The sequence below is a fragment of the Melospiza melodia genome, chromosome 1 (genome assembly GCF_035770615.1).
Source record: "Melospiza melodia melodia isolate bMelMel2 chromosome 1, bMelMel2.pri, whole genome shotgun sequence".
Taxonomy (NCBI): Eukaryota; Metazoa; Chordata; class Aves; order Passeriformes; family Passerellidae; genus Melospiza; species Melospiza melodia.
In genome coordinates, this window is record NC_086194.1 from 12,030,095 (window position 1) to 12,174,273 (window position 144,179).

The window sequence follows — 144,179 nt, forward strand, 5'->3', positions numbered from 1 at the left end:
CTTATTATCTGCAGCCATAAGCATTAGAAGGTATATCTTCTTCCTTTTAAGTGAGGATGAAAGTTGTGAGACTTGCATTATCTTGTGAATCTGAAAGTATATCCTTAAGAAGTCATCAAAATAACTGCAAGGCAAGCAGTGAAGTGACATTAGCAGAAGGAGTCTTCTTAAATCATTTATACAGTAAAGCTTCTGAGATATCTTTCTTAGAATAAAAACAGCTAAAATTCTGTGTGAATTGATGTCTCCATCCATCCATTCATTCGTTACCTGAAGCTCTTTCCAAAATTCATAATTTTTTGTCCCCTCTCACCCCTACTTTTTTGGCCCACAGACTAATTATTAGAAGAAAACATAGAAACATAATTTTTGGTAATATAATTTAAATTCACTCCTGATTTAAAAGTCACTCTAATCCATATCTCCCTAGCTAGAACACTCCCTTAAAAGTCCATTAATCCCTCTGTGGGAAAATGATTTCACCGGAGACATCTTTCCTATTTGATCCCATGATTTGATCTTTTCAGTTTAAATGATTTTGAGCAGAGGCATCACACCCAAATACCTGGAATGACCTGTGCCTGGTAATTTAGGTCACCAGCCTGTTTTTTCCATATGTTCAATTACTTTCAGGCATTTTGGACTTGCTACAAAAGATCAATCTGTCTGGCAACTGTTATAGTGATATTACACTTACCATGCACGTATAAAACATTGCTTGTATTTCAACACTACATTTGCTGCTCATAATCACTTATTTGCACAGGACTGCAATGAACATCATAGAAGCAATCATGAAGAAAAAAAGGTAAAAAGGAAGTCCAAAGAGTGCTTTAATAAAAACTAATATTGAGACTAAATCCTGAAATATTTTTCAGTCAGGTATTCAGAATTTAAAAATACAAATTAATTTTCTGCCTAATAAGAAAAAAATGGAAGGAAAATAGAGAGAAATAAACTCTTTCTTTTCCCTAGCTCTATAAATGTTGTATTTTTTGTTTTGTAAATAAGTGTAATTTTTGAAAGAAAATAAAGTAGCTGAAAAGGATGCACAGTGGTTTGCTAAATTATTCATTCAAGCATTATTGATCTCAGATGAATTAGCAAATGGCATGCTCTAGCTGAGCACAAAGTTATTCATCTTTGATTTTGATTTTAGGGAAAGCCGAGTTACATAGGATTAATGAAAACCACAACAGAACACAATAGCCAATTTCCTCACAAAATGTTTAACAACATAAATTAAGAAACTGGTTACGTTCACACAGTTCAATAGCAAAAATCAGAATTGTGACATTTGTGCTCCAATCCAATCAAAAGGATTTAGAAAAGTACAACATGGTAAAAGCACTTTAAAGAGAAGGTGCAGCCCTATGATTGTAACTTTACCAGGAGCATGGAGGGTTTATTTCTATTAGAGATTAGGCATCAGAGCCAAGGAACTCAGACTTTCATGTTTTTTTTCTAAAAGAAGGTAACAATTTCACTTCCAGCACAGTGAGGGTTTTGTTTGTTTTGTCCAATGATCCCTGAATCACAGGTAAAAATTGCATTATCAAAACTTTGTGTTAGATTTGCATTTTGAGTGCCTCTGAGTATTTCACTGAGCAGATATTTGAAAGAATATGGGTGGCAGAAGCAGGGAAACAAAACAAACCCAAACAAACCCAAAAAAACCCCAAAAAACAAGCAGATAAGGAGACTTGCTGGATATTAGGTATACCAACAAATTCAGTCCAATAACAAGGCAGAGCCATCTTGGTAGATGTACACAGAACTTTGGAGCAGACCATGTGGAGGAATCAATGAGGAAGATGAATGTTTTTATTTTAACAGTAGCTGGCCCACAGATAGGAGAGGATTATTGTCCACCCCAGTGTTGTACCTAACCTCCAGGTGCTAACCCAGGGAGTTACACATCTACAGTACAGACTGTGTGATATTCAATTATCCTTTCAGAGGGTCTTCAGGTATCCTGAAATACCACCAAAAAAAATTAACTTTATGGATAGAAAATTAAAACTCACTGTCCAGGTTCATTTTTCCTTAAGCTTGAGAAATTCAAAATATGAACAGCCAAATGTCCAAAATTTTCTGATCACTTGGCTACAGCTGAGCACAAGCGTCACCCAATCTTTGAATGTTCTGCAGCACAAGATTTATATAGTCATGAAAAAAAAAAAAAACAGAATTGGACTTCTGAAGAGTTTATTTTTGTGTGGTGTTTAGTTAACTCTGCTAATATAGATGTATAGATGAATTTTTGGATATGATCTTTATAGGAAGAAGTTCTGATTTCTACATTAAATAATCTTAAAACTTATGACAAGAATAATTTTTCAAAAGTAATTTATCTTAGATGAATTCCCTGATTCTTATGCTACTGCATCTGTCTTATTCTTTCACAAGACAGAAAAGGAATTTGTTCTTCCTTTTCCACATTTTAATAATTTTAATTCATTTTAATCCATAAATCATAAGAATTTTGGTTCAATCAAGACATGAAGAAATTTTCAAGTGCAAGGTATTTTCTAGATATTTCCTATATAGGCTAGAAATGTAGTGGTCTTTTAATTTATTCATTTATTGAACTTTAACACCAAGACACCAAAACGTTTGTAAAACTTTTGCCCAAACAGTAGATAATTTGCCTCATTTAGCACAAGTTTTACATATGCTAGAGTGGGTAGCATAATGATACATAGATATCTGGTTTTTTGCCTTTTCTCATAGCACTCATCTACTATAGGAGATGATAAAAGGTTTTCTGTAGACTTACATCCAAAAATTAGAACCTGGCAGAGAAAATGGTAATGGAACAAAAAATGAATGAAATTCTTGAGAAAGAGCTCTAACAAAAATTCAATATCACAACCCTTGCTCTAAGACCTGAGAGATGCAGTGGAAGTCAATCAATAAGGAAGACACCAGGAAACTGCAGCAAGTCTCTGTTTAATAAGACTTTCACAGCTTCTCTGCATATGAAATCAAAACTCTTGTTACTCCAGTGGCTGCAATATATGTTGGTTGTATTATATTAGGTTATATATACTACAGAGTGGATTTTGTGTAGCTGAAGTTTTTGTGCAAAGCTTCATATCATTGGGCCATCTTCCTGCATATTTGGAATTTGTTTGTAAATTGATGAGCAGAATTAATTCAGAGCAGTTACAGAAAAATAATAGCTGGAGAAATCAAGTCCCTGCTACTGGGAGTGGCTGTTGGACTAACAGAAGAAAATTGCTCAGTGTGAAAACCAACTGACAATTTGAAGGAATTTAAACCAAAATGATTTCTTCCTTATTAGTGGGTTGGTATTTCCACATAGTATATACCCACTTATTCCAGTACTAAGGGAAATTTACTGCATTAATAATGTTTGCTCTCTTCAGCGATGGACTGCTGGGCCAGAGCACCAGTGACTTGAACCATTTGCTGACCTTTTCTGCATGGATAGATTGACTGCATTGGCATGGATAGATTGACTGGTCTCCATGTGCCCTAACAAAACTCTTCCTCCTGGATGGGAAGCTTTCAAGTGGTTGTGAAGCATGGCTGGGAAATAAATGTGAACAAAACTCAGTCTTATCACCTGATAAGAAGAATGCTGGAGAAGTCCACAGGGAAAATTAAATTTGAAAAATTGCTGCACTGTAAATGCATAATATTATTTTCATGACTCAAAATAAATGTCAGAGGCGACTCAGTCACTCCATATCTCCCTATCTCTGCTGCTGCAGCTACATGGTTTGAGAGAGGCTGGATGCTGAAATGTCAGGGGGAATATCAGGTAAGAAGCCTGTGCCCTCTGTTTTGTTCAGCAGTTCTCCTGCCTTTTTATTTCAAAGTTTCTGGTAAAGCACGTTCAGTTAGGATTAATGGACTTTTAAGTACTAATATATGGAATCCAAGATAAGCTGCATAAGGCCAGAGAAAGGTCTTTACCTCTAAAACTCAAAGGTCTGTTGAACACTAACTGCTCCCTTTGCTGCTGATCAGAGGAAAATGAAATTTGCCTTAAATGGGAAAAGCCTTTTTTTTTAATTCTGTATCAGCCTGTGCCTGTGTTGAGAGTTAGGCTGAGATGACACTGCTGTGCACTAGAGATGTAACAGCTGCCTGGTCACCTGTCAAGGACACTGGAAGACATTGATGTCTGGGCAGCTGTTCCTGAAATGTTTCTCTAATAATCTGCATGAGTGAATGATCCATTCCCTGGAAGGGCCCTGTTCTGTTCGCTCACTTACTCCCACATATTGGCACATAAATATTACTCTGAGATTTTCATCCTGCTTCAGTGTTTCTCTTCCCAACAGATAGATATTGACTGACATTGGAAGATATGCAAATGCATTACTGCAAGAAACTATAAGATTAGTTCATTACTAGTGTTAACGTTCTCTCCTGGAATAAAAATCCAAGTTCTTTTTCCAACTTTAGCAAAATCAGGTGTCTTTCACACCATGCATCAAATACTATGAAAGGCAATGTTGAAATATATTTCTCTGGTAATACTTCACAGTTCCATTCCAAGTTCACTGACAATGTTCAATACATTGTAAAATAACTTTATGAGAGGAGAAGTAGTTGTGACTAAAGTAGTTGTCACATGAAGATGAAATTTTGCTGTGTTGCAAGATTTTGCCCTTCTACTGGACCTTATAATAAGAATAGAAAACACGTTAAAAAAAAGAAAAAAAGCAATAAGTTAAGATAATACAACTTTACAGGGTTTGCTTCCAAGAACATCAGCAGTTCCCATTAATTTTAGTAGGCATTAATACCTCTCAGATCTTCAGTCTTTTTGAGAGGGCAGATTTCCCAAGTGATATGAGTTGAATTTTTTCCAGCAAAATCAATTATTGGATTCTATCTACTTCAGTTAGTATAAAATATTTCAGATATATGTTAATTTAAGTTTTAGAAGCTATAGATTTCATGCTTTTGACTTTGAGATTAAATTTAAATTGGCCTTAGACCAATTAAGTTGTCTACACAACCCCATATTGCCACATATTAGTTTTGACTTTTGTTATTACAAAGACTATACACATGCAAGAATTGCTAGCTTAACACCTTTGACTTTTAGACAGCTCTTGATAAGGGCAATCTATACCTATGCCTATACTGAGTCTCCAACCCACAGCACTGAAGAACAGCAGAATGATCCTCTGCATGACAGTGTTTTACCTGAGTGGAACTTGTATAAGCATGAGCTTTAGGTTGTACAAGCTGCTGCCACCTGTCCTGGGTTGCAAGATGCAGGTGGAGGCGAGTGCTCTATTATCAGCTGTTAGTGGTGGGGCAGTTATCTTCTGTTAACTGGGAAGTTTATCACTTCCAGGACCCATCCTCCCACCGGGGAGATATCTTCTGTTAATGCACTGAGTGTCCCTGCATGGTTGATAAAGTTACATCATCCCATTGGAGATGCTCTGCCCAAGGGGAGGAGCCAAGAATTCCTACCTGGATATAATCTGAGGTTGGGAACACCACAATCGGCCTATTTTGCTGGATTCTCAAAGGAGCAGCTTTCTTCTCCACTGCGTTCCCAGAAGAAGACCAGGCCCATCTACACCACCACTGGACCTTCAGAGGAAAACTCCACCCTACTACAGGTTCACTGCTTCAACAGAATCACACCTGTCGCTGCACGAGGGCTGCAGCCACCATTTAATGGGACTGCTACCAACACCCTGACCAGCAGGGTGTCAGGTCGTGTTTTGACTCTGTCAGTGGTTTTTTATCTTTTCTTTGTACTATTGCATTTGTGTTTTTAATTTTCCTAGTAAAGAACTGTTATTCCTATTCCCATATCTTTGACTGAGATAATTAAATTATCTCTTAATTAAAAAATTATAATAATTCAGATGGAGGGGGTTTACGTTTTCTATTTCAAGGGAGGCTCCTGCCCTCTTTAGCAGACACCTTTCTTTTCAATCCAAGACACCACCATAAATTGAACTGAAAACTAATGTAAACAAGACAATGAGAAATAAATCATCAGAGAAAACTCATGGCTACACCAAAGTCAAGTCAAAATGTGTATTTAACAATGTTCATAACAAGGAGATCAGATGCAGCAGCCCTAAGCGTGGCATTTTTTAGTTATGACAGAAAGATGTTTTCTCCGCAGTGTAAGCACATAAGTGCAAAGTAGAGTGAGGAGTGGATCTAAATTCCATTGAGCTTCATGCATAAAAAATGGTCTTAGTTTATAAACATCATGTGTTTATATTCTATTCTCTGCCTGTGTTCATCTACTCCTGGGAATTCCCTCAAAGGATAACATGGTTACATCCAGGCAGGTAAAGTGTGTGTAAACACTGTGTCAGTCGACTTTTGTGCAGAAGATTTCTCTCCACCTTGTGGAATAGTTTGGCAGTGTTTCATGCCAAAAGGTCAGAAGAAAAAAATAAACCACTCAGGAAATTGAGTCCAAAATCAAGACAATTAAATTAACAAAGAAAATATAAGAAGTTTTCCAGTAGGAAGGAGAAACAAAACGTATCAACACGAAAAAGACTATAAAACAGAGAAAAGAAGGGATCTGGATCTTAAAGCAGATAGGTGGCAAAATAGCAGTTAATGTTAGAATGCTGTTGCCAAAAGGGAAAAGCCTCATTCTAGCTGAATAAAAATCTGGTATTGGGGTAGATTGTGAAAGAGGCAACATAAATTCCTTAGAAAGAGATTAGACAACTGTCATAATAAGTGTCTAACTCTGGCAAGTTTGAAAAATATGTAAATTAATGATGCATCCTATAGTAAACAAATACATAAAAGTTATAGAATAGATTTATTTCTATAAAAATATAAAGATTTAAAAAGAAAAAAAAAACAGGGAAAACAGTTGGAAGAAGGAATAGTAACCTAGAATGTAAAATGCAGGTGACAGTCATTCTTTTAAAATTCTAGGGAAGAAATTGATCTAAGTTCAATAATGGTTTTACTTAGGTTTAATAAAGATTTAATCTAGGAATTAGGAAAGTTTTTGATTCAGTTCCTAAGACTGAGGATCAAGCTACCTGGAGTTACCTTCCCCAGACCATTTAAACACCAGGCTTTGTCCTGGAAAGGTATATATAAATATATAAACATTTTTAGCAAGTTTGTAGCATTTCTGATATGCATAGCAATTTTAATTATCAGGTGTTTTAAGCTCTTTTTTAGCCATACAAGATGCATAAATTATTGTGTAAATTTTTATGTAGTCTAAAGTCAATTTATAATTTAAAGTATATACACTTCTTCACTAAAAGAAAGAGAAAAAGCATACCAGGTGGGTAAAATGGGAATAGCAGCCAATTGTACATGAGTTAACACTTCTTTTGCCTCTTATGGAGTGCATCAGGCATAAATCCATTGTAGTTTAGAGGCTATAGATCCAAATTAATGACTGGAAAAATTTAAGACTTCATTGAAGTGGGTTTGGTAACAAGTAAACACTTAGGTTAAAGCACAGGACTTTACCTGTCTTCCATTCTATAGTTGTTTCCTTATTTCTAGTTCTGAGTGCATATTATGAGATATGCATGTAGAAAAACAGTATGTAGGGATGAAAGATAAAATGACACCAGCAAGAAAGACATGGCAAAATAATAAAATGTTCTGCCCTTGGTGCTACTGCTGTGAAATGTCTGAATTGTATGATTCAAAATCAGAACCATTATCAGATGTGAATAGGAGGCATAATTTCAGCCAATAAGACAGAAATAATGTCTTTGTGATGAGTGAACATTGCAATTATGGAAGCCATACACAGGGTAGAATTCTCAGAGGATTAGCTAAAGAGAGCAGCAGAGCTGTTAGAAAGGTGATAGCTTTGCATCTCAAAATCTGTTCCTTTCTTTAATAGCATTTTGGTTTTGGGGTAGTTTAACCTGACAAACTTCAAATGAAAACCATAGCCAGACAACCTCAAAAAAACCCAAACCAAACCCAAAAAACAAAGAATCCAAGACAAAACCCAAACCACCCTACAAAAACAAGAATATGAAACTGAAATATTCCTGTTGCTTATACTTGATGTCCATTCCACACCAAGAGAATCCACTGGTTTGAGTTTTGTTGTTTTTCTGCAGCTGAATGCAAATAAACTTAAAATAGCATCACTAACCAAAATGATGACAACATATGCATTCATGTGTGCCAATATCAAAACTACATCTAAAACTACTTAAGGCTCTCTTGCAAATTTTCTTATGAATGCAGCCTACATTTCTCAGCATGATGGGCTTTTCCTCCTGCTCCTTCTGCTGAGTGCAGAATGTTACTGATATGAGCAAAGGTGAACTTTGCTGGGCCCCCTCGTGACCCATCAAGACTGAAAACTCTTTTCAGAATATGATTGAAAGGCTTGTTGATCCTGCACAGTTGCTCATGTTGAACGCTTGTTGTGGGGGAGATGAACTGAATAAAATACTGTATGAATTTGAATACTGGGATTTTCTTAAGACCTTTTAAGCTTATAGTTTTTACCTTTTTTGATTATTTCACACACAGATTTTCCAAAGCAACATTCACTCAAGCTTTCATGCTCCATTTCTGGGAAAACTGGGCAGAGTTTGTGACAGCTATGTGCCACGAAGTTTTCCAGATTTTTTTTTCACATTTTACATTTTAAAGCTTGCTTTACTCAATTTGAACACTCTGTTTGTAGATGTGCAACGTATCTGAACTGGTGGTTCTTGCTTCATGTCCAGTATTAGCCATGATTCAGTGTCGGTGACTTCTTTTGGTTCCAGATCTTGCCAAAATTCCCAACCGATCTGTACCTGTTGCAGGTAGCAGACAGCAGGATTATGCTTGGGAGTTAAAACATTCTGTTTCAGTCATTCACACATAAACATAATTATATGAAACAATTATCAGCACTCACAATCGAAAGTATTTCTCACCTACTCCAATCCTCCTGATTGCCTTCTCCTTTTGAGGCTTTGGGACCTTTCAATATCTTGAGTTGCATTTACTTAGGGCAATGCAGAGGTGGAGTGGTGTTCCTGGTCTCACCCCAGAACTGAGCCTGGGGGAAGTCACCACATCCCTTAATACAGGACATTGTTTATTCCTAATAATGGTCCAGAAAAATTTTCTTTTCCATGGACTATGTAGAATGACTGGGGAAATGAGATAGGCTGAATTTAGATTTTGTGAATACCCTTTCCTATGTCACTTACACTAATGACCTCAATGAAACGGTTCTGACAAAAACTATTATCTTTTAGGCATCTATGCATTTTTTTTCTAAATTTAAGTTTGTTTCCTATCTAAGAGTCCTGTACTGCCTAAGCCCTTTTGAAAATGCTACAAGTCAAAACAATTTATAAAGAACTGCACAGAAACAGTCTCATTTAAATATGTCCAGGGAAATCAAGGCTTAAAAAAATCCAAATATTAAACACTTGCAAATATAGCTTTAACTATTATATGGTCCAACTTCTTCCCTGTGTAAGTGGTATTTAATTTTCTACTTGTATGATCCTCTCGCAAGCAGCAATCCTAAGAAATTCTTGATGTGGTTGTACTTCCAGGCTATCTGATATGATTTACTATTCATCCCTGAAAAAAAAAATATATATACATCTTAATCTACAAACTTAATGGCAGGTGTGCATGAAGCTGAATTTATGCAAGAACATTTGCCTGAAGAGGACATTAGAGGTAAATTTTGGGTGTGATCTGTCTGGGATTTTCTCATGTTTTAGTGTGCCTTGACCTGCTCATCTCTTTTAATGTCTGCAGACACCCCTGGGAAACTGCAAAGAACTCTGACAGGCTGCTCTTCTCTGATAAAAGCAGCAAGAGAACATTCAATTTCAAAGGTTTGTTTCTAAAGGACAGTGCTTGTTGCAAGGTGGCTACAATAAAAAATAAAACTATTTTTGTTGGACCAGATTTTGCTGTCAGTTAAAGAGTCTGCAATTTCAGGAACAGCTGAGATTTGCACCTCTGCAACTGATAGGAAAGCAGCTTTTTATGTATTAAGGCAGAAGAAGCAATTTCCATTTCAGGTTTTTTCACTCTATATATTTTTTCCCTTTTCAAACTCTTTTCCTTTAGTTTCTTGGAGGAACTTGAAGCTGTTACTTTTCAAGCTGAAAATTCCACACTTCAGAGGCCAAGATGCCCAATATTGTACCTCTTGAGCCTGCATTATCTCTGTGTATCAGAGTGCATCAAGTGTTTATCTCTGCTGTTCTGGTTTGAGAAGATTGGTGCTTTCCTGTCCCTTCATAAATTGTTTCTCAAGTATGATAAAAAGTGAGAGTCTCTCCAAAGTAGATTTAAACAAATTAATTTATTTTTGTGGAAAGCTAAGAAAAATATTTGGAAACTACTTCAATATTTCAAAATATTAAGTAATGTTTTAGATAACATTTTAAGCACTTTAACCAATCAGCTACTGAAGCCCACTGCACTGTATGTTGCTTTTACAGGTATCAAACAGCCCAAAAGACATAGAAATAACTGCTATGAAAATAATGCTTCTTAAAAGTAATGGCTGTGTTGCAGGTGTGCTGTCACTGCACCTGAGGACACAGGGCAGTCAATCCAATGTCCAGAGCTGTTCCTCTCTGCTTCTTGTATCCACATATTCTCTTTAGCCTCAGACCTCTTTGGGGAGCAATTTTTTAATGGATGTAATCTTAATGTGCCAACTGGAGAAAAACTACTTAGCTAGTAACCCTCAGACACTGCTACAAATGAAGAAAATTGAGATGTTAAAACAGCAATAGCAGGAAGCTACTCCCAGGTGTGCTCTGCATGTGAGATGGACATCACAGGGTGGTGATGCCCTCTGTGCCAAGACTCTGAGGTCCTGTGGCTCATGTGTGTGTGTAAGAAAGTTTCACTGCACTCTGAATGTGCTCTGCAGGTAGTCAATTGCCTCCTTCCTGAATTGCACCTAGAAGCTTTCTGGAAAGGAGCTACACTGGACTCCACTAAATTCCCAATCTGAGCACAGCTCTTGTAAGGGCTTTTAAATGAATGAAGTGCAAAACTCTTGAGTTTATTTTTAGAGCATCTATGAAGTGGAATGGGTTTGGAATAGCTCCAGGCATTTGCAGTCTAGGACAATTTGAACATGTTCAGACGAGGTCCCCATATCCAGAGGGACACAATTACAGCCCCAGCCACGTATAGGTGTTACTATTAGCATATTATGCTATTAAATCATGAATTCTCCCATTGAGCCTTGCTGCCACTAAGGAGACGTGCATTCTGAAGTGCTATAAATACAAATGAGTTTTTGTGCTTGCTAAGGTCATAAATGGAAGCACAGTTTTCTTTAAGTACACTAATGCACACAAAGTTTCTTCCAGCTCCTGTATTATTTTCATATTCATATTTGCAATTTTAGGCTATACTGCTGTAAGCTTTCTAGGATTCCAGTCAAGGACTTTTGAAAACAGCTGACTGTAGGATATAATAAGAATGCAAAAGGTATTGTACTCTTTAAAGTGCCTTGAGTTTCCTGTATTTATCATTCTTATGTTATTTTGGCACTGTTTTTCAATTATTAGCCTGAAACAAATCATTATTTGTTTGCCACTATTAATAAAATCTAAAGGTGTTTTTATTAATGAAATAAAGTCAATATTATTAAGAATTTACAATGTAAAATGTAGCTTCAGTAAGCTTAAAAAACCTATTATAAAAACATTGAAACACTTTTCTAATTTATTTCAGTGAAGTGCCTAAACTTGATTGATAAAACCAGAAGCTTCGCTGAAAATGTATATATCTGTAATGAATTGTTCAGAAATATCTAAGCCACTCCTCAAAAAGGAAAAGGACTTTCTTCTCTGGATGTGATCCTGTGTACTGCAAGGTCATTTAAGCTGGCTCAGATCTTCCCATAAATGTGTCGAGAACCACATACAACAAGTAATAATCATAATAAGGCCACTTGACAAAAATGATTGCCTGTGTGTTGCAAATTAAAGTCTTTCCTGGGAGCTATACAAAATATATAGTGACAGCAAATAGATGTAATTCTTCAGTTCCTTGCTTGGAACCAGCCAGTGCTTATGTTCACACAGAGAGAAAAAAATACCCATAGCAGCTATTCAGTGTTGAAGCTTATAAAGTGGACTGTCACTCTCACAGGTGCACAGGGATATCAGTGAGGCTCTGCTCCTCCCCACGGCTCCAGAAGTAATTGGTCATTTTTCTCCTTTCTGTGTCCAGCAACTCTGAAGTAACTAGATCTGTGCCTGAAAGAGGAAGGGTTTTTCAGAGATAACCCTGAACTGGGTGGAGGACAGCTGAGCAGAGACTGGACCGACATTCTGCATCCTCGTGGGTGTCCTGAGCACTTGCTCTCCTGCTGTCCCAGGCTGAATCCAGCAAAGGCACCATCCTCTTCTCTGCAGCCATCAATGTTCTTATGGGAGCAGTCTACTTTCTATAGATTTGTGCTTAAAACCACTGTAATATCTTCTTCAGCTGACAGTCTAAAAATCTGGGCCATATCTGACAAATCTTACCTGCCCTGCATCTACCCTTCCAACCTGATGAAGTGGAATGAGCTTGGAATAGCTCCAGGCATTTGCAGTCTAGGACAATTTGAATGTGTTCAGATGAGGTCCCCATATCCAGTGGGGATTCTGTGATTCTGAATCCCAAAGAATAACTGCATACACATAAACTGTGTGAACCTTTTCAAAATTTTCTGCTTATTTCCACAGACAGTCTACACAATGGCATCTGGAATCTTGGTTTTTAGAATTTTTCCTACAGCCTGTCTTGGAGAACTCTAACTTAGGACTTCCACAGAAGTTGAAGATTGCTGAATTTAAATATTTTGCTATCCTTGTGTCTCTGTGTACTAACCACCAAGTCGTTCAGTCAAGTGGTGGATTTGGAAGTACATGCTCACTCCTTTAACTTGGGCATTGAATAAATGATCCCCAGAGGTGCCTTCTGACCCAACTATACTGTGATCAAACCTGGTATTTGTTGAAGAGAGCTTGTGCAGCTTAAATAAGGCATTTTTGTTAATTTTTTTTTCACAAATAAGTTTTAATTATTTTTCTTAATTTTTTTCCACAAATAAGTTTTTTTTTTCTTCTAGATTAGGACTATTTTTATTTATGCCTATTATTTTAGTTGTCAAAAAAAAACCAGTATGAAAAAGTTAATTTCATGACTGTGTTTTGATGGTGTCTAAGGCACAAGAATAAATATATTCTTACATGTACACTAGAGTAGGAAGATGATGTAGCTAGTTTAATGAGTTATTCATGGTTTTGAGGTATTCTCTCAAATATTGAAATTAATGTGACTTTAATGAGCCAAATGCAATCGGTAGCTTTTGCTTTGTTGAATATTTCCCTCAGGGTAAGCTGAGTCATTAATAGTAATTGGGAATTAAGTAGCCAGTTGCAGGGTTTAGTAGGAAGTGAGGTAAAAACCATGCAGCTTGGAAGCAAAATATCTGCACAAACACAGTGAGGGAGTTTGAGGTCATTAAAAACTGTGGGCTGGGATTAAGTGGGCTCCACCACGTGCATTATTAATGAATCTACCTAGCTCATGCAATTGAAATTTCTGATTAATCATAAATGAAGTATCTGTAAATAGAATAATTCAGCATGAGGTAAACAACCGGATTTTAATTTCCAGTGGATGGAAATTGTAGCAGTGGATGGTAGATGGATTTAAATTTAGATTATATACAGAATTAGATAAGGATAAATATAAATCAATAGGAAGACTGATTGCATTTCCCTTTTTTTAAATCTGCCTGCCACTTGGTTCAGTCACTGAGAAGCTTTTTGTTAAGGGAATATCTTCATGCACTTCACCATTTCAAGATTTTTCTACTTTTACGGATTTCACTATGAAAACTGAAAATTTTTGCACTCCCTTTTCTTTGCCTTGGGAAACAACCCCTGTCACTAGACCCGGCTGCTCAAAGCCCTATCCAACCTGGCCTTGAACACTTACTGGGATGGGGCACCCACAATTTCTCTAGGCAAAGTGTTCCACTACCCTCACAGTAAAGAATTGTTTCCCAAGATCTAATCTAAATCTACTCTTTTTCAGTTTGAAGCTTTTCCTCCTGGTCCTACCTTTATAGTTCCTTACAGAGTCCCTCTCCAACTTCCTTGCAGGTCCTTTCAGGTACTGGAAGGTTGGTATGAAGTCTCCACACCACCTTCTCTTCTCCAGGTTGAACAACTTTCTCAGTTTGACTTCACAGGAGAGGTGCTCCCTTACCAGCCTGGTGGCCTCCTCTGGATTTGCCCCAACAGTTCCATGTCCTTATTGTCTTGGTGGCACCAGAGCTGGATTCAGTACTCCAGGTGGGGCAGAATTCCCTCCCTTGCCCTTCTGACTGGGTTCCTGTTGATGCAGCCCAGATTCTGTTGCTTTTCTGTGCACAGTGCTGGCTCTTTTGAATTTTTCATCACCCTCGAGCTCTTTTCCACAGGGCTGCTCTCAATCAATTCTCCACCCAACCTGCAGGTGTGTCTGCAATTGTCCCAAACCAGGTGCATGGTCATGTAAAATTGAAAGTAACGTAGTGGTTCCTTTCCAGAGATTTCTTCTTCTCAAGACCATCTTTAAGTAGGCAGGGCGTTAAAAACCTGACCAGATTGTGCCAAACCCTACGTCTGTAAAACATTCAGGTCCTTCTTGGGAGAGTGAGAGACCATGAAAAAATTAATTATTCTGCTTTTTGAGCAGATTTAACTTTCCCATAGTAAATAAATCCTTCAGCCAAAGAGGGGAAAAAAACCCTTGAGTAGCTGCTCATTAAGTAATCATCATCCATTCCATCCACTAAATGATATGAGAGTGTGAGGGAAAATTGTGCAAATTCATAGAATTTCATATAATATGTAATACATATCCACCAGAGGGCAAATTATGGTAACATTTGAATTATTCTGTTCAGCAATTTTATATTTCTCTTTCTGTTTCTTGAAACATTATATCTGATAGCTATTAATGGGTAGTGTTTTCCTCAGCAGTTTTGCTGATGTTTATTTATAATAAACTACTATCATATTTTGCCTGGTTGCTTGATTTGTTAGCTTGGATTTCATGTAATTTGTGTACTGGTGCTTAGGCATCTTGGGGCTGCATAAGGAGATAGGTAAGGCCCAAATCCAATCTGTTTCATTGCTTAATTGCTGGGTTCTCATAGAACACAGCATTTAGAAGCTGGACTGTGATTGAACCTGAGCAACCATAGCATGAGTCAAGAGTGTGTCAGCCTCTGAGGTGCAGTGAAGGAAAATAACCCAAGCTGGCTAGCGAGATCCACAGGTTAAATAACATACATATAACTTTTATAGTCTCTGCTTTAACTCAATGGCTTTGAAAAGTTCCTGCAGCCACAGGAGTAATTAGGGATCCTCCATTCCTCTGCATCACCTTTCTTCTTGTGCTAGACAACCACTGGAGTTCAAATGCCTTGATGCACCCACTGCTCTGAGACAGATGAAAACCACTGCAGCTTATCTCTAACTGCCTGACTTTTCTGTTTAGTAAATACCTAATAATCTCTCTAGTGAGCTCTTAATGGTGGCCTAGACGACAAAACTGATATTTCTAGTGGCGAGAATTTGAGTATACCTCATTTAAACTGATTATTTCAGAATGAAAACCAATGAAGAATGTGATTTGCCAAACATAAAGAGAACAATTTCAGCAGTGGTAGTTAATTGCTACTGCATGGCATGTTTCAGCTAAGGATCTCCACGGAAATTATAAAAATTAATTCCTAAAATTAAACTGAAGCAAATAGTACCAGACAGGCAGAAGACATACAACATTTTTATCACTTTCATTCAAAGTATACAACTTTCACAGCACCTAAAATGCAAGGTTCTTTTCTAATTTGAAGCTACAATGTAAATTAATTGTCTCAAAGGAATGAGATCTGCATTATTTATTTGTCCAATTTTGATATTTTGACATGAACATACTCCTTATAAACTTGCATAAGACTTTTGAAAGCTATAAAACAAGGCATTGTTCTACGTATCATCTGAAAAAGAGCTGATTCAGTGCATCATTAACATGGTTTACTTTTTCATTTATGTGACAGTCTAGTTGTAAGTTTATGTTATCAGAAAACAAACATAAGACTATTTACATCAGTGATACAACTTTTAGTTAGAACTAGAATTGATGCTTGCTCATTTTCTAATTATATGCATTTTATTGGAGTATCAAAAGCGACAGTTCTTATTCTCAAAGATCAGAGATTTTTTTTCACATAGGTCATGTGTAGAACAGCTGCCACCCCAGAATCTATGTTTACTTCGGAAACTCATCATGTCCTCTGTCCTAGGTGCTGGATTTTGCATCAGCTCCATGCCTAATCGCAACTTTAGTTTTGCAAGATAAAAAAAGATATATTAAAATAACTAAATGCAATTTAATACCTTTGTTTTTTCAAGGTGAGACAATACCCTCTTTGCCAGATCTCCAGGAGCACCAGTGGAGTGCAGAGCCTGGAAAGGCTCCCTGGCTCCTTCCCAGTGCTCTTCCCAGCACCAGGCACCAGCCCTGCCAGCCTGGAGCACAAGGGCAGGAGGGTAGCCCCACATTTGTCTTCACAGAGAGAAATGCAAGGCACAATTCTTCCCAAGAATATTCTTATCTCCTTTGCTGGGCCTGTGTTTGTGCCAAAGTAGAATGCAATATGGAGATTGTTTACCCAAAGTGATGGGGTTTTGTTTCCTTGGCCTATCAGAGCCCAGTGTGTGTGTTTGTGTGTCAGGACTGTCACTGACAGTCACGAGATTCTGTGCAGTATGTGCAGTTGAGTGCTTGGCAGATTCAGTTTAGATGTAATGTAATATAGTGTAATATAGTATAGAATAATATAGTATAAATAAGTAATTAATTAGCCTTCTGATAAGATGGAGTCAGATCCATCATTCCTCTCCCCTCATCGGGGTTGCCTGCGAATTTGACACAGGAGGGAACCACAGAGACCTTCCCAGTGCCCTGTGCAATCCTCCACCTCCAGGACAGCCAGCAGGAGGCAATGGATACAGGAAGAGACAGGCAAGAAACCACAGCATGGTTTTATCTGTTTTACAGCTCAAACCAGAAATGAACACATCTTGGTGAGATTTTCTTTTCAGGCGCAAGCCTAACAATTTTTCCTAGTTGAAGAGTCTCTGTGCAGTAATATTTTATGAAAGGTTAAATTTTTACATGGAATAAAAAAAAGTAGCAGCTATGAAAAGGAAAAATAAGTCATCAAGTGTCTTGTTAAAATAGTTGGGTTGTCATTTTATGAACCACCCATTGTCCAAATTACCATGTATTAAGAATAGGCTTACATTAAAGAATCTGCTGAAAAGCTGGCATTTTCTTTCCCCTGAACTGAGGTCTTAGGTAATAAACCTAGCAGAGAACTCTGCTCTTTATGTCCCTTTAAATGGCTGTATACATAATATGGGTGTATCTGAAAACAAAAGCTTTCCTTTGTGTAATAAAGGTAAATTTTCCCTGGCATCACATTATTTTGAATATACCAATAAGCAAGTCCACTATTCTGAAACACACATAACTAAATACATGATATTTAAATCAGTCTACATAAGATAGAAAACAAAATTTTCTAAATTTTTAAAAAGATTGCTTATAAAATGTTTCCATTTGAAACTTACTGCCCTATCTTAGCAAATTCTTCACTACCTTTGTAAAACACAAAAGGTCCTTCAACAGTGTCATGCCTTAAAGCATTTTCTTTCACAATGGCATTAAGGAGTGATATTTGTAAGTGAATTGATGTGGTTTCTAATTAATTTACTTCAGTCAGGGCTGAGCCTCTTTTCTGTCAGCTCTTGTAAATACATGCACAAATTCTCTTTCTGTCCTGAAGCATATTTAAAAAATGTAGTATTCAATAGTTATCATTTAAAGTTTTAGAGTCCATTCCAGTGTACCCTAGTGCCTCATTAAAAGGCTCTAAATTTTTGTTGATGTCTTTGCTGATGGCCTTTGTGACAGGCTATTCAGACAACATTTGAGAAATACTACTGAAAAGTGCATGGAGCAAGAGGTTATGTTTGGAATGATAGCTTGTGGATATAGTGAATAAAAAGAAAAACATCTTTCAGTCACTTTAGATGTGTATTAGTATAAAAGTGCTCATATACTGCTGCAAGGTATAGGCTGATAAAAAAGAAAGCTAACAAAAATCTATGAAAAATAAATAAATAACAGTAGTTGCAAAAATTATTTCTCTGACTACTGGAAGACTACAGTGCTAACTATTAAACCTCATGAATGCAAGTAAACAATAGAATTTAGATTACTTCCAGCAAGTAGAAGACAGTTTTCAAAAACATTACAGCCACTGCAAACTCAAAAGCAACAGGTAATTAGGGAAAAGAGCTGAAAGCTCCTGCTTTGAATCATACTTTTAACTTCAAAGCATCACAGAGTCAGCTTTTACACACAGAGACAGAACTCATTGCAGTGTTAGCTTAGGGAACGATGTTGTAAATAATTTTGTTGGAAAACACACTTTTAAGTGCTTTGAGGTTGAGTAACTTTTACCTTTTGGTATGAGTTACAATTCTTGCACACTGTACTTTGTAAGGATGCCAGTTTTTCCCCTTACATTTTTCCCCTTACATAAAAAAGAAATGCAGCACTTAGTGAATAAAAAAAAAAAAAAAATCACAGAATTGAAAAAAAAATCTAAATATATTTTTTCCATATTTTAACTTGTGCCCATACTCCCTGCCCATACTGTTCCAGGGCACCAATAAGAGTCTGGCTGTGGAATCTTTCTTACCCTGGTATTTACACGCATCGGGAAGATCCACCAAACCCCCTGAGTCCTTTTTGAGCTGAGAAGCCACAGTTTGCTCAGCATCTCTTCATGTGTCACAATCTCTGAATCACCTAATCACTCTCATGGCCCTTCACTGAACTCACTCCGAGTCCCTGTCCCTCCCAGCCCCTGGGAGTCGGGACTGATGATTCATCTTCCCTTGGTCTCTGAGCCACTGATCACAACACTACCTACATTCTTCCACAATACAGTGTAAAATTCACACATCTGCTTATAAATGTCTATAGCAATTACTAACTCTTGTTTTCAATTTAAAGTGGCCTCATTGTTCTGTGCTGCAGCACAGCCCCCTTCTCTCTGCTCTCTGAATTATGTGTTTCATATATGAACAAATGAAAACATAAATCTCATTTTTAATTTTCCTTGGACATGTTCCTAAACATATTTTTATTTTATTTAATGACAAATGGCACTTGGGAATTTTCTCTCCTAGGGTGTTTGTCCAAGAATTTATTTATTTCAGATGAGGCATGGACTTTTAAGTAGAATTTCTAATTCTCCTCAAATCTTTTCACATCACAGAGTAATCTGGGCATACAACATGGGTTTTTCATGCATGAAACAAGACTGGTAGATGTTTTCCAGTAGCATATCAATTGTGCTTCAGTTGCTAAACATTGAGTTAAAGACATTTGATCACATGCAGCCTGAAATAAAACACCACAAAACACATAGGTTCCATGTTATGTTGATATCAAATAACATCAAAGTGAATAAGGCCTAATCAAAAATAATATTTGATGCTCCCTGAAAAAAAAACAACATAATCTTTATGGAGAGCTTAAATACAATACAAAGAAATTGCTTGTGCACATAATGTAGGAGGATGGAATTCTGTAGTTCCCAGTTTAAATCTAAAATTAACACAAAAATGCTGGAAAATTTTATTAAGTGACAATGGATGACTTCAAGTAACTTGTAACTAAATCTGTTGATTATTGGAATTAAGACAAATAATGTGATAACTTATCAGTTATATTTAGGGAAAAATATCAGATTAGGAAATATGCTTGAAAAATAATTTTTAAAATGAGAAGAAGTTTTAGGACAGAACATTTTGCTAAAGTTCTCTGGAATTCTCCAAAACCCTTTGCGGGAAGCTTTGGGGTCTTTGTGGCTTGCCACTACAATTAAGAAGGTTTTTGGAAATGTGAGTCCTTTCCAAACTGGCATTAAGGCAATTACTTTGGACTAACTTAATACATTTTGGAGATGGAATTAAGCTGGTCTCTGTATATCTGAGATCCCAAAGAAAGAGGAGGATGAACTGCACACACCCTGTGCCTTACAGCAGAACTCTTACACTGTTTGTGTGGCATTGGGTTCTCAAACGTACTTAAAGCAATGAAGTTCTTTTGAAACTCAGTGGGATATGATCATTACACTTGCAAAATCCTTTTAAAATCCTGTAGCCTCCAGTCCCTCTTTCACTTGTTTCATATTCATTCATCATATAAATGATTACCTGAAGTGATCCTCAGGCCAAATGGTACCATTCACGTTTTGAGTGAGTAGTCCTATTCTCTTTCGCTTGACACACTCACCTCAAATGAACTGCTTGAGACTTGTAAGGTACCAAAGGAAGCTTCACAAAACCTGACCAAAGTATGAATTTTTGGATTGTCTTCAGTGGGCATTAGGTGAAACTGGCTGAAAGTAGGAATCACAACCAAGTTCTGTGAAACAATTTTGATTACCTGCTTGGGAAACAGGGCATGGTTTTGAGCACGAGTCATGAGCCTGCCCATGTCTTTCACAGATGTGCCAAAGTCCATCTTAAAGATTTTCAACACCATGGCTCTGCTTGAAAAGGTATGTCAAACTTTACTGTAAAATATCCTTTTTCTATTCCATTAATAAACAGTTCTGGAAAGCACTTTAACAACATTAATGTCCCAAGAGGAAAAATATTTTTCTCACTCTTAAAAATATCTATTTAAATAATTAAAATCTTAGCATTTTGGAGACTTTAAAAGTGATCTATTTCAGTAAGTGTAGGATATTTTTCTCAATTCTTAACCTCAACTTCAGTCTTGGCTACATTAAGTAAAATGATTTTCCATCTCTGTATAAATGAAGAAATTTTATTCTTTTTCTGTATTTTATATGAATCTTTTCTATAATATTACATATAGTCTTTATCTTCTTTTCTTTAGCCTAAGTAATCCTGGTTTTCTCAATTTTTTCTTGTAGCATTCCATTTCTTTTAGACAACCTGAGCATCCTTATTGCTTCCATCTCATCTATTCTCATCTGATCACATAATTTGTAAAATATAGTGATCAAAACTAAGAAAAGTATTCCGGTTTAGGATCCTTGAGTACAAAATCAGATTATTTATTTCTTTTAACTTCAAGTGTTCTGCTGAAACATTCTAATAATGTGTTTGAATGTTTGCAACAGTCAGACTCAATTGGCTTAAGTTCAGTTTCTGGTCACAATATAAGCCTCAAATTCTCTTGGTGGCATTGTAAGCTGTTGGTTCATTCTCCATCCCATATGGAAGTAATTTTCTTGTCTCTAGGTAGAATTTCACATTTTCATATTAAATGGGAATTTCACATTTCCCTTTTAAATGGTCTAGTGAAAAGTGTCCCTGTTCACAGCAGAGGACTTGAAACTGGATTACTTCTAAGGCCTCTTCCAACCCAAGGCATTCTATGAGTCTATGATAAATTGCAACGTACATTATCTCAGTGCATTTAAATTTTTCTAGATAATTTTAATATGACATATGAAACAACTATTTATGTCATCTGAGCAATTAATTAAACTACCCTAACTTACATCAGCTGAAGTGTAGATGAACATTTGAGATGCACTCACATGCCAAAGCAGATATTTGTACGCAGCCACTCAGAAAGCTTTTCAGTATGGTTGTGCACACATCTGGTAAGTTTTGTCTAGACTTTGTGGTCTTAACAAAGAGAGTTTAAAATCTTATTAGCATTATCTGCATGTCTATGAGTTGTTCATTTACCTGTTCTTAACGCTAATTTTAGAAGCAGATCAGATTGTCTTTCTGTGACTTTTTCCTGACAAATACATGCTGGCAGTTAATCATCTCCTGTTATAATCTCCATCAAGGTTGATCCTTCCCCTGGGGGTAATGGTGTCCATCCCCACCAGAACTGTATAACACTTGGTGAAAACTTTCTGAGCCTTACTTCTCTCGTGCTTAGTGCAGAAGGTGCGCCTGGAGGGTAGCTCAGCTGCACACAGGCTGTGCTTGTGCTGTAGCCCCACTGGGAATTTCCCTGGCTAGCTCTGAGGTACCCCCTCAGACATGGGACTGAACGCCCAGACTGATGGACACCCTGCTGTACCCAGTTTCTTTTTCAGTTGAGTGCTCCTGGTTCCAGGGAGATTAAACGAGGCAGATTTTCTGAGCTGATAAATAAAACCAACAGCTGCTCCATGGCACTCTTTTCTGCCTTGTTCTTGCACAGTGTCCATCAATGGACATTTTGCTGGCTTACTCCCAAACTCAACAGACAGGCATATATGGCAACCTGAGAACTTAAACAAGAGAGAGCATTGCCAAGATGTTTTAAAAGATAGTGACCTTTTTTTAAAGTATAATAAATTAATAGTCTTGCCTTGGGGAGGTTACCTAGACAGAAATCTTCACTGTCTTGTTTCCTTTGCTACTGTCCCCTTAGATCTCTGCTGCCTTACCTGCACAGACACTCTCAGCACACACAATCACACAAACACATCTGCTACAATATTTTCTGTTGCACTCCCCACCAGGTGCAAATATTAGCTCTGTCACTGGTCTAGGTGATGCTAACAGCCTGTAATTTTCTGTAACACTTCCTATTCCCAGGAGCTGAAAGTAAGCCAGTCAAACCCACAGCCTTGGTTTTCCAGGTTTCCTTTCTCACGACCACCCCTACTTTTAAATACAATCAGATTGGTTGGATTTGGAAACTCAGCCACATACCTAAGTTATTAGAGAAAATTTCCCTATATAAGTGGCCCTTGTAAATTTTATCAAATCTGGGCATTTAAAAAATAACCAAATATTCTGATGTTTTTCCTTCTTCATTTCAGCCAGGAGCCGTATGTTTTTGATGATGATGATGATAAACATGTTAGCCAGCTGACTGCAACTCCCCTTTTCGATGGCCAAAATAAGGCATTAAAATATTTAAAAGAAAAACAAAACCAAAGATCTCAGCATGATAGTTTGACAGATTTTTCTTGCGACAGCAAAGTAACTGTTTTCTTTGTTTAACATTTTTATAGTAATTTAAGACTTTCCTCTTATGTTTTATGTCAAATGCTAAATAGATGCATTTTTGAGCTCCGACTCCCTGACTGGTCTTGTATTTTTAGTCTAAATGTATTCACAACCATGATTCTCTATATCCTTTTGCTTGAAGATCTTCCTCCCAGAGCTTAAACCTCTCTCTGGAAGGTTTTGTAGACAGCAATATTATCCTCTCTCAGCCTTTGTTTCACTAGACTAAATAGGTCACACGCTACTAGCTCACACTTTGATGACAGATATTGCATTCCCTCATTCATTTAAGTACCTTGTCTCAGCATCTGTTCCACTTGGAGCTTGCCTTTCTCTTTGGTCCCTGGCAAACTCAGTTTCCAGACCCACTGCTGCAGCTCAGACAGGAGCCCTCTTGACTTTCTCCTAAGACAGCTGATTATCTTCTACATTTGCTTTTAGGCATGAATTATATCCATGCTCTTTGAATGTAATCCCTTTCATTTTTTCCAGTGAGGCTGTTTTAATGAGGAGGATGAGGAATATATCCACTTAGCAATCAGGATAAAAATCAGATAGCATTAAAAATTGATACAGTACAGATATATTTTTCTGACTGTTATATACTGAGGTGCTTTGACCTTGTTTCATTTAATTTTCCTGCATAAATCATTTTGAGATGGCTGGTTAAAGCCAGTCCACATTCAGATGACTGTCTGTATCTTGAAAAGGAAACAGAACATCAGAAAATATCAGATATTTTTTTTTTTGAAGCACAATCTCCTGAATTTTTCAAATGTTCAGACCCACCTCTATCAGACTGCTCAAAAAAACCCATACTCTAATCTTGATTTTTTCAGCTGAATACTGATGAATCTTATTTAGTTTTCAGTCACGTATTCAGTGTCATTTGATGTTTAAGTAATAACTTCACATTTAGACGCATTGTAATTTACATCCTTACATCACAATATTTTAATGGGTTTACTTCTAAGAGTAATGGTTGACCTTTAAATAAACAAGTATGATGTGATTGCAAGAATCAAAGTTCAATTTTATCGTAATGTTATGTATGGATAAATTGCACAAGAATATGATATGGTAAGCAACATTGGAAAGGGTCTGTATTTCATTTTGCTTCTTCAAAAGTTTAAAGATTCAAGTCCTGGCTCATATAATGGAAAATGTATCATTTTTACTTGCACCCATATGTATCATTTTTACTTACACCCATATATGTAAAGTGCAAATTTCATTTATCTTCAGGAATGTTTATATACTGCGTAAAAAAACCAGGTTATAAAAATATACTTATTAATGAGGATGAGAAATGAACTGCATCATCTAGTTTAATCATGCTTACTCTTTTCCCACAGTAGATTTTTTTTTAATGGATGCATTAACTGGATATTTAGAAGGATAATTCCAGAGTTTTTGGCAGCCCATGAATTCATTTCATTTTCCAATAAAAAGAATTTCAGAATTGGAGATAGTGAGGGCTTTTGAGCTTGAAATCTGTTATATTACTTGCTAATTTTTTTTCTTTTTTTTTTTTTTTTGTCTTCATGGGCTGAAAATATTTAGTAGAGTGCCTAATAGAATGATGAATAAAATAAAATAAATATATTATTCCATATTATCCTCTACACTCAACTGTTGACTCAGATTGCATTGGATTTCTTTTTTGACCAAATCCATTCTCACAAATTCACAGAGCATAAGAAATCCCTGCTCAATTTTGCTTCCTCTTCTTGGAGCCTGTGAGATTCCTGCGCTCAGGATGTGCACAGATGCGTGGTCAGCTCTTCATGCTTCATCTTGTGATGCACTGAACCAAAGGGATGTGAGCTGCTCAGCCAGGCCCTGTACACATGTAACTCCCAGGGTGTGCTCCTAATAAAAATAATGAACAAAAGAGAAGGAAATCATTTGTATTTGGAAAAATCTTATAATTTTGAAGCAGCTCAGTATTTTATCTCATGGAAACTGGACAGTGATGCCACTCATGTAAAGATACAGAAAATCATTACATCCTTCCCATGACTCTCATGCTTGGAGCCTTCTACTCCTGACTGAGGTATGGTGCTCACATTCCACATCTACAGGAGCTACAATGGAGTTCCATTAGTTAGAAGTGTCCAATATGTGCTCAATACACATAGGGAGTAAATCTGTCAGCTAAAGTATGAACAGGAAGGAACACCTTATCTCTGATAAAAACTGACTTCTGGCTGCAACAGCACTTGAAAAGGCTCACAACAGATTAAACTGCAACTTTTTTTTTTTTTTTTTTTTTTTCAAAAAAAGAAGAAAAAACTTTTTTCCACTCTCCCTTTCTCACAGAAAATTTCTTCAAATCAGGCTGAACAACTGGAATTTAGGGGAAAAAAATCTCTAAGCGTATAAAGAAAGCTTTGGTGAAGTGTCAGATACTGTAATTCATCTAAGCTCTCAGAGAGGAACTGTGATGATACTCCCTGTCAAGTTCACATGAAGATCTCTTACCCAAAGAGATAAACTGTCTCTGCTTTCATTTGAAAACGCCTGTCATGGTTTGATGAATCAAGAGAAGTTGGATGGACTGTTTCTTAGGAATCTTGCAGCTTCTCCAGCTAATCAATCAGTTCATGAAAAAATGGAAACATAAGCTCTTTTCACTTTTATTCATCTTGAAAGAGGTTAATGGTGATGCAACGTGACCCTTGCTTTATACTGGCCCATCTCTAAAAGAGGAAAAACATCCAGTTTATATTACATTTCTGCTGGTTAACAGTAGTCAAAGTGTCATTGACCCCACCACTTTGTCTGTCACTGTGAGAAGGCATGGCAATCCAGATAAATTATAACTATTAGACTAGTAGAAAAAATTTTGTGCTGAAGGCAAAAATATTACAAACAAGAATTCAAGGAGATCCACATCAATGCTAGTGAAATTTAAGTAATAACTACATCAATTAACAAAGGAAAGTGTTTGACACAAAAGTATCTGTTCTCAAAAAACAATTTCTCATAATAACTGTGAAAATCTAACAGTCTAAATATGTCAGATTTTTCATTTTATATCAGTGAATTGGATTTAGAGTTTATTATTAAAACACTATTATATATGCAAATTCCTGAGAAAATAAAGAATTAAATATTAGTGCACAGTCAATATAAAAAATCCTAAAGAGTCAAGTTCAGTGGCTTAAAACACTCTTAACTGAAAATAAAGACTTCTTAAAGTTGGGCCCATCTTTACATCACAGTTCATTACATAAATGCTTTTCAATTGGCACTGTTAGAGAAAATTATAGATATTTTGATTCTGGATCTAGCATTCTTCTGTTAGTATTTTTCTGCTATTCTGGGTATTTTTAACATTAAAGATAAATTCATGCTTTTTGGCTTTCTTGTAGCATCTGGTTTATGGAAGCAACACACAGTGTGTGTCATGTATTATAGCCAAGGAACATATGCTGCAAATAAACTAGAAATGTATGAATTTGTATTTAACACTAGGAATCTAGATGTTCTCCCATCAGAGATAATCCACTAGAAATAAAAATGCTGCATGGTTCCTGGAGAAATTATATGAGCAATATTGAGAGTAGGACAATATATTCCTGTATTTTCAAGGTTAGCCTTCAGAAATCCCTGCCTAACTGTGTGTTGCCAAGCTTTACTGCTGAAACCAGCAATTAGGATTTTTTCCTCTGGCACTTTGGCCGATGCATTGTGCCTAGTAAAGTGGATAGTGTATGTGTACAAAGTCTTTTGTCCCTACTGTGCTGATTCATATAAGGATCAAGACAGCTGGATTTGTGATTAAAAATTCTCACCTTGCTTGCCCTTATGTGCCCATTCCCGAGGCTGTCCATAGGGCCAGCCAGAAGAGCAGCTGTGGGGTGTGGCTGTTTGGTTTGCCATGCCAAATCATCCCACCAGGTGAGCCAAACACCTGGGATAGGAAAAGAAACTGATCACAGAGATGACCCCATTTCCTTCCTTTTACTGTGCAAAGGGTTTTGTGCCTTCATCTTTAACCCCAAACCCCAAAAAGCAGGCATTTAAGGAGGAGAGTCTGCTACCCAAGTGAAGTGAGTGGAGCACCAAAGGAAGGTAAATTAGTTATAAACAAATCAGCTCTGCTCACATTGTAAAATTAGAGATAGCTCCCAATAACAGCTTTTTACCCCAAGGAACCTCATGGGCATGATGCAGAGAAGAGACTGGATTCCTTCCTGGGAAGTTGTTCATCTGTCCATGATGAAAGTCTTCACATATGTGAGATCCAGACTGCCAACCTAAAAGGCAGTATGTGAGGTTATAGTTGAGAACAGGTTCATTTGGATTTGGGAATAGGAGACGTAGTTTTTTTCTCCTTTTAATATTCAAAGCAATTAAATTATTAATATTTACTGGGTATTTAATGGGTATACACATCACTGTACCTAGTAAATTCTTAAATATCAGTTTATGACCGAGACTCAGCATTACAGATTTTTCTTAATTTTTTTCTTTGTTCTGGTTCTTTTTTACTTGATCTCCTATACCTTCTCTCTGTAAGCACAAACAGTCCCAGAAAGACACACAGTTAATTTATAAACTGATTCCTAGAAGGATTCCACTTTTCAAACAAAGAAACACACAACTACGCCAAAGCTGTGAGTTGTGATGTGGGCAGGGAAGAGGATTTTTTTTAATTTGAGGTTTGAAGGTAGAATGAATCTTAATTTGAAACAATGTGCCTACAATGCTAAGCATACCATTACATACTTTTAATATCCAGCATATTCATCTGAAAGGAAAACAACCTTACACTTCACAGAGATTATGGACCATCAGACATCTCAGGTCAGTTTTTCAGCTCCCCTGAAAAATGTATGTATAACATGCAACTTTCACATTTTATCGATACTTGAGAAAAAGCTCAGTGAATTATGTGAGTCAATAGTTAACCAGTCCACAATTGCTATTAATTTTCACAACCCAGGAGCAAGTTAGATTCACATCTGTGTCTCTACCTGGCTTAAAGGTTTTTCCCGTGTGGTTTGACTCCTAGCTACATTTTATATGTAGATTCAACAATGAATTTAATTATAGTAAGCTCATTAGGAATGGAGCCATTGCTTATCTTAAGTTTTGTAACATTGTGTATATTTACAGCAATGTATAAGCAGTACTTAATCATTAATTCTCTGTACTCTGTTATATTAATGTGAAAGCATAAAAGGATTATAAGAGGTAGGGAGGGCTTTATACTTCTGTGAAGAATACAGAGATGAGTCTTTGAAAATGAGAATGGAAAATTAAAGCCTGATGAAATGTGACCTTTTAGTGTTTCTTTCCAACAGCTTAGAGCTGCATATTTTATTTTAAGACTAGATTTTTAGTTCTTTATCAAGTTTAACTTCCCTTGGAATAGTGGCTGACAATGATGGAAGAATAAGCAAATTGTTCCAGAAATACTTATTAAAATATCAGATATCTCTAATATTTTATTACTGTACACTTGATCAAACACCTCAGTGGCCAAAAATAAGATAAACAGGAATAGCTTGTGTGATTATATAGACTGATGAGAAAACAGACTTCAAAAGCAGGGAATTGTTGATGCAGCTTGCAAAGAGCACAGAAAAGAGATTTTCCCTCATACTCTTCCTTCCTTCCTTCCTTCCTTCCTTCCTTCCTTCCTTCCTTCCTTCCTTCCTTCCTTCCTTCCTTCCTTCCTTCCTTCCTTCCTTCCTTCCTTCCTTCCTTCCTTCCTTCCTTCCTTCCTTCCTTCCTTCCTTCCTTCCTTCCTTCCTTCCTCCTTTTCTTCATTGTATCTTCTATCAAAATTTATTCAATGGCAAATGATACTCTCAAAAATATAAAATCTTTAAAGCTTTCATAATACTCTATGAGAGGTCAGTGTTTAATTTACACTGTGATAAGTGATGTAGCTAGAAGTGATGTAGCTAGAAGAGGAATTTTTTTTTAGGTTGGAAATTGGTTAAAAAGCAAAAAAAAAAAAAAAAAAAAAAAAGTTGAAAATGACATATTCATGAGCATGAATTGATGCAATGTGTTCAGGTCAGAAGAAACGTGCATCACTGTATGTTTCCAGCAGGAAGCTGACATTTCTGTCATGCTGCAAAGAAATTTAAAGTGACATTCCTTTATTTTCCACAGAGACAGCTGCTATAGTTCCCAGCTGAAAATTGGCCTCAGCTGGCATGTAATAAATGGGAAAACATGTAGATAATAGTCATGAACTACTGAGCACTGCTGGCTGACCAGTTATCAAATTTCTGATAAGCTGTACTTTCAGCTGTACCTCAAGATGACACATATGCTCTTTTCTCCTTTTGTCTCTCATCATTAACATTTGCAATAAAATTATGATTTAGTGCACATTAAGACCCAGTTGTCCACAATTATACTTTTGATGTAAGAGGGCTGATAAATAAACTTTTAAAAGAAAAAATTACGTTCCTGGAAGATGTTTTTTTTTCTAGTAAGTATCCGGAAAATGTCAAAATGTAAATTCCCTTACAATAACCAGATGCAAACACAAATATCTGCTCTTATAGAGCTCAGTCTTCTGCAAAAAACTGTCAGGAATTTTGCAGCTTACTTCTACATGGAGAATGATGCTTTGTCAAAACTGCAGCATTGCATGGAAATAGATTCATTTTGATGGAAATAGAATGTTTTTGGTGCACTTTCACCAGAGCAGAGTTTGGCTGGGAGTTCAGATTTCAAAGAAATATCTTTTCAGGCAACTTATGACCTGTAGATCAGATATAGAAAACCTTTCTACTGCCTGCAGCTGAGCCCCATCATTCACCTGCAACTCCTGGGGATGCTGCTCATGTGCAGTGGGGAATCGCTCAGGGAGCAGCAAGATGTTGAATTTCATTTCCATTCAACCGAGTCGAAATATTTGTTTTCCTGAATTATTTTGTTAATTTTCCTTTACATGGAAAGTGTGGAGATAACTTATTTTCTTTCAGAATGAAAGAAAATGCAAATTTTTCCTACTGTAGAAAACTGTATACACTTATTAGTCCTAATTCCAAAGCCGAAAAGTTGGTGAGGGTTGAATGAATGGTTGAATAAATAATGCAGAAATTATTCAGCAGCAAACATTGATTTTAGTGACAGATATAAGAATGTCTGGTGTTAGAAATTATTTAAGTGGTGATGAAGTGTGCATACTACCTGTGATATTTCTGCTGAAGTAATTCAAATAATACTGAGGATGTAATTAGACTTTAAGGTGGCAATGCCCTTCTTGGGCTGACCCTGTCTTTGGCTGTGTTGGGTTTGACTTTCTCTCCTTCTCAGCCTTCTGCAGCTCTGCTCACTGTGTTTGTCTCCTTCTTGGCTCCACAGTGTCTCCTGCTCTCTCCTCTGTTCTTGTGCTCACTGAGCCACGTGTCACAGTAAAATCTCAGTCTTTTCCCTGATCCTGACCCTTTTGCTGCAACTCTGTCAGGTGTGATAATTCTTCCTCTGCATCTTTACTCAGAACTTCACTTGGTTTTCTTTTCTATAGGCAACAATGACTGAAAATAGCATGCAACAATTGGCAGATTAATCAATGGGTCTATGTGTGTATATATATATGTATGTGTGTGTGCATACATGTAATTTTAATGCAAAAAGTGGATTTAAAATATTATCCTTATTTAACAGCAGATCCCTTCTCCCTCCCCTCAGCCACTCTTGTCTCTCAGTGTGGATGGCTGGGAGGAAGGTTACCCTGCAGCATCCAGCACCCATGTCCACATGCCCAAATTCCACATGAGCCCTTGAGTCCAGTGTTTCATATCAATTTATTGCCTTCAGAAGCCTTGTCTAAGCCATTGGGAAGCACTATGCAGAAGTGGTATTTGTTACTTTTGCCACACAGAAAAACAACAGCCCAGCTACCTATAGAAATTTATAGGGAAATTTATAGAAAGAAGGGATTCATGCAAATCAAATCTCTAAAGCATGCATTCATGAAATGTCTAATGAATGTGAGAATTAAAATAGAATTGTATTTTTTTATTAATTGATCAGATGAGTTTTCTGGCATTTTCATCAACTAAATGAAAAAAAGAGACAGAAAATGAAATAAATAATATTTAGCTGAAAAACAAAGGAATAATGAACTTAAATAAATTGATTTTATTATAGAAAATTATTACAATATTACAATATTTCAATATTACAATTATTAGGTTTTTTTTAACCAGAAGTTTATTGTGATTCTTCTTGTCTACTGAAGATGCTCAAGGATATCTTTATCAAACTGGAAGTTAAACCATTATCATTTTTATGCAACGTGCATTTGCCATGTGAAATTCTCTGATCCAGTCTTATATTTTTTCTCTCTTTTTTTCTCTATTTTTACTTTCTTTTTTGTTTTTTTTTTCCCTTCTCACCAAGCCCCATGTGGAATACCCACATGAATGGCAGCTGGAATTGATGGGTTTAAGTAAGGATTTTTTCTCTGCAGAGTAATCCTGCTGTGGAATGGCAGAGCAGATCTGCAGAGCTCTGCTGCCTAATGAGAGACAGGAAAAAACAGGAGGAGCCCACGCTCCCAGTGGTGGCTTTAGGAAGGCTTCAGCTGGAGACTGAAGATCCAAAGAGCTGAGTGCTGCAAGGGAGAAGCTGGATTTTGAGCCTGTTGACAGGTTTGAAATCAATGTTTCCCATGCATTTCAGAGGGATAGGGCAGAGAATAATAAAAATGTTCAGGAATTATGTCAATTTCCAGCTCTTAGATGTATAAAATATTGGTGATACCAGTAAAGTGCACCCCAAAAATTGAACAGTTATTATCTTCACCCCAAGTTTTTACTGAAAAGTTTAACCTACATTATTGAGAAATAAATAAATTCTGAGTTTAAAGAGAGATGGATGGCTTAGATTAGATTAATAGGAACAGGATTTTGCCAAGAGTAAATGCTTTTGACTTTAGAGAGGTCAAACTTCAGATTTAGGAAGCCTCCACAGAGAGAAAAATGTCTATCCTTAAATACTGTTTCTGAGGTTTTTTGTTGCAATACAAGTATCCACATGATAGAAACTGCACATTCGTTTCCTGAGGAATTCATGGTGTGATAAAGAAAATGAGAGCCTCTGAGGGAATAATTGCTTCACCATGGGAAACTCATGCAACTTAACTTGAACTTTAAATCGATCTGCCTTCCTATTTGTTACTGCTGGCACACAGCATTATGAGGAGGAAATTGTGCAGCCATAAAATGGATGTTTTTTATATTATGCAGCATGGTAATGCTGTGACTATTTCTATAAATGTGTGTTTGTTGGGTGGGAAGTTTTTGCCATCTCAGTTCTAAACAAATTTCCACAAACACCAAAAATATAGAGCTCGGTGCTTTTAATTATGAATAGCAACAATTGTTCTGAGCTCATTCAAAATACTTGAATAGTGAATCTCTCCCTATTTTAAAAAAGTTTTCATTATTTTCATTTGTTTCCTGGGCTGCAGAAGTGTGATCATTACCATACTGCGATAGGTGCCCCTGTGTGCTCATGCTACGACCGGGCAGAGGGCTTACAGGATTACATGCTTGATTTCCCCTGAAAGCCTCTCTTTCCAGTAAATATTGTGGCAATTTGAAGGGATTACTTTCTTATGTCCCTTTCAATTTTTCCAGCCATTTTTGATTTGATAGCAGCAGCTGGTAGTCACTTAAGGGTGACAGCAGCACTCTCATCATCTCCTTGTAAGGTGGACACACACTGCGCTCCCCACATCACAGCCAGGGCTCTCAGGAGCTGAGGGACACAGCAGGTATGGCAGCAAAGAGGTTCAGCTGTGTCTCAGAGACTGCAAGCACATTCTTCTTCTTTAACAAAGTGCTACCTACTATACGCCATGGTTTCCAGCTATTAATTGATATTTCTAGGTGTTAACAATGAGTTAAAAAAGCACAGTTAATTCAGCGAGGAAGAAATTTTCACATTTAAGCCATTTTACAGCCTCAGTTATTCAAGGAGGATGGAAAATTTGCTGTCTTTTGATCTGCCTTTTCACTAGTTGTGCCACCTTAATTTTTTTTGGCTTTTTTTTTTTTTTGGCAGAGGTTTTCATAATTGAATTACATACATTCTCCTGGTCTTGTAGAACAAGACTGAAAAGAAGAGTGAATCATGTGAAGCAAATACAGTAAAACTACTGAAATATTGCCCCAAATCATTTTAGGATGTGTACAGATCTGATATTCAGTACTGTTGTGTCCTCTACAACTGTGCTTCATCAGGACATTTAGCTTAGCTGAAGATTGGGGAATTGATCCTTATTCCTCACCTTGTTTAAAGGATTTATTTTTTTGGATGATGGAAAAGCAAAGAATTTCTATTGTAGATTAAGAAGAGGAATGAAGTAACATGCCAAATTTCACATTATAAATCCACAAAGGAGTTTGGAATTTGACAATTTTTTTACTTAATCTTGGTACTGCAATTTAATCATATAAACCCCTCCTTGCACCTATATCACTGATTCTGAATGTAAAGTAAGATTGCTCAAGCATTGTTAATGCTCTTTAAGAAGAGATCCTACTCATAATTTTCATCCTTTGAAAGCAACTTCTTACTGTGAATAACTGCATATTCTGGGAAAATTTATGTGTAAAATACATGTAGCCAAAATAACAACATGAAGACAGGTTACTGGCTTTGACTCATCATCAAGGCAGTTTTTGTCCAAAAATGCTCAAGCATCTCACCTCTATATTAATTAAATTTTCCCCACTACACCTGGGAACTATTTGGTCCCCCTTTTTAAATAAATAGGAATCTCATAAATGTTGTTATAGTAAGAACCATCAAATGGCTTTTTTTTTATCATTTGCTGGACTTGAGTAGCTCCATGAAATGCACAAATGAGAGATCTTAAATGCTGAGTAATCCTTTAAAAAGGCATTTTTTACCGAACAGATATATAAAACAAATATTTAAACACAAGTATCTACGATAAAGTAAAGGTAAGTCTGAGTGTAGGCCCAGAAAATTGTAGGTTTAAGAACATCCAGGTACAAATACCAGTGGTGATATTTCAATCTGCACAAGTACAGTTTAGAAAATAAAATTTAAAAAGAAATTTGTGTTTAAAAATGCTAGGTTTTTTTCTGGCAGGTCTTTTATTGAGAGTTCGGTGTCCAAAGGCAATCCCAGACTTCAATGGAATTAGAAACAAAAAATGTGTTATTTAAATGTTGGTGGTTGGTGGGGTTTTACCATTTTCAAACATAATGTGAACAGAGAAAATACTTTGATTTTCCCACTTTAACCAATGGTGTGACTTGTGGGTCACCCACAAATCTCCTGCTAACAGATTTTATCTCTGCACAGAAAGGGAAGAAAATGAAGAAGATTCATCCAATGTTGATTTGGGAAGTCATTTCAGAATCTTAAATAAAAGGGAATAAATTCTGGCAGAAAAGAAGAGGCTGTCAGGCTGGATAGACCCTACACAGCTTACGCAGCAGGAACAATGAAATAGGCTTATTACTTTTTTATGCCTTTCCTGATTTTTGTGTTCCAGGGAGAAGTAGAAACAGAATTATAAGAACATAGTGAGAAAAATCTGCTTGTATCAGCCAGAAAGACTGCAATATTTGGTTTTGTTTTAGCTTTCTGTTATTCTTCTTTCTATTAACTTATACCACATATTGTTGATTTAATATTGTTAGTAGTTTCAGATAAAAACCAGATCAAATGTGCATGTATTTTAAAATTAGTTGGAATTTCGAATTTATCTTTTTGGTGTTTGCTTGTCCCAGTTACCATTTCCACACATGACCTGTGATGTGGCACTTTTCTGTCAAGCCAGTCTGGCTCTGCCATCATATCAGGTGTAGAAGCACAAGACAGAACGAGATGTCTGCACTTCACACCATATACAATTTGCATTTTCAAATTCTTGCAGTGCAGGTAAACAATGTTAAAATGCCACAGGGATAGTTTATTTACTGTTTATTTTGGGAGTTGAAATGCCTTTCAGATGTGTGAATAGTTAGCAAACTTCAATGCAATTTATTACAAAATAATATTTTCTCTCTATACTACATTAGAAGTGCTTCACAGTCTTCCTAATATTTAATTACTTCAGTGCAAAGTAGGGCAGGAGATAATCATAACTGAATTTTGCACAGAGATTCTCATGTTCTTCCCTTCTGCAATCAGTCATTATCAAGGAAACGCATGTGGTTAGGGAGAAAATCACAAATAACACCTATAACTGTAAGGGACCATTACTTTCCCTGATAATTGGTAAAACCTGCTGAAGTGGATGAATGATTGGAAATAATTTAAATGAATCATTAATTGATTCATTTTAAACCCTAATCCTGTACCTTTCAATGCAAAAGAAATCCCCCTAGGGATTCATTCTGAAGAACTTAAATATTTTGAAAAGTCACTTTGGCCATACTCGTGGTTTCTCTGCCTTAGACATGTGCAAAGCTGGCAGCTGTGTGTCTTTTGCTGGGAAAAAAAGCTGACTTTGCTGGGGTTGGGCAGCTGGGAAGTGAGAATTCCAGAGAGAGCAGGTGAAAGGCATAAGAAATTGGAAGAAAGAAGAGCACAGTTTGATCTGTTGGTATTCAGAGAGAGCCAAACATCCCATAAGCCTGAACATAATTCCAAAGTCCCTTCTTCTCACAGACCTTGTTTTCTCTTGTTCCTTTCACATCCAAGCTCCTTGAATCACTTATCCTGAAACCCCTCTGTCCTTCCAGCCCTAAATCCCAGCTCTTTTTGGTGTCCTGAAACCACTCTGCCCCCCAGGATCTCTGCTACCCCGTCCTTTACTGCAATAAACTCTGCTGCTCTCACAGCGCAGAGGTCAGAACACAGAGGCCAGAATCCTTGGGCCAGCCAAGGGGTCCTCAGAATGACTTCAAGATTGAGACAACAGCAAAAAAAATTAATTTCCTGAGAATGTAAGTGGAACTAAAAAAAAGAAAAGTAACATTTTCCCACATTCATATGACGTTCCATAATTTTATTTGACCTGATGTTTGCTTAATAATCTCTTCTCCTCTGAAACATCTGTTTAAATAGATTTTGTTTTATTGCAGGATATGATTAGAAAAGTTTCAGTCTGTGTGATGAAGAGATTAAAAAAAATCTTTAATCTGACAGATTTCCATATTAATCTTAAATGAGAGGAAAAAGTAGTAAGTTGTAGCTGTCAGTCTATTGCACTTTTTCTGTTCTTAAGAAAGGAATTTTTTAATGTGACTCAAAAATCAAAAATTTATACCATTCATCAAACAATTTGTTTCCAAAAGCATTTTTCCTTTACGTGTCCTCTTTAGATCTTATTCTCCCATTTTAACTGATTTTTTTTTCCTTCTAGTCATCCAAGCTGGCAACAATTATTTGCAAATTCTAGCTCTGTTTTTCACATCCAGTCACTTGCTAAATCCATCAGTTTTTAAAATACTACATTTCCTGCCCACCCAGCATTCCAGCTCTGTTTTACAAACTATGAAACATGGATTTGTCACCTATCTGAATGTTTTATCTCATATTTCTGGCATTTGTTTTATCCTACAGTGATTTGTCCATCTTCCCATGAGTCATAACTATATAATATGCTTTTAAAACCCTGTTTACTTGCTTTTCTTCTGCAAAATTCTAAAAATATAGAAGAAAATATTTTAATTAAAAAAAAATTAAAATAGCATTTACAATGTACATCCTGAAATATATTTCTGAAGTTTCCTACTTATAATAACAATATCCTTTTACACCTATTTTTCATATAATTTCTGATTTCTCAGATTTCAGGTGTTCTGTTCTTGTAAAGCCTCTTCTGTCTTGACTCATACTTCTTATTCCTATATAGATATATTCTCAGGAAAACCAAGAGTAAATGGCATCTGACCTAAACCAGAATTAATAACAGCCAAAAAACCCCTTCAAGGCCAAATGTCTTTATATATAACAAGGTTGATTTCTCTTTGCATAAGGTTTAAAATCTATAAAACCCATATTCAGTATCCCTATTAAAAAATCACATGTAAATTAATTTGAACTCATTACTTTGACAATTCCCTCACCTTGTCCATAAGATTTATCATCAGAAGTTAAAAAACTCATTGTGTGGAAACATGGTCCACCTTGTAAAGTTGACTGCGTAAAATGTTTAAAGGATTTGGTTCTTGAGCACAGAGAGAAATTCTTGGGAAAGCTGCAGAATAAAAACAGCTCAGAATGGCTACATGCCATGTAAATCTAACTACATAAAATATACCTGGTGTTTTTCTCCAAAGATGGACCAGTTGAGGTTATCCTAACATCCTATTAGCCTCTAGGAGAGCTGTTTATTTACTAGGGTTTTTTCAGATATGAGCTTATGGATATTTTTATGTGATATGTGTTTACTGCCTTACAAGCAAAGAGTTGGTGGCAGAAAGATCTCACTGCCCCAGTTGAATCTCATCTTTTCTTCAAAATTTTGACAGCTTTGATGGCCATTGAGAGGAGAGACATCAAGTGGAAGAGCAAGTTTTCATCCCCTTCTTTCAAATCTTCCACAATAATGATTTTGACACCCAGAAAATTATGTGAAGAGGGTTTTTTATCCAGCTATCCCCTGGATCTCTTGAGAAGTCCAGTTATAACTAAAATAGAATTACTGATAGCAAATGCAAAACACTTAGGTCATGTTTCAGAGAGCACTAAGATGTTGCTTTTGGGATCTAGCAGAGCTTTAATCAACAATGCCATTTATCATGGTACTGCACTTTTTGCTATGCCCTCATGGGCTGCCCACACCACACTAAGGTTTGCAGGCATGTTTGACTGACACAGAGGTGTGTTCAAGTCATCTGCTCCATTATCCAGAGTAGCAGTGAATTAGGATGCAAACTCCCATTAAATTTTCATCTGCACTTGAAAAATAAAGAGTTTCTTTTCGGTATTTAACTGTACTGTATGTGAGCTGTCAAACTTTCAATAGAAAACACTGTAATTAAGTCTTCACTTTATGACATGTGATTTCACAGACTGAGGTAGATTAGCAGAAGTTTTGACGTTTGATTTTACCTTTGAAGAAATCATCATCAGAAAAGCTGTTTGTGGTATTTTGTCTAGCACAGGATCCTGTCTGCATAAATCAACAGTAACCTCTCCAGTAGTCTAGAGTTACAATTATATTCACTTGTCCACTTTAATGTGTTTTGCTTATGTTTACTTTCATACCTGTATTGATTTTTATCAATAAAGCATTCCTTGCTTTTGCTTACTCCATATCATATATTAGAAACTGAAAGTGAAAACACTTTGTTAAATTTCCATTTCCATTTAGCATGATGTTTTGCTCTTTAGCCTAGCAGCTAAGAAAGAAAAAATCAGGACTTTGACCACATAGAAATAATGATTTTTCTCTTTCTTAAAACACTTTAATTGTTCTAACAGATAAACTGTTCTGTGATTTTCATTTTTATTCCATATAATTGATTTTTTAAATATTTTGTAATGTATTTTTAGGTTTTTTTGTTTGTTTGTTCTTAACAATATCAATTTTATTCCTGCAGTTTCTCACTTGCTATTTACAAGGGAGCTTAAAGACCCTACAGTACTTTCTTATTGCATTATAAATTATTACCTACTTGCTCACCAGAAAACAGCAGCAAATGCCCAGAGATCTCAAGCAAAGCAGTCTCTTCATAGAGTTCTGTTCAGCAGTTACTGCACCCCAAAGGCTGTATCAATTTCCCCTCTTCCTCCTTTGGTGAAAAATACTGGTACTTTATTTAGCTCATGACTTTGAGCCTGGCTGTTCTCACTGGCCCTGCTTGCAGAATAAAGGCTGCACCCTCTGGAGTGAGCTGTCATGGGGAGAGAAGAAAATCCTTTTTAGAATTCCTGAGCAAGGGCGAAAGGAAATGCAAAAAGAGAAGGACGTAGCTGGTGCGTCCCAGAGGTGCTTCCGACAGTGTGTGTGCTTTTCCTTCATTTAATAATTCAAAGGAACAAAACTAAAAATCAGAAAACTTAAGTCCAGTGCTGAAATATCAAGAGGAAAAAAAAAAAAAAAAACAAACCAAAAAACTGTCTTTTCTGATTCTTGTACAAGAACAAGCAAGCAAGCACGCCGCTTTCCCAAGAACTGACCTGCCCTGCACATACAGAGTTGCCAAGTCCCATCTCCTCCACAAATGCTGAGAGAAGCTGATGCAATGACAGCAAAAGCCTAGGGGTTGGACAGAGGTGCTGGAAAAGGGGTCTCTACAAGGCATCAGGGAGACCAGAGAGGATGTGCTCTGCTCTCAAGCCTCATTCAGAAGATGCCATCCTGTACTGCAGAACAATAGGTTTCAAGTGATATTTTTCCTACTGGCTTTAAAACATTATAAATCTTGTGTGCTCCTTAGCATCATTTTCACTGTGCACTAGCCAGTTCTATCAGACTAATAGGGAAAGTCAGTGACTTATATTCTTCCTACCAGATAAGACATAATCACTGAGGATGCAGTAAAAAGAATGTACAGGGAGTGTGCAAAAATAGTAGAGACTGAATCTTATACTGAGAACTTCAGCACTTCTTCAGTGCTGAGCTAATAACTTCAGCTCCAGAACAGCAGGTTATTCTGTAAATCTGAATGTATAGACAGCAGGATATCCCTGAGGATATATCTAACTGAGCCACTTGCAGTTTGCAAACTTATTAGACATCACTCATATTTCCACCAAAAGCTATTACCTGCTGTTTAGAAATGTGTAAGTGCTTCATCTGTGCTTGTCTGTAGGTATGAGGAGCAAATACTTCACACTGGGAATTCTCTTATTGAAGATGACTGGGAACTCAGAATAGAACAAAAAGAGAGCATTTAATCAGTGCAGATTTCATCTCCATAAGGCTTTTTGAGGAATTTTATGTTGACAGTTTTTCTAGAGCACAGATTTATGCAGGTCTATATGTGTTAAATGCCATCTCACAGTTCTACATTATCAAAATTCATCCTGCTCTGCCACATGCACATAAACTGTAGAGACTTTCCCATGGACATTCCTTGTGCAGACCTTTCTCAGTAACTTTTATTTTGGGTGGACTAAATTTTAATTCCCCCACTATTATCTAAAATAGCCAGGCTACAACCCCCTGAATCACTTTATAACAGAAATACTGACTGAGTCTTTATTCTGGACACATGCATGGTATAGTGGTAACATCAATGTTGATGACAGATGTCATTAGTTTAATGACCATGGTTATCTATTGTCATATTTAAGTGAGGTTACTTAATGGAGTTAAATCTACTTTCCTTAATGGCCAGAATTAAGGAACTATGTCACATCTACATTAAGCTTATTATGTGTAATTTGAACAAAGAAACCCCTAACTTGAATAATTACCTCTACTTAATATACCATTAACCAAAAATTGATTGAGACTTAGTAGAGTCTATTTGTGATTTCCAGATTTGTTTAGCATCCCTGTTTGGACCCTCACATGTGACTTCATTAATTTTTTATATTTAAATTGGCTGAAATGGTCTTCACTGAGGAGTAATTAGATTGGTGTACTGTGACGAAAAAGCAACTTTGTAAATGGATAATATATGTTATATGTTTAAATTCTTGTTTTTTCTTCAAGTGCTCTGTTATTTTAGTGACTTGACTCTGAGTTCAACAAAATTATGGATAAGATAATAGACAGCTTCTCTGAGATCTAGATCTCTTACATAGGTAAGCCCATTGACTGCTCTTCCAAGTTCCCTTCTTCTCCCTTTAGTCTTCTTCCAAGTACAGTAATAGTTTGAAAACAGTTTCTTTGAAAGAAATAAAATAGTTCAATCAAATTATTTTTCTTTTATAATCACCATTTCTGCATTTTATTTTTTTAATGTGAAATTAATCATATTAAGCAAAAAGTAGAGACAGGCATTATACAAAGGAATAAACTTGCAATTGACAAGGAGCATCATGGAAAACATAATCCATTCCTAGGCAAACAAAAACCTGTTCACTTTAGCCTAATAACAGAGTGCTTTCTCTCTCTAGCATTTTCTTCAATAATATATTAAAAAAATTCCATGTCAATGTATAAACCAGCCATTTCTTTATCTCTGGGTTCAGCTCCATCTGATGTTAAACATTTTTACTTTTGTGTCCACCTTAAATCTAAGATGTAAAACAAAGGAGCAGCATCTGTTATTTGCATGAATTGTAAGACTCTGACCAGAGCTAGTTGATAAGAAGGAAGATCAGCAGGGTTGCTCTGCTGCTCCCCTGCAGGCTCCTTCAGGCTCACTGAGGTGCCATAGGCTGTCTGAAACCTTGTGTGAAAAACATTGTCACTAAATTTTGTCCACAGAATAAACTTAGCTCTTGCCATACATTCATTTACTTAAAAGGATTTTTTTCTATCATCCTTGTACTATTCCTTCCCCTCCCATAGCTCAGTGAAGCTGAAGATATCCTTCACATGTCCTTTCTCTTCCTTTTCTCATCTTACTAGAAAACCTCTTTCTTTTAAAGTCTTGGCTCTGAACTGAATTGTCTACCAGGGACAGAAAGTCTATGTTCTGACCACATCATATTTGTTTTACTATATATTTTCCATAAATCCTGCCTCTTCTCAGCATTTTAGCACTTTCTGAAATTTCTGTAGTCAAAGTGTATTAAGTGCACAAAATAAAGCCAAAAACAGAAACCATAAAATATCAACTTTGAAAATAAAATATTAATAAATTTTTTTCTGTCGTTTATTTGTATTACTAAACTTTTGTCCCATATCCTGTTCAGCACAATTCTCTGTGGTTATTCAAAAAGGAAAAAAAGAAGAAGAATGGTAATGGGGAAAAAGCAGGAATGTGTAGCTGACTCCTTGATATTTCTAAACAAGAGAAAAAAGATGGAAAAGATTTTATCATTTGACACACAAAAAAACCCTAACCAACAAATATTTTAAGTCAGTCTCTGAGAATTTTTATGAATGATGATTTTCAATAGATTTCACTGCCTAATCTGGCAAGTAGACACAGAGGCAAGTCAAGTTTTTGTTTGCAGTTGGTTAGGGTGCTTTCTTCACCCACTTTTTATTGTTAAAGAATGTGACAAAAATGTGGAGAATCAAATAAATTATTCTTCTTTTAACAAGAAGAAAATTATCTGTACACCATATTTTCAACATATTCTTTTAACAGAAGATTAAAATTTAATATGAATAAATATTCTGAATTAAACTTCTTATTGTGTTGAATAGGACAAGATTGTCCCTGAGTCTAAGACCAAATTAAAGGGTTTAGTCACACTGCCATTTCCACATATTTTAATGGGAAGTTTGTCTGAATCAGGATTAGGGCACCAGGTATCTTACTAAATTATCCTTTTATGTAGCACTATTAATGTAGGCTGATCCTTTCATCCGTGAACTGAGAAATTAAAAATATATTAATATCAAAGCTTCCATAATAACTGCATTGATGGACAACACATAGTTTGTATTTAATCACCTCTTATTCATAACATGTCATAATCATCCATCATGGCAGAAAGAAAATTGTCCAGCCTAACTCCTACACTGAATGTAGTAATGAAAATATAATAGAGGAAAGAAGTTCAAGGGGAAACCTCATTGCATAATTGATGTCATGGACTGGTGATCTTACAGAAGATGATGTCTGTATTGTGCACTAGGGTATTTTATTCAAGCACAGATACATGTGTGAAGACGTATAGAAATTACATCTCTCTGACATTTCATGCTAAGCTCCTCATATGAAAAATCATGGATTAACTTTCATGAAGCATTCAATTTCATTGAACAACAAAAACCATCATCAATTTGATATTTTTAGTTTTCTTTTGATTTCTACTTTCAAATATGCTTTTGAATTCTCAAGAAAAAAGGACTTTACTTCCTTTTTCTACCTTAGTATTTTATTTAATGCAGTGGTCAAAGTAGATTTCATAAACAGTCCTGTTTTCCTTTAGAGCTGTCCTAACTAGCTCTCCTGAAGTGTATTCTGTAGCTATAACTTATTTTACATGTTTCAAAGGGTTTTGCAGATGTAGATGACAATGATTGTAGTTTATTAAGTTCTTGAATGCATTACCTTGTCATATATTATAAGCAACAAGTCCCATTTCTTTTGTTCTCTTCTCCCTGGCTATGGGTTTACTGTGTCATGTTCATCCTCTGACCTCTAGCAGTGTTTTAACTTTCCTAATTAAGGCTCTGTTGCCAGCTTTTTCTAGGCAAGGGAGAGTTCATTTCATTCCACTTAATATCAATTTGATAGAGGTAGAGTTATATTTTTTGTTGTCAGACTCATCCTTTGCTGTGGTTATTTCATTCTCATCAGTACCCACTTTATCAACACCAGGCCCAGTGTCACACTGATAAGATCTCTTTACTTCAATGCAGAAGCTTCAAAGATCTCAGTGAACGATGGTATGAGTCATGGAGGCTGCAAATATTGCATTAGCAGCACAATAAAATCTGTCATACAGTCATTGGTTTAAGAAATTTATGTGCAAGAACTTCCAAGAGCTTCAATGGGCACATGCACACTTGTGCAGCTGTCCATATTCTTCCATCAGTCAGAGATTTGGGAAGGAAACTATGATAGTTACACTGGTATGATCTTCACAGTTTCTAAATGAAAAAAAAAAAAAAAAACCAAACAGAAAATAAATCAAAATAAACCAAAACTAAACAAAAAAAAAAAAAAAACAAAAAAAAAACAACAAAAAAAAAAAAAACAAAAACAAAAAAAAAAAAAAAACAAACCAAAACCAAAAACAAACAAACAAACAAAAAAAAAAAAATAAAACACCCACGAAAAAACCCAGAGATGTTAATCATCTCATTCAGCAAGGACAAATATAAAATAGATTAAAAAATTCAAATTTCTTGATCTGTTAATATACTACTTATCATCTGAAGAATTTGTACCCAAAAGGTGAGTTCTTGCACTAAGAATAATTTGCACTGCAAATTATTTCCTTTATATTCTCCCTTTTTCTAAAGTATATGGCTAATCCAGCCTTTGAAAACTTCCATTTAGTTTAGAAATCATGGCCCTTTATGACTAATTTCCTGTGCCAAACTATAATTACTTTAATTCTACATTGCTGGAGAGAATTTGAAAACAGGATTTCTTTAGAACAAAATTAACTTATATAATGAGTGAAAAGATAAATCATATTAGCTTAATTACAGTATATTAACATTTTTGTTGCATATGAATAAAAAATCAGACACTATGAAAAGGTTTCTCATGAAAAGAAAATTTATGGAGATTTATGAAATTTTAGGAACTTGTAAAATTCCATTACTTAACATCTCTATTAAGATCTTTACAAGCATACATAATGAAAGACCTAATAAAATATTTAATAAATGGACTTCTGTTTGAAGTCACTTTGATTCAATATGAGCAAAGGATTTGAAGTTAATTTGGAAGAAAGGGATAATCAGTAGTTAAAATAAAGATAGTTAGTATTTTTTTCAGGATTGTAAAGCAAATATAGAACAAGCAAACACTGCCTTAAAATGTTTTTTAAGTCACTCCAGCACTGATATTTTAAACATTTATTTTACTTGAAGTTTCAATGTATGTCGGACCATGGATTATCTGAAAATCTACTTGGACAACAAATTCTCTTTCAATAGAAATTTTAATTTAAAAATGAACCCATTGGAGAGGTTACCCATCAATAAGGATGATTTACCTGTCAGGACTATTCAGGCTAATGCATATTATCTCAGGGTTTCCTTGTTGTCTTCCAGTAATTTGCTTTCTCATTGATTTATGCCTAAAAAGTAATGAGCTTTTTTAGTTTTGTCTTTATGAAATATCCTGCAAAATGAAGTCCACAGCAAAATATATTAGTTCTCCTGTCATGCATAAAGGTAATATCAGTGTTGTATTTCTATATTGTTTATGCCCAAATCTTTTTCTGATGTTCCAGCTAAATTTTGCTACTCAGTTATCTCAGAACTCTCCTGATGCATGTGGAAAATTAGCCGGTGATGTAGAAGAATGTGTGACTAGCATAAATATTCCATTGTGTCAATTTGTTTTGTCCAGTGGGGTACCTCTAGTCCACAAACATCTTTTTTATCATGATGCTCTACAGTTGAATCTGCAGTTTCTGTCCCTTTTGCTAACGCATGTAAGATGGGGAGGTGATGCTGGAGGATGAGTTGACACTTTAGTGCTGTCAGAACTTCAGAATATTTTTAAGACTCTTATTGTCTGGATGAAGTTGTCTTCTAGAATTTTGATGATATGGTGTTAAATATAGTAAAAAATTGCTCATGTGCACACATCTCTTCCTTTGATCACTTGATTGATATAACCTAGTTGGCTAATTTAAGAGAACTGGAAAATTTTTTCTGCATGTCTTCAGAGAAACTTCAGTGTCTTCAGGATACATATATGGCAATATAACACAAGAGGTCTCTTCAGGGAGATGGTCTCAATTCCTTCTCCTTATCTGCTCTCCAGCCCTGAGCAGGTATCTCAATTTAGCAACTGTGTATCTTCTCCATAAAAATTTGGAGTAAGGATTAGTGATTAAACAAGATACCTAGTGATAATAAGGTACACTTCCTTTCATTTCATGTTCAAAAGGAATATAATGTCACTTTTACTTTCAGGTTTGCAACCATTCAATTATAATGTCAAAATTCATTTGACAGAAAGTATCAATCAGAATAGATCCTGAAACAGACAAACCCTTTTATCTTAGCAGATACTAAAATGTTTGCAAATTATGCAGTTTTGAGGTTTCTGAAACAATCTTCCTGGCATAAAGGCTTCATGGGAAAAATCTGTAATTAAACAGATTTGCATAATTCAGACAGGCTTTTTTGATCATTGTGTTGCGGTACCCTGAATCTTATTTTGCTATTAAAAGAGCACCTTTTGTCTGGCTTTGTCAATGTCATACAGACAATGGACGTTCATGGGAAAAAAGGAAATAATCCACTCTGCACAGAATAAGCAAACTGTAGCATAAAAAATGTAAAAATATATGGCAAAGTACCCTGCCTGGCGAACTGTCAAAGATGAGACAATAGTCAGGTTTAGGTGTAAAATCTAAAAGCAGTTACAGAAGGAAGAACAGACTGTGGGATAGAGAGAACAGAAACCTCTGATATTGCCATTTCACTATTTAAAAGGCTGAAATTGCCTTCTGTCTTCAGGCAGCTGCTTCAGCTGGCCAAGGGCATTTGTCTCCACAGTGTCTAGAGAAAGCATTCATGGAGAAACCTGAAACATCTGTTGTTTGTCAGAGAATCACAAAATGGTTGGAGTCAGAAAGGACCTCTGGAGATCCTCTTGTTGAACCCCTCTGCTAACGCAGGTTCATTTAGAGCAGGTTGCACTGTTCATGTCTGGGTGGGTTTTGAAAATCTCAAGGAGACTCCACATTCTCTCTGGGCTGCCTGCTCCAGTGCTCCATTGTCTTGGTTTGAAAAGAGAGATGTCTATTAAGGAAGGTAGGAGTTTCTCCTGAAATGGAAAATGTAAACCCCCTCTTTCTGAATTATTTTAATTTTGAAATTTAGGGGCTCTTAGGTAAAGATTTGGGAGAAGGAATAATGGTTGTTTATTAAGGAAGAAAATAAAAATAAAATTAAAAATGCAATAATAAAAAACAACACTAACAGAGTCAGAATATGACCTGACACCCTGTTGGTCTCTTCTGGATCTTTCTTCTGGAGACGGTGGTGTAGACGGGCTTGGTCCTCCTCTGGGAATCCATGGAAAAGGCTGACTGAGGTGTTCCAGGTCTCAGATTATATCCATTTAGGAATGCTTGGCTCCTCCCCCTGGGTGGAGCTTCTCCCAATGGGATATTGGAATTTTATCAGCCATGCAGTGACACTCAATGGCCCATTAACAGAAGATATTTCCCAGAGGGAGGATTGGTTGTGGAAGAGATAAAGTAAACTGCCTAATCAACAGAAGATAACTGCCCTACCTCTAACAGATGGGAAATAGGATGCACACCCCCAAACCACATCTTGCAACCCAGGACACCCATCAAAATGGTTTTTCCTTGTATTCAGATACAACTTCCTGCCTTTCTGTTTATGCCCATCATTCCTTATCCTGTCATTGGGCACCACTGCAAGGGCTGGCCCCATCCCCTTGTCCTTCCTTCTACAATCTATTATTTAGAGCTACGTCTTTAACTAACGTGTAAATATGTTGAAAAATCATAAATCTCAATGACTAGGCCCAAGGAACTCAGTAGCAGTTGAGATGACAATAATAATATAGCACTCTGAGCTAGTCTACTAACAAAAAATGAATAAAAGCAATTTCTAAGTTTGAAGTACCAGTATCAGTACATGACCTAACTATATCTCACTACTGGTGTTGCTCTTATCTCCTGCTATGTGCTCTTCGGACTGAGGTGGGAACAACACAAATATTTGACCTCCAACCATCCTCCCAAGGAATAAAATTCTTCCTTTGAAGAACTGGAGGAGACAATGAATTACCTTTCTGAAGCCCTTCATATCCACTCTGGAGTTATGAATGTCTCCCTTGCTCTTACCAGCCTTGAATGGTTGAGGTGGTGTTTGAAAGTTCTCACAGAGGTTCACAGTAAACTCCCTGTACCTGATGGGTCCAGGAAAGACACTGCTATTAACATTCCTGCTAGAGAGAAAAAAAAAAGTTAAATTTAATAAATAGAGTAATTATATAATTCTGGAAGTACTGAATGTGAGTTTTCACCATGCTCATAGTGATGTAGAAATTTTTGAATATGATCCCCCTGAAAAAAGGAAGAGTATATATAAAGCATGAACGGCAATGTATTGCATTATGTATACAAAGCTTTAAAGCTGAAAAAAAATTATCGAGTATATATTTGAGTTATTTATTTCACAAAATCCTGAGATGGTTATCTTCAAAAGAGAAGCAAATGTCAGTTTCCAGGATTTCTGTGGACGAGAAACTCATCTTTTAAGTGTGCTGCAATGCTCAAAATCTATAAAATTTGACGCTGTTTTTAAGGGTATAAGAACAGTAATGTTTTGAAGGTTTCTTTTCATGGAAGGTATCACTTCCAAAGTAAATTTGAATTTGCAATTTCATATAACCCATGTTTATGAATTGGTAACAACTATTAGCAAGACTATCAGAGATGATGTTGACTATGGAGCACTACTAACCTCATGCTAAAAAGGTGGCATTTGTTTTATACTTAGTTTCACACACAAAAAATTAGATAAAAAAGAAAATATAAAAATTTTCATGCTTAGTAATATTAATCAAATAGATTTCCTAAAAAGCTTTTACAACAGGTTTGATAGCCACATTTTTAAAATATTAGCAAATTTTCAAATGTTTAATATTTTACCACAAACCATATAGCTTTTAAGAGTATTTTGAAAGGCAGTTGAAGATTGTAAGAAAAAGAGAAAAAATAAAGGAAAATCTCCCACTTTTTCCTAGGCTTTCTTAACCTTACTTAAAAGTGTAAGGCGGGGACAAGGTCCCTGACAGATTGGAACGGCTCAGGGGATTGGTAATGGACTATGGGGTTATATACCTCTAGGTCATCATTTCAAATCTGGAGTGTTACTAATTAAAGACATAGCACACTCTGTTATTTGTATTTTTAAGGTCTATAAACTTCTTTGGGCTTCTTGGTTAATGACTTGAATTAAATTGATTGTGAAAAGGAACGTCTGTCCTTGAATGACTTTACTGAAGCCTGAGGTAAGAGATTATTTCTCAGTAGAATAGTAACAATTCTGTTGTTAGATGTAGAAAATAAATATTTCAGGTCTTAATAGCTTAATGGAACTGATGAGGGGATGATTGTTCAGAAGTAAGGGCAACTAGGAACACCCTGGAATATTTATGGGCATCTATTGTTACCTGTCCAGTTACCTCCTGCTTTCTTCCTATAAAATTAACAATTCATTTGTACAAAACTCATATTCTTGTAACATAACGCTGAATATGGAAACATAATCCAAGCAAAAGAGAGGTAGAAGAGAGGGGAATAAAATGGCAAGTAGACAAATACTTTCCTGTAAACTGTGAGAAAAAAGGACACTGAGAGAATATGGCAATTCCTGTGTTCTCAGTTTAAAATTATTTTAGGCTCCTGCTGTATCTTAAGGAGTATTGAGATTTTGAGGTAAAAAACAAAGCAAGTTTTTCTCAGACAGGAAAGTTGATGGAGGGGAAACTGTATAATTTTAATTGCCTTAGATCTCAGAGTAATTAGGAACCCAGCCTTGCACACAATTACAGAGTTGTCTCTGGTTGCACAGATGACTGAATTCACAAGTCATTTCAAAAGAGTTTCAATTCACACAAATGCCAAATTAAGAAACTTCTTAGATAAATGATTATAACAATACTCCTTTGCCTGTCTTTCATGCCACTAACTACATCTTTCATGACAAAAAATATTTCATCTCTCTTTTGGAATGCCTGCTTTTGTAAAGAAATCTCAGGATTTGACAGAAGACCATCATGAGTCCTCCTTGATCCCCTGAGAATATGAGGTATCTCATCTTTCAGATGCATATTGAAATTTTATGTTTAATTTAAAAGGACCAAAAATAATATAAATTCTCAAGTAATAAATACCATTAGGACTGAATAACACGATAGAACTTATTGCATTTCTATTTTCTAGAGGGTAGAGTTGAGTTTTAGTCACAAAATCAGGAAATTCAAGCCCTTAAAGATTTCATGTTCACCTTTTATATGTGGAGGATGGGGAAGAGAAGGAGAAAGAGGGGCATATGAGACTCTAAGTTTTCCATACTTTCCCCAAACATATTCTCTTCCATAGTTTGAAATGTTTATTTCTGGCCACTTGATCAAATGCAGAACACTTCGCTGAAATTTGAAGACTGCTCTAAATAACAAGAAATACCAGGCAAAATTTCCTATGTCAGTTTCTTCAAAAGTCTATGTTACTCTTGAAAACAGGTTTACTATAGTACTCAAAACTATGCTCAAAAATATCCTTTCTCTTAATTTGAACTCTTTCATCATCTTGCCCTGAAGTTTTCAGTTACAACCTGCTCTACTTCAGATACCAGTTCTGTTCCTGGTATTCTTTAGCAGAGATTTTAATTCATGCTAAGATAAAAAAGCTATTGCAGTCTTTTCATCCATGCTTTTAGAAACGTGGACATCTTTGAATAATGTTAATGATTCTTCATGGTTTGCTTCTGGGGACGGATTTTGGCCCCTTCTAAAAATGGCAAAACACACAACAATTCCTACTCTGTTTGGCCTTGCCTGTGTACAATGAAAAGACAGGAGCAACTACCATATGTCCCATCAACTCAAATTTTCTCTGCCAAAAGTGGAAAAATAAACCTATTTGCTTTCAGACATTTCTTGTTCCCTTTCATGGGATGCAGGCAGAATCTGCCACAGTGAGGAATGAAGACAACATGTTCCCCTCTCCCCATGTCCAGCTGGAACCAGCCTCTGGACTCTTCTTTTTGTCAGGTCATATCTTCCCATCATGAGTCCAGATGGTACAATTTTTTCCCTCTTACATTTCTTCCTCAATTCCAAAAAAAGGAGCCCAAAGCAGTGTTCTATTATTTTAGTGTGAGAGCTCTCTCTAGTGGCAAGGATGTTATTTGCCTTTATGTTTGTTTGAGTTGTAAAACATTCTTAAAGGTTGCCTGAATTTGTTCACAGTGGAAGCATTGTTATAGCATTAACACTGACAAATATTTTTTCATATTGTCTTAATTTTTTTTTTATAGTAGCATGGCTACAAACTGTACTCAACTCAAACCAATAGGATTTATATCTGTTTTCAACTCAGCCACTAGAACCTTTAAATTTTTTCAGTTTATAATCTAAAACACTCTGATGTGCAGAATATGAGGACATTGAGAATACACACGGGCATCCTTTGAGTCTTCATAGGAAAGTACAGAGGGAGTACTCTGAGAACAGAGTATATTGAGAACAACCCTCACATTAAAAAAACAAACAAACAAACAAACAAAAAACAAACAAACAAAACAAAACAAACAAAAAACCAAACCAAAACAAAAAAACTCCACCACACAACAAAAAATCCAGAAGTTTTGTTAAGATTCTTCATTACAGGTGGAATTAAGATAAAGGAAAAGATTTCAGATTGATAAAAGTGGATCTGTTTTAACAGTCCTTGCTGATAGTCAGGATAGAATTTCTCCAAAAAATAATTAGGAATCTAGTCAAATCCTATAATAGAAAAATATTCATCAACAGGTAACAAGGAAGAATACCAAAATAGGAGAGAGTTGCAAAGAGACAATTAAAATTTTTTTTATAAACAGGCAGCTTTTATAAACAGGCAGAATATTAGAATATTTATATTTTAAATTACATGTAATTCATCTCTGGTCTTTTAATTTAGGGGTAAATTAAATTTGCGAAGTGTTTTTCTTGAAACAAGAATAAAAACTCAGAAAAAAAATGCTTGTGTTCCATTTTATTCTCTTAATGTTAGAAGTTTCTGTTTTAACATTGAGAAAAATGAAACTAAACTCAAATAAAATGTTTAAAATGTAAAAATATTTCAAGCTGATCAAAACAGTTATTCTGAAATAAGCTTTTTCACAAAATTTTGGTTGAGGAACCTGATCAAAATGCAATCATGTGAATAGCTCTATGTAAAATGCCATTTTAAATAACTTCTGCATTAAACCTGCGTACTGCTGTATCTAATTTAAACTTCGGACTTCATTAAAATTAGTGTGGTCTCATTCAAATAATCCTCTATAGTAGCAGTTGACTGGAAAATTACCTGAATGTCAAACTGAAATTTAGCTTCTCTACTTCACACACAAGCTAAAATCCTCCCAAACTCTCAGCAACAATTCTAAGGAATGCTAAGGTGCACACACAGTGCTAAAGATAAGTGTATTTGGATTGTATTTCACAAATAATTTCCTTATTTGAAAGAAATTATTCAAACTCCCTTTGTACTGTATTTGTTGGCGCTCTTTAAGCATCAATATTTGTTGATCCATTTGTTGATGCTCTTTAAGCATGGAAGCATGTTCTCATATATATATTCTCTAACAATTTCAGATTTCCTGCAGTGACCAGTGACCAGGTCTGGGCTTAGGCTTGCCAGGAGGAGGATGGTTTGTGGCAGCGAGGGTCTGGGCTTTGCTCACTGAGGAGCTCATGCTTCCTTCCCACTGCTGCATTTCATTCCCCAGAGCTGCTACCCTGCTGCTCTCCCCCTTTGCAGCCCTGCTCAGGTGCAGTCTGGTGGGTATGGATATCCCTGCAGGTTTCATTCAGTAGCCCCCAAAAGCCTAAATTAGCTTGTTCAAAGAACTCTCAGACTAGTGAGCATGTCTGAATGACATATTCTCCCTGACAATGGTAAATTAGCACATTTTTATCTCTAAATCATCTCAGATATTTCAGTGATGAGAAAGTACTTGCAGTTTCATTTCTGCTTATCCTTGCTGACTCTCAAATTATTCTGAAGCCACCAGCATTTCTAAAAGCAAGACGCATTGATTTCCTCATTATATTAGGAAACGGCAAGTTAAGCAAATTTCAGAAGTCTTTTCAAACTCCAGAGTCTGTTCAGAAGTGATAAGACAAGACATCATATTCAGCTCTGTAAGCTTTTGTGTGGAGACAGTTCTCAGGAAAAGTATTTCTGTCCTAAGGAAAAAAAAGAAAAAACTATTTCCCTTTTCCAGCTGGAAAAGGAAGAGGAGGATGGAATCTTCAAATTTTAATTCGTGTACTACAACTGCTTTACTTGCTTTTTTCTATTTTAGAGAAACAGAGAATTTTGTATGCTAAAATCGACTTTTACACTGCAACTCACCATGCAAAATTCTTGTAGCCTCAACTGCGCTTATCAAATACCTACAGACTAAATAAATAATTAAATAGAAATTATTATCACTATAGAAAATTACTTCTGTTCAGAAAAGAAAATGGCAATGATTTTTCACCACTAAAAACATTCTAATATTGTATATGTGAAAATCATTCCAAGAGATGAAATCTTTCTGTATTTGCCCAACAAATGGCTTACAGCATGTTCATTTATTTCATATAAATTCCCCAGTGAATTCACAATAATTACTGGTTGTATTAGCCACATAGCAATGACTATTGCTATGTGACTATTGCAATGACTATTGTTATTGACAACATCACTAATACAAAGCAAATGCTTCCTACCATTTACTGCAGGTTGTTGGACCCTGGTGGTGTCTTGTATTTCAGGTATTGGTATATGGTGAGCATAAAGCATGGGGATTACTGTGGAAATCATAACAGTTTCTACTGCAACTACACAATCTCTTAAAATTGTATTATTTTTACAATGAAATATGTGTCAGAAAGATATCTACCCAAAAGACAGTTTCAATTTCTATTTTTATTTCATCTGATTCCGGTTATTATATTCCAAATACCTCATAGTCATGGGTATAAGCAGAGACGATACCATTCCCTCTGTTTTTGGGGGGTTGGTTTTGGGTTATGTGTGTGTGCATATATGTGTGTGTTTGTGTGTGTGTGTGTGTGCGTGTGACTTGTGTAGGCTTGGAAAAAATATTTATTTATCTAAGTTTACTTGTGAAATAACAAGCGGCCCCAGGTTTGCTAGAGAGCCACTTGACTTGGGTTTTCTGTGGGTTTTCTGTGGGTTTTCTGTGACCTCTGTGTGGGTAAGGAAATGCTACCTGCAGCATTTACACGGTCACTTTAAAACCTCACACTGCAAAACAGTTTGAGTAGCATCCTATGAAGGATAATTCATTTATCCTTGTGTTTAACAGTACAATGTGTACAAACACAATAAGAGCAGGGTATATGCGAAACAACATGGCTGAGAATGAACAAATTATTCCAAAGGGAATAATATAGGTGTCTAAGCATCCGTCCTCCAATAGTTTGACTTGTAAAACAGATGTTTGAAACCTTCTGGTTAAAGTAAACTGACCTTCTCTTGGAGTAAATGCATTCAAAAACATATATTTATCTTGATCTTTGGGTGAGTACTCACTCCTTGAAATAACAGTATGCATTCATTTACTCATGCAGTCAGGTAACTCCATTCCACTTTTAATAGACAAAGGCATACACCCCCGTCAGTTTACATTGATTTGCTGGGAAAAAAAAAGGCTGTGCTGCCCTGAAGTGCCAAACATCAACAGAATACAAGGCTGTATAGAGATGAAGCAACCTTTTCCTCGTGTTTGAAAAGGTACAGTGCAGTTGTGGTAACACACAGCTACACAGACTCCAGGTGCGCTGACCTCTGCTCCTGCAGGCTTTGGCATGTGCTGAGTACAGCAGCAGAATGTCTACAACCATGTTAGCTGTGGGAAACAGGGCTGAGCTGACAAGGAGGTCAGCCAGATCCCACAGCCTGAAATCTTAGCAGGCGAGGTAACAAGAAACAGCAGCAGGCGAGCTGGAAGATGTTTCACCTACACGTCTGTGCAGCCACTGAATCTTAACTTTTAAAGGATGGAAATGACAGCCCCTGGGAAAATGTAACAGCTATGTAAAGAACTATAAATTACAAGAAGGATGTGAGTGATCTGAAAGATCAAAAGAATAAAAAATTGATTTCTTTGGTGAGCTGTATGTTTCTGAACTGTGGGAGAAATTCTGCACCTTAAGACAAAAAGGGCAAATTTGACATTAGTATAGTTTTCTTTGACAAATTGGTCTTTCATTTTTGATCAATGAAGAACATAGTGTGCTCACCTCTTGATTTTGGAGTCTGTCAATGCTGCTTCAAAAATGAAAATTTCATTAACACCTATGTTCTTTCTTTGCAGAGCAGAATGTACACAAACACAAGAGACTTAACAGGATTTACAAACTTTACAAAGTTTACAAACTTGATATGCTAACAGTGTAAAAAGAACAAAACTAAACTCCACAATTACAAAATGCTAACAAAACCCTAACAAAACCAATAGTGAATTCCATTTTTCTACCTGTCATGGGTTAAAATGTCCATTTTTCTGAAGTGTTGCTTTTTTCAGCATTTTTTATATCAACACAGATCTCAAAAGTAGTTTTACTTTTAGCAAGTCTCTTGATTTATACTAAAGTATTCATTTTATTTTTCTGTTTCAATTCAAATGTATAACTCCTATTTCAAGAACATGGCTGTCTTTAATCATCCCTATGCATCTTCGCTCAAATGACTCATTTTCTATTACAAAATAAAATTATTTTCTGGGCAAGTTCTTCATTCCTAATGAAGGAAAAAAGATCAGGTACTGGTTTTGATACCATTAGGTTGCCCACCTATTAATGTAATTTTTATTACATTCTATTAAATCTTTGCATGCAAATTTACAGAGCTTATGATCATTTGGGTCATATGCTCTATTGGATCATTGCTGTTTTCCACATTTAGATGCTACTTCACCTTTTTGAATCTTCCTTCCCTCTTCCTGTTCTGTAGTCTTTCCCAACAGCATTTTGTACTTTCACAATGCTGCCAGTACGGCATCTTCAGTAACACTAAAAACTAAACATAGGGATGCAATTATCTTAGGTGTCTTTTAATCTTCTGCATTTCCATGTCATTCTTCTTAGTGAAGTTTAACTTATCTGAGGTTATTTCTTTTGCTTGTTTAGGGTTGAGCCAATTTTTGTGTCAATTCTAGGGTGGGCCTTTGCCCATGTGGTTTTAACTCGCTAAAGCAGCAGGAAAGTGCTTTTATTTTTTTACACATATTGCTGTTAAAGCTTTAGAATTATAGAATCAGAATATATTGGCTTTGAGCCAAGTCCTGTAGACTTCTCTGAAGCAAGTCCAAGGCTGTGGTGCTCTTCTGGGCCTCTTATCTGGTCACTCCATGAAAACACCTAAAAATTTAATCTCTGATTCACATTCCAGTGTGACATCTGACCAGTCTGCATGGGGGCAATTGCAGTACAGTTGTTTTTTCTGCCCTTGGTACCTCTGATTTCTCTCAGCATATCACAGTCAATGAACACATCTCAGTCAGACAATTGGTAATACAGACTCTGCTTTATTTGTTCTTTTGAGGCTTCTCACACAGATTCTGTGCAGTTACTGAAGGGGTTAAACTGTTTCTTTCTTTGCTTTGATCTCAAGGTCTTTTAACACACAAGGAAATTTTTCTGACAGTAAAATTACATCTCTTTTCTGTATATTTGGTATCATGATATTACAGTGTCCTCCTTGCTCTCTTCACATGGCTTTCTGACAGGTTTTGTATATTGACATCTTCATTTGAGGATAAAGAGTCAAATTCTTCTTTCTTCACTTGCATTTCTAACGTTTGTGGAAAACCACAATCATGCTGGAAATGATTATTGATTTTAATTTGAAATGGCAATATGGATTGGACTGGGGACCTTATCCTCCTAATTTGACCACTTGTTCTAGCAGCAGACAGTGAGCTTCTTTAAACTGATGCAGAGAGCCAGAACTGAATTCTCTTTAGACTCAACAATAAAAAGTGCAACAATCATTTCCTGAAAGCAACTCAATTGTATTTCCTGGTGTCTTCTGCTCCAATAATCTTATATTATATGCTAAGACCAACAGAACCTATGAATCTGTCAAGCAACCAAAACTGCAAAAAAAAAATCATTTTTGGTATGGTAAGTAAAGCAAAGACAAAACAACTTTATCCAATAGGATATATTGCTACTACTACTATTATTATTATTATTATTATTATTATTTTTATCTCATCTAGACTATTTCTAACAGACAATTAAAGTCCAAATCACATATGCCTGTGCTCATTATTATTCTGCATGTCTTTCAGATGTCTGCTTTATCAGCTCATTATTGATCTTTACAGAAACAGAGCTAAGAAGAGAATTATCTTCAGTCCTGAAATAGGACATGGTTATGAAGGAAAAAAAGATTAAAAAATCAAAAAGAAAAGAAATATTGGCATAGATTTGGCAAGGGAATTTCATTCTTTTATTTCACCCTCTAAGTACTCAGGAAGCTGAGTACTTAGACATTTTAGCTTAGAGATTTTTTTAAAGAAAATCCCACATTTTTTGCAGAAACTTTTATATTTTATTAGGAAGTTAAAAAATTGTAAAAGCCTATGATAGATAGTTTGATACACACACATATATAAATATAGATAACTATTGAAAAAGGAAGGAAAGGGCTTCTGAAGTGCAGCAAAGAATCCTTCAGAAGGTAACAGATGAAACAGAAATCCCATTTCCAGGGGATTCCATCTGCATCCCATACACAAGCCCAGCTCTGCAGCACAGCAATCAGCAGCAGCTGCCTGCACACTGTTCCTGAGGTACAAAAACCCTTTCCTTGCTCTTCACACATCACATTAGGACTAGGGGTTTTTTTGGACAAATGGGGTCTTAAAGTCCATTTCCCACACACCATTCCTGTGGCTACAAATGTAAGAAAGATCTTTGGTTCAGGGTTATGTGTGCAGGGGCTGCTGGGGTGCACAGGGGCTCTGCTGCCCCCCAATGCCCAAGTGGCTGAATCCCAGACCCTGGATCTCTTCAAAGGACATGTAGATGTGGCATTCAAATACATGGTTTTAGGGAAAAAATGGCAGTAGTAGTGATAGGTTTATGATTGAACAAAAGATCTTAAGGGTCTTTTCCAATGTTAACGGTTCTGATTCTAGGTATCTGACACCAGCTCTCTGAGCACACTAGCTTGCTCTGAACCCATCTGCTCTTACAGAAATGAAAACTTCCCAATCTCTAACCCTGGATATTTGTTTCACAACTTCCTATGGCTTTATGCCTCAATCTTTGCTCGTTGTTTTTTTTTTGTTTTTATTTTGCAAGGGACAGTTCCCATAGCCGCTGATCTCAATCACTCACAGATTTTCTTAGGCCACACTTCTCCTTCATTCCTTTCAAGCTGCACTGCCAAGGTTTCTAGAGATGGCTCTGTTTGTAATAAAGATATACTCAAGCATGAAAAGCAGGCATGGCCCCATCAAAACATTGTGTGAATGTTTATTTGATGCCAAAGGGCATGGAGGGAATGGCCAAGTGAAAACCCAAAAGACTATAAATTTTGAATGTGGAACTTTGAACTAAAGTCTGGCTGGTGGCAGGTCTTCTTTTTAGAGGGATTTATCTGGTTTATGTGCAGAAAGTTATATTAAATAAAAAAAACAAATAAACATAATTGCTCATTCCAAATTCACACCACTTTCTTTTGGAAAGGCTTAAAATATTTTCATTAGAATATATCTTGCAGGACTTGAGTGTATTTTGCATTTGGACAAGGGTTTCAGCTGTTTCATACCCAACCTAAGCAGTTCTCCAGCATTCCCTCGCTGTAGCTGGATCTAAAATTCACCTCTGATGTGTTTCCAGGCAACAGAATTATTTATGAAGTTTCTACAAATCTGAAATACAGACTATCCAAAATTACCTAAGAAGCAAAGGTAACTCATGAAGAGCAGCATGAAAGTATCAGAGTGTGGTCATCACATACAGAGAGAGACAGCATTTAAACAGAGAGAGACATCATTCTCTCTCAGAATTTTTCCTGGGGAAGGCAATGAGAGAGCTCAAAGAGAGAAGAGAAAACAATTCTTATTTCTACTTACTGCTCCTGTTGTTTGGCACCTGTGGAATGTGTTATGGAGATTGTTCACTGAAGAGTGATTTGTTAATTGGACTCTGCTGATGGTTGTTTGGACTGTTTGACCAATCAGGTCAAATCTGTGTCGTGACTGTCTGAAATGGTCATGGATTTTTCTTTAGTATAGTATAGAGTTTAGTTAGTTTAGTATTAGTATAGTACAGTATGTAATATAATACAGTATAGCTTGATAAAGCAATTGTTCATTCTTCTGAATCATGGACTTAGAGCACATTATTCCCTGACTGGGAGTCATCCTACATCGATATTGAGGTGTTTTTGTTAAACAGATTTGCTTTTGTGGAGAGCAAAAGCAAATCTGTTCAACAAAACAGGCTCTCAGAATCAGAATACCATTGAGAATATCCATTGAGTCCAAGCCTCTGCTCCTCCCAGTACTGCCCAATACTAAACAGGATCACCAAGATTATTCTCTAGTTGTTCACTGGACAGTGACAGGTTTCGTGCTGCAGCCACTCCTTTTGGGAGCCTGTGACCAGCCACCTTCTGGGTGAAGGATCTTCTCCTGGTGTCCTGTCTGAGCTCCCCCTGATGCAGCTCCATTCCATTTCCATGTGTCCTCTTGCTGACACCAGGAAGAGAAGATCAGCACCCCTCTGCTGGCCCCCCACCACCAGGGAGCTGTGACTGCAATGAGGAACCACTCAGCCTTTAGTTCTACTTTTACTGTGTGCCACTGTGGTGGAACGGCATCACAAACCAGGACTTCAGGGTACTCTTGTACTAACATTTCAAATTTCACTGCTTCCTGTCCTGCTGTTTCAATTTCCATGTACTGCATGTCAGTAGATTTTTTTTGCATTTGTTGTTGAGTAGATGAAAAAGAGTGCTAGGTATTCGAGGGTAGGATTATGCCCTTTGTGAGCCTTGCTGTATAGTCAGGGCCTGATCTTACCTCCTGTGCAGTTGCTGAGTCTTGTCATTTCCATCTTGACCTTGAAACGATCTCTAATGAAATGCAGCATAGTCTTATTCCCATGGGAGATTGATTATTGTGCAGTTTCACACTCATTTAGCTCTCCCTTTTCTGTTAGAAGGGTATGAGCTGATTATTTGCACCACTGTCCACAGCCTTCTGCTTTCTCCATTAGGAAGCTTCTACAGCTTCTTTCTTAATGGAAACAACTTTATTTTCTGAGATTCTTTATTGTATCATCATCTAGGAAAAAAAAAGTTGTTTCTCCCCTATAAATAAAGAAATACTAAAATATTTAGTAGAAATAAGGTATCTAATGCACTTAAAGTGAAAAAATAATTAGCATATAACAGGCAGGAAAGGCAGGAAAACAGTGATGATCGACAGTGTGAAAACAGGAATAAAAAAATAAGGAAAGGGGAGAAGGAGGAATGGAGAGGAACAGGAATCTTAATATTATAATGAGATTATAATCAAGTTGCTGTTAATGCCTCTTCTACATATTCTGACTCTTGTCATTGAAATTTTAATATGAATTTTACCTGATGAGGAAAGCTGCAGAAAGAACACTCACGGCCATGAAATAGAGAAAGCATTTCTACAACAGAGGAAAACATATCTCTTTAAAGGGGAGGGAGGCACAAGTCATTGAAAGGGAAGGAGAATTTAAGCACCTTGGTCTTCAGTTGTGAAATCAGTTTTAGAAAAAGACTGAATGCCTGATAAAACTGTACCTAAATTACCTACACTTTATTATGCAATATATGCACACATGATATGCATCCTGAAGCACATCAACTCTGTTTAAATCTTCAAATCCTTAAAATCTGCACTTTAATCACTTAGGCAGTTCCACAAAATTTACTGTGCATTATGAAACTTACTGGTACTTTCTCTGTGGGGACTGAACCATGTTATCCTGAAAATTCAAGTAGATATTGTGTTTGTATATATAGATTATGCAAAATAATATTGGATATACAATTTATAACTGTTTATTGGCTAGCTTAACAGTAGCTGCGTATGCATATAGTTCTATATAGAGGGTATGTCACTCCTACTCAGGACTGGAATTTCTCTCAGTGTTTTGTGTAATTCTAGAAGTCTTCTTTCAAAGCAGATATTGATATTTTCTAGCCTCATTAGGGTCCTGCCATCTGGTGCCTTGATGACTTTGCAAGGAATGCTGAGTGATTTAGGATGCTTTTTGACAGCATCAAAGATTTTCTTTTAACTTTCTTATTCTGTGCTCTGCTCTATTGATGAATCCCTCTTGCTTTGCCTCATCAGTTGTATCTCCCAATCAAAGTCCCCACACACCACTCATTCATTTTCACTCTATGATATCTCCCTGATTTCAGCGCCTGTCTCTCATTCACAATACCTTGTCCCTCAGACAATATCCATGCTTATTCTATGCAACTTATTTTTGATCCTGGCATATGACAACCTGTTTCAGAACCATGTTTCTTTAATCTTTCCAGCATTGCTGTTACTTGTTCCCTTTTTGATGTCTCAAATCACTTATAAAAAACTGCCCAATAGTTATAACATATTCACACAAACATATTCTGACAAGTTTTTTGTTGTAATTTATAATTTGATAATGTGTAATATAGAAGCTGTAATTTCAGCAAGCTACAAAACAACTGTGCAACCATAGTTGCCATAACCAGTTTCACCTTAGAGAAAAATGGAATAATCATATGGATTAATAGCACATGTAAACAAGTGCTGTTCCATATATAAGTAAGTCTGGTTCCTGGATCTGTTGGTTTGTTTGCTTAGTTTTTTGTTTGCTTTAATTTTAAGTGGGAGATGGATAAAGGCTAGGAGGAAACACAAAATTACAATAGAGCCATTTCTTTAAGCCACAGGTGAGTTCTTATTGTTTTTTGTAAATCTGCATTTCAATCACATGTGCTTTTTAATATAGTTAACTACTATTTATGCTATTGCTGTTGAACACCTAAATGTTCTAACATAAATTTATATTTATTTGTTTATATATTTATTTATTAATATATTTATTTCCTCTAAGGGAGGAAAAAAAGGGAAAAACCTATGTGAAGTCTTCAACTAAAAGACTCATACAGCTTTATATATCACCTAAAACTTTAAAAGCAGTTTAAAACAAAATATTTTATATGTTTTATTGTCTTAAACCTTTTATCCTTCTTTATCCTACCCCTGATACAGTAAATGATGAAAACTATTAGAAGACAATGCATAAGAGAACAAAAACAATGATCAAAGAACTAGCAAACATATTTTCTGAAAGCTAGTAAGAACTGGGTTTCTCTTAGAGAGCTGGCCACACAGGAGAAATATGACAGGTTCTCAGAAGTGTAAAAATCTGCAGTGGGGGCAAATGGGAATAAGGTTCTATCTTTGTTCTTTTTAGACAAAAGCAAGAGGTAAGGATTTTAAATCACTTCAAAGAAGTTCTACGTTGGAATTTATGAAGGAAAACATGTTGCAACAGAACCATTTAACATCACAGACAGGATCTGGGAAGGGCCCAGAATTTGTATTACATAAACATTTACATAAGGCAAACATCTGTCAGGAAAGGTTTGGTTTATGTGATGATCTTCCTTGTGGGGCCAAAAATGAAATAAAGGCCATGGCAATATTTGATTCTGTAAATATAGTACGAATAATTGACATCTCGATCTTCTGCTAAAACAACAGAATGTAATTAATAAAACAACAAAAAGATTGAGACTCAATTACAAGCAAGCAAAACAAGTGTGTTGAAGCAGAGAAGGTAACATGCCTGTCTTACCTGCTGTGTTGCTGTATATAACCTTGAAATTCTGGAAATGAAAATTACTTCCACAGAGCTTGCAGCAGATAACTGCGAGGATCAAGAGAAGATTTGTGGCAGGATTATCCGTAATACGAAATGTGTAGGTAGCAATATGGTTCTTAGCTCTGGTACCAAAAGTGATCAAAGCAAGCTATCAGAAAAGGGAACTTCAGTGAAATATGAAACAGTCAATCCAGAAATGACAAATAATGAAGATCTCAAAAATCCCATAAAAATGTTAAGAAAAAGGGATACTCAAAGAGGTTCCAAAGGGAGTTGTGGTATAAATTGTTATGTAACCAGTATCAGTATACTTGTTCTTGCACCATGTCAGAAAGCATTTGAAATTAATCAGAATTTTGAAATAGATTTGATTTATCAAGCTAATGAAATGGAAACCTAAAATGTCATTTTCTTTTATAATATAATTGAACACCATATTTATTAAAATGTCAGCATGTGCAAAGAGCATGTGCATGTGCATGTGCATTTTTGCTGTTTCTGAACATTTTTTCCCTCTACTCAGCTAAAAGGTAAATATTTGCCTTACATAGTGGATACTATTGTATCTTTATATATATATATATATATATATATGGATATGGATACTATTTGTATCTTTATAACTATGATGAGAATGAGTTGTCCTGTATCAGGCAAGGGTTCATCTTGCTATTTGTGATTACTAGGGTTGGATGCTTGGGATTAGCATATAAAATGTAGTCAAATACAGAGAAATTATTTGCTTTCAGTGTGCTTCCCTAGTTTTTAGAAAATTTCTGTCTGAAAGAATTCCTAACACTTTTGCTTAAAATACTTTCTTTAAAGAATTTGCATAATTATTTTTTGAAACTATCTAAGATATGGTATCAAGACAAAATGTTGCATGGTGTAATTGAGTGACGCTGATGTTTCTTTTAATGTCTACCTGACAAATTTCTCCAAACCATCTCCATGCCCTTTAGCTCTGTTGGGGAAACAGTGAATAAATAATTCCCTAAGTAGACTCTTCATGGTTCTAATTTCTTTCCTCTAGTCATGTCAAATTTCTAGTCATCTCTTCCCAGACTAAGAATGAGACTTTCCAGAGACAGATTGATATTCCCTGCTGTAAAAACACAGGATTCCCTACCTTTGATCGTCCTCTTCATTCTTCACTTTATTGTTTTCATTCTAGTGTTTCATTTTTTGAAGTGTGAGAATCACAGGTATTCCTGAAATGTAGAATCAACACAGAATTTCACGTTGTCTTTAAAACAGCAGCAGACTTCTACTACAAAAGCAGCTCTGTACTAGTGTAAAAAGGTTGTTCAAGAACACATTAGCTCTTGCTATGCAGATACTGTTAATGTTAAAGAATAAATCAAAATTTAAAGTATTGAAACCTGTAATATCAGTTACCCATACATTTTTACAAAAGCTATCAGAATGTGAAAACCTATTGTATTTCTTGATGTACCAATGCTTCTTAATTCAAATCACGCACAAAATATAAATTATTGATCTCTGCTCCTACTACTCCCCATTATGTCTCCATCCTTCCAAAATGCATGAGCATCTACTTCCAGCTATTATCTGTATACTACTGTAAATACCAACAGGTTTTCTTTACCTTATTGCTCAGGGATGACTGTAGCAAATCTACTTTGGAATCACATGTTATTAAACAGAAGCAATGATATGTGTGCCTGGAAAAAGAGGAGTAAAGAGAGAAAAAAAAAAAAATATCCCACTTCTCTTTTTCCTTAAGGCTTTTGAAAAAGTTTGAGTTTTAGCTGAAAGTGTCTCTTGTTATCAGCTTGTCCAGACTCATTTCTCAAACCCTAGTTTCAGTTTCTGGTTTTCTTTATGTTAAATTGCACCAGCTCTTTGCTTAGAAGACTGTCTCTCTCTCTTCTCCTGAGTTTGCATCTCTGAGTCTGCTCTCTTCTGGTAAAAGATTCTCTAGAAGCAGCCCAATTTATGTGAAACAGTTCTGTCTATATCCTCTCTTTTGCCAATTTTGAAAGTCCATTTTTGTCTTAGTGTTTTGTTCTCTGCTTCTAGTAATCTTCACTCCTCATATTTTTAGAAAATTCAGCTATGTCACTGTGAAGTCTCCTCTTCTTAAATGAGGAAAAAAAGCTGAACTTCTTTAATCTTGCTTCATAACAAGTATTAATTTAGCTTATTTCACTTGCATTCCTCTAAAGCAATTATAGCCACTCTTCTTCTTAAGCGCAGATGCAAATTAGGATAAAGGCAGTATGGATTTTCCTCCCCACTTTTTATTCCTAGCAATTTGTATTAACTATATATCCCTGCTTTCCTCCTTCCATGACTCAGAATGAAACATATACTGTATCTTAAATTAGAAAAATATAATCTCTAACAACCGAAGTACAGTACTTAAATGTCCTTAATCCCTGCTTTTACATTCCTTAGAGCAGTTGTTCCCTCCACAGAGTTTCATCTGACAACTTGGATATTTGGCTGTTAAATATCCTTTCCAAAAGCACTCCTGCTTTTATAGTCAAACTTTCCAGTGCTAACCTGGAGAACATTCAGATTTTATTTAGAAGATGATAATTTCTTCCCTGCTTTCTTAATTTTCTTGCTTAGTTTTTCACTTATATCAAAACTTACAGGTGTCCTATAAACTTATTCACCATTAGCACTGTATCAAGCAGGCATGCACAACAAATGTCTGTAACATGCTGTTTGGGAGCACTCCATATTCAAACAGGAAAAATCTAGTTACATTCATTTGTTAAATAAAAGGTTTCAAAACAATACCTTTTTCACTTATTAAAAAATGGGGAAAATTTTAAATTACTTTTCCGGCAATTTGAAATAATTTCTTTGATCAGAGAGTTTAGATATGCTTTTTAAAATTAGTTGGTTTTATTTAGGTAATAGCTTAATATTCATTCACCCATTGTCATTTCTCTGCACTTAACATTTTAAATTTAAGAATCCCTGACAAGAAAAGTCAAAGAAATGCTGGCTTATATCTCCTTGACAATAATTATAAAACCAAATGAGGATTCCTTGTCTCACAGGAGTAATTTTGAATTTTTTCTTCCTTTTAAAAATATTTAAATATTTAAAATAATAAAATGTAAGCTCAGAGTTCTAAATAACAACTTTTTCCTGTGAAGACAGATGGAATACATATTTTTTTATAAGCTTCACTAAGCAGTTAAATATCCATGGGCAGAAGAACAAAGTGACAATTAAAAAATTTCTTTAAACTACATGACCAAGGCATTTGATATGCATCTGATTAAATGTCATGAGCTTATGGCAAATCATGAGACTTAAACTAGTTCCCTGGTTTCAAAATAATGTATTTTTTATTACCTCCATCCACGAGACTAAATAGGTTGGAGTGTATAAACCTAGGGTGTTTTAGCTATCTGTATTCAGGAAAGGTTTTGCCAAGGAAACAATTTTAAAGTTTGCCTTCCCAATTAAGGCTGAGTCGGGGAGGAGCAGCCCCTTGAGTCTTGTGCTATTATTAAACTATTGGACATCAGCAGTATGTCCCTTGCAGGCATCACAAACCAGGTGATTTTTGTCCTCTTCCTCTCTGCCCCCCTTGTCCCTTGAACAATTGTTCCTCATGTTCATCCTGCTGTGAGCGGGGTCAGGCCAGCAGCGATTCACAAAGCTAAGAGTGCAACACACAGCAGCCATTTCATTAGCACATGTTATTCTTCCTATTACTGTCATGCCTTGGTTTTGTTGAAAAATATCTCCAACAGAAACATCCAGCAAATATGACATACAATCACTCTTCTTGTTTTCAACTGCACATACTTTTTAAAATGCTTAAATCTTCACACTGTTGTTGCTAGAAAAGGATTTTTAAAATTTGCAATAAATAAATAGGCCTCCATTCCCATTTCTTTTTTTCAAATTCAAATATAAATATTTGAAAATAAAAAAGCTTAAAAAGCTGAAATTTTACCCTGAGATATGTTGCCCAGAGAGAGGATTCTTTCAGTAAACTTCCTATATAGCTTAGCAGGAACGGATTACAAAAGCTTTGCATTCCAAGCCTATAAAATATTTCCCTTCTTTTTCAATTAAAATATTTCTATTTTTGCACATGTGCATGTAATGCAAAAAGTCCTAGACAAACTGGATAAATATACAACTCTCCCTATAACAACTTGCAATGGTACATAGTGTTGAGGAGATTTTTTAGGATGTAGATATGAACTTAAACTCACAGTTGCCTCATCCCACTACTTTATATACATTAAAAATATCTCATGGGACATTATACCTACTCTTAATTGAGTGCATATCTGCCACACTCACAGAAATTCTCATTCTGACTAAGCCACCTACACTAGACAAAGCCAGAAATCCAATTCATCCTTTCTGTAGTTTATTATTTCAGTCTTGTTGGCCAGTCAACAGGAGAAGCCATAAACTTTTGTAGCAGCAAGTATTCATTTAATTTGGGAAAACTGCCAAAAAATAATAGAAATTGTAATATCAATGGTAATGATAATTATGGATAGCATTATTCAAATTGCCATAAGAATAATGTTACAAAAGGCCTACCTCTTAAGAATGAAAAAAGAATCTTAGAATTTCTTGTGCCTGATCCCTTCATCCATTACACAAGCCCAAGTCCACTGACACCAGTAGCAGAATAATCTTGTTTAAAGCTGATGCATTGGAAGAGAGAATCAAGCCTTTGCCACAATCCTCAGTGACTTGCCGTTAGTAATATTATTCCCAGAATACCTGATATAATCTCCTTGGCTGAGTATTTTTCTTTGTTTTTTCTTAGCAAGATACTATTAGATGTTTTGTTTTGATGACAGCCATGTAAGAATGGGGCCCTGAGCAAACTGATCTAATGGATGGCATTTCTTCTCATGACAAGTGGATTGGAACTGGATGGATTTTGGAGGTCTCTGCCAACCCAAATCATTCTGTGATCCTCTGTTGATCCTGAGCCTTTTAACATTAACAGCCAAAGTCTCTTGGCCCTGACTGCACTGAGTCAAAGCCAGTGCTAAGGGGTTTGGGTTGCTTGCTCTGTAATGGGTTTCTAGCAATTTAAAAAGCTAGCAAGTGCAGAAAATTTACATCACCAAATAAAATTATGGTACCCAATTAATCTGAAATCTGCAAAATATCACATGTCACTTAATGCCCATTTTCCTTCCAGTTCTGTCAGTCCTCTCCCAAGCAGGACTGATGCTGTTGCACAGCCCTGTTATGAACATCGCAATCTGCAGCAGACATGGGACACAAACACCCTGAACATTGGGCTGAAACTCTCCATGGACCTGTATGCCAAAATAGACAGTTTCTGAAATGAAACAAAATCTTTTTTGTGTTCACTGATCCAAAGTGTGCAGTATTTCACATTGCAATCCTCTCAACTAATACTCAGTTCAACATTATGCTTCAACATTATTGTGATAAGGATAATTTCAGGGGTCCTAGTTCCATTACTGGTGTCTAATTTAGTGCGTTTTTACTTTCAATTTAACTTAATAGGATCTAATTAGTAAAATCTAATTAGATGCCTACTAACAATTTCTGAATCACTGTTTGTTCCTGAAGTCTTATTTTGTGTCACTAGAATCCTAGTGGGAAAACAAGTTGCCCTGAAATAGATGGGACTGTTTGAGTATCCAGCTACTGCTCTGTGCCAGTAAGGCCTTGAATAAAGTGACAGGATCACAGACACATAAAATACATAATAAAACTTCTGGCCTGAGAAAAATATGTCTCAAAAATATGGCTACTAAAATTTTCTTCCATTTCACTATGGTTCTGACCAAAGATGTACATATTGTTTGAGTTACCTCTATCTCTTTTTTTTTTTTTTTTTTTTTTTTAACTCTAAACTTTACTGCTGCAGAAAAGGCCACTTTCTTCTGTTTTATTACAGGTAACACATCCTCAATAGAGTATCATTTCAAAAAGCTTCAAAGATCCAATATATTCTCCATATAGTTTGTTTGTTTTTTCACAAAGACTGTTTTTGGAGTGACAATAATAAATTCTAGGTGAGAAAGAAAGCAAACTTCTAATCCTCTTTATTATCAGCATTAAACAATTACTTTTAACCTAATATTTTTTTCTGTTGGTTTGGGTTTTCATTGGCTTTTTTCCTCAGGGCGTCTTTCATTTCTTCTAATCTGTATATGAATACAGGTAATGTGCAGAAGTGTTTCCCCAGCTGCTGCTTCTTCCTCTTGAGGTGCTCAGGTGATGCTGCAGCTCACTGGGCACCTGTCCAGGTGTCTGTACCAGTGTGCACTGCTCTAATGGAAGCTGATGGTCAGTGTTAGTAAGTCAGCAGTGGGGGAATTTAAACCAACAAAAATTTATAAAAATCATAGATTAGAGGCATTATTTTGTGTTTCACATGGTTCCCTCAGCAGTGTAATACCAATAATCTATCCAATTTTTTAAAATTTCTTTTGTTGTATTCACTAAAAATTCCATACCTCTAAAGACAATAAAATTATTAAATAATATTATATCCTGCATGAGCTGTTTGGAAAAGAGATTCTTTCACTGAGAATATTTCTAATAGGCATTCTGCACTGGGAAATAGGTTTACTTTAAGGTTGTCTGATGCATTCTAGGAAAATCCCACAAATAATAATTCCAGTACCCAGATTCTCAAGAGCACTGTGGCATTTCTAGGTACATGACTAGACTTGCAATCCCAGCTGTTAGCCTGAGTTGTAACTGAATTTCCCTTTTTAAGTGATTCAATCTGGCTCAGACTGGTGTCCAGCAGCCTGGAAAGGCTGTTAATGTGATGTGACAATCTTGACATTAACTGCCTTGGTTAAGGCCAAGAAACAAATCACACAGAGCTTAACAGATCAGAGACAGCACCTTGAATTTTACATAGAAATGGACTGAAAAAAGTGGAGATTCTGGCTAAATGAAACTGATGCTTCTTGGATGGGCAAATGTATTATGAAGAGTTTTGTTGTTCTTACAGTGTCTGCAGTAAATTGAGCACCGTGCAGTCATGCAGTACAGCACTCACAATGACTTGGAGGCATCCTTTGAAGGCCACATTTGACAGAAAAGATGATAAATGCCAGGATAAATGGAGATTTAATGAAGCCTTTGGGCACTAATGACAGTGGACTTTTGGAAGAGGTTTAATTCCATTGGCATGTCCAAATTTACTCCTTCCCTTTACTGTATGTAGAATTTTATTTAGCTACACTCTGCTGACCAGAGGTTTTAAGCCCCATCATGGCTCAGTGGGCGAGTGACAGGCCCACAGCTCAGATCCAAGAGAGGTGCAGACCAGGGCATTTGGCAAAAGGCAGCTGGGCATCCTGCCTCCCTCCATCAGGCAGCAGATACTGAGTGAGAAACCAGGGGAAAACATGGTCTGGTGAATAAAGTGTGAGAGAGATGATCACAGGCCATGAATAGCTAAGGACACTCACCCTGAGGTCTTCCCCAGGAGGGGAAGGGAGAAAAAACCACTCCAGCAGGCTCCCAGCTGACAGCAGCTGACAGAACCAGAGGACACAGTCTCAAGCTTCATCTAAGGAAATGCAGGTTGGATATTAGGAACAAGATTTTTACAGAAAGGGTGATAAAGCTTTGGAATGGTCTGCCTGGGGAGGTGGTGGAGTCACCATCCCTAGATATGTTTAACAAAGCCTGGATGTGGCACTGGGTGCCAGGGTTTATATTACAGCGACCTGATGAGGTCTTCAGGGTGAGAGAAGTGGATGAGAATCTTAGTTCATGATCAGAAGGCTGGATTTATTGATATATGATATATAATACATTATTAGCATACTAAAAGGAATAAAGAGAAAAGTTGCAGAGGCTGCTAAGCTAAGAATAGCATAGAAAAGAATGAATAACAAAGTTTTGTGTCCAGCAGAAAGCAATGACAAACTCTGGTGTGAGTGGTCAGCAAATCCAAACACTCACAGAAGCCAATCACAGATGCTCCTGTTACATTCCACACCAGCCGATAACAATTGTTTACATTCTTCTTCTGGGGCCTCAGCTTCCCAGAAGACGAACAAATCCCAAAGAAATGATTTCTATGAAAAAACGTCTGCCACAGGTTTAGTTGAGGTGTTAGGGCATGGGTTGGACTCGATGATCTTGAAGGTGTCTTTCAACCTAGCAATTCTGTGAATTCTGCCTGTCCCCTGCCACAGACTCACTCAGCCAGGCAGGCTCAGGGCATGCACTGCTTGCTCCAGCCCCATGGGATAAGTGTGAAAATAAAGCCAAGTGATGCCCTTAAATCCTTTTTTTTTTTTTTTTTAATTTTAAAAATAGGACCAGTTAGAACCTGAAAGTCTTTCCATTTATCCTGCCATTATACATTGCAGGGATGCCCTTAGATGAGAGCCAGAAGTAATGGATCAGGGTGGTAACTAGAAAGCTAGGAAATGTTCTGGTATTTTTAACTGTTCTTTATTCATAGTCTGGTAAACAATAACAACCACAGGAGGCCTTGACCTGCCAGTTCCATTCACTGTCTATGCCACTATTCTAGCAGAAGGGAAATAGACTGGACTGTAGTACTGTGGTTTGTCTCTATTTGTTTCAATGTCTGGATGCCCAAATAAGCACAGATGATAATCTTAGCAGAGGTGTAACTGATAGAAGAGCTGTGAAGAGGTACATTTACATTTAAATTTTGTTTGTCTCACGCCATTCTAAACATTTCTTTCTATTTCTTTAGGCTAGTATTATCTGCAACAATAAGATGTAAGAAAATGAAACTGAATGCCTTGAGTTCTGCAGATTGGGGATGGGGGCAAACATCTAGGTGTGCATAAAACATCATGAAACTTCTGAGGGGTTACTGGTGCTGGCTGAATATGAGCAAGTCCAAAGCAGTGTGTGGCTTTGGATACATGTCCGGCTGAGTCTCTTCTGCCACGACTGCATTTCAAAGGGCTCAGAGGAGCACCTGCTGCTGTGGTCTGAACATGAATGATAAGTTGACAGAGGTGCACTTGCCAAATGCCCAGGGTCCTTTACAAACCTCATGGATTTGAAAAGGGTAAATAAGAAAACATCTGGAAGCCAAATCAAACATACTGGGAGAATGATTCCTCATGAAGCATTTGGCCACAAACTCTGTTTGCACTGTGGTGACTTCCTTTATTCGTGAACGACTGCAGTCTAATTGTTTTGTCACATGAAAAGGTTTGCTGACTTCACTGCTACCCACAGAAGTGACAGAAGGGTTGGATTTCTCCCTTTCACTATCTCATCAGCTACAGGCCTTTGTAACAGCAGCATCCTTCAAAACTAGTAAGTCATGTTTTGGCAAAAGCAATTAGGAATTTTGCAAGCTATCACACGGGGATTGAGCATTCACCTATAGATCCCACCATCTTAAGAATGAAATATTGGAAACAAGAGTGAACATGACAGTGTGGCTTTTCCTTGGCATAAAAAATAACACTCCTGTATCCCATGCAGATGTTGATATCGTTCTTTAATTTATAATTTAAAATCATACAGCTACTTTAAGCCCAGGGCAAGGATACTTCGTTCATGCTAAATAAAGTGATCCTTCTTTATAAAAAAATCTATTGAGTCTGGCTATTGAAAAACACTTTTGTATATGAAAAATGCCTATACAAGGAAACAAAATAGGACAAATTTAAGCAATAGATTAATTTATTTGTGCCCAGGTCAAGGTGTAGACAGGAAAGGAAAAAAAATTAAATTGAATATATAATTGAAGTGTTCACAATATAAAAATATTATTGTTATCAATATCTGCATTTTTATTATATTCACACATATCTGTAACAATGAAAGTTTAACTACATATGCAATGTTGAATTTAACTCCTTAAGGAGAAAAACTTTTCCTTGGAAAGTCTTTTCATTAAAGAGGAGAATAACAGGGTGATAAAAGAGGATATGTCGGGATATGACAGTTTAAAAGGTAAAGTTAATAATCTGACTCATTATATCTGTAGGAAATCAAGTTCTTCAAAGATTATAATCAGCAGTTATGCATCCCAAAAGATATTTAGTGGGAAAAAACATTATGAAATACAAGCCAGCTTAAAAAAAAAAAAAGAACACCAAAAAACCCCATCCTAACAGTGAACCGATCCAGGAAAAAAATGTCTGAGACTTTGAAAAATCTCAGTTTTGACCCTTGTTTGGTGTTCTGTGCAGAAATAAATTTCAAAAATAGTTTATTTCAAACTGGATTTTAATATAATTAAATTTAAACGCTTCACAGGAAATCTTATTAAAGGTGGTGGGATTTTTTAGTAAAAACTATGACTTGTCAAAGGGACTAAAAAAAGAATTGCAATAAATGTCACTTCATGTACCTACTAATAAAGAATGCCAATGTTACATTTAAAATGTGTCAGAAATCACATAGTCAAAGATCTAGCTCAATGGTAATTTTAACATAAAGCTCTAGAAGATGTTTTACTGTATTATGTTCTGTTATTTACAATGATAAACTATTTCTGTCACCTAAACTATATGGCAGTGATTTTTAGAAAATACTATAGATATTATTGACTATAAGATAATTTCAAGTATTTGGAAATATTCATTTCCAGCATGAGTAATTATCACTTTCTTATATTTACCATATACTATCTGTTGAAACCAGTGGCAAGAAAACTAATAAGGAAATGGGTCTCTTCTTCCTCCTGACTAAGTCAGAAAGATGTTGAAGAGCTATTGCAAGACAGCAGCCTGAGTTCTGACTTTGTGTTTTGAGAATTATTGGAAAAAATATGAAAAAGCCTGTAGGTAAGTCTATTGAGGTCTGTTTCCAGTTGGTAAGTTATGGATTTATTTCCTAGATAGTGATTCTTCATGAATTCATTCAAACAGTCCACAAGGACCTGGCCCTTCTCTAAGTATTCCCTTCACACCACAGTTACATTCATCTGTGTATGTATATTTATGCTGATGCTCCTGTCCCTGAACTGCTTTGCACTGGTCAGTAGTTATTGGCACCCTCTTTCCAAACTGGAGGATCAGATCCCTCTGACCTTGTGATGGAATTAGGTCTACAATGCAATATCTCTCACCAGTGTGTGCAAAGATCTCCAGCTCATGCAATATATTTTATGCAGCTTCCATCTTCTTCATAAGTCATTAGCAGTGAGTGGCCCCAAGTATGTAGAATTTGGTACCAGTGCTCAAGACTATGGCCATTCCAATCTTCTCCCTTAAAGCAGTCTTCTAAAACAATTAAGGGTCCAGAAAGGCTACTTAATTGCTTCTTCCCATGATTACAGGGGAAGTCAGCACAACCTATGATGATTGTTTTGCAAGACATGCTCATGAGATACAACACTGTGCATGCAGTTATCTATTATTTCACTTTTTCAATTGAAAGAGAGGAGATCCTTCATCTCTATCAGCTCTATTCCCCAGGAAATACAACCAACTCTTGGAAATTTTTCAAGACTGCTCTTGACCCAGAGTGTATCCTTCAGAGGAGGACAGAGACCTCGCAGCTCCTCAGGTCCCATGTGATGTGAGAACTGTCAGCTGTGGCTTGGCACAGCAAGCTTTGTTCAATATGAGACAAGGAAGCCTTGCTGACAGCCTTGGGGTGAATTCCTTGCCAACTTAGAGAGCCATGGAACCGTGTCATTTTACTGCTCTCACATTGCTCTGTTCTTTCTCAAATGTCCACCTGGGCTGCCTTGCTAACATGTGTTAGACTGGTTCTGTTTTCTTTTCAAAAGATGGCATTTGGCAAGATGTCCAGTGGTTTTTGCAGATATCATGGAATGAAAGCTGTACTTTTTCTCTGTATATGACATATGCCATGGAAACAACTCCTCTTGCTGCATCTCTTTGCTTCTGTGGTATTTTCACTTAATATAAGTGAAAGATAATCACACAATAAAAGGAAGACTGCTGCATTGCTTTATAAAGCTCATTATAAAAGTAGACTCTGCAGCTAAAGATTATTTTGTGGGTTCTCTACATATACTTGATGATATTATATCCAGGATTAATACTGCTACAAAAATAGGACACCCTGAGCTCAAAAAAAAAAAAAAACCCAAACAACAGCATGAAAGTTTGTAGGTTTTTTGTTTGTTTTTGTTTTTTTGTTTTTTGCATTTTATATAACTGTTTTAACACTTATGTTTTTCTTTCTTACCAGTCTGAAATTTTCCATAAAATTTGCCTCCAGAATAGATGGAATAGACATAAATGTGGAGGAGAATTGTGGAGAACACTTAATTTTTACATTATTATTTTTAGGACAAATAATTCTTTAAAAAGAGTGTATACTTAATTCCATATACTTACAAGAAAGTGACACAATATTTTCAGAGAAGAGCATTACTGAGAGTAAACTATATGCACAAATTTTATTACAAAAATAGTCTTTCATATTTTACTTCTCATATATATTTATACATATAGGTATGACAAGGGTAAATTATAATATAGAGTTAAAAATATATAAACACTATTGAATGCATCTCTGCGGGTCTTCAAATTGTTGAGAAATCGTGTCCATGGTCTTTTGGGGGGCTTTTAAATGGTCTGTTTTGCCACAAAAAAAAAAAATCATCATTGACATTTCAAACACAGAAAAGTTAAGGAATTTTGAACAAATTTGAAAAAGAAAGAATCGAGTCATAGCAAATGGTCTCATATTGAGAACAACATGCTCTCAGCCTTCAGCCTCTCACAGGTCTGTTTGGAAAAGTCCTGTGCAAGAAAGTTGTAAAATAGTCAAAGATTACCTCTTCCATTTTCAAGAGTAGTTCTTGGTGATGAATGTGAAATCAGGTAAAAATGCCAGAAGGCTTTTGTGAGCAAACAGAGCTCATAGCCAAACTCAGGGACAAGAAGAATCCACAGAAAGGAAGGAAGCAAGGATAGGGATATGGGAGAAACACAGAAACATTCTCTGAGCATTCAGCGATGAAGTTAGAAAAATTAAAGCCCAAGGGAAGTTAAATATGGCCAGGGATGTCAATGCCAAAAAAATCTTCAACCTGTACATAGGGAAAGAAGGGAGGTTGAGGAAAATGTAGGCCCATTGTTTAATAAGACAGAATACCTTGTTAGACAAGATAGAGAACAGGCTGATTTACCAAATATCAGATCATCTCCAAGATATCTCATGTCCCAGAGGCCATGACAAAGGCTGGACCGATGAAAATTTATCTTTAGTGAAAAGGGTGAGGTCAGGGAATGCTTAAAGAGAGCTGGACATGCACAAGTCCATGGGCCCTGATGGGGTGAACTCACCTGTGTTGATGGAGCTCTCGTAGACCCTTCAAGGCCACTATGGATAATATTTGCTCAGTTATACTTATCATTTCATTCAACACACAAAATTAAAATAAGGTGCTCAATACGGTGATGTCTCACAGGCAAGCACAGCTCGTGCTGAGGCCTGCACTGAGGATGGGAGCTGAACAAAATATTCCATTCCAAAGACGTGGCTGAGCTCCTTGTGAGGGGTCCTCCCTGTGCTCAGTGTATCCCACTGCCCAGCAGAACTCACACACAGCCCTTACTGCACCTCAGCTTTAAATTCATGTTTACTACCAGGTTTTTTAAGCTGTTTTTTTATCAGGAAGGTAGAGTGTAAATCCAGTGCACTACCTTAAAATGAGCAAAACTAGAGAAACCATAAAAAGGCTTAAAAAACAAAAAGAATTGTTTTTCAAAGATTGCAGAATGGTTTATAAGAACTGCACAGAGCTTCTCAGTAAATGTCGTTATAAAGGTTCATTGATTAAAAGAAATTGGTTCTATTGCTCATAATAGCATCTCATTGATTGAAAAGCATTGCCTGGAATGGTTTCCTCCAAAGCAGCATCTGTTATGTATTAACCTTTCAGTCTTCAGAATCATGGGATATGAATTTCTTGCTCAAACTACTGGTTAGATGACCCATCCATGACATTTAATAAATTGCAACTCTGCACATAGACTTAGGATTTCATAAAAACAGGGAAAAATACATTATAATGACAGCATAGTTTTCATGATGCATGGTATAACTAAGTTCTTTATGTTAAAAACTAAAATTGTCTAAACTCAGAGTGTAAATTCTATTTTATTAAAAGCATGAAACAAAGTTTAGGATTGTCATCCAGCTTTAATGGTAAACAGCAATGTAATGATTGAACATTGAATGAAAGAAAATCCATCATGTCTAGTTTGTTAGAGAAAATTATACAAGGACAAGGCAGCTTTGATTTAAACTCTGGAGTAGTTAAAATGAATGTAGTTCCCTATCACACTGACATTAGTCATAACATGTGTACATGATTAAACAAATACATTCATGATTTTCTCTACATTTTTTTGCTATTATTTTAAAAAATCTTTTAAAAGTGGTGCAGTTTATTGTTTTTATCAGGTTTCATGAGAGAATTCTTCTAATAAAACCACAATGAAGGTAGTTTTATTTAAGAGATTTGATTGTTTTCAGTTAATCACTAAAATACGTTTTACATTTTTGTTTTTCATTCTGCATAGGAACTACTTGCAAATCTGAGATTGAGATCTAAATTATCTTTACTGGAAACTAAATAGTGTGAAGAGAAAAATTTTATTATTAAGTCTATTTATTTTCTAACTAATGAGACATAGCTCAAAGCAGTTCACTGACTTTCCTGCTGTACAATTGTGACATAAACAATAATTTGACACCTAAAGATATTAATATTTTGACTTTACAGTACAGTATCGGACACTTAATTTATTAAAAATTAAGTCTTAAGCAGTCTTCCAGGGGCTCCAGTTCAGGAGTTAAATGTAGTCTTACTTCAATAATGTTAAACAGTACACAGACTGATAGGTTTTAAGCAGTTCACAGATCAGTGGTATCTGAGTCACACAAGAAGGAAAAACAACATTGTGCTGTTAATGTGCTTTGGTGGTATTAGCAATTTCATGGCTAATATCACCAGTGTGGACTATAAGTGAAACCAGGAAAAACTAAGAAGAAAACAGAATATCTAAACCAAATAGTACACAGCAAATTTGAGAATACGAAAAATTAGAAGGATGCTGAATAAGGAAGTGTGAGGCACAAAAGTAGTGAAGGATTAATATATCCTCAAAGAGGGTCAGTCAGTGCAACTTGTGGTCGAGCAGATTATCTGTGTGCAGCACAGCACAGGAGCAGATGATGCCCAGCAGCATATCCAAAGCTCTGGATGGAAGCACCAGGGTGCTGAGCTCTTATAAAACCTAAAGTATGAGGCCCAGATAGGCAGTAGCAATTTCTATTCTTAAAGTGAGATGTACACTGCTAAATCTAATAGTATCAACCTGACCCCTGTGCTCAAGTATAAGTTAATGACAGCCATCCAGACTCATCAGTGCCCACTTTGCACATGAAAATTTTATGAGTGCTCAGGGATGTTCTCTGTACCTAAAATTGTGCCTTGAAAACTCTGAAAAATGTGATCGTTGCAATAAGGTAGAAATCACACAGAAATTAGATATTTCTCTTACAAAATCCTCTAAGGATTGTGTCCTGGAGTTGAGCTCAGAGACACCTATCACAAATCTGAAGATCTAAGCTCCCAACAAAAGCAATTGCAGTGGCAATATCTTTTAAGTGAAGAAGGAACAGACTTAGAGAAAATGTTGCTGCTTCCCACATTTCATATCTGCAGTGAGGAGCAACTGGTTCTGTATCTTTTTTCTTCTTTTTGAGGTTCAGGCCAACATACCTCAGCTGTAAGAAGAATATTGCTAAAGCTACCAGCCTGTCATTGTCTGGATATAAGGTTAAGAGATTCCCACGGGGACAGAAAAAGAATTATATGCCAAATTTACAGATTGGGACTTCTGTGCACTATGGTTTATTACCAGAAATACAGTCCCTAGACTCCAAGTTAGGAAAATATTTAAGCCAAGTATTTAGACAGCAAAATTTTCTTGATTAGGATAAACTCCAAATTTGGAGTCATTAGTGCCTTACTGTGATAGTGAGAATCATGTGATCAAATCATGTGGTTCAATACACATTTTCTAGATGTGTGTCAGGTGGAAGAATAGCAACTTTGAAAATTTATTTTTTCCTATTAGTGATAGGAAGTATTGCTGATTATAAAACTTGAGCTGTCTTTTAACTGCAGTTTATGATTAAAACTAAAAGTCAAAAATATAAAATTAAACTGTTGGATTATATACAACATTCCAAAATAATTTTTCACTTATTTAAATTTTTTCTTTGTTATGTATTTTCATCTTGTTTCCAGACTGAATGTGTGATATATCAGCTTTCAACTTCTGGATCCATTAAGACTTTCTTTTCTGCTAGATTAAAAATTAATCTACTATCTAAAATGCTTTTCCTGTAGCATAGGATCAAGACAGCTCTTAATCTCTTAGATAAATTAAATAGATGCGGAATTTCTGTATTTTATAGCAGACTTTCCAGACCTTGAGCATTCTTGTAGGTCATTTCCTTGCTGCATTCCAATTTGTTAACATAATCTTTGAAGTGTGGATTCCAGAACAAAGAACAGTATTACACTGACAACTTGATGACTGCACCATAATGGGCTATTGAGAGACATTCAGGTAATATCATTATGGGTATGAGATGCATATTTAAAAAAAAAGTGGAAAAGTGGTGAAATTCATGCTGAGAACTAGATCAAAGGCTAAATTGTGTCTAGATTGTAATAGATTGGAGGTGTAATAAAGACTTGTGTTTTCTGTTGTTGCTTTACCATTTAAACAATAAATAACACCTAAATAATAAAAAAAGAATATTTTAGAAACATTAACAACTGGCAGATTTTAGTGACTTTTATGTTCTACTGACAGAGTTTACCAAAGAAAGAAAACTTTCAACAGAGGATTGTAAGTAGCCTGTCCTTGTTTCTCAGTATAGGGAGATAACAATAAATGAGAGAAACTTTCTGGAGAAATTCATATCTGGGAGAAAGTGTAACCAGAAATATTTCTGTTTGCATCTCTGTCTATGCAACTGGTAAAATCAGTCTGTTACTAAATATATATTTGCATACAAAAAGAACAGATTTTTCTGTATTTTTGTAACTTTTATTAAAAACTTACAGACATTTTTGTCTCACATGAAGTTATAAATCCATAAATCTGCCTGAAAACTCCTTGATGTATTATTGCTGTTTTTGTTTTTATTGCTTTATTTGGGTTCTTGTGTTTTTTTCTCCAACTATAGGTAGCATTTTTAACATACATAGTTTTTCTTAAATTCATAACTACTTTTGCAACACTTGCAAGTTTCATCCTTGGATTCAGGTAATTAATATTCTACTCCATCATACTTATTCAGTTTAATAAAGTTCTGCCGTTTAGGGGGAAAGAAGTGTGTACAAAATAGGGAATGAGGCACAGCGGACATAATTTCAAATATCTCTGATAACGTTGGGGATACAGCTGGTGCAGATAATTATTTATGCATTTTTGTATCAAATAACACTGTCTAAACAAATTCAAAATATGAAAAGTTTCTTTTGTACTCTTTTGAGTGCTAAAACTTAGAGTGCCCTACAAGCATATAACGGGGCATCGTACAAGCATAAAAGGGGGCATTACTATTCTATCTCATAATTATTGACATTAATTACTAATTAATGTCAGAAGCAGAAAACAGGCTCCAGAAAGATGAAGAAAATAAAATCTTTAACTGTCAAGCTAAAATAATCTAGCTAAAATAAATATTTAAAATAATTAAAATAGTTAAAGTAATCTAGTCTTAAATAATTAAGCCAGTGTGCTCTCTTCTCTTTAAATCTATGTGGGGAGTGGGAAGTGGCAGAAGGTTCTACTGACACATTTTGTCTGTTCTTGTCTGGCAGGAACACAATTCTTTTTTCTGGATACCTTAATATTACTAAATTACCTTATTATATCTAAAAGATCATATTTTAAGTTCTTTGAAATCATAACCTTAATTTACTTCTCTGTAAGTAATTCCAGCCTGACATCCAGAACATGAGTGGAATTGACTTTCCTGGTGGTCTTATTTTTAAGGTTAGACCAGCTATCAAGACATAATGGTCTAGAAATCAGACATTAATTTAACAAAAGAGAAATAAATTTTATGGAGAATATTAAATATAAACTCTGTTACATGTTCCCTCATGCTTATTACATTTCCTCTTTATAACATGCACAGCTGCTTCAAAGGAAGTCAGTGAGAACATTTTCAATGAATGAATGTATGAGGGAATGAATAAATGAATGAATATATTTCAACCATGAAATACCAAATTCTGGGTTTAGTTCTACTGTTATTGTAACATTCTCATTAATTTCAAAATTTCTCAAACCTTGCTGGGCAGAGATATGTTAAGCTGGTCCTAGATTTTATAGAATTCATATGATACAAAAATATAATAACATTTTGGAAATGACAATGTGACTTACTTAATTTTGGTTCATATTTCTGTGTATTCTGACACCATATATTAATTTGAGCAGGCTGAGATAAGTTGAATTAAGATGACAAGCAGAAGAGGACTTTGGGACCTCCAGTACTGTCAAATATGAAAATATTTCTTTCCTCTGATTTCATTTTAAGGAACTAACATTATTATCTGGCCCTGAAGTATTGTGGCCATAAAATGATAAAATTATCCAGAAATGCCTCAGAGACATCTGAACATTCCCCGTTTGAATAGCAATATGCTGAGGAATAAATTTACATTTTTAGTAGCTTAGTTCTACTTTATATATCCCCTAAAGGGCAATGCTGTTCAATATACTTTGTTGAAGCAAAATATGGCTGTTTAGTGTGTTTATTTAACTAGCTAATGCTCGTTTGCTTATCTGACACCTAAAGTCACTAATGCTGCATTGAGCCTTGTGTTACTTGTATATTATTACCTACAGGGGAAGGAGAGAAATCCTATGAAGTGTTTGAAATCCTCTGGTAGAATAGTAAAATATCTGATTTTGTGCTGAGACTAGGGCCTCTCCACGGCTCTACTGCAGCAAGGGCTTTCAGCTGCCATCAAAGCCTCTTTTCCATGCAGGGGCACGGCACATGCCTTGTCCATGGAATGATCACAAAGACTGGCCACAGAGTAATCGTGTGAAATACCACAGCATAGGCCACAGCACATGTAGCTGTTGAGATGGCCACAACACAGAGTGTGACCATAAACTTCAGAAGGCTTTAAGCGTTCACCCATGCAGAGTAACACCAGGCCTCATCAGAATAAAGCTTCGAGCATCTGCCCCTCTTGTTCTTTAGCCCAACATTTTGTAATAGATGGCTAATGAGATGATTTTTTTCCTATGTGTGGCATGCTTTTAAATGTATAATCTCAGTATCTTCCACCACAGTGAAAAATCTAGGCTGAAGCAAGAGAAAGTGCTGTCTTTAGATTCCAGCATTTTTGCACTGTATGCAAACATGCTGAAGTCCCACAAAATACTAAGCATACAAATACTAATACTAATGGCAATTGTCAGTCAAATCATGTCTGAAACACTCCCAAAATATTTGTTTACACAGAAAGGAAGTATATTTCTCACAGGCATTTGTGCTAGTTTTGACTGGGATGGAGTTAATTTTCTTGACAGCAGACAGTATGGTGCTGTGTTTTGGATTTGAGCTGGAAACAGTGTTGATGATTTAGAATGTTTTTGCTATTTCTGAGCAGGGCTTACCCAGAGCCAAGGCTTTTCTGCCTCTCATCCACCCCACCAGCGAGGAGGCTGGAGCCTCAGGAGTCTGGGAGGGGACACAACTGGGACAGCTGACTCCCCCTTACCAAAGATAGATGTCCCACACCCTATGGGGTCACCGTCTGTGTATAAAGATGTGGGGAGAAGAAGGAAAGATGGGAACATTTGGACTGATGGCATTTGTCTTCCCAAGTCACACTTGCACATGGTGGGACCCTGGAGATGGCTGAACTGGACCTGCTGCCTGGAGATGGCTGAACACCTTCCTGACAATGGAAAGTGGTGAATGTATTCCTTATTTTGCCTCCCCTACTTAACTGCCTTTATCTCAAATCCATGAGTTTCCTCACTTTAATTCTTGCAATTGTCTCCCCATCCTTTAGGTGAGAGGGGTGAGTGAATGAGTGGCTCTGTGGGGCTCAGCTGCCAGCTGGACTTAAAACACAGCAGCATCTGTGAATACTTAAAAACTTAGCTCAACATAGTTACCCTACTCTCACATTTTCTCTTTTTTATTGTTTTTTTTTTTTTGAGAAAGAACATTTCCCATAATTTGTTTCCCTTCATATTGCTCATTTTGGCACACAGAAATCAAGTCATCAAGAATTGTTACCAGCAAGTACCTGTTCCTCTTAAAATTTTCTGGGCTGCAACCTATTTATTACCCAGACCTACTCTCCCCTAGAACTTCAATGAATCACAGTGCACTTCACTGCATTGATGCTGTAGGAGATTTTGAAGTGCATTGTTCTAGACAGCTCTAATCTTCCAAGTCCTTCATGTCCACTTAGCAGGCATATCCTCCAGGATTCCTCTTTATGTTTCAGAGATGTTGGGTGAAATGAAGCAGACAATACATGGAGCACATAATGATGTGTCTTGATATATGGCAACACCACTTCCACATCCCAACACCACTTCCACTCTTCCAAAGCACACGTCACTGACACTTTAAAGTCCTTGGGGTGAAGTTAAATGTCTCCTTTCTCTTGGCCATCAGCCCAGTAAAAGGCTACAAAATGCATGGAAGCAGAGAGCAAACTGGACCTTCAAAAATGATTGATGGTCTCACAACACTACTGGAGCCCTTGTCTACAAGGCAAAAGTATTTCCTTTCTGATTCCAGAAAGCAGACAGAAGGGTCACAGTAATCTGACCATATATAGATATTTGGAATGTAGAGATGAGTGTTTGAACAAGATGAGTGTTTGAACAGAGCTCCCTAGAATTCTTCCATAAGTGATGACCTTCCATAGGATGACCTGTGCCATGATTAATGTCCAGGGCGTGGGAAGAGGATCAGACTGGCAGGGCACCTCCTGTTTATTTGTCTGAGAGTATGTGCTCAGTATAATTCTATGGCCTTATAGCACTTCATGCAGGGTACAATCTTTATATTTTCAGTATTCTATATGGTACATACCATGCTGCCAAGCTAATGGGTACTTGGAAAGGACTACTGGAGTTTGTGATTTTTTTTACTGCCAGTTCAAACCTCCCTGGTCTGCTAGTTGTTTATGGTAGGCTGCACATGATATATTACAAGAAAAGATATAATGGCAGCTGAATTTGAAAAAATAAATTCCAATACTTGTGGGTATATCAATTTCAAAGGAATCCACCTTAAGACTGCATTACAGTGGTAGTAAGAGTTTTCAGTTCAATAACATTAAATCAATGCAATTAAAGAGAACAAACTGGATCAATGTGGCACCTTGGAGAAGACATGGCCTTATTGTTCATTGCTGGGAAAAAATCCTTTTGAAAGACCTATTCATTTAACTCTTCAGAAAAGGAAAAATATATAATTGGATAAAAAAAATCATGCCTTTTGTTCTTTACCTAAAAGATTATTAATAATTGGTGTGGCAATCATTTAAACACTCTCAGAGCCTGCCATATATTAGTGCCAGCAATGCTAATTTTATTCAGACTGAATTGGCATCAGAATAAATACAGGAGAAAATATATGGTATTTTTGCAAGAAATAATTGTGCATAGTTTCATCACACTCCTCTCCTCCTCCTTCCTATAAAACCATTTTTAAATATCTCCTTTCAAATGCAGATTCTGACCACTTCTTACTGCAATATGCAGTTGTTTCCATGAATTAATAAAAATATTTTAATTAAAGATATTAAAAGAGATTTAACAAAAACCCACAAACTCCAGTAGTTGCTGCAAAAAATGGTATTGCCCAGGCAGTTTTAACCTCTGAAGACTTCACTTAACAACTGGTTGTTCTTGCCTGTTCAACACAAAATTTCTGCCCAAAGGAATAATTCTCTTTGGAAATAAGCCTGGATACAGATTCCTTAGATTTAGACACTTAAGTGGAGGTAAAAGCACCTATTTTCCATCAGGATGTTGTGCAGAAGATAAACTGTAAGAGAAAATATATCTCCTCAGCAATGAGTATGCCTATGTACATCCTGCTTTTTGTAAACATACCAGAGCATCTCCTGACCTGGAGATGACCTTTTGTTTTTTTATCTAAGAAGCCTGGAAAGCCCAAACTTCATCTTTTTTATTCATTTTTTGACTGAGCTTAGGCTAAAAGCAATTCCAAGTTTAATTTGGTTGATAGTTATGTTTATGAGTCCATTCTGAAACATCCAGGATGTAGCTAGGGCAAACCTGTCATTCCTGTTTTACAGGTGGCCTGAACCCTTTGTGGCTGCAAAAGATAATTTCACTCAAGTAACTAAAAAGTTGTGGGCTGTCTAATGAGATATGGTGTGGAACTATGACATTACCATCAGGGCAGAAGAAGGAGATAGAAGCAACTAGACTCACACTGGATATTCCCCTGCCTGCACAGAGAAAGGGCTGTGGTATTTACTGAGGCATTCCCTGAACATGCATTTGTCCCTATGTAATACACAGATAAAAACACAGATAAACTTCTAGTAGAGAAGAGCAAAGGAAAGGAATTAATTGCTGCTTTTTGTTCCCAGCAAGTTTACTGTAGAGATAGAGCCTTTACTTTTGGACAAAAGAAGACAAAAGGAGCAAAAAGAAGAGAAATAATGAACAAAAATTGTGGCGAGACAAATTCCACTAAGATATAATAAAAAAGTCACATAATGCAGATGAGGAAACGCTGAAACAGGTTCAACTCATAACTCTGTTGGACACATCCCTGAGCCTTTTAATTCAACCTGAACCTAGTCCTGCTTTGGACTGGGGACTCCAGGCTTTCTGTCCAGCCTATCCAATGATGTCATAGGCATTTATCCACCCCAGAGAGACGGCACAGATATTTTCTACTTACAGGAGAAGATTGCAGCATCTACAACAGCAGCTGTAGCACTACTGCTTCCTGCTGCTTCTAAACACTACGACACACAGAACACACCACAGGCCAGTTTGCCACAGGATTCAAAGGTTTATAATCCTTTATATCTGTTTGATATATCTGGCATCCCTTGTGACAGGATAGGAAAAAGTCTGTGCATTGTGCATCCTTTCTATCAAAATTTGTGTGCATTCAGGCTTTTGTATATCTTTTAGAGAGAATGAATTGTAGAGAGTGCCATTCAGAATTTCTCTAGATTTAAGTTGCAAGGTGCCACAGCACTGTTGTTTAGGCATGTTATGTTCTTGAATGAGCTTGCAGCACGTTTGAGCATGATTAGAAAGGTAGTTTATGACATTCAGCACAGAACAAAATAGATTATGAATTCTGTTCAGAAACAGTTGCTACACTGGCTTTCTCCCAATACTATTTAAAACCCATTATTTAGCTGTTGGCTCCAACTTCTGTGTTTTGTTGTTCAGTGGGTTTTTTTTTCTAGCACTCTTTTGAGAATAATTTAAAAGAACTTCTGCTGCAGAAGCTGGTAGCTGTTTTAGAAATGCTTCATAAAAGCCATTGCATCTGCAGATGAAAGTGTGGCTGTGTGATGATACCATGCAATACTGTTGAGGGGGATTTACGGAGAGTGTAAAGATGAAGTCTTCTAAATTTTGCATTTAAAATAAAATGAGAACTTTTCTTTAAGGATGGAAATATCCTTCCCATGAAATTTCCAGGGATCTTAAAGCTGTGGTTTGATTTGTAACTGCATAAAGTTTCAATGAAATATCCTACTAATCTATATAAAAGCTGTTAAATTCTAGTAAGATGACATAATCTGATTTTGCTTTAAAAGTCATGAAACATAAGCAAGTATGGCCTGAAGTAATATACTGAATGCAGTAATCTAGTTATACAGCCCTGATTTATAGTAGTTGATATCCTGGGTATGTCCCTATACTCCTCTTCCTTTTTGTTGACCCCTGAAGATACACTTGTAAAAAGAAAAGCATACTGCATGTTCTTTGCTTAGCCTCACATCAGAAGGATTAGAATTCCTAACTGACATGAGCAAAACCTGTGCAGGTATAAATCTTTGCTTTTCACTTATTCTTTGGCTAGAGCCCATAAAATTACCAAGTGTTTTGCAACCTAGTGGATTTCAGAAGGCTATTTGGTTTGGTTGATAAAATTAAGTTAAATGAAAGAATAAATACCTATAAACAATTCAAATACAATTCCAGAATTAAAGAAATTGATGTTTATTTAAATCTTATGGTGAAGATATCGACATAATGTGCAAATAATGACATTTAGTAAAGCTGGAAGAGTGTAATGACATCTGTTTTGGGAAGCATAAAGGTCTAGAGGTTTACATCAGTGTAAAACAGTTGAAAGGTTCCAGATATGTTTAAGAATACCATGACGATTTACCTCAGCTGGATTTCTGACTACTGTTTACCTTACTCTCTATTTTCAACTTAAGTTGCACTATTAAAAAAAAAAAATCACCCGAACTCAAGATTAAAAATTGAACTTAAACTCCCCAAATTAACAGCTTCCTTTAGATATGAAATAATGACTTGCTACATGACAAAACAATGTAGTCCCATGAACCCACAAATGTCAAAAACGTGCCTACAAAACCGAGGAAAAAAATCCCATCATTTTTAAGAATTCCCCATTATTGCAGAATTTGAGTTAAATCTGAAAAATAATTGCCTATTTCCCAGTGTATAACTGCAGTTATAGAATTTCCAAGCAGAAATAGTTCTGTGTCTATTAATATATTGACTAAAATGAAATAACACTTGAAAGGCATTTGAGCCATACATCAATCAGGACAGTTTGTAAATGAACTAGCACCGTGTACTTGAAGATGAATGTGAATATTTTTCAGACTTTATTGTTCATCCCTCTGGGCAGTGTTGACCCAATAAAATGTTTTACTAACTGTCTTCATACCTCTTATTTTGTACCTATAAAAATGGGTTGCTCAGCTGGACAAGAGGACCAGTTTCCTTTGCTTTCCTGATAATAAGTGACTTGGGGAAGTTGACAGGATGGAAGTATTTTATTTTAACTACCCTTCTATTCTTTGTTTTAACTTTCTTTTCCCCACCTCTGAAGATGAACTAAACTTCCTTGCTGAAATTTTGACATATAGGAATGCAAGGACTTGGAAACAACCAGCAGGGCTGTTTAAAGCAATAAATACATTTGGCGAGGATGCACCATGTACCACTACAGTCTTGATTTTGCAAGGAATGTGAAATCTGGACGTTTTCTTTCATTCTTGTTACCATTCTTGCACACTTAGATATCAATCAGCTCTCCCATCCCTATCAACTACATTCCCACCTTCAAAACATGATGAAACAATAGCATAAACCTGAAGGAAAATGATCAAAATATCATATTCTTTTATATTTACCTGGCTGTATACAGTTCTTCACAGACCATCATAGAGAACAAAGAGAAATATAGATATTCCACATTTTCAAAGTCTTGCTCTTTGCTTAAAAGTCATTAATTGTTAAATGCTCTGTGCAGTTGCTGTTGCAAAAAATATTTTCAAATAAGTTTAAATAAATGTATATAATATTCCAATAAGAAAAGGCTAATATTTACCTATCTGAAGTAAATTATTTTCTTTTACAGCCTACTCAGGCCTGACATACAGCAGGCAGTCTGTAACCATAGCAATCAGCTGTATTGACAAAGAACCCAACTAGGCTAAGCAAAAAGAGGAATTGCAGAGCAAGGGAAGATCTGATTAGTGCAGCTGTGCATGCCATGGGCAGCATGAGGATATTGGCTCCTGTTGGCTGGAGATGCTCAAACAGTGAAAGACATTTCAGCAAATGTTAGCTAAACATTAGAAAGTGCTTCATTTCAACTCTCTTCACTATTGCCGCAGAGCATTGGGATTCACTTGAATTTCTTGAAACTTTTTATTTGCATATCAACCTGCATAACAAGATAGAGTATTAAAAACATTTGTACAGAAAAGAATATGGGGTAGATGGTGCGTTAATCTACAGATCATGTTATGAAAAAAGGATCTCCAAATGAAGTAAGGAGCTGAATATACCAAAGATAACCAATCACACCTTCAGCAACTGGCTCAGGTATGACCTGGCAGCCACTTGAAATTGTATCCCTCTCTAAGGCTATGAAACATTGAGCACAACTGAACAAGGACATAAAACTCTGCCTGTTGCTATGATTTTGATCAGTTATAATTAAGTTTGGGGGAAAAGGGATCCAACTAGTAGACCCATAAAAGGATAATTATAACAGTTTAGGGTGTCAGTGACATTACCACTTTCTTTTATTATGGTCATTCTTGCTGTCTCAGTATTAAAAATAAGAATGTGTTGATTTCTAGCTCTAAATTCCCCAGCTGAAGTGAGAACTTCTGGCAACTATGTCTTCCAGGCTGGAAGTTTGTTTGTGTTCTAGTATAGAAAAGATCAAGTCCATCTACAATCCCCTGGTTGACAATTTATGACAAGGATAAACTCTTTCAAGGAACATCCATCTTTCATCTCAGCATCCATAGCATCTAATAAAAGAGAATAAAAGAAAAACCCAATCCATATTTAGTATCTCAAGTAATTCTTTTTACCAGCAGCTCTGAAGGATCCCAGTTTTAGGCATCATGTTGGGTAAATTACACTACATTACATTAGAAATAAATTTGTGAAGATCCCAAATTAATTTCTACATATGAATACATTGTAAGGGCCAGTGACACAGGACACAAGGAGCCACCATCCCAGACAGTAATTGCACACCATCACCTGGCTGTTATCCAGTAGCAATGGCCTAGTGGGAAGGACTGGCTGACAGAATGTGTGAGACTCAGCAGCATCTGGAATGTGAACAGGACCTAGCAATTATTTCTGCTTCTTCCTTCAAGATATTTAAAATACTTCTTATTAGTGGCAGATTAAAACATGACTGTTGGATTTCAGCAGAGAAAATTTCCTCAGGGGCCTTTAAATGACCCTGGCAGAGTGGGAAGAAAACAAGACCCATTTAAACATCACAGACTCTACACTGTACCTAAATGTATGGTAAATATAAATGTAAATTAACAGTATATATATTTATATAAAAATATAAATATACAGTATACATACCACACCATATGTATTGCAGAGCAGATCCCAAATGCCAAATTAAGTGCATCTTTCTGTGTGTTTGTGTGCATAAACACACACACATGTATTGTGCACCAGTGAGCACACACACAGTTATGCACACATTAGGTGCTCATTCTTTAAATAGTCTAGAAAGCATAATTTCTATATTGCAGTTGAGACTTTATATTATTACATTGACTTCTTAATACTAATAAGATGGGAAACAGATGACTGAGGATTCAAAAGTCACGCCTCCACATCTTAGTGAAATTTAATTTAAAAAATGAACTTATGAATGTATTATATACTCCTGAATTGTACAGAGATAAATTTTTTAAAAAGACAAAAATAAAAAAAAAAAAAAAACCAAAGCAAAGACAGAATTTTCTAATTGCATATTCCTCAGTTAAGTACAGGAGTAATGAAGATATCTTTGTCCTGGAAAGGAAGATAAAAGAGCTACAGGATTTACTTCTACATATTTCATTTTCATTTCAGTTCAATTTTGCTTAAAGTATGTGCTGTGGCATTAAACCTAGGTAAAAATAGTGATAACAGTGTTAGGATTTGCAGCCTGGAAATGGCTTACAATGTGAGGAATTACAGCTAGAAGGTGCTCCCTGGATTAATTTATTATTGTCAAATTGTTCCTGAATAGAAAAGATTATTTTCCAGCAAACTTAAAAAAAAAAAATTTGCTAGTTCATCAAAGATTTGAGCACAACTGATCAATAAATAATTCATTCCAGACAAGACTGGTTCATGGTGTAGTTCCATTTTGGTATTTCTGGTAGAAGTTCATGTTAATCTTATCACCTATGACTTCCTGTAAGCTTACACTTTAAAATATCACCCAATAAAAAAGCTCTGCTGGTCTATTTAATGATCTATTGGCTCTGCAATAGTAAAACCACCTTTAGTTCAAATTTAGCTACCTGTACTTTATTTCTTTTATCTGTGGCTCATCTATCAGGAACAAATATATGTACAAATTTCAGAATCCCAAGTCTACAGAATCCACAATATAGAAAACATTTACACAGATAATCTAGAATGAAGATCTTGATTCACTGAAAGGAATGACAAGAAAAGCATGGTGCTACAGAATATGCAGCTGTAGACCAGCAATATGGTAGAGACCATATTGATTCCAGTTTGAAATTTTGCACATCAGGTCACGCATTTTCCCAAAACTTTTCCCGTTCCCACTTCCCTCAAGTGTAAAGTACATACTTGAGAAAAATACCCTGTTTCTATTGCTGCTGGCATGGAGCTGACCAAAATTCCAAGAATTTTTCATTTGGTTAACTGTGTTCACTCAAAACTGCATTAGCATTGTCATGTTCATTTGCAGACTTCATTCTCGATCTCATTTTGTCTGTGTAAAGTAGATTGAGGATCCCTCTATTATCAATTTTCTTCTGCTGCATAGGAAGCATACCCTTTAACCTTCTCTTTGGTAAGATAAACAGCCAGAGATCCTTCTTTCAGAACAGAGGCAAATTATATGGTCCTTTAGTCACAGCTTCCCTCTGAGCCCTCTTCAGTTTATTAACACCCTTCTTGAATTATGAATAGAGCTCTGAGAAAAGGATCCTTCTGTTCTCAGAAATTCCACACACCTTTACTCATCTGCTTAGACTATTTGCTGACTGGAGTTGGTTTCAAAAATATCTCCATTTCCCCCTTCCTTGTATTGGGCAAATTTCCTGCATATGACAATTATTTCAGTCAGCTTTGGTCGTTAAACCTAACCGTGCAAATCTCTCTTTAAAGGACATTGAATACAAACCCCATGCTTTACTCATACTTCCATTTATGTACTCTTGAGCCCATTTGAAGTTTCTTGTTGAATCTAGGGTTGCTATGGCTTCTAGAGCTGCTCCTCTTAAGGAGACAAATTTTGAGTCCTGCTTCACAACCACTCACTTAGAAAGAAGAAAAAGATTTCTTCAGCCTTAGATATGGACCCAGTCACCTGAAAAGCAACACGACTTACCAGGAAGGAAAATGCATTCTGTGTGCTGTAAGTTTGCACACACATGCAGATGCATCTGTTTAAGCATACAGGTTCATAATGGCATTATTCATATTGTGCCAATTTAGTGTGGAGAAAAAAAAATCAAACTTTAGCCATGGAAGTTAATTTTCACATTGAATAATTAAATATATGCTAAAAAGCAGATTCAGTCTTGCTTGACTGTCAATGGAAATCATAGCTTAAGTCATGGGCTTATAAAATTCCTTATTATTTAGGCTTTCAAATATTTTCTAACCCAGACAATCACTGTCTTTACAAGTACACCTACTGCATAATTATATGAGTGTTTTTATCAGTAAAGTGAATATAATTTTGATTTCTAGACACAAAGAATAGATTACATAAGATTTTATAAAAAACTAATTTATTTCATTTTACAAGGATGGAAGATAAAAAAAAACCATACTGGGAATCTAGGTTTGAGGAAAAGAGAAATTTTTTGAATTTATTGCCTATGCTTTATCAAAATGTCTCCTGCTACGTTCAACTTTTCAACTATAATGAAGCAGACCTTCAGCTGTGCTTCTCTTTGTTGCATATTCTCTGCCTTTGATGAATCTCCATCTAATGCACGTTTCTATTCAATATATCAGAGCATTGGAAGACTCTTTACCCTCCTCAAGAGGTTGAGGTGCTACATCAGAAACGTTGCAGTGCTCAGCATTGCAATGGCTGTGCTACTCTTCTGAACATCTGCCTCTTCAGAGCCAGTGCATCACACCTGACTGTCAGGAAAAACAATGAAAACAAAGCCGATCCTGTGCTCATGAAGTTAAAAGTAATGAGTAGCAAGTCTGTCAAACACAACGTGCATGGCCCCAGTGTGGCCTCCAGGGCTTCCTTTGTCTCAGGCATTGCCAACAGCTGCAGGTTTTTGTGATGGTGCTCATAGGGGCTCTTGGATAAGGGAAGAGACCTTGAGAATGTTGACTCCATGTTTCAGAGGGCTTGATTTATTATTTTATGATATTTATTACATTAAAACTACTCTAAAAGAATAGAAGAAAGGATTTCATCAGAAGGCTGGCTAAGCTAAGAATAGAAAGGTTTGTGGTTCGGACAGAGAGCCTGAGCCAGCTGGGCTGCGATTGGCCATTAATTAGAAACAACCACATGAGACCAATCACAGATGCACCTGTTGCATTCCACAGCAGCAGATAATCATTGTTTACATTTTGTTCCTGAGGCCTCTCAGCTTCTCAGGAGGAAAAGTCCTAAGGAAAGGATTTTTCATAAAAAGATGTCTGCGACAGGTTTTAAGGGCCACCTGTCATCGAATCTACAAACAGAGCCTGCATTGCTCAACACCCCTGATCTTTGCCTTCCACATGACAGCACCTGAGCACCTTAGAATCCTTGCACACAGTGTATTCCTCCTTGTGATGTGTACTTTTAAAATGGCTTTAGCTAATGGAGCTGTTTAATTTGCCTCATGGTTTCCCATCTACTCATGCAAATATCTTGGCTCAATCATGCATTTCTTCAGCTAATCACCCAGATGTATACCTGTGGTAAAGCTGTAAGAGCCTGGAAAAATCTTCCTACTGAGGAACTTGTCATTAAGCAGGAAATAGCTACAAACTGCAGTTAAATCCCATGTGTAACTTAAAAGCAGGAAACAAATGAGGACAGCCAGGAATGAATTATTTAACAATCTTCAGTCAAGTCAAAAGGTGTCCAAAGCTACCAGATTTCATGCTTCTCATCATTAATAGAATTGTTCAAATGCATCAGGGTTAGGGAAAGGTTTTGTGAAAGTTGTAATGAGACAATTTGGGAGAAGTAGACTGTGCCCACTTTGAAATACTCAAAGAATATCATTTTAGGAGTATAATGAACTTTTTATTGAACATTTGGTATTACTGTCAGGACTTGAAAATGTATCAAATCATTCCCACAAACAATATGAATATAAGGCAGGAGAAAGATGGTTATAGAAATGCTTTGACCTGTCTGGTGTGAATGGATTTCATAATTATGAAATGCCCATAGCCACCTACTTAGTATCAAAAGATATCTCTTTTATATCTCTTTTCACATGCACAGACACATATATATTCATTTCTTCTAACCTCAGTTAAAGAAGGAAATTTATAAGATCTACTGAGTTAAAAGTTAGAATGGGAGTATTAGAATGTTCCATGAAATCTTTGCTTTTCTTTGTACATTTACATAAAGTGTAAGATCCTGTGCTGATGTAATCCCATACACACAAATCAGGACACTGTCATTTAAGATCATGTCCCAGTATTTCAATCAACAGCTTTTTTATACCTGTTTTCTCCTCTACCCTTCTCTACTTCTTTTAAATAAGCTTTCCTGCATCATTTTTGCCATTAACTGGTCAGAAAGACTTTCATGCAGAAATGTTGGTAAAAATGTGGATTCTGCATTTTGTATGGACACTGTTATGCTGCTGCTCCCTCCACTCAGTAATAGCTGGAGGCTTCAAAGAATGCAGCATAGTAAAGGGAGGAAGCTGTAAGCAAAAGTTGCATTTTATATAATCTGCCATAATTTCTAATCTCTCCTACTTTACTTTTAGTACATAATATTTATTCCAGAAAATGCCGAATTTAATACTAATATTTTCTAGAGATTTCACAAGTCATTGTTGACTTTTTAGTTTAGGAAAATGTTATCTTGGGAAAAGTCTTAGACTTCCTAATACATTTTTGTTTCTTGTCTACACTGCTAGTTACCACCTATTTAGCACTCTTTCACATGGCTCATTAGGCATTCTGTTGGATATGTGATAAATAGCAGTGAAATTTTTTAGTCTGTTTTATAAAGAAATGTATGATAAAAAAATAGCTACTGGTTTGTGGTTTTTTTTCTTCTTTATTTACTCTGCATAACAAATTTCCTAATAATTTTACCATGATTATTATAGTAAAATAGTAAACACGTACCAATGGCATGATGTCTCATTTTAACAGTATTATAAAATATCAACTAACAACATTGAGTGACAAAGAAATGTTCAAAAAATTGACAGAGTTTAGAGGTCAATTTATTTACAAAAAATGTTAATGCTGCTGACCTGTGGTGTAAGAAAAGAAACCTGTAAATGTCTTTAAGAAAAATGCAATATTAAATGCTGCAATTTCCTTTTGGAAAGTGCACATTTTTCTATTGTTGTTTTGTGAGCTTTGTCCTTCCAACTGTATGTTTTATATAGCTTTTGCCTTGGAACTCCCTTGTTTCAATCCCCTAAAACTGTCAAGTGTGACTCCACCTGCTTTATTGTTCCCATAAATTCATATGAAACTAGTAGCTAAATCCAATTTGTGTCATTCTGTCTCTCTTTGTAGCCTATTCTAAATCTCCCAGCATGTTTCACAAAAGTAGAATCCTATTAAGGCCAAATAACCACTACTGTATTTTATTCCATGGTTATTACAGTCATGCTACTGTCACAGCTCTTAAAGACTCTTGTCTCTCCATGAATCTATGATGGTCAAAACCTGAAAATCTCATTACTACCTTTCTGTTCTGTTTTTCTCCATGTAATACCCTTTTCTCCTATACTATTTTTTTAAATTAACTCAGGTGTTATGTGTTTAAGCTCAATACTTTGTCAAATTTGTCGACCTGTAAAGTGCTACAGGTAAACATGAAAAACCTGTAAACTTTGGATAAACTTGGCCCATAAGCTGATATTCCTGTAGTTTTAGTGAAGTTATTTGCTTGCAAAGTGGTTTAATTTAATAATTAAGAATAGCAATTCATTTTTCCTTATTATTTCCAATTAGAAATTGGAAAACATTGGGAATTTCAATTGAAGTCCTACTATGTGGATTAAAACTCATGAAATAGCTGGATTAAAATCCATGAAGAGCTGTTATAAACAGGATAATATCCACAAAGCATTGAGAACATTTAAAAACATTTCTCTTTAACTTTTCAATGTAAATTTGAACCTATCATGATGCAAATGCCTAGGAAACTTGTCTTCATTTAGTGTCCTTGATGACTTCTGTGAGATTAGATGGATGGATGGATGGATGGATGGATGGATGGATGGATGGATGGATGGATGGATGGATAGATAGATAGATAGATAGATAGATAGATAGATAGATAGATAGATAGATAGATAGATAGATAGATAGATAGATAGATAGATAGATAGATAGATAGATAGATGGATAGATAGACAGATTGTGACGATGGGCACAGGGGTCTTAGGATGAGGGAAGAGATGTAGATCTGACTCCATGTTACAGAAGGCTGATTTACTATTTTATGATATATATTACAATTAAAACTACACTAAAAGAATAGAAGAAAAGTTCTCATCAGAAGGCTAGCTAAGAATAGAAAAGATTGAATCAACAAATGTCTGTGGCTCGGACAGAGAGAGAGCCAACTCTGCCATGATTGGCCATTAATTCCAAACATCCACACAAGAACAATCACGGATCCACCTGTTGCATTCCACAGCAGCAGATAATAATTGTTTACATTTTGTTCCTGAGGCCTCTCAGCTTGTCAGAAGGGAAAAACCCTAAGGAAGGATTTTTAATTAAAATATGTCTGCATCAGATAGACAGACAGACAGAAAGATGCACATACAGAAGCAAGAAATGGAGTAGATTGTGCTCATTAAAGATGTGTTTTAGAAGGTCCAAAACAGAAAAAGTTGGTTAGTTTTGTTTTTTGTTTTTTTTCTGAGGGTAGAGTGCCCAGGGGTGTTTAAAAAAAATTAATTAAATAAGTGTCCTAATCTGCAATCATAGTGTGCAAATACCATGGCGTATCTTGGATTCCTGCTTCTTTCACCCTCTGTACTCATGTCTCATGAATAAGTTCTCTCCTCTTTACTGCAATATGTATAATTAGATTCCAATCCTGCAATCCTAAAAGTGTGATTAATCACATTTCAAATACATGATAATTTTTCCAGGAACTAAGAACACAAAAAGGATGTCCTAGGCTCAGGAATGTTTGAGGGAAGCACAACCAGAAATAATCTCCTTTAAAAAGTCACAATGAATCTTGTGCCTAAAGGGTGTGTCTATTCCCATCAAGGAAGATCTCCTTCCACACATATTCCAAAGACAGTGTTGTGATTTATGAAATTTTGTGCTGTGCCAAATACTAACATGTTGTTTCTTGAAAGCCAGGAATAAAAAATGAGTTTATATCTACTGGAAATACTGTGCCCAAACAAAGCCAAACTGATTATCTAATATCTGAAAGGAGAAAATTAATTAGGAACATGGATGGAAACATGCTTCTTTTATGCAGTTTGGCTAAATTTCATGAGAAAAATGTGCTCTGAATATTTTTTTATAAAGTATATTAAATTATAAGATGACTCGATGCAATATGATTTTAAAAAAAATCTAGGAACTGCAAAACAACCTTCATAAAGAATGAAAGGAAGTTCATTATACTTCAGGTAACGAAGTGAATATTTATAGTAAATTTGATTATTATGTAACCTCATGCAATGAGTAAAGAAAAATTGAATCATCTTTCCAAATAGATGATGCAGTCATATTGCTCACAGGCTTTAAAAGAAGCTTAATTTAAGTTGAATGATTTTTTTTTTTCTATTATGTTCTAAATTTAATATGTTCAGGTCTGAAAGAAGGTGGCTTACTTCAGCTTTAAGCAGTGAAGATGGACCACAATACACAGGGCACATTTTGAACTTGTGACAAGATCAAACACATATTTTCTGGGAAGCTTTTATGAAATTGTCTTCCATCTTCCAGTGATTCTTTTTATGAAAAAAGAATCACTATTAAGAAATTTAAATAGTATTCAAATTAATATTTTAAAAACTTTAACAATCATTTAAGAAAGACCTTGAGATTTTTTTAATACCAGAAAGTGTCTTGATATTCCTTCCTTGCCCTGGAAATGTTAATTTGTTCTGTCTGAAAAAGGTATCACACTGACATCAAATTTCAAGACTGGAAGGTACTATTATAGAGCTGCTCTTTGGAAAATAATTGACCAATCATTTTAATTTTAATACTTGTTCGGCACATTACTGCTCTCCTTCAATTTTTTATTCTGAATTTATTTTTCTTTCCTGCTGCCCTGACATATGAATTTTCACAGTGCTTAATTATTTTGTCTTTTGCAACATGCTTAGGAAGCCACTAAAGTCTGATTATTTCATAAAAAGACAGAGAGAAAAGAGAAGGAAGGAAGGAAGGAAGGAAGGAAGGAAGGAAGGAAGGAAGGAAGGAAGGAAGGAAGGAAGGAAGGAAGGAAGGAAGGAAGGAAGGAAGGAAGGAAGGAAGGAAGGAAGGAAGGAAGGAAGGAAGGAAGGAAGGAAGGAAGGAAGGAAAGAAAGAAAGAAAGAAAGAAAGAAAGAAAGAAAGAAAGAAAGAAAGAAAGAAAGAAAGAAAGAAAGAAAGAAAGAAAGAAAGAAAGAAAGAAAGAAAGAAAGAAAGAAAGAAAGAAAGAAAGAAAGAAAGAAAGAAAGAAAGAAAGAAAGAAAGAAAGAAAGAAAGAAAGAAAGAAAGAAAGAAAGAAAGAAAGAAAGAAAGAGGAAAACCAAACTCTTAGGTCCATTGTAGAATTTATTTTCTATTTCCTGTAGGAGACAGGAGACAAGATTCTGACAGAAGATAATCCTGAGGAGGATTTTCTGTTGGCCTTTGGGAAAGGTTATTCATAAAGACATTTTTAGATCTCCGACAAGACCACAGCCACATGAAGTAAAAACCAACAGAATAAGAACTCTTATCCTTCTCAAATGTCTGGCAAAGAAACACACCTCACAGCACATCCTACAGCTAATTTCATCACCACTGCGGGATTAGAAAAATACAGCTGCCCCAGAAACCAAGGATTATCTGGCAATTTTGCACACTGACAAAAAGTATATTTCCCACATGTACTATTGCAAAAGTCTGCATTTACCTTTTATATTTACATACATATATATCTATTAGTGTACATGTGTAGGTAGAAAATTTCACATTGGCTAGAAATATAATTTCATCAAAAAACCCCAAATATTTAAAAAACTTGAACCATCATTTACTCCTTTATCAACAATATCTCTTCCTGCCTCATAATTGTACTTTTTCATTCTTGCATTTTTATTTGTATTACTTTCATGAGCTTTAATCACCAGCAAAAGAGAAAACTAGAATCTGCAATTCTTCTCAGATGTATTACAGTCTGCAGCTCTGGACTGTCTCTTTATGTTATAATCCTTCACAGTTATATCTTTAGATAGACTTTACTTCAGTTTTATTCTAGTTTTTGTTGTTATCCTCTCTTGAAACTTATTACCTTTCAGTGTGCTGAGGACGAGGCCTTTTCTATTCAGAATAAGATAATGCGATTTCAGAAATCTATTTAATTTCTTAACATCAAAAAAATCTCCATTTCATTCAGCATATTTTTGTACTAAACAATCCCTGCTTCCTTTTGTTGGTATTATATGTGCTTGATTTGTTAAAAGGGATATTTAATTATACATTAAATGGATCTTCATTCCTTCCTGTAACCTGACTTTTCATTACTAATTTCCTGGCCAATAGAATTAGCAACTCCCTCGCCATTCCTTTTTACTCTCCTCCCATCTTCCATTGTCAGGAGATTAATTCAAAACAGATGGCTTTACAAAGATGTTACTTTGTAAATATCTTAAACTGCATTGACACCCATAAGATGTTTTAAAAATTGTTTGTAATCATGGAGGACTGTAAAGATTTTCTTGATTTTATGGTTGGATTTTTGTCCCCATTTTCTATTGGTCTTTTGCATGTATTAAGACTATGGCAAAGCCAGTAGTTTTGGGAACATACTGCACTACACAGTATTAAAGGATAATGATTATAATTAGGAGAATTTGAAGTATTTTCACTGGTAATGAAAGGATAATGCCAGGTAAAATCTTCGACCTTTAGTAAAATCCACATGTGCCTCTTTCCAACCAAAATGTTTCTATGATTCCTTGATCCTGTGCATGAACTGTTGCCATGAATGCTTGAAATATCTTTGTAAGTTCACACAGAATCCACTGAGGAATATGGGCACTGGAACAGCACAGAAGTGAAGCACTTTCTGCAATCACTACAACTAGTCAACTTTTCAGATGTTTTCCACAGTAAAACTGAATGGCAATTTACACAGTGGTGTGCTGGTCTATGGCAATACACTCAAAAACATGTCAAAAATACTGAGTGACAAAACACACTGTGTCACTTAATGCTTCAACCTTAGTTTTCACAGACATTTTCTGCTTATTTCCTGCTTTCTATTGTATGTTAGTAATAGCTAATCCACAGAATTACTGCCATTTCAGTTTTGAATTGGAAACATTTATTGACATATTGATGGAAGACAATTTAATACTGAAAATTATTCATTTTTGCTGTTCTCCATTTAAAGTCTACCTTCCAGCCTTCCATTGATCTTACTGTCCTGACTTAGTTTGAGCTTTCCTTTCTTGAAACATATATTCACCAGTATTTGTTTTCCTGTTTCAGCCCCTAAAATGTCAGTTTTGTTTTCTCTACCAGTGCTCCTTGAAAATACACAGGATGAGATTTCCTGGAGCACTTGGTCTGGCCTGAGGCAGCTGGTCTAACTAAAGAGGTGGAGATGTAGGACTATTAATTTTCTCTGAGAATCATGAGCTACTATCTTGGTCAGACTGGCCAAAAATTTTCTGTGCTCTCACTTTGGGGAACACTTTAAAACAGTTGTATACCCATACTCACTGTACTGAGGAGCAAGAAAATAGTTGTTCCCAGGGCAAGAGAGGGAACATATGTATGTATTGATGTGCACTTTTAAAGCATTTAACAATTTCCATTAGCAACTGAAACCAGAATTTGCTACGTTCATCGAGAATGAACTTTTATCTTCTTTTAGCACAAAATCTAACAAGGAGTTAATATGAGGTAAAAATTAAATATGTCACTCCAAAGGTTTGTTAAACATGAAAAATAATAATGCTAAAAAAGAATTTTCTAATTACTTACAGGCCCATTCTTCTTCCTTGTCAGCATGGGTTAACACCACACTACATTAGGAATTATTGTCTTCTTTTGAGGTACTTGTACAATCAATTCTTGACATCCAGGTAGGGGCTGGTGACACAGATTCAGTAAGACTCTCACTAAGATTTACTCCAGAAAAAGAGATCTGAAGCATCACACCTTACTTTAAGAGGAAGTGGATATTCTGTTTAAATGATTACAAGATCTAGGTGGTCTCCAGGGAGTTTTACAGCACAGGCCTTGGCCATGCTTAAGTCCATATTAGTTGGAATAGTGTCCAACTAGTTAGTTGGACAGTTAATTGTTAAAATATAAATACAGTTAATTGCACTCTAGCACTGTCACCTGCAGATTCGTGGGACACTGTCATAGTTTAGGTTGATCTTCACCCTTGGTGTTTCCCCAAGGCACTGGCTTCCACCTTTTAGAGATGTCTTTTCTTTCCTGTCTTCTTTTTCACAATATTGAAGATCTTTTCCTGCATGTAGAAAGAGCTCTTTCAATTTTAAAATATTATTTCATTGCTATGAGCTCTTCCATTACAGGAAAACATGTTCTGCTTCAATCAGGATATCCTTGTGAATGATTTCTTTGCCTCACTGTTTTTCTTGTGTCTGTGACATTTAGTCACTGAGATGTAATTGTACACATCCCTGAGTGCTCTGACATTGCTGTTAAATTAGTGCTCAGAATACTGTGTGGACAGAGTACTATTACAGACACACAAACATACACAAAACATAAAAGACAATGGTACAAGTCAAGCTACATTAATGGAGAAAATTTCAGTTTCTTAAACTGAATTGCTAAAAAACCCTCTGATTTTAATGCAGCAGTTAGACAGAGACAGTGCAAGGCTTTCTTTTGTTTTAGTTGATTAATTAGTCAGTGTGTGTGCAGCAGCACAAGCACAAGCTGATATGTAAATGCTAGATGACATTGTTCATACTGTGCTAAGCAGGCAGTTTAAAAATATGTTTTATTGATCAGATTCCTTCCTGGAGGGAAAAGTGATGACAAACATTACTGGCAGGGTTATGACTACTGGGAGATGGGCTGATGTTTGCCTCAGATGCTTCAGATGTTTATGAAGCCAAAGATAAGGGTTCAGTGAAGAGCCATTCCCATGCTGTGCTTGTGCTCCTTTGCACCTCTTAGGTTGAATTCATTATTCTGTGAAACTGAATATTAACATTACTATTTTCTTTGAGATATTTTTATGCAAGGTGTCTTCTTACCAAGGGAGGTCCATTCCCAAGGTGTCTTCTTACCAAGGGAAGTCCATTCCTTCTGATGTTGTGCTAGGCACTGTATATTATGGATTTCATCCAATGGTTGTTAAAGTAAAACACAGAAACCTCCCTATCAGCAACAGGGGCAGGAAGGGTGGTGAGATTGACCAGGCAGTGGTGGCTAAGCACCTACTTGAGAATTGAAGAGCTTTTTCATGTAATCTACGCAGGAGACATATCAATAATATTTTACTTATTATGTATATTTATTCTAAATTTCATATTTCTCTAACAAATCATTCATGTCTAATGAAGATATGAAACACTTCTCTATTTTTCACCTTTTTTAAATGAAGTTAGAGTAAGAAATGGCATTTGGTAAATATGAAGTATGATGATATAGCTCCTTCATAGAGGTGGTGATCTCAGCCCCGTGAGTATTTTAAAACTTGTCATACTCAATGTTTTACCTGTGTATTGCATATGTATAAACATTAACAGTATAAAAATAGAAACTTATATTAAAAGTCATTTACATGGAGTGTCACAGAGTGAAAATATTCAGTTGCACAGAAGCATAAGATTTAGCCCTGTCAGTCCTAGTAGTCTTTGGATATATGGGATTAGATACATAGTAATTCAACTGGTCAAATTTACCTCAATTTTTAAAAGGTTTGGAGTACTGAAATTTGGGTATTTCTGCAGGGATTTGTACAAGACAATACCAACTTTGATTTCCCTGGGTAGTACAACACAGCATAGTTTCCTGAACCTTTATTTAACTATTAAATCATTACTTTGTAAGAAAGAGATATCATGGATTTCCTTGTGGCATTGTTTTTAAGGGAACAGTGAAGAAAGAAGGGTGTAGGAAGCCAAGCCATAAAAGGGATTCATGAGTACAAGGAGAGGTGTTTGGCTTTGAAGGTGGCAAACCTTGAGGTGAGCAAAAGTCTGTTTCCTACCTCCAACAGATATTTTCTTGAAGATATTTTTCAGCAATTTTTAATTATGAAACTTGAAAATTTTAATTTTAAGTATTAAAAAAACTTATATTTTAAGAGAGTTTTAAAAGAATATAATTTTCTTTGTGGTAACAAGTCACAACTGCTCTGTATCCCAGCAGAAGGAACCCATGGTGTGGAAAAGAAATATTTCTCTCAGCTCAAGACCACAGGCTGCTCCAGAGCACATCACATCACTTCATGTTTTGTTCTCATTTGCTAGAATGTCTTGGCCTTATGGATCTGGCTGCAAGGAAAGAGAATTGTCCACCTTGGTGAAATACATGTGTCAGATAAAGACAAAAATGGATTTTTTTTCAAGCTTGTCATTTTAATGACCCAAAGACATCAGGGCAACATGTGTCAGCACAGTGAGCACCATGCAGACAGGGAGATAATAAAAATGTGTGTGAATATGTATGACTTCCTTCATCCCTGTTTCCACTCCTAGCTCTGACACCTTCCAGTCTACAATATACACATAATTCACCCTTAAAGGTGGCCTAGAGATTAATTTCTAGGACTGTAAGCAGCCACTTTGTCTTCCCCAGCTCCTTTGACAAAATGGCTGAAAAGCAACAACAAAAAATAAAAGTCTCAATATCTGATGGAAATAGGATTACAACAATAGAGTTTAGAGGAAAGGAGAAAAGGAAAACCATTCCTTTCCTTTCTTAGGAGTCTGGGATGATATGAACTGCACATCAATGGTGATAAAATAATTTTGTTTTGAGTGATAGTCAAACCTTCCCTTCCTGCTTATTTTATATTTAGGAGTGCATATTTTTCCCTGTATTTTCATTTTTTCTTTCTTATACTAGAAAATCATATCCAAAATATTGCTTGATTTCCCATAGAACAAAGCACAGTATTCCTGCCTAGTAATACTTTCAGTAAAAACACTTAATGACTTAATGTTTAAATGGCAAAGGGATCTGAAACAAATATATCATATTTGACCAAGTATACTGAGTAGATTATTTACATCTATGTCTGGCTGCTACACAGGTTGATGTTACACTATATTAATTTTCTCATTTTTCATTCTTACCTTTTTGAGTGAATTTTTTTATACTTAATGTAATTCTTATTGCACTGCTGTGTGTTTTACTCAAATAAAAGTGTAGGAAGCTGACTACAAAGCAGCACACAACTGTCTGCTAGAAGCTATGATCTAAAATATTTATTGTAAACAGTAGTACTCTGTTTCACATCTTTGTTAGCTTTGCTTCATGTCCAGAACCTGAATTTTCTCTAGTGGGTGTGAAGGACTGGTTTCAGCTTTGCATCAGAGAGCACAACCGAAAACCAGGGAAACAAATGCTTTGTGACTGCACAAGAGCATCCGCTTCATGTATTCTGTAGACTTTAGCCTCCTCATGGTTAAATGTTCTGGATCATTAATCAAATTCCTTTATTATATTTAGACTACTCTTTCACAAAATCAACAGGCAACTGATATGGAATAGTTGTGTATCAGTCTTCTTAACTATCAGTTATGGTGAAAAATAAATAAGTAGATTGTACAGTCAACATTCTCCCATTACAAACATTTAAACCTCAGATAAATGCAGTAAAACACTGTATAACTGATGACTCTAAGAAAATAGAGTTAATATTAGTACTTTTAATACCTAACTTCCACAGCTATTACTTTTCTTGAAACTGTCATTGAAATTCTCTGGGCATTCAGGGAAATCAGGCTCTACAGCTGGAGCTAATGTGCTACCATGATAAATTTTTCACTTTCAATATGAATAGAAGCAAGGTTGAACATTTAATTGCTAGATTCTCAGTGACCTCTAAGATATTTTTTTAACCTGAAAAAATTATAATCACAAACTAGATAAAGTATTAGCAAAATGGTCTCAAAGATACTGATGGGAAATTAAAGTCATAATTTTCCTTTAAAAATAAACACATCCACTTGGGTATGTTCAGTTTATATATCAGAGATGCTTGTTTTATTTAGCTACCCATACCAGAGGTACCACAGCTATTTTAAATGATGAATTGCACATGTCCATACACGTGTTTATTGTAGCTTTTGATGCAGTAGCCATAAGATTTTTGGGAATGCTCCTACTTCACTGTACTTGACTTTGCATCAGCATGATTGATGATAGTTGCTGTTTTTCATCAGCAGGGCCAGTTTTGAAAGCCTGGAGGACCTATAGCTGTAGGCTGCTGGGGAAAGGAGAGAGACAAGAAGTGATGGTTAGATGTTTTTGCAGTCCCAGTCTGAACTGCAATTTGTCCAAGTCAGTCTTTGCATGTCCTTACTTCATCCTTGATATCTCTCACCCCCAGTATTGCTTTTGCTTCCTTCTCTCTCACCTCAAAGTTCTTGTCCATGCCTTTTTTATGGTGTACAGTGTCTTCAGAAATACCTGTGACCTTTAGAGAACTGGTTTATGAAGATGCACAAAAAAAAATATTTTACATACAAAAGTATTTAAGATCTCAGTTCTTTTGCTTGGCAAAAGGTGTATGAGTCTTTTTAAGAAAAGGTGAATTTGAGATATAGCCTTTTTGTTTCAACTGAGAATTAGGAAATGCAGAGGGATCAAAACAACACATGTGAAGATGATAAACTGAAACTCCAAATTATTATAGAACAGGGAGAAGCTAGGATCCCATCCTTATTTCATCTTAAGACATTTGCTTGACTATAAAGAAGGATACACAGAGCTGAATGCAAGGCTTTTCTGCTAAGGACAGCTATGAATATTAAAGGAAAAATATGATATTGAAGCAATAAATCAAGGAGAGAACCCCAGAATTTATTCTGCCACCATCATCACTGTCAGAAGGCATCAGAATCCTGATGGTGAGAGGAAGGCATCATTGAATGGAATATTTTGAGCAAATGAAGCCTGGTGCCAAGGGAAATTACAGACTTTTCCAAGAATGTCACCCTCACAGTCATGGAGCTGGAGACCTTCAGAAAGAAAACTGAAGTTCAAGTAATATATATACTAAAAGTATTTTGACACAAGTGTATCAGATTTTAAGCACTGTGATCATTGGACTATGCCCCAAAAGAGGCTTTTGTATATATATAAAACTAACTTTGTTTATACAAGCAGATTGAATAGATATTATCAGAAATAAAAACCAAAACAACAAAAAAATCCCCACCTAATAAAATTTATTTAATTCTAAAATACTTAATAAAGACAGGAACAGTGAGGAAGGTTCATTGCTCAAGTTTATCCACATTCAAGTACACCTTCCCTAGTCCCCAAATTCAAATCAAGAATTAAGTAAGGACGGGCCAGTCAGTGGAAATGTAACTAGCGAGGCGACTGTTGAGTAAGGTAAGGAAAGATAGATGAATTATTGTTGCTTGGAAAGATTTTTTTTTTTTAATCATAAAATAGCACCAAATATAGCATCTGAAAGCTATGAGAACAGGTGGCTTTAAGTGTATTTTAAAAGAAATACATGCATGTACTAAGTTTTAAAGATGGCCATCATAAACTTTATCACTGCGAGAACACTCATGTTAAAATGCTTATTTTTATTTAGAAATTTTATTTTCTAATATTATGAGCTGATTTGTTCTAGTTTTGTAAGGAGTTTTTCTATTTTACCAAAGATGTCTGAACAGTTACCTATTTTTTAGGAAAGATTGGGATGAAGACTTTTTCGCCCTTCAAATTTCAGTTTTTCCTAAGTCTGAGAAAAACTTGATTTGCAAGGAAATTCCAGCTGAAGAAATCTTCTGCCAGTCCTCTGACTGTGACACCTTTGTTCAAAAGCTGGAAAGAGAACAAAGTAATACAGTTAAAATTTACCTATCAAGGAAGAAGACAATGTGGGGGGCATCCCCTGGCAGTGGGCAACTTGTGCAGTGTTTTAGAAACCTCAGTGTCTCAGGTAAAGCATTTTCAGTATTTGGACACATGTGCTATTTAGCTTAGCCCTCCTGACAATTTTAGATTTATTTAAACATGTCAAAGACTCTACATAACCTGGATAACACTTTCCAAGCAATGATGTATCCTAAGCAATGATTGTATGTGAAAAAACAAATTATTTTAGGAGTGAACAGACTGAACTGTAAGAGTGGTCATGATATGAGGTGAATAAAATTTTGGGCTGGTCAGAGATGGCAGATATTTTTTCCACTTACAATTTTTTACAAAACTTTGAATAGCAGCCTCATCCAAATGTTTAAATGCATTATCTTTTAGTGACAATTGCCAGAAAGAACAAGCTGAAATAAAAGAAATCAACCTTTTGACATCTTGGAATTCAAACTTATGGAGTTGCATGCTAAATAATTCAGTTCCAATTAACTTGGCATTGTACTACAACATGTTCTAATGTAGAATATAGAAAAACAAAATCCCCATAATCTACCACATTGAGTAGAATTATAAAAGATTTGTGCTGCAAATTCTTAATTAAACTTTAAACTTTTCTGTAGAAGGATATTTGCTTGAAGAAAAAAATGGGAAGAGCATAATTATATTTTCCCAGATCTGATTGCAAAGCTCAGCTGAAAAGTTGTGTGGGGAGAAGGTGAGATCCTCTAGAAGCCTGCATCTATTCTTTCTGCTCAGTGTTTAACTTCCACCTGTCTGGACACACATTTGTTCATCCTTGCAGTAAATTTGATGTCACCTTATAGCATCAGCTATTTTTACCATCTATTATTATTGCCTCCTACTTATAACACTAATCCTAACAAAACACCTTACTTGTATCAGCACATTAGTTATGCTTCCATGAAAGGAAGAAATGTAGCAAGCTGAAGAATTTTCCTAATGTTTGCAAAAGGTAAATGCAAAAGCAAAGACAAACATTTATCCCCTTACAAGTCTGCATAAACCCTAGGGAGAGCAGCTGCTGTGAGGCACAAACTGAGCCAGGTCACACTACTGACAATTAATAACGAGCCTGAATAATTTTATCTGAGATGGTTTGTGTTTCTTCTGCTGTTTCCTGCAAAGTGACAGCCTGCAGGAACTCTCAGTACAAGGAGAATGATTGTTAAATGTTGGATCAGTATCACAAAACGTACTTTTTTGCAAGGTTAAATGAAAACAGAATTAGACTTCTTTCCCAGCCCTTGGGACTGAGAATTTATGCAGTGACAGCCCTGAAACCCAATTTGGATTAACAGAAATAACAAGTGAAGTTAGTGAAGAATTTTGTCCGCAGTGAATGATTAAGAGTTTGTCGGTGACTAAAATCTTTTAAATACTAACAATTAAAGATATGTTTGTTGGATTTTGCATTAAATCCCTGCTGAAGTAGGGAGGTATCTGAACTTTGTCACTGAATTTTCGTTCACCTTTTGTGTTACCTGCCTGATCTTAGTGTTGTGATTTTATCTAGGTGATGAATTTTCTTTTTATAACACCTAGAGGATGTGGTGGAAAATTAGTGTCAGCTTAGCATTTAACCTCTTGCTGTCATTCACTACTATTGCCATTTCTGTACAGAATGCTATTTATCACTGTGGTATTTCATTTTGAATTCTAAATTGCACATATAATCAAAAATTAAATGTTATAATCTTTAAATAAAGGAACTTCCTACATAACCTCTATGACAGGCTGTAAATGTGTCTCTCTTCCTGAACTCTACTTTGTAGTTGAAAATTGTCAGGAATTCTTTTATGACGTTTGTGGGGGTGGGTTTCTACAGAAATGCCAATTTGCTGAAATTTAAACTTTCCACAGATCAAGTTTCAGTGCAAACATAATCAAGAGGACTTTCTCAACTAAGGATGAGAGTTTGTAACTGCAATCAGAAGAATAATTGGACACCTAATATAATTGACAACAGCTAAGGTACACTGCAGTACCATGGTAAGCCAAGGTTCAAACCTTTTAATCGATGATTATTCAATTCTGTCAACGTAAGTGGATCTATTTCAAATAGAGAGCTCAAAATGCATATGAAGTGTGAGAAACCAGACTAGAATCCACGCTTCATTTTGAATATGACTCTCAAATTCCTGAAGCTACTCTACTACAAAGCAGCCCTGCCAAAAACGCTGCCATTTTCTCACTTGTACACCTCCAGAGCACACAATATGCAAGAGCATGTCACCACTGAGATGAGAAGACATCCAGATTGTAATGCATTTCACTCATAATTACCAGATATTTCACAGCACTCAAATGGCTGTAGAAAGTGATAGCACAAACCAAGTTCTTTAAAGCACAGCTCTCCCATATGGGCGCACAAATGAGTCCATAGTTACAGGTTTGCGTTTTCAGTGCATTAAGCTACTCCACAGAAAGTCTTTGCTCACACTTCATGATTCATGCTGGGAGATACTTTACTTCTTCTGCAGAGTAAGAAACCACACAAATTTTCTGTGGTTCATAGTCTGATTTGGGGCATTGTGTTTGTGTGTATTTGCATAAATGTGTGCACACACACGTGTACACCTATGGATGTACCGATAAACACCTCTATGTACATACACATGCACACGAGCTCACACGAAAGATGACAGCAAACATTCTAGGGGTTTATGGTCTGTTTAGAGGGTTCCACCCTCTCTCTCCTGTTATCCAGAGACACAGTGATTACTGCTGGAGCAGTGAGTGTTAAGTTCCCTCTGATGATACACAGAACCTTGAGGCAGATAGAGAGAACACAGCAGTGCCAGGGGATGCTGAATGGAATTTTTCTTCTTATAAAAACAGTTATGCCATTTCACCTTGAACAACTAACAAAGTTTTTACAGAGATCTTTGGCCTGCCATCAGTTTTTAGCTCCCGTATTCTTTGCTGAAACCTCCTTATAACAGGTAGTGCCTCAAAACTGATATTTTCTAAAGAGTAACAATGAGAACAGTGAACTCCATGAATGTTTCTGTCTCCGTAAGGAGGGAATGTGATGTTCAATTATCAAGAAGATGCAGTATCACAGAGGATGAAGAGGACAGATACTTCTTCCTGCTATTCATTATGCTTGATATTGCTCACTTTACATCAATCTTGATATAAATTCTTTATATCAAGCATGACATAAATTCTTAAAGCCACCAAATTTTCCTAATTAAACTATACCGGGTCCATCAATATTTATTGTCCCTGTGGCCTCTTCTTGTATGTGTTGGATTCTTCCTTTATCTGGGGTTTATTTGGAAAAAATGCTGTGGAAAAAGACATATCAAATCATGCTGCCAAAAAATCAGAAATGGCACTCAAATTCTCTTTTACAATAAGCACCTCAATAATTTTTAAGTTCATTGAAATTCCCCATAACTGCAGAAAAAAATCTTTTTCTTCCTAGTAGTGTGAGTTCACTTTTAAACAGGTATATTATTGGTCAAAACTTCCAGCTGTGAATAGATTTAGTTCCCTTCTGTCTTTGGTTTCTTGTTCTGAAGAAATGTGTGAATAATGTAGATCTAAAAAATAAATTCAAAACTTCACTCCTTTCAGCATGAATTGGTACAATTGTAGTGCTGTTTAAAGAATCTCTCAATCTTTTCAATAGTTTGAGATTAAGACTGATTTGATAGAAGCTTATGTGAGGATTAATGAAAAAATTTAGTTAGCTGTCCATGATGTTTGTTATTTATCATTCACCATCTTGCAATGGAAATCCAACAAATTGTTCAAAGCTAGGGATTATACCAGTGGAAAAATTGCCTGGGACCTACAGAATAACCAGGCTGTAATAATTTTTCAAGATCTATAGATTTGTTCCAAAGAAGGAATTTTTTTTCCCACAATGTTAATTTTTATTAATAATTCCATTAGGAGGACCTGCTATCCTGCAGAACAAGGAAACTCTGGGTAAAAATGCATTATACCATTCACATGAACTTTTTCATAACATATTTCAATAGCTGAGGAACGGAAAGGTCCTAATGAAGTAAAAAAGATAAACAATAAAATTTTGCTGTGTTTTTCTCCTAGAACTTCTGGTATGTGTATTTTCTCTTCCAGTGCATTGTGGTGCAAAGTGTGATGGCAGAATGCCTGTGATTCTGCTTAATGCAGGGGATGAGATAAAGATAAATAGAAGGTTCTCAAGACCAGTAACCACAGGTAAGAGACACATTTGCTGTTTCACTCCTGTTTAGTTTAATTTAAACTAGTACTTAATACTTAATCTTGACTGTGTTTGGTACATAATCTAATATAATCATGTTTTATATTTGTTTTGAATCCAGAACACTCTGTAGTAAATTTGAAAACTGCACATTTCTACTAGTACTAATTACCCTGAAGGACTAAGAACTTTGACTAATTTAAATGTGGTTCATGTCAAAATATTCTGGATTAGCAATATGATCTGGGAGTCAATATTGCCTCATGTCTATCTTTAGTATCAATTTTCTAATAATTCTACTGAAAATTTCCATTTTAATTTTAAAATACCTCCTCCTTAGAGTGAATTTTCACATGATTATAAGTCATACTATGGCCACACATTTATTTTACAGGTCTATATTTTTTATGTGGTTGCCTCTGAGTTACTTGTCACAAGGTCATGACGGAATATTTAAGAATTTTATCATGGCATAGGAATACTTTTTTTTGTATGCCAAAACCAGCATTGTTTGAAAGTGAAATTATAGCTCTGGGATAATCTATATAAATAACTTTTTAACTGCAGAATACAAAAGGCATAATGACTGTGCTGCATTTTTGAAAACTTGCATAGTTTCTGCCTTCTTACATGCAGAGTAGAGTCACAGGACCTGCTGATACCTCAGGTGACAAAAATGACCTGCGTGGACAAAGGACAGATCAGCTGGTAAGCAAACTGACAGATTTTTTCAGGAGACAGCTATAATTAGATTTGAAATTCAGAAAATCCATTTGTGATTCAAAGCCCTGAGGTCATCTAGTACTTAACACTGCCTCAAAATTTTACTGTCTCTACCACTCTGGTCCTTTGAAATGCTGCAAGCATTAATTAAAATTCAATTGTTTGTTTCAATCAGATTTCATGGAAAAAGTACATTGTAGGTGGAGGGGTTGTGAATTGCCTTGCAAAATGGAGATATAAGGTGTAATTTAATCACTATAAATGAGAAAACAGTAACAATTAAAAGTTAATAAACCTTCACCATGGAAATCAAGAATTAATTGAAAGGTCAGTGGAATGACTATTGTAACTGAACCATATAAATAATCAAACACTCCTTTATTGCAAATTAAAATACAGTTGATAACTGATATAGAGATGATAAAAAACTGCTTTTATTCCTGAAATTAATGGAAAAGCATCTACTGATTTTAATGGAAACAGAAAATTTATTTATGAATTGGTCATATCTACAAGGCTATTTGGAAAATCACAAATTCTCTCAAACATGAGACATAAAGCACAGACTTACTTCTAAACAAAGCCTAAAGTAAACTATTTACTGTGTTGATACATAAAGATCTGAAATTCATAATTAAATTATTTTGTTAGTAACACCAGGGCAGAATCTCTGATCAAATATATAAAATGTAGCAGCTGTTCAAAAACAGTTTTCAGTTTCATTTAGGGCTCTTTATACTCTGGGTAAAACTTTTAAGTAGTTCTTGATATTTGAAAATTCTCACATCCTGTACTGAATTGCTTCCCCAGCTGCTGTCTGTCCCAGCTCCTGACACACTTTGCTGTTATCCCTTCTTTTCCAAAGTAAGACAACTGCTGCCTGTGGGGAAGGGGTGGGAAGACACATTTATAAGCAGGACACAACTTCATCTCCCATTTCATCTGCCTGGTACCACAGCTGTGAGGGAGAGTGGAGTGGGAGTGGTGCCTGTCAATGCAGCAAAGGGGACTCGAGTGCGGATGGGGGGCAGCCAGCACAGGCAGTGTTACATCCCAGACCTCACTGCAGCCACCCCACTGGGCTGCATTTTCACATCAAAAGCAAAGGAAACTTTCCTGCTCTCTCCCTCCATCATCACTTAACCTCATCTGGAATTGTTATAAATTTTAACATGCAGAAAAAAAAAAATTATTTCTATTTCATTTCATCAAAAAGAGGTTCTGAATAGAATTTTGAGCTTTCTTTTCCAGCAACTTCCAACATTAAAAAAAATAAATTCCTTTCATTTAAGAAGATACGATAACATTAAAAATGATATTTTGGTTATGAAATCTTATTCAAGGCATTCTTTGGGCTTAAAAAGAATAGACTATTAAAAGCTTACTGTAAGAGTAACTTCTGAAATTTTTCATAATAATTTTGACAATTCTTTATTAACCACAGTTACAGCAGAGTTGGAGGAAGAGTAAGGCTCGGTTTGAGCATGGCTGTCTGTGGACAATGATATCAAATATAGGTGAAAATGAAAGTCATATTTTAACAAAGTACTTGGATTGGCATGGCCAACAGTTACCTAGATAGAGACTTATTTAGAAGCAACAAGAATTCAAATATTTTGACAGAATTTGAAAAGATCCTTCTCCATTTTTTAGCTTTTTCTCAGATTGAATTTATTACTTCTGATTGTTCTACTTGAATGGTGAAACTTGAAATATACTGTAGAAGCTGAAAATAAGTACTGCAGCTAATTGTGAAAAACATGGAAATGGAAGTTATTTCTCCTTCTGCATCCACTTCTAAGGAACATTCTTGTAAACTGGTTATTGAAAAATGATTACTCTTTAAGTGGATGTAAAAAAAAAAGATTTTTAAGAGTTTTGAGTTGTTCTAGAATAACAAGTTGTTCTAAAACAAGCTTGTCAGTTAGGAAAAAAAAAATATGGTTTTATTTGTAATATGCTGAGGAGCAAAGGACATGGATAACAGCCTCACTCTGTAGAAGCTGGTGACTTTTCTATGACATTTTTTGTTAACCTGTGCTGCTTCAAGAATGAAATTTCAATTAATTCAACTCAGTTCAAGAATGAAATGAACATCTAACTTCACCTAACACTTCGGTACAGAAGTAGATACTGGCTTAGATACAGATACTGATTTTCTGGTGCTCTATTTTTCATTTTCAAACAATCAAAAAAAAAAAAAAAAGAATACAATAATAAATAAAGACCTACCCACAAAAACTGACAGACACCATCTTTAACTTTCGTCTCTACTTTTGAATATTCCTCTCTCAATCCAGTCCATCATCACTTTTTTTAACTTGAAGGCAGTATGCTTTAAGTAGCAATACAAACAATTCAAAATGCAACATATCTATTTCAGTAAAATAAAGATTCAGCTCAACATCCAAGAAAATAGGACAATTGTGGCATGAGGCAGCATGAAAATCAGAGAATTTTCTTCCTAAATTTTTTCCTAATTTCCTCCTCTGTACAGTTATTTCTGATTAATTTCTCAATCACTGGAGTTTGCACAACTCAGAAACGAGCAATTTCATTAATAGTAGCAACTGAAAGTAAAGCTTTCTTTTCAAAGTTGTCCCTAAGATCTGCATGAAATGTAGAGTGTAATGAAATGCAATGTTGCTTTTGTTCCATGTTCAACTTTTTATGTAAGAAAAAATTTATGTAAAAAAAATTGGCAATTCATTGGTGATTATTTTACCTCTTTTTTTCTCCCCTTTACCAATTAGTAACATTTTCAGTTCCCCACCTAAGCTACAAAATTCATGTTAACAAATTAAGTTCATACATCAATAATAAATCAGAGGTGTGAAAGATTGAAGTGGAATGAATGAATAACCAGCACAGAACTGGTCATCCAGAAGTAAAGCAAAAAGAAGAGTAAATAAATAATTAAAATCCAAACTCTACTGATAAGTAATATCTTAGGGAGTTAAAAGCTCCTTGCTGACCCAAGACCAAAAGTATCTCATAATGTTTTGGAAAACAAAATCACAGAATTTGGGCAATTGTGATTCAAAGCCTGGTTTCCCATTCTTCAGATTGAATTGTGGAGTTTGAGGAAATATGGTTTAGACCTGAGAGCTTCAAGAAATGTAGCATAGCTGATGACTTATTTTGCAATAATTTTGGAGAGAATTGCCCTATTGCACTTTTATTTTCTGGTTAAAACCCTTGCAGGCTTTCAATAAAGGACAGGAAAAAACCATAGGTGATTTGACAACAAGTCACCCAATCTGAAATAAACATAAAATCCCTCAAGACATGTCCTCCTGCAATTATAATGTAACCAGACATATTTCATATTTTTAATTGTCCATCACTTTTTGAAAAGCATATGTTCATTCCTATGTGCACTCCTACTAAAGTTATGAGAAGGCCATCACCAGAAAAAAAAGGCCAGAACAGTGTTTTTAAAAGTGTCTCACCATTGGATTTGTCCTTATAAGAATTCAAATAAATTACCAGCTCTTCACTTTGGACACATTATGACAAAAGATGCGAAACTCCTACCTGCTGGAACAGAGCAGGGTTAAGAAAATGGCACATTCGAGTTTTTCCCAAGACACCAAGGCCAGAAGGAGGTTCAGGCTGGAGTGCCCTCCTCTGTACCCACCCCACAAAAAGTTGGGGTGGGATGAAGTGAGTGTGCTGGGTGTATTTCTAGCCCTGTTAGTAAGAATTATTCTCATTTTTATTCTAAAACCAAGCAATTTCTTCAGCTGACTAATGAAGTGATAATCATAAACAGGTTTTCCAGCCAACTCACAGTAAACAGTCATTACTTAGGAGAAAGTTTTTGCATTAATCAGGCCATGCTGTTAGTATAAGACCTCACTGGCCTGAGAAAGAATAAAATTTTATGTCTCAAAACAAACTTCTGTAATTTATACTCTTTGCCTAACCCATGTTTAGACTGGAAACTTGGTTAATGCAGATATGCAGTTTCTCATTTTTTATGGAAACAATCAAGAAACAATTATTTATGTGAGGGATTAAATCTTTTTCTCTACTATCCAAAGATAAGAAAATGATGTTTTTGCAGAGGAGAGTCTTTGCCCAAGACCAAGATAATGCTCAAAATAGATACAACCCTATGTACTTTAATTCATTAGTTACATGCCCACAGCAGCAAATTAAACTTGTAATACCTCTCTAAATTCCTTTGCTTCTTAGACACTAATCTATTATTGGAAACATTACAAGGTGGAAATACCCTTAGAGATTCTACCAGCTTACCTCTGATAATGAAGACTTGTTTTTATTGTTGTCTCAAAATATTTAAATCCTTTTAAGACCTGTTATAAACATTCCCAAAATTTCAAGTGCTACAAAACAAGTTTTATGAGTATTTGTGGTATGTCATTGCACTATCCAGTTTTTAAAGGAAAATAAAAAGGAAAGAGGAGACATAGAGAGAAAAAAAATGTACTCTATGCTTAGTTTCAGATAGAATACACCACACCTCTGCATTCTAGCAAGTTTAATATGTTATGAAGGTCACATTGGTAGTTTCCATTGCTTTGCATTAATGCTGTACCTTAAAGATCAGGTTTAAAGGTAATGGACTTTCAGTAACCCTATAAATGTGTTTTGGTACTATGTAAAGGTACTAATGAAGAACATTATGTTTCTACAAACATTTTTTCTTGCATATCAGACCTTATTTAAATTCAAGACTCTTTATCATTACAGAAGTGACCTCTAAACCCTGAAAAATACTCCCAAGTTTCCTCCTGCTGATGGTTTTCATCTCCTACTTTGTGTAGCACAGTGTCTGGAGTCCAGACACTGCAGGCAGAGCAGAGATGTCCAAGCAGAGGAGTTTGTCAATCAGTTTTGGTGCACAGCACACTTAGGACAGAGCCAGGTTTGAGTTTACAAAGCTGTCTGCTTGGCTTGCACTCATCAATCAAGGGGATGGGTCTCCCTGGCAATATATCAACAAGCAAATTTCACTCCTTTCTGCATTATTTTCTCCAGCTTGAGATGAGCCAAGGCCTGTCCTTTAGAAAATACCTAATTTTGAGGAAGGAATAGTGGAAACCTTTTTCATCTTTTTTCCACTTCTACTTTCAAATTCCTGTCAATGTTCTGTTGATTTTGTTTGAGCAGAATTCCAGAGTATAAACACAAGAAAAAACAAAGTTAAACAAAGGCACAACTTGCAGCTCAGGGAATCGATCTTCTCTGATTCCTTATGCCATTCTCATGTGCCTCCAAGGTAACAAGCAGGGAAAATGTGTCTCTGAGAGGAGACACCTAAGAGACGATTAGAAAATGTCAATAAGAGAGTGAAGGAATTCTTCCATGTATACAAAAGTCCTTTAAAGTTCCTGCCTGTGGGTTGCACAGCTGGAAATGTAAAATCAAGGAAATTAATAGAGACTGATAGCATCACAATGGCAGAGCATCAGTTCTTTCAAGTAGTATTGTGATCCAAGGCATGCTCTGTGATTTAGATGCAGTTTTTCTGTTCTCCTGCTTGCCTTGAAAATTCTCTTTGCTTTGTTACCCATTGTTTGTGCCCTTTTTGTGATGTATTACATAGATCCTGGAAGTGCCACTGGAAGAGCCCCTGGTTTCTCTGAGTTCTGAGAGACGTTGTCAGCAAAATAAGTTCTAAAGACCTTTTGAAAGCATTTACCCTTCTAATAAAAACATAATAAATAAATATAATAAAAACATAAGAAAAAGTTAAAATGGAGAATGAAACTGAAATGGCAAAAGAGTGCAGAAAGATTTGGCATAGTCTACTCAAAATTGTGTGTTTTATCTCTTCCACACTTAAGTTTAAAGAGAATTCTGTGTGATCTAAATTATAATAAATTGAAATACAGTATTTTCAACAAAACCAACGTGAAAAAAATATTAAAGAAAAACTGAAATTTATGGTTAGCAAACACTTCAGTTTTGAGGGAGGTAATATGGGGGATCAAAAAGCTGTGACCCAGATGAGGTGACTGGCTACGTGACTTTCAGCAGTCAAGAATGCATTTTGCTTTCCCACTAGTAACCTTGATTTCAGTCAATGGGAATTCTACATGCACACAAAGAGAATAACAGTAAGGATTTGAATTGAGTTTGCTTGAACTGTTACTATCTTTGTAATTTTTATAGGAAATCTATATTATTGTCCAGACAATGTAAAACATCGAAGAATGATTATTGTTCTATTGTTCTTTTGTTCTTTTTTTTTTTGTTCTTTTTTTACAAAAGCCTGAAACAATTATTTTAGTATCACATTAAAATGAATATTTTTGTATGTTCTGTATTCACCCAAGATAACTTTAGCTAACATATACTAAAGAAAAACTTATTTTCATTGTTATCTAAATTTTTTGCTGTTGAGAAACACCAAGTGAATAATTCATTATCACATTATTTTTCTTTCTCATAAATCCTTACTAATTCCAGAATATATTGGTGCCTCATGCAGGAAATATTATGCACTTAGAAATGGTCATGAACCAGGACTAATCTAGAAAAACAACTGTACCAACCAAGGTCTCTGCCTCCAGAAGTGGTAACATACATATGCATGAATTCGAATTGAATTGAATTTTTAGACACAACCATCCAAATTCATTAAAAAAGACTAGAAAATTATTTCTCTGTTTGTTTGGTTTTTTTATCTTTCTAGCATTTTATGCAAAACTCTGTGCACACATGCTCTCAGCATCTTCTCACACAGGTCGTCTTGTGAGGGATCGATTCAGGATGTGAACATTAAGCACTCAGCAAAAGTACTGCTTGATTTAAGAGATTAATATAACTCATTGCCAAAAGTCCTTGTCTTTTTCTCAGTGAATAAGAAGTTGCTAATGGGGGAAAAAGGGGCCTGGTGACCTCTTTTAAGGTGGGTTATATGTGCACAGATACACTCTTGTCTATTGTGTCATTGAACCACTCCCTTTACACCCAACAAATGATTTAGGGGACTTGGCTGCCAACAATATCTCCTGAGCACTAAATACAAAAGTAATTAACCAGTTAAAACTGCTGAATCTTTTCAGGAATAAAGACTTTCCAAGACGTAAGATCTGGAAAATTTTTGCATAGGAATGAGACAAATTGCAGTGGTTTACAGACACATTAAATCATGTAAACGTTATTGTCACAATAATTACTATCCTCATTGCAAATACTTGTACAGAGTAAATGCACCTCCTGTCACCCATCACGACCCAGGCTGCCATTCTGTTCAGATTTATGCCATGCCAGAGGCAATGAAATGACCCCTGCTCTAAAGTCCTTACTGCCTTCCTCCACATTATCTGAATTGACTGTTCTGCTTTGTGAACTGCCATGTCCTTGGTATATGTTATTTTTATTAGTATACTATTTACAGGAGCAAACCAAAGTTAATAATGACGTGCCTGGAACAAGATGCACTGAGGAAAGAAGTACTAGATGAGATGGCAGAAGCTGTCAGAGGGAGAGCCTTTACATCTTTAAACATGAGTAATGAGAAAAAATTTTCTTTGGTTCTGACTCCAGTCTGCTTCCTAGGTCTCTGTTGAAGATGGGGAGGCAAAGGAAGGGGAGGGGAGAGGATGGGAGGGGAGAGGAGGAGGAGAGGGAAAGCTGATTTATTGCCAGAAAACAATATTGTGTGAAAAGAAACACTATTTCCCATTAGAAAAATAAACAAACAAAAAAATCAGGTTCTCTGGAAGCCTCAAAGTGCAATTTATTTGTTTTGTCAGGAAGCCAGAGGTCAAAACAGCATGACCAGAGGTCTGCAGGAATGTGCTACCCAGAGAGCTGCTGTGGCACCTCTGCTCACCTCTCCAAAGGTGCCTGCCTTGAATCCTTCAAGCTAGCAAAAGGGAATAAAAGGAAAGAGATCAGAAATCAGATTAGTTAATTAGAGATGCTTTCACCACATGGAAATTAAGGTGCTTCTGACAGAGGAGAGATTTTACAGGACAAGTTAACCAATATTCAATTTCCTTACATGAGTGTGTTTGCTTCTTCAAGTGTTCGTAAGGTGAAGCCTGAAAGTTTGTCATTATATGATAAAAAATATACATAGATATAATTCAGTGTAGAAATCCCCTGATTTTGGTTCTTTTCTTCACATCTCAGAGAGAGAATCTATAGAAGAAAATTATTGAGCAAGGTAATCATTGGAATGCATGTTCTTTCTTGATAATTTGAAAATACAATATTTATGTTTTCATATAAACCCAATTGTTTTAAACACAGAATGGCTTCTAAAAAGAATTTCAGAAAACCTCTACTATAACAAAGATGCTAATGTAAAGGTGTGAAATGTGGTCCTTCTCTGGACAAAGTCAGTCCTATTCCAATTGCAGGATCCTGTTTATCCCTTGTTTCCCTGCCCAGCGAACTTGTCCTTAACGGTGGGGAGAGGGAAGTGATTTTTCTGCTGCAGACATTACACTTCACTGGCTTTTCACCTGCTTCTCAGAAAAAATTTAATAAAGAAATGAATGTTTCAGGGAAGCAGACAGATTAGAAAAACAGAGCCAAAATAAAATCACAGTGAAGTGTTTGCATCTGTTTAATCTTCGTTTTATCTTCACTTTGTAAAATAAAGGTTTAATTGTAATTATTATTAAAAACAAAGTTATATGGAAAATTTAAGTTTTGTTCTTAAATATTTTCTTTTACAATTACCTGTGGAAAATTCCCCAAAAATTCTTCCAACTGATTTTTTTTAATGGAAAAAAAAATTTCTACCAAATCTAGTACAAGTTACCATGGCAGCAAAACAGCAATCAGACTAGACCAATGTCATTCTGTATGATTAGATCTATTTCAAAGCAAGTAGACAGTATCCATCCTAATGCTCTTAAGTTATTAAGCATTTTAATTTCATTTAAAAATAACATACAGATTTTTAATTTCAGGAGATAATCAGAGCCTGCTAGAACAGTGATGGTGCCTCAATTTACATTATAGAGAAGGTGAACATATGATTGAGTGAGTCAGGTGAACTAAGAAGAGAAATCAAAGGCACAGAGACACAGGAAAATGTTGCCAGACAATTTCAGCAGTGGCAGTCTGTTTAATCCATTTAAACAAATGAGACAATGCAAATCACAGTGCAGAACTGGGCCAGGCAGGTTTGCTCCTCAGAGGAGGGTGTTAACTACGTGCAATCCACTCATAGACCCCTGAGCATTGTCTCCACCTTCCCACAGAGCTCTCCATGAGCTCTCCAGGCACCACCACTCCTGATAGGAGGCAAGAACTGCTCCTGGACCACCACCTCCCATTGCAGAGCTTTGGGCAGAAGCCACTGCCTTGCAGTGCACCTCTGGCACAAGAAGTCATAAAATTGCAGAATGGGTTTGGTGGAAAGGGACCTTCATTGGGTCCCAACACCCCCGCCACAGTCAGGGACAATTTTCATTAGCCCAGATTGTCCAAAGTCCATCCAGCCTGGACCTGAATAGTTCCAGATGTTTAGGGAACACATTCCCAGCTTCTTTGGGAAACCTGTTTCTCTTCCTCATCACTCTCACACTAAAGAATTTCTTTCTATTATCTAACCTAAATCCACTCTCCATCAGTGACTATTTTAAAAGTCTCTGTTCCCTCTTTTTCCCAAGCCCCTTAAAGCCACCTTCTCTTCCTAACATGGGATTTGTTGTGTCTGCATTATAACCCCCCCTTTTCCCACTTTCCATTCCATCATGTGGGAAGCACAATTTCTTTCAGCAGCTGAGCCTGAGGTACCCATCACAGCTGAGCCCCAGTGAGGATTGTCCCTAAAGAGCCATAGAATAGGTTAGGTTGGAAGGAACCTTGAAAGGCCATGTAGGACACTGCTTGTCTAGATGTTGTAAGTGGTTTATGAAACTCACCTACAAACCAATGCAAAAGCATAACAAGGTCAGGAAAACTCTCCATGGTGGGACATCTTAATGCAGCAATCTCTACGCACCACTTCCAGGTACAGATTTGTTGCTCCTGGTTTTTTTTTAAGGCAGATGTTTATTACTGTGTCCAATGTCCCCAACAGCATGTTAAGCTTGAAACACACTCAGAAGAATATCCTTAGGGTGAAAAAAAAAAAAAAAAAAGACATGGAGATAGAAACACAAAATTGTTTTAAGGTTCCTTGTTTCATCTGCCTCAGAAAGGGCAGTTTTAGTGACAATGTCATCTGCTGGGTTTCTCTGTTCTGAGTAACTACATATGGGTTCTATAAATTGACTGTGACCTTCTGTTTTAGCTCCATCCCAGTATCCAAGACAGTGATGTGGGGCACAGGGACCTGCATGGCTTTCTGAAAGTCCAGTGCTCAGCACAAGAGAGTGACTCACAGTTAGCAATCAGTGCTCACTGACAGGACTCCACTTTGCAGGACCATGGGATGCAAGGAGGGAGGAATGAGAGAAATTGTGAAGAGTTAAAACCAGATTTATTTGGTCTTGCATTCATTTAAACTGCTGTTGTTGTCATGCTTTAATGTACTTATTGAGGTACCACCATTTTCAGGTCATCACAGGTGAGTTTTTCTGCTGTTTCACTTCCTGGCTGAGTACATTCACACATCAGCATTCCCTTCTCAACCTTATCAGTACTTTACTCGTTATTGCAAACATTGCCAAAATTCCTTCTTAAGCTCTAAAACTCAGAAGTGTTTTGCTTGAAGTTTGTTGCTTCTATTTCAGACTTGAAGGAGACTTGTGTGTCCAGAACATTGTCTGTTTTCTTTCCAATTATGTTGCTTGGTCTATAAAAGATATCACTTACAAGCCTTTTCCTTCTTTTAAAAAAAATCTGTGTGTTTCTATGTAAGTTCTAATATTAGAGAAACAGTGTTGTTTCCTATGGCAATACATGAGATAATTGTAATTAATAGTCCTTGAGGCTCCTGCATTAGCTAAAAGTCATCAGGGATCAAAAAAGCAAATATATCTGTGTATGGTACACTTGTAGATGTTATAAAATCCTTTAGGTAACCCACCTGAATATTTTTCCTCTGAACCCAGACACTCCAAGGCACAGGAGCTGTCCAGACAACAGAGGTGGGACAAATTTCAGCTTGACTGAATTCACCGCAATTTTTCAAAAAGCTGCTGCCTACAGAATGTGTGGGTAAAAGTATGTTAAAGCAAGGAGGGAAAAATTAATTGTGAAAAGAGAATGGCATAAAAAACATCTGTCTGTCCCATTCACATGTGGCTGTGCTGATCTGGAAGTGAGGAAGAGCTTGTCAGGAACTGACTGGGGAAAACGCAAGGCCTGGTTAAGGTTTTCTCTGTCTATGGTACCCCAAAGGTTCCAGTGCCTACCATGGTGTATCAGGCTGCAAGCTGCTCTATTCTCTCCTTTTCTGGCATTAGAAAGAAGCAATCTCTTGAAGGAACATTTTGGGTATCCTTGTATTTTTCCTAGACCTCCTTTCTTCTTGAAAGCAACATGACCCTTTGGGCTTACATTACTCTACTAGTACAAAAGAAAAAATTACTCAACTTAAAGGAAATTTCAAAATGATTACTAGTATGATTGGTATTGATGAAGCAGTAATACTTTTTCTGCTTCACAAAGTGCATGCATTAATTCATCTCTGGCTCCAAGAGCTGTGCTGCTAAAAAATTTAGCTGAAGTTTTATTGAGAGGTTTTTATGACTGACAAAATGTGTATTTCATATAGTCAGGGTGTTTCTGTCACAAATCCTGACTATTTTATTGCCAATATTCAATCTTTCATAAAAATTAGTTCCATAAAAACAGTCATAAAACAACAGTAAAAGGAATTTGTCTTTACATGAAAATATATATCTTGAAACAAATAGTTTTAAGCAAGGGAGATTTACAAAAGCACTGCTTCGCTCACCATAAAATTTCTTTTTTTAATTATAACTGTCAGAGTCTGTATAAGAAGTTGGGAAATCAATTTGTTTAAATATGAATTTTATAAGTACAAAAAAGGATTAAGAAAAAATAAAGACCTTTCATTTTGTGTAATATGAGATATTTCCTCAACTGATAATATTGGTGATTAACAAACTGAACAACACTGCATTTTGTTTCTAGGGTTTGGGGGCATTTGTTACAGACTGATAACTGTTAGCTGTCACTTTGAGGCACTGTAAAATTACATATGGTAGCTGTTCATTAAGATCATTAGTGGAAAATACTTGCAGCACTTTCTTTTTAAATTTATCCCCATTTAAAATATTATTTTGTGATTCATTGTCAAAGAGATAGCTATAGGCATTATAAACATTACAAACTATTCAGTGCTTCTCAGTTCTGTGAAAGAATAATGTTCCTTTTCATATGCTAGATTTCCAGTCCTGTGAATTTTCAATTCTCTCTTCACAGTAGTAGAACAGCAAAGGGATGATTCTAACATGAACTTTCCTATTTCCTTTTCTTCTTACTTTCTAACAAAACAATAGTTTAGAGTGTGACACATTTTTGGGAATCCAGAGTTACTGTTTTCTGTTCCTTCAGTGAAAGAGATTATGAGAGAGCTCAGGGCTCCCATATCCCTGAGTGGAAAAGTCGTTTGAGTTCTAGACTCTAGAACTCCTAGACTAGGTACACCAAAAAAACAAACAAAGCAAAACAAAACAAAAAAAAAAAAAACCAACCAACTGTCACAGACATCTTTTCATGAAAATCCTTTAATTAGGATTTTTCTTCCTGAGAATCTGAGAGGCTCCAGGAACAAAATGTAAACAATGGTTATCTGCTGCTGTGCAAAGCAACAGGTGCATCTGTGATTGGTCTCATGTGGATTTTTTGATTTAGTGACCAGTCACAGCAGAGCTGGGTCTCTCTCTCTGTCCAAGCCAGCTGCCTTTGTTATCATTCTTTTCTATTCTCTTCTTAGCTAGCCTTCTGAGATGAGACTTTTCCTTCTATTCTTTTCAGAAGAGTTATAATGTAATATATATATCATAAAATAATAAATCAAGCCTTCTGAAACATGGAGTCAACATTTTTGTCTCTTCCCTCATCCAAGAACCCCTGTGAACACTGTCACAACCAACCAACCAAAAAGGAAAAAACCACCCAAAACCAAACCAAAACAACAACAAAAAGCCCCCCAATAAATCTGAAGCTCTGAAAAGACAGTACCATCTCTTTCTAAGGTAGCACTGAATGCAATTCCTGTTTCTCTGTTTGCTCTTTGCTCAAGAACTGCAGCCAGCCTTGCAGTGTTTTCTGACTTGTGATTTCTGTGTCCTCTTGGGTTCTCAGCTGAACTGGGAACAGACAATACTGGAAAACATCAATTGCAAATGTATGTCATGAGTAAGAACTTGAAAGAGGGCTTTGTTATGAATACAGGATTGTTTTCTTTTTCTTGTGCAGGTGAATGGAAATAGTTGACATGAAAACCTCTTTAAGATGTTTGACAATTGAATAGGAAAACCTGCCAAGTCCTTGTGAAAACAATGTCTTTCTAAGCACTCTTTTAAGTGTATTGGCAGCAACTAGAAATAGAAGAGCAGGCTGACAAAATTTCTGGAAGTGCCACAGAGTCACTGTACCCTGTGACACCTCTGAAGATCAACCAGAAAAGGGAGAGCAACTTCCTTCCTCCCTTACAAGATCTACTGTTGTAACATCACAGCAAAATGCAGCAGTCTCAGAGCTCAGCCTTGTCTGAAAATGGAAACTCATTTCTCCTATTTGGACATTCTAATCTCCCTATGTAAGACTCAGAAACAATGCTGTGGAGGTATTTGCCTCTCTATCTCTCCTGACCCTGCAATCATTTCTGAACACAGATATATGCTCAAGCACACAAACACCCCATGAAGTTTTTTCTCAAAACACTGAGGGAGGATCAAGAGGCTCAAAGGACTTTGGCATTTGAACTCTCAGAAAGATGAGGACCTAAAAAATGAGAACTGACATGCTCTCATTTTTTTATACAAGTCCTTCATATAGATTCAAGTGCTATCAGGCTTTGCTGAAAAAGTAACAACCTCCTATAATTTATTTTTTCAAGGGTAAAAAGACAGATTTCTCTCAGGTAAAAACTTTGAAGATAATTGCTAGTTTTATTTCCTTCTATGTTTAGATGATTTCTCATTCAACACCTGTGTCTGACGCTCTTTTGACTCTCTTTTGAGGAACCTGGTGCTTAACTCTTTGATATACTCTGATGATCTCACAACTAATGCAGAGATGTTGCCATCCAAAGCCTAGACTTACTTCAGAAGGAAATAAAGACATATCTGACTCTGGTATCTAAAATGCTTAACACCTGTTAATTTCTATGTCAGTTTGGCACAATACCATCCATAAAACTCTGCTTTATTTGTTAGTAGGTTAAAAAGTTTGGCTGAATTTCATTTTCTATCTATAATCTTTAATTGCAGTATTTTAGTTTTATGTCCAATGTCTATTTTGTATCATTAGTGAAAGTTTTAAGACAGTGACAGTGTAGGTTATGTACCTTTAAATACAGCCAGCAGAGAGCAGTACTTGGAACCTTGAAGGTGGTGACTTTTGTGACCTCCCAGCTTACACAGACCCCACTGCCTCCAATTGAATGCCTCCAAGTTATTTTAAGACAATGTGCATATGTGATATTAATCACCTTAATTGTAAGCACTTTTAAAATAATTTCAAGCTTAATTTCTTCACGTTACAGTATTTATTTAAGGCATCAAACAACGTTTTGCTGTTGCTTTTTAAATAGCTTCACAAATTGAAGGAAGCATTTGAAAAGGAAGGTGATAATGTTCCCCTATTCTTGCTTCAGGCACATAAATGTTATTTCCTCTGAAATGTCATGTATTGACCATCTGAATCTTGATAAATCACAAGATAGATTGCAGTGGAGCTCTATGTATTTAAGTATCAAGCTGATCCATAACTTTCACAGCAACCAAAAGCCATTGCTTGTCAGTGCTGTCCAGAATATATCCTGACAGTTCAGTGGGAGTTTCAGTGCCATTTATTTTCAAATCAATACTCAATTACTAAGAGGAAGATTCACTCCCTTGCCCATTTTCAAGATGAAATTATGGACTAGAGCAATAACACTTAGTCAAGGCAAGCCACTGTCCATTAACTCATGATGCTCCCAAAAAGCCATCCAGACACTTTATTAAAGCTCAGTCTTTTTTCAGCTTTTAATTAATCATTGTGAAAAAGGCCTTTCACATTGTGACTGATGACCAGAGAAAACAATTTTCTCCTAACTGCCTTTTAATTTCAACTCTGGGAGTGCTCATTGACTGAATCTCACAACAACCCATCAATGCTAGTTTTTAATGTGTTTTCTCCTTTGTTATTGAGAAGAATGGAGTGGCAATGAGGCTTTGTGCTCCTCTTCATAACTCAAGTAATTGATTCAGTAAATGCCTCACATTTGCTAGTGGATGAAAAGTGCTGTCAATGTAGATAGTAGGTACTATATAAATTACTCCATTAACAGGAAATAAAGCTATTTACAATTTTTTAAAGTGTAAAGTGCAAGTGGCTTTAAAAAAAGAGGAAGGACTACTACTTCTTACACATCTGTATGGGCTTTTTACTTTTTTCTGTAAATACAAGTAATAGGATATAAAGGATCAGGAAAAGATAAGCAGACTAAGGCTGCCATCCTGCAGCCCTGTGCCTATGTGAGTGGCCCATTGCAAACTATTCTTCTTGAAGAAACTGAGCACTAAAAGTAACTCTGTGGAAGAGCTCAAAGTACTCCTCAACAGTGATCATATAGCATATATCTTCCTTTATTTTTCAGTTATTTTGGACACTGGACACTGAAGGATAAGAGATGAAAGAGACTTTGCTGAAAAAAGAAAAAAAAATTTAATTATAAGCAAAGAGATGCATTCTGTGTTTGCAGAAGCAAAGCATATACTGAAACTACTTTGAAATAGAATTTTCCTCTACATTTGGCAGTGATTTCCAGGAAATGCATACCTGGTGAAGCAGTCTTCTCATCAAAGACTAGCAGATAGAATATAACACTACAAGTGGATGTTCTGTGTGTACTACTGCTGTCCTAAAACAATAAAAAATACTTGGAAGAGTTTTAATTTTACCTATTTGATATAAAGATTTTTTTTTATGTAAGCCTATGCTTTTTGTACTCACTTGCAAATAAAAAAATACCATTCAATTCACAAATATTTAATGGTAATATAATAAAATATATTGCTTTAATATAATGAATAATACAATAATAGTGGAATAGATAACTGCAGCTTTAGATATAACTGTTCTGAGACCATAGTTTAGAGATTAGGCACCTTCTTAACTTTGAATCTTCTTAAATTTTTCTGAATGCATTCCTTCAGATATATATGTATGAAGGTAGGTCTATTGATTAAAGGAGACCTTTGCATTGCTTCGGAAATTAGGAAACATGCCAAAACCAATTGTATTGCAAATTAGGAAATATGCCAAAATAAAGTGTTCTACCAAAAAATCCAGTTTGATGAAACTTGACATAGACAATAGCCTAAACATGAAAAAAAAAAACACAAATATGACAACTGTTTAAGAGTCTTGATCTCATTTAGAAAGGATTATCTGTAGATATTTTCCAACTCACAATGCACATACATTTTGTGACGTTGTGGAAGGAAAAGTTAGCTCTTTATCACAGTAGAAGAATGTCTGAGCATACTGGAGAGATTCACAGAAATTAAAATAATGACAGTCTATTTGTCAGGACTCAAACAGATGAGCACCCTTCCTAAGCCAGAAGGAAGGAACGCCATGGACTGATATGGGACATGGATAAATTACAGAAAATCCCCATGGCATGGGGACTGTAACAAGATAATCCTTAAGGTGCTTCCAACCCAAACCAGTCCATGATTCTGGGGTTGTTTTTCTAGCAGAAGCTCTCAGCACTATTTCTCCCAACTTCTTGTTCATCAAAATATAACAGATTTTCTTTCAAAATCCACTTTTTTTACAGTTTAGTTCTATTATTCATAACAGATTAAGTATGGTTTCTCAGACCTTCCTAGGCTGAAAGTATTAAATAAATGGACCTTTTTTCCCCTCCATGTAGGGAAGTCACAGAACAGATTTGTCTGTTTGATTATCATTACAGTGCCCTTCTCTATACTTTGAATAAAGGCTTCTGGCTTCATAATTCTTTCATTTATTACAGAAATAAGAAAACATTCCCATGCCCTTATGTTACATGTGGAATTCTTCAGAATATTGTGTGTAGTCATTTAATATTCATTCTCCCAGTATGGAATAAGAGAATTGAATGAGATATTTCTGGATGTACTTAATTTTATGAAGCCCCATAATGCAGCTCCAGAATGAGCCTACCAAAAAGGAAGGATTGACTTTTGTGATATCCCAGATGATAGTGGGGTTCTCACACAGCTCATGTGTGCAAACAGTGATGGATTCTTCATTTGGTGAGATCACCAGGACCCATCATGCATCAGTGCCCTTAGAAACATCTGTGAGGAATTCATCTAAAGTTGTATTCACACAATTATTCCTGGGTTACCATGGCAATTCTCTAGAGACTCTCTGAAAAGGATAACATTGCTGAAGTGAACTTGGACACCTTATTCTGAATTCTGAAGTTTAGAAGTCAGAAGTTCACTACCATGCATTGTATTTAAAAAGCTTTCTCTGAACAGGAGAATCAACATTGTGTTCGGTACTGAGGAATGTTAGGGACAAAAATATTTTGTCTGTCTCTGTTAAAAAGAATCTTCATTGTTCAATCTCTATCATGCTTTACAGTTATATACTTTAAAGTAAAGAAAGTACTCCAAAATAAATATGAATTTTAGTAACAAATTCTTTGAATAAAGTAGACAAAACCGAACCTCTGCATTAAATAAGTGTTGGTGTATAAACCAAAATTATTAGCTGTAAAGGTCATTATTACATGTTTCTTTTTACTGTGTCTCATATTTAAGTATCGCTCAATCACTGCTTTGTGCTGTTCCACAGGATCACAGAATAGCTGTGGTTGGAGGACATCTCTAGAAGTCATCCAGCCCAAGCCTCTGCTCAGAGCAGGACACCTAAAGCAGTTTGCTTATGGCCATATCTTATTGCTTGCTTTTGGCCATATCTCATTGGTTTTGAATGTCTCCGAGGCTTGAGACTTCACAACCTCTCTGGGTAACCCATCCAAAGCAATCTTACTGAGTTGTGATGCAGTCTTTCATTGCCTATCATCTCTGAAAAAATGCATGTTCCATATTGTGCAATTGACTAAACTAACAGATTAAAAGTCACTTATGAATCTACAAAACAATGCTAAAATTGGGAAAACTAATCACATTAGTAATTTTAACACTGTGCAACAGGAAATGCATTGGTGTTGGCAATGTAGAACACTAAATATTAAAAACAAACAGAGAAAAAGAAATTAGTTTGAAATCTAAAAAAATTGGAGATAAATGACACTTCTATAATGAATTTTAGAATTAATTTAGGGAAAAATTTTACACTAGTTTGGCTCTTAGTTTGAAAAGATATAAAACTTAGAGAACCTGCAAAGGCTTCAAAATAATTGGTTTCACAAGTTGCCTTATTTATTTGATAGTTTTGAAGATCTGTGTCAAAATTTGACTACATTCATATCTTTAAAATATGATATTGAAATAAATTCTCATTTAGTGTAATTAGACTATCTTTCTAAATTCTTATCAATATTTGGTATATGATATATTGGTTAATAATACTATAGTGTTTTTGAGTTTCTGTAGTGTGACATTGACATAAAAAAATCAACTGAATTTATAATAGACTAGAATAAAAGTTTGCATTTTCAGCAGGTTATAGAAGAGAACGTTTTAAAGTCATGGAAATGACTTATGGCCTTTTCAAAACTCTCCCTTCCCATGGATCTTTCTCATGAATGTCAAATATCATATATGTTGATCTACATTGCTGTCATTGCAAATTTACACTCTTTATTTCTGTCTCCTTTCAAGGTTCCACTGACTAAAAACATCTGGCTTGCTAGTTTAGGAGCATGTGCTCTTGATAAGCAGCACATTTACAAGAACAGTGAGAACAGGTTGATTAAATTGTTAAGCAGAAATCTTTTGTTGCATAATTAATAAGATATTTATGAGCAGGATGCCACTACTTTGCACAGACTTTGTTAGGCACTTACAGTAGATTAACAATAAAGTGTGGAAAAATCTGTTTTGGGTAAACAACAAAGATGACTTCCCAAGATAATTGCTTCCTCCAGCCTGTGCCCAGAATGCAGAGCTCAAGATGTTTATTTATCTGAAGCTGCTTCCTATAAAACCTACAGAATTGTGTTTAGGTGCTAATTTTAAACACTAGAATGTAAAGACAAGCTAACAAGAAGGATTTGGGTTGTAGCTGTTCAGCTGGCATGAGCACAGAGCAGCACAGGTCACTGTTAACCAGCTGAACTCTGCTGCTGAAAGGACAGATGTAAAATAAACAGTGCTGATGCTACTGCCTCACCTCATTGGAAATAATGGTGTAGTTGGTGTCAAGACATTATTTTAAATATCAAGCAGACTGCAATCTCTGTGAGGCATAAATGTCAGGAAATATGGAAAATTTATTCCATGTTCTACCTATTTAGCATAAGATCTTGTAAAAATAATTTTACAGAAAATCACCTTAAGCAGAACAAAAAAAGAAGTAGATCTGCATAGTGACATCTTTTCCAAAATAAGCTACTTTTTTGTCTTCCTACTTTCAAGAATTTTATTTACTAAGAATAAAATAATTTGGGAAATATTAGCAGTGATGAAAATGTAAAATACATCAGCCTTAAATATTATAAATTTCCAAGTAAAATGAAACACAAGTCTTTCCTTTTACCTCTTAGCTTACAGTTTACTCAATTTGCATTAAAATATTACCACTCAAAATCACTATATGTGTAAGGATTTGATTTTGATGGTATTAAGATTTCAAATTATGGGAATCAATAAACTTCTTCTGACTGTCACTGCACATAAAATGAGAGAGTTTTGGATAAGAAACCCTGTAGCAAAAGGCATGCCTAGCTTTTCATACAGGAAGAATTAGAAAAATGGAGTTTCTTCCTTCCTTTCTCACTTTCCAGAAAAAGAAGGAGAGGCAGGGACATTTTCACATTTGAGATGATTATTTCAGCTTCAGGGTGTCCCTCAAACACTGGAGACAAAATTTATTCAGAAATGAATACTCGTGTGGAAAGATTACCAGCTCTCAAGTTAACCCATAGTAAATGGAAGAGGTCACTTTAGTTACTGTGTGCTCGAAATTCCAGAATCACAAGCAAAATATTTTTAAAATAATATTATTTTTAAGACAGAAAGTCCATCAAAAGTTTATGTCCAATGAGGTTTTGATGACTATGATGTCAACATTCACAAATAATCAAGCTTTCACCAGGGCTTCAATTCCCTTACGGCACAAGGCAGCTCAAACCCACTCCTGAGGTAGAGCCTTCACTACTGGATGGCAGCAGACCCAAACTGGTTTTCTGCTTTTTACACCACAATGAACCTTTTACTCTTTTGTACATAGGCAAATAGAGATGTGCAGGTACTTTCTCAGCCTGATGGTTAAAACTGTTCCTGGGGAAACATGGAGCCATGTAAACTTCCACAGAAAACAAATCTGAACCTCTCCCTCCTAATTTATTGAACTTGAGCATGACAAATAGAGAGAATCATTTCACCATTTTCTTCATGGAAAAGTAGTGTTGGTCTTGGCCTCTGATCTGGATATAGAGGGCACCTTTGAGCATGAACAGGTGAAGGCAACTCCACATTATCCTTCATCAGAGCCCTGGTAGGAGCAGGAGACCACATATGCCAATGTACTTCATGCTTCCTGCTCCCAGCAGGTCATTTTTACTTTGGGTCAGTCTTGGATTGGCAGATGAAAAGCCACATCTTCTTGAGCATTACAAAAAACCCAAAACTTGGGCCTGCCTACTGCTTTGAACATTAATAATCCAAATCAAAAACGCTATAACACAATATTTAACTTTTCTAATGCTTAATGTGAAATCAGAGAGACAAATACATGGTTAGGAAATATTTTAAACTAAATCTTTAGTACTACTCTTTCCCTTCTTTTATATGAAAATCTTTCCTTCAGTGATGCAATATTTGCAAGATAAATTAAAAAGTGAATTATTAAGTGAATTTCTTTGTTTTTGGCTTTCTATAAATGCAGAGAATAACTCACAGCCCACAGTATGCTAAAATAAAATAAGCATGGAGTCTGAAAATCCACAAATCATTATGTATGAGTTGGAGTACAAGGAGACATGTTTAATCCAAGTAAAGAATTTATTATATGAGACTGATGTCCAATTAAATTAAAAAAAAATTACATAAAGTTTGGAATTGCTCTGCTTAATACTTACCACCCACTACATGGTGTATTGTTTAAATATGTTAGGACAGAATAATCCATTAAATATTTATTAGTAAATTCAATCATGGCAAATTATTTCCCCCTCATTCAACGTATAATAGTACAGCAATCAAGCTTCTTTTGTTTCACAGTAATCACTGCATCAACAATCAGTAATTATATATAAAGCTTCTGAAAAATTCGAGGAGCAAAGAAAGAGACATCTCTTTTGGTAACTAGTTCCCCTTCATTTCTTCTGAACAATTAAAATACCCATATATGTTAACAAGATGAACCATTCTGAGACACAGGTCTCCAGTAGCAAGCACTGGAAACTGTATTATATTTGCTTGTTTTACTTTGTGGGTGGAAGTAGATTTATTATTTTTTTTCCTTATGTATAAACTGCCAACACACTAAGGGAGTTTTTAATGTTGTTTATTCTTCCTCAAAAGTGAGATTGACTACATGATTTAGAAAGAACTTCAGATTTCTTTACATTTTTTACTTCAATAGAAGAAATATTTTCTAAGATTTTGCTTAACTTCAGAAAGCCACAGATTCGTTTGAAAGACAAATTTGCTTAAAAGCAGCACAGAGTTTTAGCTCACAGAGGGGTGAATATCTGAAAGCCAGGGATAGAAATAGAGGTTGGTATTTACTATCCCATTACTGAGATGGATCAGCATCTCAGCTTGGGCCAGCAAAAAGCCAAGAATGAACACCAGGTTTTTCAGGTACTGCTCAGATGCCAACACATGGCTAAACATAAAGGGGTGTATAAAATATATAATATTAATATTAATGTTAAAAATAACAATAATAAAAACAATCACATCGAAATATGATTAGGTATCAACAAAACCCAGCAACAACCATATGATTAGTACCCTATGGACAAGTAAAATTAATGAAGATATTTTTACCATGTAATATATGTTATCCTTTCCTTAATAAAAAAAGTTTTTGAAAATAACTCCTTTACTATGGTTATAGTTAAGTAAATTGTAAAATATGACACATATCCCTTGTAAGTCTCTGGCACTTGCTTTTCAATTTCCTCCTTGATTTACTTCTTCCTTTGGTATCTGGTCAAAATCCATATTTTAAGTTTCTGAAGGCAAGGAGCCTTTTCAGCATCTATCAGGGGTCCAGATTAATATTAGTGGGTGTAATAGTAATTCAAAGAAATATTTTTTTTTTCAGGATTTATTTTCTGGAGTTGCTCATCATAATCTTGTTCCATCACAGAAGCTGAAGAATAGAAGGTATGGATTTTCCCTTTTTCCTATGTAAAAGTCAATATTCAATGACAGGATTGTGAAACATTTAAGATATTTCCATTGTTGGGAACTTAACATGAAAAGCATATGAAAAAAGCAAACATTACAAGGTTATTTTTTTCAACAGTATAATTAAAATGAGACCTGTTAAACTAATCTAATTTTTACAGTTGATCATTCTTTGTGATTTGTTCAGCTCACTTTTCATTATGCTGTACCTTCATGCAAAGCAAATTTAAGAATTTTGATAGAGCAATGAAACGGTGTTAAACATGGTCAAGTTTTCATTTTGTCACACTGTTTTTCAGAAAACTGAATTTTTTTCACATTCAATCTTTCTTCTTCTCATTTTCCTTGTCAATAGTCTGGGTTTACCACCTGAAATACTGGAGCACATCTTTTGCATAACACCCCTGTCCATAAACCTTTAAAACAAGAATAAGTTATTTTAAACAAACAAGTGAAAGAAGAGAGGAGAACTTCCATTTGTACAAATTACCAAATGAACATTCCTTGCTGTGGAATGCTCAGTTGGAATAGCAGGGTGGACATGAGCACTTCCAGCTTGCCTCAGTACCTGGGAATCATCCCAGCTATGTCTCCACTCCATTACCATTCTGCTTCGAACATAGCTGCATTTCAGGGTACTTCTAGTACCACAAATATTTTTAAATCTCTTCAGCTCAGCTCTCAACTACATGATGGAAGATGGTAGCAAATACCCACTTCTATTCATATCTGCTCATTCCCATTCTAATTTACTGTCTTGGGAAACTGTGACTTCAAACAAATGTGTTTTTTTCTTATTTTCCCAGTTGATCAAAGGATTCATAATGTATAAAATATTTTTAGAAAATCTTTGAGACTCCATGAATTCAAGCCATAAGATATCACAGGCAACCCTATGCATTTTCTGGATCTCTAAAAGGTCTCACGGAGAACTCAAAGATCCTTAAAAATAAGCAGTTATTGTAACAAATCTTGTTTATAACAAATATTGAAGGTATTGTTTTCAAGCAGTATCCACTTCAATCTTCCAAATAATTTTCCACCTTTTAAGACTAACTGGAGGGTTTATGTTTTTTTAAATTATTTTTTAATATGGGTTTAAAACAAAGATAAAGAATAATAGCAAAATAGACTTTTATTGGGAACCAAAAGAGCCTCCTGTGAGTGATTAAGTGCCTTTATTCAGTTCAAGGGTGAGGCAAAAGACATTAAAACTCTGGGAGGTTAACACTGCAGTTTTGTTCACACAGACCCATTGAGCCTCAGGCAATACACTGTTGTTATAGACACTTTCAACCCTGCTAAGTTTGTGTTTTGTTTAGTTAATTTAACAGATGTGCATAGCTTGCAATCATGATTTTGTATCTATTGTACTTTTTAATAGCCTGGAAAGAAAAGAAATTACGGTGGGTCACTTCATCCTTAGGCAAGTTAGATAAAAATTTGACTATGTGAAAAATGGTATTTCTTCTACTAGCAAATCCTAAATTACAAATGTACCTTCTTGACATTCTTCTTCTGTCCCTTTCAAAACTATGCAACATTCAGGAATAGATTGGTGTTTTTAAACTGTATTTCAGATTTTAAACCATTGTCACATTTTTGCAAGAAAGGAAAATCAAAACTTCTTTTTTTTTTTTACTGAGCAGTTCTCCACACAAGCAGGGGATGTTCAATCTTATTAGTGTTCAAATATTGTTAAAGCACAGAGAAGGGTTTCCTGCAGAAATGAATCACTACATGTTTTTCCTTCAGACAAGGCCAAGCCTTGTCAGTATTTGTTAGTTTTCCTCACTAAAATGCTGTGTATTTTTAGTTTTGTTCTGGTAAAAACCAGTACATATCTCCAAGGCACATTTTTTGTCAGGATATTCTGATTTTTGGAACCTGAGTGTTCCAGTGGTCTTCTATCCTCTGGCTGCAAAATATCTGTCTGTCTGTTTTAAGACCAGCAGGACCACTATACAGTATCTTAAAACCTTTGACACTTGAAATGTATTTGTGAAGCTTCAAAGCATCAAAGTAAATGCAATGTGAATATAAAAAAGCCATCTCATAAAGTTTCTTTTTTGACATATACCAGGGATATCAAATATTCAAAAAGCAAGAAAGCAAAATAAATCAACATCATGACTTAAAATGATGGTTTATGTCATTTAACAGAAACATAGTGGCAATGCAGTATCTCTGTGCATGAAGCCATCAGCAGGCATTAAAGGAATGTGCTTCCTTGGAAATGCATTTCTATTGATCTAGATGTCAGACTGTGTGTCGATTAATAACTCATTTCATCCTTAAATTTTTCACTAAAACACATGCTGTAAATTAGACACACAAGCATACCCAGGGCTCCTTACTAAATCAGTGACTGCTAACTAATGATTTCAGCAAATTAAAATTGTGTAAATAGAGGGAAAAAAATCCAAAATTCACACAAGTTCCATAGTTTGTCCTTCCTCCTTCCACCTGTATCACTGGTGAGGAATCTGGGGCTGGAGGAGAGTTGCCATTGAGGCCAGTCTGGCTGGACATGTCAGCATCCATCCATCCATCCTGACAGAAAGCTGCTGGGCTCTGACCACATCCTGCTCCCAGCAGTTCTGCCTCTCCCTGATACATGTGACTCTGCTCTGTCTCCCATTTTCCATCTTTTCATGAGTTCCAATTTCCAGCCTTCATGTTGTTGCTTATCAGTTTATGAATTCTTGTTCCTGCATTACTGTCTTGTCTCCTCTGCCTTTCATGCCATTTTTAGGGCTCAGAGAAAATTAATTTGATGACCAATATAACAAGTATTGAAAAGGAAGGCACAGTGAGATAAAGCCTCTCCTGGCCCTCCTAGGGGGCAGAGCCCACTCTGTTACAGTGCAACCTCAGGTGAGACTTTGGTGAAACAAGTATGGGAGGAAGGGCGGTGAGAAACCTGTCCCAATCTTGGCTGCATTTGAATATTGTTTGAGGAGACCCTGGTTTTATCACTGAACCACAGATGACTGCAAATGGATGAAGCTTTCATGGTGATAAACACAAAAGAGTGTTATGTGAATGGCAGTTCCTTCTGCAGTTTTTGTGATCAAAACCAAAAACAATTGGTAACTATTTGTCATCAGCATTGCAGATATAGGATAAATGTCAAGACATTATCTGATTTAACCTTCCCTGTTAAAGCAGGTTCACAGATTATCACTGGCAGAAGATTATCTAACTTCTCTTTAGAAATCTGCTATTGATGTTCCATTGTACTCCTCAATAATCTGTTCCACTGCTTTAGTGTTTTTATAACTAGAATTCATATTTGACAGAATTTTACCAAAAAAATGTCTTAGGTGCACTCTATGTGCATTAATTTCTAGCTTTATTTTCCAATAGCACAGTAGATAAATTGCACATCAGTATCCCCTGTAAAGAGCTTTTTGTGTACTGGAACTACATCAAAATCATCCCCATTTTTTTGTTAAAAGACTTCAAAAATTCTTTTAACCTTTTTCATAAATTGTGTTTAACAGCCTCAGCATTGCCACTCATATTTTGTGAACTACTGCTGAGTTGGCTTTAATCTTAAAATAACATTTATAAAACCAGACAGAATGCTCAACATGAAGCCTGAGGAGTCCCAGCTAGAATGGAACCATTAGTTAATTTTTCTACATCTACCATTTTTGTCTTGCAAACAAAAGAGCCCAGAACAGGACTTGACTTCCTTTTTTTTAAAGGACAGATATTTATATAATAAGTGAAAACCTTGCCCTTGGTTGATAGGGTGGCTTTTTTGTAGAAGTCCAAGTTTCAGGAGCTAACTTTCAGATTCTTCACAAGTAATTTTCTGGTCTCACCTTCTCTGAGAAGGTTTCTCTGGTTAATTTTTTTACTGATTGTGGATAGTTTTGCCAAATTATCCAGATAGTGCTTTCTTCCTAATTTTCATGCTTTCTCTCAACTTTCAACAATAAATGTGATGTAATTGTGGAATTAAAGAATACTTTATGTTGGAAAGTACTTCTACTCTCATCTCTTGCTCCAGCAAGAGCATTTTCAAAGTTATATGAGGTTTATCAGGGTCAAGTCAAGTTGTGAATAAATCCAAGGATAGAGAGGCCACAAACTTGCTGAACAACCTATTCATTTTTGGACATGTTTATTGTGGAAAAAAAATCCCTTATATTAAAACAGAATTATCTTTGTTGCAACATGAGTCCTTGTGTTTTAAACACAGGCAGCCACCAAGCACCAAGACACCACAAAGCAGCAGGATTGTGGAAAGCATCAGAAGGGTAAAAGTAAGAAAATCTGTGGGTTGAGATAAAGACAGTTTAATAGGGAACGAACAAGCTGCATGTGCAACAAAAGCAAAACAAGGAATTAATTCACTGTGCAGGGAGGTGTTCAGCCATCTCCAGGTGAGCAGGGCCCCATCACATAAAACAGGGACTGGGCACAACAAACCCCATCACTCCAAATCTCCCCCCTCTCCTCCTTCATCCCCCCACTTTGTCACACACGTCTGTATGTCTGGAATGTCCCTTTGGTGGGTTGGGGTCACCTGTCCTGGCTCTGTGTCCTCCCACCCTCCCAGGCCCCTCAGCCTCCTGTGGGGGAATGAAAAGCAGAGAAGGCCTTGGCTCAGTGCGAGCCCCGCTCAGGAATAACAAAAACATCTCTGTGTTATCAACCCATGTTCAGCACAAATCCAAAACATATCCCTGTACCAGCCACTGGGAATAAAATTAACTCTGCCCCAGTTAAAATTAGCATAGTCTTTTAATTGTCCATCTCTTGGAACAATCTTCTTGTAACTAAATACAATCTTTTTCTATTAGCTAAATCATTAATGAAAATGATCAAGAGAACATGGTTCATCCCAGATCCATCTGACAACTCTTGAAATATTCCTCTAATGTGATGTTGCATTGCTAAAATCATTTGGTTAGGTTTTTGAGTCAGTTGCACATGAATGTACTATATTTGTATTTTGATTTCAAGGATACAATACAGGACAGAGTATCAAAGAATTAGCTATTATACCTCATCTGATTTTTCACTTAACCAGGAAATCAGTTCAGATTTGACTGCAGCTAAAATTACAAATCCATGTTGTTCCAGTATTCCTGGAATTTACCTTTAAAAAGGTAAATAGCTTTGTCATATGCTAGAAAGTTCTGAAACTCCAAGCCCTCTTATTTTATTTCTTGTTCTGAAGGCCACCTGGACATTCCTCATTCTTTTTGTGTTCTCAAGGAAATAGCTCAGTGGTTGTTGAATAGCTTAGGTATTTTGAGGCCTTCTGAGACTGAGAGAGAGTAAAATCAAAGTAAACTAAACAGTTCTTGCCTCTCATATTTTCTTTCTTAGGAATATGCAAAGTTTCAGGCCCTTATTTCATTTATTTGCTGGTTTATAAAAATTAAAAGGTAAAAAAGTTATTACTATTGCTGCCTTATCTATGAAATGCCAAATTTGCTTTCCATCCCAGTCACATAATGGAACTTTCATTTCTCTTTTTACATTTCTTTGAAACTTTCATTTTGCTGCTTCTATTTTTGTTATCTACAATCCATTTTTTCATATTGTTCATTTTCATTTTAGTCCTACATGATGAGTATGTTTTGGAGTTTGTTTTTTTTTTTTCTTTATTTTCCTTGCATTTGTTTTGATTTGGAACATTTTGTTCTAGTTTTTGTGAAATATCATCTTTCTTTCATATACTTAAAATTTTTGGTAAAACTATAAGCTTTCCTTTTTCTTTTCTGCCTCAGAAGGCCTTAGTATACATAGATTGGTTTTCTGCCTTTAGTAAGACATATTAAAAATGCAAATTCATCTTTTTTTCCTCAGACTACCTTCCCCAAATATGCTTTCTACTAATCCCTCTATATGCTGAATTCTGTTCTTTCCTTTTTCTCCTTTCATTCTTTCCTATTAGTAGAGTCACAAATGGTATAACTTCATGGTCACTTTCTTATTTTTAGCCATTCACTGAGGTTTTGGAAATAATTACATTTAATGTGTAGAAGTTAACCTGTTACAAGCAGATAGAGGAATGTCATCAGCTTGAAAGCCTGCCCTTGTAAATTTAGCGGAGCATGAGTTTCCATGGATGGATCAGTTAAAATGTCCCAGCAGCACTGCTAGAAATGTAACTTTCTTCTCATCCAGCTGACAAATGGATTGCCAAATTTGTTTCAAAACTGTCAGTGATGCTTCTTGTACCGGATTTTGCACTGTATAATCCAAGGAATTGAAGCTGATGTTCTGCATGGAACCTTCACACAGAAAATTGCACCGGTAGCAGCACATCTCAAAATAGTTCAGAGAGAAGGAAAGACATGTCAGGAAGAATTGAAAAATGCTTCCTCTTCCAAATTTAGTTTCTCAGTTTTCTGATTGGGGAAGTGCTTCAGTGCAAGATCTGACATTAATCAAGCTAGTGTACCTATCTGTGGATTGCTTATATAATCACTGCCATGGTATATTGCATCAGCTGCTTGAAGGTATGAAACAGATGCAAATGCACAAAAATATATGCACATTCATTTGCCTTTCTTAAAGCATGCACTTGGGCTAGATCTAGAAGGGTGCACAAGCCTCAACTCTTACTGATATCAGGTGCAAGTCTAAATAATGATTTAGGCAGTGTGAGCCTAATCCTCTATCACTTTTGGTCTTATCATTGCTAATACTCATTTAAGAGACAGTTGGTCATCACAAGCTGAATTAGTGGCTACTTCTCTCTGAGTTATTGGCCTGAGTAGGAGTGTACAGTTGGCAGTGCAGCATCAGGTGCACAGTGGGTGTATTCCACAGGCATTATTTAGATTTCCCAGTTCATGGTTGCATGACTCAACAGAGTTTGAAAAATAAAAAATCACTTTGGACATAATTCCTAAACTAGGCTGGCAAAGGGTACATTTCACCTGAATTTTGCCCTGATGCCAAGCACATGATATACCTTAAATTCTCACTGGGTATTTTATATTTATGACCCAAAGGAACAGAGCTCAAGCCTTTTTTCTTGTTAAACATGTCTTGGAGAGTGAACCTCAGTAAGTCTGAAGTAGTTGCTCTTATTAAGGCTAATTCTTTAAAAATAATTTCAAAAAAATGTTTATGAGACTTCCTATTATTACTTTAGAGGTGTTATGTTCTCTGTTTCATTTCCCATTTCTCTTCTACATCAGAAACAATATCCAAGTAACTCTAAATACTCTAAAACCAAGATTAGAGTTGAAGTCTATATTTTCACAGCGAGTAGCTTCTCACCTTTGAAAACTACAGACATCTTCATGAACCTTGTCCTGGGGTGACGTTATGATGCTTGTATCCCCATTCATCTGTTCTGTGCCTTTAAGACCGACTCTGAAGAGTGGAAGTTTTGTTTGGGTTTCCCTTATCAGGGACACAGAGACGAGCAATGCATAGGGCTGTTTTTATTCACTTCTTGCTTCAGCTTGCCGCTTTGCTTGCTCCCTTTTCTGCTCTTGCTTCTGCTCTGCTTTGGCCTCTGCTTGTTAGCTAGTTCTAGGTACACAGTCCACATGCCTTCCCGGACTGTTTCTCCTCTCCTGTTTCTGTGACCATCTCGAACCTGCTCCGGACTGGGACTGGGAACACCGAGGGTCTGCACTGTTCGGCTGCAGCAGCTGCCCCAGCGCCGGAGGGACTGAGAACAGAGCAACCACCCCGAAAGAGACTTTCTGATTTTGTCATCTTTGACATGAGCGGTGTCATCGGGTATTGTTCATTTTGTGTGCCGGGGGGTGCTGTGCCTGAAATAAACAGGTTCTTTCCACCTCTCTCCAAGGAATTTTTTCCCGAACCGGTTGTGGGGAGAGGCCGTGTGGGTTTTGCTTTCTGGAGGGGCCCTCCTTTGCCGATTCTTTAACAAATTTGCCCTAAACCAGGACAAACCTGCATTTACATACTCTTACCTATGCAAGCCTTTTGTTAGGTTTATGCCTTAAAACAAAGATAATCCATCCTCCCTAATTATCAGTCTGAGAAACATCAAATGCAGAGGTCACATGCCCCACCCAAGAGAGATTTTTCTGATTTAAAACAACTGGTAGAAATTTAGCTTGATGACTGATAATATATTTTCAAGATAGCACTTTATAAACGCATGACAGCAGCTGTGAAATCTCAGAGTTTCTCCTCTCTCCTCTATGACACCTTGATAAGGCAATTACCGCATAATTACCTTAACAAGTGGCATTACAGGAAATTATTGTCATTCTCCTGTTAAAATAACACATAATCATCAGCAAGTGTATTCTAGCATCCCCAATCAGCATCTGATTAGCTGGAGCTAGCTCAGAAAAGAGAATGTAATAGGTGGGCAATAATTGACAAGTTACAAGAAAAGGGTAAAATATACCTGTATGTGTATCTATATATATAGAGAGAGAGACAGAGGGAGTTATAAATGTACATACATATATATTCACACACATGTGTACATGTATATATATAAATGTATATATATTTAGACTTCATTGAGTGTCTAAGGTATCTGTTTACCTGATCACTTCCAAAACACTTCAAAGTTTTACTATTATTATTTTGTAGATTGGTAGAAAAGCCTAAATGAGACTATTTAAAAATATTCAGGTAAACAGCCAGCTTAATTTAGAAATGCATGCCTTATTCATATTTAAATGGCCATACTTGTCAACTTGCTTAAATTCCTCTGTATTTCCTACAGCATTCTGGTTTATCATGTCAATTCCTTCAAGGCTGATAGCACCTTGCAATTTATATCATTATGATCTATGACACCATTTCCTGTTTGCCTTCATGAAACTGAATTATGAAACCTTTTTTTTTTTTCCATTGGTTGTGTTCTTGTGTACAACTCTACTGGGCTGCCCTCTGAAAGATCATTAAAAATTGGGCTTTTACCTACCATGTCCTCAACTCCATTTACAAAGGTCATGCAAAGTAAGATTAACAAGGACAATAGATGTGTGTTCTGATTCTACTAATCATAAAATTCCATTTCTCTTCAGTGTGAAGAAAGCATTTTCTTCCACATTACATTCTTCCCTGTTTTAGTCAGAATACCTTCACCCATGCCCAAAAGCAAACCTCATACCATGATACCTCATACCATGATGATCAATGTAATGTAATAAATGCTTGTCATTTATAAGCGAGCTAAAGGTCTCAGGGTCCGAACACATGTAAACCAGAATTAATTCCCTTGACCTTAGTAGTCAAATAGAGCCAAATAGGAAGGCATAGCACATATAACAGCAGCATGACTATTTTAAAATTGTTAGGTGGGTCTCATGTTTCAGTGTGCATCTCTTATAGTGACTCACACACATGGTTAAATGAGGTAGAATCTGCCTTTGTAGGTACCCAAAAGCTTTGTTAGGAATCCCCTCAGTCCAAGATTTTGTACCTCACTACTTGGCTTAGTAAGTTCATGACATTGGAATGACTCCACCCACAGTACTCTCTGCAAAATCAAGTCTACAAGGCTGGATTTCGCACAGAAGATTTGACAGAGACAGAGATTGTGTACTTTTTATACTCAGTATCATAGTCCTAGAGTGTTCATTCAGGATTAAATAATAGTGGTCACAGGTAAAACACCAGACAGCCAGGAATAGTGCAACTAACAGAACCAGAGCAGTGATTGTCCACCTACACTCAGTACTGGTGAGGCCTCGCTTCAAATCCTGTGTTCAGTTTTGGGTCCTTCACTACAACAAGGACATTGAGATGATGGAGCATTTCCAGAGAAGGGCAATGGAGCTGATGAAGGGTCAGGAACATAAGGAGCAGCTGAGGGCACTGAGGTTGTTTAGTCTGGAGAAGAAAATCCTCAGGGGTGACCTTTTCACTCTACAACTACTGCCTGAAAGGAGGTTGCAAGACATGAGTGGCTCTTCTCCCAGGCAACTGGAACAAGAATGGGAAATAGCCTCAACTTTTGCCAAGAGATTCAGGTCGGATATTAGGGAAAAAAATCTTCACTGAAAGAGTGGTTAAACACTGGAACAGGCTTTCCAGGGAAGTGGTGG

General features: G+C 36.0%; 1 long non-coding RNA gene across 2 annotated transcripts; it reads right to left on the minus strand.

Annotated features, from left to right (window-relative positions):
* Nucleotides 1–40,913: 40,913 nt before the first annotated feature.
* Nucleotides 40,914–100,799, minus strand: LOC134429268 (uncharacterized). Of its 2 annotated transcripts, none has more exons than XR_010030564.1 (6): nt 100,528–100,799; nt 63,552–63,633; nt 62,396–62,544; nt 47,545–47,701; nt 44,757–44,840; nt 40,914–43,677 (listed from the first exon to the last, which is right to left on the minus strand). It is a non-coding gene; the product is annotated as an uncharacterized LOC134429268 (long non-coding RNA). The 2 variants fall into 2 exon arrangements; XR_010030565.1 differs by having other exon boundaries at nt 47,545–47,704.
* Between the last annotated feature and the right edge of the window lie 43,380 nt (nt 100,800–144,179).